At 37.6% G+C, this 123,208-nt stretch overlaps 2 protein-coding genes and 1 long non-coding RNA gene across 4 annotated transcripts; 1 reads left to right on the top strand and 2 right to left on the bottom strand.

Annotated features, from left to right (window-relative positions):
• The first annotated feature begins 3,493 nt into the window (after window positions 1–3,493).
• On the top strand, window positions 3,494–66,688 carry TBC1D8B (TBC1 domain family member 8B). Of its 2 annotated transcripts, XM_079124954.1 has the most exons (21): window positions 3,495–3,743; window positions 23,003–23,113; window positions 25,366–25,484; window positions 26,093–26,318; window positions 27,009–27,249; window positions 30,222–30,429; window positions 31,087–31,248; window positions 37,533–37,682; window positions 38,689–38,839; window positions 39,356–39,570; window positions 47,021–47,138; window positions 48,588–48,873; window positions 49,825–49,954; window positions 50,486–50,584; window positions 58,298–58,366; window positions 58,508–58,748; window positions 59,502–59,567; window positions 61,020–61,103; window positions 62,005–62,061; window positions 62,510–62,607; window positions 64,237–66,688. In XM_079124954.1, exons 1-21 carry the CDS (start codon window positions 3,614–3,616, stop codon window positions 64,630–64,632), a joined length of 3,357 nt encoding a protein of 1,118 aa, XP_078981080.1. In that variant the 5' UTR covers window positions 3,495–3,613; the 3' UTR covers window positions 64,633–66,688. The 2 variants fall into 2 exon arrangements, with proteins under 2 accessions (XP_078981081.1, XP_078981080.1); XM_079124955.1 differs by lacking the exons at window positions 58,298–58,366; window positions 58,508–58,748; window positions 59,502–59,567; ... (2 more) ...; window positions 62,510–62,607; window positions 64,237–66,688 and adding an exon at window positions 54,840–55,820 and having other exon boundaries at window positions 3,494–3,743.
• LOC306651964 lies at window positions 53,838–54,854 on the bottom strand. The gene is made up of 2 exons (XR_013761276.1): window positions 54,180–54,854; window positions 53,838–54,148 (listed from the first exon to the last, which is right to left on the bottom strand). It is a non-coding gene; the product is annotated as an uncharacterized lncRNA (long non-coding RNA).
• A 35,380-nt stretch (window positions 66,689–102,068) lies between the features above and the next one.
• On the bottom strand, window positions 102,069–106,220 carry RIPPLY1 (ripply transcriptional repressor 1). Its single transcript, XM_079123570.1, is given in 6 exon segments — window positions 102,069–102,612; window positions 102,615–102,865; window positions 103,403–103,467; window positions 104,105–104,159; window positions 105,046–105,186; window positions 105,668–106,220. Coding segments are annotated over 5 exon segments (540 nt in total). The 5' UTR covers window position 105,186; window positions 105,668–106,220; the 3' UTR covers window positions 102,069–102,583.
• Window positions 106,221–123,208: the final 16,988 nt, after the last annotated feature.

Here is a 123,208-nt window from a genome sequence, read left to right as displayed (position 1 = left end):
TTTGAAAGCTAGAGAATAGTATAGATAAATAGGTTTTGGTATGGATGGTTAGTGGCAATTTCTCTTTCTAGCTGTTTCTAACTGATATCCCAGGTTACAACCACTGCCCTGGAAAACCTTCATGAACATGTTGTGATACAGTCTTTTTAAAAAAGCAATTCAGTCATCTAAAATTTCTTAACAGAACTTATTTTTAAGATGCCTATGTGGGTCTTATTGGAAACATGATTACCCCCAATTTGTCATAGCTTCATTTTCAAATATCTAATTTGCTTTAATTCAGTGCAACTAAAATTTAGCATGCCTACAAAATACGTAGGGATCTTATTAAAATGTACATTTTGATTCAGCAGGTCTTGTACAGAGTCTGCAATTTTGGATTTATTACAAGCTAGTTGATGATCAGATGTTGTTGCTCTAGGATCCATACTTTCAGTTAGTGAAGATTTAAATGGCTATTCACTCACTAGCAGTACTCAAGCACTGAAGCTTACTGCTCCTAAACCTGCTGCAGACTGTAAAAAAGCATAAACAAACTAGAGAACTTCATTTCAAATAAGAAGCCAGTAAACCACTGAATGACAGACTCAGCCTAATATTGGTTTGGAATTGCTATTTGGGGTTTTCTTTTACCTTTCCTCATAGGTGTTTGAGCTGGATGCAGTGGCACATGCCTGTCATCCCAGAAGTTTGGGAAGCTGAGGGAGGAGGATGGCAAATTCAAAGCCAGCCTCAGCAACTTAAGGAGGCCCTAAGCAACAGAGCAAGATCCTGTCTCAAAATAAAAAACTTTAAAAAAGGACTAAGGATGTAGCTCAGTGGTTAAGCGCCCCTGGTTCAATCCTGGATACCAAAAAAAAAAAGTTGGAAATCATAACCTAGAGCTTATATATTATTATACTGATTAATATTAACATAATTATATATTAATAATTATTATATTGTTATATGATTATTTTGTAATTATATATTTAAATTTTTGTATATGTTTCACATCTGAGACAATGAAACAAAATTGGCTTGGAAAGTAACTTCTCTGATTCTTCATCTGTAAACATGAAAAAGTGTACAAAAGGTTATTAATGAAAAAATAAATATGATATATATTCAGTACCAGTATAATACCACCAATAATATTCAAAGATGTTTGCAATCCCAGTCATTCTTCCTAACAATTACATTAATGTGCACAATTTAGTAATATACTGATATTCTATTTTTTAAATGCTTTCAGAAAAATATTTTTATTTACAAAGGCATAAAATAATCTGGCTAAAGCTTTACATAAAAAGTAAGTTAATTTGAAAAATGTGCTTGCATGGTGAATGAGATGTTTATTTACTAAAGCAGGAGCTCTCTAAATGCTGTGCTCTGAACTGAAAGTGGGCCTGATCCCAAAACACAGAGCATGTGGGTAGATCTGGATGGAGTTGCAGAGTAAAGAGGTAAAAGACCATTCAGTTCTGGACAGCCGTTGCCACACTTTAACTTTTAAGGATATTAGAAAAGAATGTGGTTTGTTGAGGAAGGAAATTAAAAAGGGAAGGAAAAGTAAAAAGGAAGGAAGAACCTTCTCATCTCTACATTTGCTGCATTTGCTAATTTTTCACCAGGAACATGAGAATGATACCACCATTTACCGGTGACGAGTTCTGCTTCCTCAGGTGTTGAAGCTCAACATCAGAGAAGCTTGCCAAAGCAAGTGTATTAAGCAGGTTTTATTTAAAGGTAATAATACAGACTTCTCCTGAGAGAAGCCATGGCTAATGTTCTAAAGTCCCAAGAAGTGAGCACACCCTACATCTTTTATAGGTTAAGGTCTCTTTTGTTCTCCAGTTCTCTCCCCCCTTATCTCTCCTTCCTGCCTACATGACTAGGCCCCCGTCAGATGGGCAGGGGGTGGGCCAAAGTGATTCAGGCAGGTAAGGGCCCAGAGGGCATTAATTAGCAGCTCCCTGCCTGTAGTCCCTAACGGAGGTCAGGTAAATTTGGTCATCAATGGGCTCCAGAGATCCTTGACATTCCATTCTCCCAGGAGCAGTATCCAACTTCTAGAGGCAGATGGCTCTCATGGTCTCCATTTCCTCGATTTGACCCAATCCCCTATTTCTACACTAATTACCTGTCCCCAATTCTGGCTTCAAGAAGAAATGATTTTCCTCAGTAACATCCTAACTGGAATGACTTCTCCCAAAGATACTTTGCAATCTGGACTGTGAGAAGACTGCCTCGTCCCAAACTCTCCAAAGAGCTGCCTTTGGGACTATTAGAAGAGAATCCCAGATTGCACTTTCTCTCACCAGCAAGAAGAGTTACTGCTTGTAGCACACCCCCACATCTAAGCCAGAGATGCTCCTTCGGGGCAGAGTTCCTGGGCTCCAGGACTTGGCATCTCTGTGTGCCGCACCCCATAGTTTTCAATGCCATATGGCCTTGAGGCTTCATTCTCAAAACACCTTGCCAAGAACCCTTGTTTGCACTTTGTCTCCCAACTCCTTCCTTCCTGTAAACTTGATTCCCCTTTTAGTGCACTCTTTAACTCTGGGGAACTAAGTTATCATAATAAAAACAGCCCTCACAAATTCCTCACAGCTATGTCATGCAAATTGCTGGTTTCATTCACCTTAGGGTTGAAGCAGTTGTGTATTATTGCCAAGATGCAAAGAGATGAAGGCTGGCCTGAAAGTTTTCTTTTTCCTTACAAGAGTTTAAGAAAGAAAACAAAATGAAACAAGAAACCGCTTCATAAATTGCTTGGATCCTGAAAAGGACTTTCTGTGACTTATTACAGTCCAATAAACAGGGGCGGCAGTGAGGGAAGGGAGAGATGCGTGGCGTGAAGAAAATGTGTGGCTTTTGGAGATTTTATATTCTCTTGATATGAGCAGATAGAGCTTGAGCTAGGCAAAATCTTGAACTTCGATGAGGAATCGTATCACTGTGTGACCTTGGATAAGTCACCTCACTCCTTAGTGCTTTCATTTATTAATGTGGACAGTGGTGAAGATGAGATCGCCTGACATCATGAGATCGCCTAAGTACAAAGTACCTAGTAGTGGGCACTAATGAACTGTTAGTTGCTACTGCTGCTTCCCAGAATGGGCCGTTACTCCAAAATTTCGAAAAGTTTGTTTTGTACAGATTAAAGCCCTCGCTGTGAAAGGATGAGGAGCACAACTTCTTAATATCGAAGGTTCACTGATTCAAAGCAAACGCTTTAAACTTTACACAGGCAAAACACACTTAACTAGTGGCGGGACCCGCTTTGAAAGCATCCCCCACCCAGTTCTCACCCCCACTGCATTGTGGGAAATGTAGTCCCGTGCTGAGGTAGCGTGAATACAGACAAGGGGCAGGAAACTACAACTCCCAAGAGGCGAAGAAGCGGGACTATTTCCCAGTCGGGCGGTAGCGCTGTGGGAGGGAATTGGCAATCTCGCTGCCTACGTGGGAGAGAAGGGAGGGTTGGGGGAAGTGTGGAAAACCTGAACCTGAGTCGCTGCCGCCTGAGGAAGATTTGGTGGGAGGAGAAGTAAAGGGGGAAAAACGGGTTGGGGGTGAGGTGAAGAGGGCAAATAGGTCGCTGCTCCCGGGCGCCATAAAGTTCTTCGCGATGTGGCTAAAGCCTGAGGAAGTGCTCCTGAAAAATGCGCTGAAGCTGTGGCTGATGGAAAGGTCCAACGACTACTTCGTGCTGCAACGGCGTCGAGGCTACGGGGAGGAAGGCGGAGGGGGTCTCACAGGTAAGCTGTGGTTGGCCCCATCTGCCTCAGGGCTCTCTTCGCTTTTAGTTAAAAGGTGGTAAGGAAAACAGTTACTCGTCGCTTTCCAGACGCCCGATCCTAAACCTGGGCGGAGGAACTGGGTTTCATCTGCCCCCGCCACCGCCGCCACCTTTTCACCACCACCACCGAGCACTGGATGAGCAGTTGCTTTTTGGGTGGGACGGGGAAGGGGGAAAGGTTTTCTCCATCGGCAAAGAGAGGATCAGGCACCTGCCCTGTCGCTTCCTATGGGGGAGGGGGCTGAAGGCTAGTGTTTAAGCTAGAACAGTCACATCCAACGTGGTATTAGGGGCCAGTTCGCAGTTGTGGACTTCACTTTTCCCCAAAAATGTATACCGGTAATCACCTTCTGGGGAGTTTAAGTGTGTGGGAGAGGGATGGGATGGAGGCGCGGGAATGGCGAGGAGAAAGAGGCGCCCCAATCGCATCCTGAGAGCTAGGCTTCAAATCTGAGATGGAGTTGGAGAGGTGGGTGTGGAAGAGGTCGAGGCATCTGGCTCAGAATTGCTAACCTCTCCCAATTTAGCATCTTTTACTTCGTCTTCAAGTTTTTGATCCTCGGGACTTCCTCCCAGACTGTTACAACGTCGCAGTACATTCCTCTTGAGTGTTTGAAGCTGGCCCTTCTTTCAAAGCCATGATTCTAAACCAAACCCATTAAACAAACGGAAATTCAACTCTTCCTGCTTAACCCACCCTGCCCTGCCCTCAATTCTTAGATTTAAAAATTATGAACTGCTCCTTGCTCAAGTATCTAAAGTCTCCAGAGAATGTTATTTTGACGTCACTAGTCTTGGGCAGGGGCATTCAAAGTTTTGGACGTTGGGGAGATGAGGACTCTTTCATGACAATTTCTGGTTGGTGTTGTCACCTTGCAGTTGGTGGTCTTGGCTTAATTTAGGCAGCGTGATGTACAGGAAAGAGGGGCAAATCCGAAAACCTGCATTTTAGTCCCATCCTCCTCTCTGATTTGTTGGATGATATTTGTCAAATTCTTTCATTTACTTAGCCTCAAACGACCAGTATGTACTACATGAATGTCCAGATACAAAGACTGTTGATTATTTTCCCTACCTTTAAAGTGCTCATCATCTGGATAATGGGAGAGGATGAAATAGGAGAGGAGGAAGACCAGGCAAATTTAATTAGAAAATTGACTGAAAGATTGAATGGAGATTCATGGAGGAGGTGACACTGATTTTCTTCTGCTAAACAGTGCCTACCTCAGTTGAGAGGATAAAATGAATGATAATAGGTACCAAATCACTGTATGGTGTTAAAATGGTGATCAATGTGAGCTGTTATTTCCCATTTTTTTAATGCCACCTCCAAAGTGGAGAGAATGCTGAGGTTCTACAGGATGTATATACATATGTACATATGTATATATATATATATATATATATATATATATATATATATATCCTGCAAGTCCTATTTATCTTATCCAGCTTCTAAAAAAGCTCTTTTGAAAATATAGCAACAAAAATTGCCACTATAAGGGCTAGGGATATAGTTCAGTTGGTAGAGTGCTTGCCTTGCAAGCACAAGGCCCTGGGTTCAATCCCCAGCACCACAAAAAAAATTGCCACTATAAATGACATTTTGTCATTTTCTGATCTTTAGAAATTACAGGTGTTATTTTGCAGAAGAGTTGACATTTAAAAGATGCAGATATTTTCTAGATTAAAATTTGAGAATAAGTGTTCAATTTGAAAACCAATTAGTCATGTAAATTATCCATTTGAGTCCATTCGTAATAGGTCAGGATATATTTAAAATAGATCTTATATCTCTGTGTGAACAGCCTCAGAAGTAGTTGTCTACTATATTTTTAAAATATATTTTTAGTTGTAGATGGAAACAGTACCTTTATTTATTTTTATGTGGTGCTGAGGATTGAACCCAGTGCCTCACAGGTGCTAGGCAAGTGCTCTACCACAGAGCCACAACCACAGCCCCATCTACTATATTTTGATTCCCCATAATTTTACTTGACCAGAATTTTTAATGGTCTGCCTACATGTACCAAAGATGTGTATTTCACTTCATATAACTGTGTTCCTGAAAAATAATAGGCAAATTGAATGCTGGAGAATCAAGTCACAATAATACAGTATTAGATGGTACTTTTCTTGTTAAGTTTCCATTATACAATTAGTACTTACTTTTCTGTGTTTGAGTTTTCATTTGACACATCTTCTTAAAGTATGGACTATCCCACCTACCCCTTTAGCCATTCCCTTCTCTCTAGTATAAGAGGAAATTTGAAGAAATAAACCAAGATTTCTATCACATGGTGCATGTGACTAGTGATAAACCCATTCACTTGGTGGTCAGTTTGTATCTCTGCATGGTAAAGGATACCTGAATTACCACATGGCAGCTACCATTATAAGACCATGTAAATTAAACAAAATGGATCAGAAAGGAGCAAAGAGCTATTTCCAAATTTGGTCCTTTTTGGACTGAGCAAAAGAATATGCTTATTTTCATGACTGCTCAAGTATAGTATTCTTTCTTACTTAAAATTGCAAAGCCAAGAGCCTTAGTGTACTTTACTATAAGTTCATACTTGAATTAGCCTCTCACAAGTTTGTGTGCCAGCATAAGCTTGCATTTGGCCATGTTGTTTGCTAAAACCTTGTGTTATGTGCTGTCCCTTTGTAAAGTTAGTTTATACATTTTGTTTAATGAACAAAAGATAATGACCATCTAGAAATGTTAATGATTGTATTTTAAGATTTCATTCCTTTGCCATATGGTAATTGGCAATTGCCACCTGTCATATAATGACTTTAGGTAATGGACTTAGTGAAGTTAGTTGACTCAGTTTTTTCCCCTGATAATTTAGTAGGGGCAACAGAGAACCCTAAGATGGATATAGCAGACTAGTTTAGAAGTTAGAATTTTGAGGTCCCTTTTCTAGATTTTTAAACATTTCTAGTGGGTATCTGATAGATTACTGATCATTTGCCTGACTTTATCTTACTTAATTGTCCTGGCTAACTGAACAATGGAATTTTTGTGGAAATATTTGTTATATATAAGGTTGTTTTGCATATAAAGTGGTTTTCCTTAATTTACAGAAGTAAATTGCCCTTTTTGTAGTTACCTTACCGTTATTCCTTTCTTCTCCTGGTTCATGAGGGTAATGACTTTTCTATGGCACCTTAATTTAGCACCTGCTTTTGTATAATTAAAATAACGTATGCATCTTTTTATTAAGCACAAAGCAACAATTTACTCCTCTTGGCAGATGAACCATTACGTGGACTACATTTTATTAAGTACTCTAGTATATGGGACTTAATGAGTATCTGCTAGTCAGGAAGTCTTAACTTGGGTAAAACTACCCAAGTTGAGAGGCTTTTACTCTTGAAGTTGTCAATATCTGTATAGTGTATGCAGGTTCTTGAATGTTGGATCGATACACTCAGTAAGCCTTGTTTTGTGATATAGAACAAAACTACAAAATAAAACTTATTAAAATGGAATTTTAAGATATTGTTTCCTTATCTACTCTTTCATCTTGGTACCATACTTTGAAATTAAATCATCTGTAGAAACTAGAACATGATGACATTTGAAATAAGCTTTCCGTTTTAAGATATTTAGACTTCACAAATCACTGCATAAATGATTTGTTGTAAACATATATATGTACATAGGAAACGATAAGAAACCTTTAAAAAATATCTTACTGATCATCCCTTGAAAATACAAAGCTTTCTTTCCCCTTTTTCCCACCTCCAACTGGAGTCCAGCTCTGAAAATGTTTGCATTAAGTATGTATTAGCAAAATATCCCTGTATTCTATGTTCACAAAGGAACCTCTTATAAAATATGTTGCCCAAATGGTGGGCATGACATTTTATATTAGGTAAGGAAAGATCTACCCCTCAACACACACACACACATACACACATAAACACACACAGAGAAAATTCACAATTATCATTTTGACTTATTTCAAAGAAAATCCCATAGGACAACCTCTAGGGAAGGCACTGTACTGATTATGCATGTACATATAGATTTTACCATTAAGATAATGTACAAGAGTTAGAGTAATCAAGACAGCATTTCCTTTTGATCAAATTGTTCAAAACCTAGAAGTTCTCAAAAAGTACTTCTAAAAATATAAGCATTACTTGTCTAGCTGAATGGTATTGAAGAATATATATAACTTTGGTTACTCTAGTAGTATCTTTCAGAACAGTACTTGAGGAAGAAATACCTGTTCAAGTGATGAAAGCCTTATATTACGTGTGGACAGTTGTGGAAGAACTATGGTTATAAAGTAAGCTGAAAATAAGAATAAAAGGCATTGTGTTTGCCACATTACTATAAGCTATCACAGATTTTATATTGCCTTTATCTTAGAAAGTCTGCTTAATTTTCTGCTTTTTGCCACTGCTATATAAGTAAAAGAGGTAATATATTCATTTAACAGTTACTTACTACGTGCCTTCTAAAAGCCAAGAGCTGTTGTAGGTGCTGGAGATAAAGCAATGAAGAAAACAAAATCACTACTCTAATTGGTGTTTCATTCTTGTTGAGGCTGGCAAAAAAACAACTATTGTGTTTGCATGTGATATGACTGGTGGTGTTAAGCAAAATGAAGAATAAACTAAGGTATACTGATAGAGCTGGGATGGAGTTGGTATTTTGTATAAATTGATCTGGAAAGATTTCCTAAGGTAACCTATGAGCAGATACCAGAGGAACTGTAGCATATGAACCAAACACACATTTGGGAATAGAGTAAATACAGGTAATTCTAGGAACTTTGCTGTAAAGGGATGCAGAGAGTTGTAGCTGGCCATTGTTCTGTGCATGAGTAGAACAGAAATAGTTTCTATCATTGCAGAGTTTATAATCTGATAGGACAGACAGTTGATAAACAAGTAAACAAATATATTATTACTTGGGTAGACAGTAAAAGCATCATCCTGTGGGTTGTTTTCTTTTGGGAGGGATTATAAATCTCCATGAATAAGGAGGTGTTAGAAACCTCCAAAGCAGTTTCCCAAAGCCAACTCAAGTATAATGTATACTAAGGTCCTGTTGAAAGATACAAAAATTTCCTGAATCTGTGATTAATAACAATAAAGTGGGCCTGGGTATTTAACTCAGTGGTAGAGTACTTGCCTAGCTTGTGGGAGGCCCTGGGTTCAATCTCCAGCACTGAAAAAAAAAAAAAGGTGTACAGGTGGCAGAATTCCAGCGTGACATCTGTGGAGCCTCTTGCCAAAAACTAGTTTGGATTGTTTTTTTGTTTTTTTGTTTTAAATTAAATCATCCATCTATGAGTACTAACAATATCTTGGAGGTGATTTGTTAGGGAGAATGGGGGAGGACATTCTAAGTGGGAGGAATAACATGATAGTACAAAAGCAAAAGATAACAGTTGTTTGGTGCACAGCAAATATTCCAGATTGGTTTATTTGAAGTTGAAAATACAAACTCAAGATATAATGCACAGCAACTAGGAAAGGGTTGTTGAAGAGGCACATCCATATCTATACCACAGAAAAACCTGAGATAGAGATTTAAAGGGACCTAAAATATAAGCCTTTGTTGTTTTTTGTCTTCTCTGCTCTTTCAACCCTAGTCTACATTGTTGTTTTTTCTTCCTTACTCTACACACGTGAGGTAAGCTAACTCTGAGCTAAATGCCACACCCCATAATCATTTTTTCTGGTTTTTATTATTATCTTAATTGTCCTCTTATTTTAAACTAATCAAAATAATAGCCTTAGTTCTTCTAAATCATGTTGTAAAGTAGTACACTATATATGGGTTTATTCATTTGCGGCCATACTTTTTGCTTTGCACTTAGAAATTCAGGTGTTGTGTTTTCTTTAATTTTCTGAGGGTTGCTCTTTTTGTACATTGGTGCATAAGTCTTGAAGTGTAAGGAGTTGCTATAAGTAAAGATAGTAACAATTCTCCCATTTTCCAACGTTTTAAAAACGTAGCTAGTATTGATTGGCCATTCATTTCTTCTTTTTTTTTTTTCTACAAGACATTATATTTTTCAGTTTTCTTCAGTGGCTTCCTAGGAACTAAAGGTCACCAGTTGCTTCCCTAAAAATATTCTAAATCCTTTAATGAACAAATACTTCAGTTAAGGAAGTGTATGTGTATGTATGTACACGTACTCCAGTTTTCAAGTACATGCCTTTAAAAGAATGCCAGGAAAGGAAAACAGGATGAAAAAAAAGAATTATTTTTTTAACTATTTTCCAAAGCTCTTAATATAAAGTTGGCAACTTCCAAAATGTCAGCTGTGGCTATTGGATTATTTTAAAATAAGCATTTACAGTCCTGTTTTAAAGACTTAGATCTGGTGTCGAAAGTAATAGAATCAAGGGGCTGGGGTTGTGGCTCAGTGATAGAGCCCTTGCCTAGCACATGTGAGAAACTGGGTTTGATCCTCAGCACCGCATAAAAATAAATAAAAGTATTATAGCAATCTATAACTAAAAATATTTTTACAAAGTAATTGAATCAGGAAAACTCAGCAACCTCTGTTGAGCACACTACTTTCTCTTATTTGATTATATTTTTACTAAGTATATTGTCAGATTACTAATTAGTTTGTTCATTAACATTTAATGAAGTTGAGATTATAAAAAATTCAGAAGGTATACTGGGTTGACTTTGTAAGCATGACAACTTATGACAAGATAAATTTTATCTGCTGTAAGTTGCTAGCATTTATTACTATGGCTAAAATTTGTAATTGAACATTTTACTTAGAATTAAATAAATCTTGTTTGTATTTAGGAAGTTCATTTACATGACTTTTTTGCATCTAGAGCAGTATTGTCTTACACAGTGCCCTCAATCTAGTTTATGAACAGAGCCACTTGTCAAACTAAATTACACTTTAGTTTGTGTACTAAACTAGCAGATCGATAATGAACACAGCATCTTAAAGCTGTGGCTGTTTTTTTTTTTTTCCCTACCTTTGTTTTTGTTTTATTTTTTACTGATTGTTTTCAAGCTGTCATTTTAAAATGGTGCTTGCTTCAACACTAAGCTCTTGGTCCTTCTTGTTCATCATTATCATTGGACTCATGCACAAAAGAAATGTTTACAAATTTGCAAGTTTCACAGAGTCAAAGGGGACAATTAATACCATAGAAGAATATTCTGTCATAGAAGAGTGACACTGGCTGTATGTTAGATTCAGCTGAAGACCTTTTAAACCAAATCAAAGAGTATTTATCGATGAAATGATATGAAGTCTGAGGTTTAATTTAGAGTACTCCAGAAGGGATAAATGAAAGTGTTGATAATTATTAAAGCAAGGTGATAGGTACATGGAAGTTCTACCATGTAATTAAATTTTTATATGTTTGAAATTTTTTTAATATAAATTAAGGAAAAAATAGTATACTTAGGCCCTACCTTATATCAATTAAATCAGACTTTTGTTGCTTAAGTTTTAAAAACTCCTCCAAATGATATAGATTTCAGTTTGATTGAGAATCAGTGTCATGGAAGATAAAAATCAAGATTCAGAAAAAGCTGGACAAATTAGAATGTTCAGCTGAAATTGGCAAGATAAAACTTCAATGGATACATGTAAACTACATTTTAGTTTTTCTTAAAAAGTCATCTGAGTCTGGGGTTGTGGCTTAGTGATAAAGTGCTTGCCTGGCATGTGTGAGGAACTGGGTTCAATTCTTAGTACCAGATATAAATAAATAAAATAAAAAATGACAACTAAAAAATATTTTTAAAAAAGGTCATCTGAACAGGACAGAGAGTACCTAGGTTGGTGCTTATGTTTATGAAAAGGATCAGAGTATCTCTGATCAGAATTTCAGTATGATAATATGAAGCAGTGACCAATAAAGCTAGTATAGTAATCTTACACTGTATTAAAAGAACTGTGGAGACGACAGAATAAAACACCTGTATTTGTTCAGACCTTATCTGATATTCATGTTTGAATGACACATTTTAAAAGAACCTTTGACAAATAAGTATATGAGAATGTGTAAGAAATAATAAGAGACTTGGACAATCTCATAATCAGTAGAACGAGCTAGGTATATTGTACACTAGCAGAAAAGAATAAGTAAGGGAAAATAGGATATCTATATTCATAATATTTGAAGACCCATGATATTCAATAGAGTATGTTTTGTATTATTTTGAGGTTTTAAGGAAAAGGAATTTTATTTATCCTAACAAAGTTTACCTTCCTTTTCCTTTTTATTTATTTTTTGTGAGTAAAAAAAAAAAAAACTTTGTTTTTCTATCTTAAATGTTAAAAAGTACCTATTGTAAAATTTTCCAAAAATATGTATACATATAAAAAAGAAAATATTGATCACTCATAATCTCAATGTCCAAAGACTACCATCTAACCAGGCCTGGCTAACTAATTTGTAAGGCCCACTGCAAAATGAAAGTTAAGATCTCCTTGTTCAAAACTTAAGATTTGGGCTGGGGAGATAGCTCAGCTGGTAGAGCGCTTGCTTCACAAGCACAAGGCCCTGAGTTCGATCCCCAGTACCGCAAAGAAAATAAATAAATAAAACCTAAGATTTTTTTCAGGCGTAGTGGCACACTCCTGTAATCCCAGCTACTTGAGGTCATTGTGGTAAAACTTATCAAAGCCCTGTCTCAAAATAAAATATGCAGGAGATGTAGCTCAGTGGTAAAACTCCCCTTCCCCTTGTGTCCAATTCCCCAGCCCCCCCCCCAACACACAAATTAAGAATTTCCAGACAGTAACAACAAAGCATTAAACCATGTACAGGATCCTTCTGAGCATTGGGCCCTATGCATAGGTCATGAGCCCTAGAAGCTATCATATTTTGATATATAAATCTTTCCATATTTTAGAGGGGACTTTCTAATTAATAGAAATTCCCACCAATATAATAGGCTGCTTTTGGATATGTAAAGTCTGGAGTTATTCAGGGATAAAGCTAGACTTTCCATCAGGGATGCTATAGAGGAAATGAATGTGGTAGATGTTGGATTATGTTACCTGTTGGGATATTTTTCATCTCCAAAGTCTATAGTTCTCTATCCAGCCTAAAAGAATTGGTTGATGAACAATAAACATAGAATCTGTATTTTTATCTTTCTGTGACGTTTCATAAAAAGTATTTCACATCAATTATGGGGGTGACTTTCTTCAAGAAGGTGCTTGTTTTAGTTAGCTTTTGTGTCTCTGACCAAAATACTTGACAAGGACAACTTAAGGGAGGGAAAGTTTATTTGGGGCCTACAGAGGTCTTAGTCCATAGAAAGATGACTCCATTGCTCTGGGCCCAAAATGAGGCAAAGCATCATGGGGGAAGGGTCCAGTGGAGGGAAGCAACTCAGCTTATGGTGGGGTCTGGAAGCAGACAGGGCTGGGTGGAACCGGCCACAGGGAAAATGCATCCTTTCAGTACACACACTTAGTGACACACCTCTAGTGACACACCTCCTCCAGCCATGCCCTGTCTGTAGTTACCATTCAAACTAGGATGGAATGATTAGGTTACAGCTCTCATAATCTAATCATGTTACTTCTGAATATTCCTGTGTTAACACAGGAACTTTTGAAGGACACCTCATATCCCAGCAAATATCCCAGTCATAACAGTGGATGTCACTTGTATGGCAAGCTACTATGTAAAGCTCATAGACCTTTACTAGGATCTAGAACATTGGTTGCTACCTTACTTAGTTATAGTCAAAGACTAATTTAAATTGATATTTTTAAATTTCTTGTTCTGTTATGCACTGGACAGACAATATCTATTCTTTTCCCAATTCAATATAGCTATAGGTTTTCCCAGGTGCGAGCTGATTCATGACCTTGAATATTCAGGCTGTCAGATGATAAAGCTCTCTGTATATGGAAAAGCAACCCAAAGTTTTCTGCTTATCTTCTTGTACTTTTAGAACAACATTGGCACATATTAATTCCTGAATCACTTGCAGACACTTGATGATGATTACAGCTTAATGAGCTGGAAGAGTTCCCTGAGTGACTAGAAATGTATTCTTGTGCTCACTTCCAAATTATTTGTTGCATAGTTTATATTAACTGCCTAAATTCATGCACTTACAAAATCTGAACATTTTCCTTTGTACATAGTATAGGCCCATATAATCTTGTGAATATTTCTGCTGCAAAAATGTCCTTTCTTGTCAGTAATTTTGACTACCTTGTCCCCAGGCTCAAAACGTATCAGAGTACTAATTGTTATATCACTCAGGAATGATTCCATGCCCTCTTCTTTCTTCTATGTCACCTCACACTTCCATACTGCCACTGTTATCTTTCAGCTGAGCCAAACCTTTCTTTACCCCCTTTTTTCTTTCTCCCATTCTTCTAATACTACTTTTTATAGTATGTGTGAATACAGAAATAGGGTTTGAGCTAGTTTTGTTATAAATCTTGAAAAATAAATAAATAATTGGTTTTCCTTGTAAATTTGAAATTTTATTTTTGAAACTTTTTTAGAATTTAAATTATTGGGACTGTGGTTGTAGCTCAGTGGTACTTTCCTACCTTGTGTGAGGATTCGAACCTCAGCACCACATAAAAATAAATAAATAAGATAAAGGTATTGTGTCCATCTACAACTAAAAAAACAAAATAAAAATTCTTGGAAGAAGAAGTTGTCAAATAACAGCTAAAACTGTCCAGTTTTGAATTAATGCTTTAATTTGAAGTTGTGATTCCTTTATATTGACAGTTTTTCTGTTTATGTACACATTTATTGATATGTACTTTGTTCTGTTTTTCAATCTGGATATATTTACCTCTTTTAGTTTTCTTTCATTATCACTCATCTTTTACTTTTTTAAATTTATTTTTATTGTAAACAAATGGAATACATGTTGTTTCAGTTTGTACATGGAGTAACAGCATACCATTTGCGTAATCATACATTTACCTAGGGTAATGATGTTTGATTCATTCTGTTATTTTTTCCTTCCCCCATCCATCCCAACCCCGTTTTCCCACTGTACAGTCCCTCCTTCCTCCATTCTTGCACCCCTCCCAACCCCCATTATGTATCATCATCCGATTATCAGTAAGATCATTCGTCCTTTGGATTTCTGAGATTGGCTTATCTCACTTAGCATGATATTCTCCAATTTCATCCATTTGCCTGCAAATGCCATACTTTTATCATTCTTTATGGCGGAGTAATATTCCATTATATATATATGCCACAGTTTCTTTCTCCATTCATCAATTGAAGGACATCTATGTTGGTTCCACAGTCTGGCTATTGTGAATTGAGCAGCTATGAACATTGATGTGGCTGTATCTCTGTAGTATGCTGATTTTAAGTCCTTTGGGTATAGACCAAGGAGTGGGATAGCTGGGTCAAATGGTGGTTCCATTCCAAGTTTTCTAAGGAATCTCCACACTGCTTTCCAGAGTGGCTGCACTAATTTGCAGCCCCACCAGCAATGTATGAGTGTACCTTTCTCCCCACATCCTCTCCAACACCTATTGTTGCTTGTATTCTTGATAATCACCATTCTAATTGGGGTGAGATGGAATCTTAGGGTAGTTTTGATTTGCATTTCTCTTATTACTAAAGATGGTGAACATTTTTTCATATGTTTGTTGATTGCTTGTAGATCTTCTGTGAAGTGTCTGTTCATATCCTTAGCCCATTTGTTGATTGGGTTATTTGTATTCTTGGTGTAGAGTGTTTTGAGTTCTTTATAGATCCTGGAAATTAGTGCTCTATCTGAAGTAAGAGTGGCAAAGATATTCTCCCACTCTGTAGGCTCTCTCTTCGCATTGCTGATAGTTTCCTTTGCTGAGAGAAAGCTATTTAGTTTGAATCTGTCCCAGTTATTGATTCTTACTTTTATTTCTTGTGCTATGGGAGTCCTGTTAAGGAAGTCTGATCCTTAGCCAACAAGGTGAAGATTTGGACCTACTTTTTCTTCTATAAGATGCAGGGTCTCTGGTCTGATTTCAAGTTCCTTGATCCATTGTGAGTTGATTTTTGTGCAGGGTGAGAGATAGGGGTTTAGTTTCATTGTGGTGCATATAGATTTCCAGTTTTCCCAGCACCATTTGTCCAAGAGGCTATCTTTTCTCCATTGCATATTTTTGGCACCTTTGTCTAGTATGAGAAAATTGTATTTATTTGGGTTTGTGTCCGTGTCCTCTATTCTGTACCATTGATCTACCTGTCTATTTTGGTGCCAATACCATGCAGTTTTTGTTACTATTGCTTTGTAGTAGAGTTGAAGTTCTGGTATTGCAATACCCCCTGTTTCACTCTTCCTGCTAAGGATTGCTTTAGCTATTCTGGGTTTCTTATTCTTCCAGATGAATTTCATAATTGCTTGCTCTATTTCTGTAAGGTCCATCACTGGATTTTAATTGGAATTGCATTGAATCTGTATAGCACTTTTGGTAGTATGGCCATTTTGACAATATTAATTCTGCCTATCCAAGAACATGGGAGATCTTTCCATCTTCTAAGGTCTTCCTCAATTTCTTTCTTCAGTGTTTTGTAATTTTCATTGTAGAGATCTTTTACCTCTTTGGTTAGATCGATGCCCAAGTATTTTATTTTTTTTTTGGAGGCTATTGCAAATGGAGTTGTTTTCCTCATTTCACTTTCAGCTGTTTTGTTGCTTGCATACAAAAATGCTTTAAATTTATGCATATTGATTTTTATATCCTGCTATTTTGCTGAATTCATTGATGAGGTCTAGAAGTTTGCTGGAGGAGTTTTTTGGATCCTCTAAATATAGAATCATGTCATCAGTAAGTAGTGACAGCTTAAGTTCCTCCTTTCCTATTCATATCCCTTTAATTTCTTTAGTCTGCCTAATTGCTCTGGCTAGAGATTCGAGGACAAAGTTGAATATAAGTGGTGAAAGAGGACATCCCTGTCTTTTTCCCATTTTTAAAGGGAATGGTTTCAGTTTTTCTCCATTAAGAATGATGTTGGCCATGTGTTTACCATAAATAGCCTTTACAATGTTCAGGTATGTTCCTACTCTCCCTATTTTTCCTAGTGTTTTGAGCATGAAGGGGTGTTGTATTTTGTCGAACACTTTTTCTTCATCAATTGAAATAACCATATGATTCTTATCCTTAAGTCTATTGACATGATGGATTACGTTTATTGATTTATGGATGTTAAGCCATCCTTGCATTCCAGGGATGAACCCCACTTGATCGCAGTGCACAATTTTCTTAATATGTTTTTGGATACGGTTTGCCAATATTTTGTTAAGGATCTTTGCATCTATATTCATCAAGGATATTGGTCTAAAATGTTCTTTCCTTCATGTGTCTTTGCCTGGTTTGGGTATAAGGGTGATATTAGCTTCATCGAATGAGTTTGGTAGGGTGCCCTCCTTTTCTATTTCCGGGAATACTTTGAGAAGTATTGGAATGAGTTCTTTGAAGGTCTTGTAGAATTCAGCTGAGAATCCGTCTGTTCCTGGGCTTTTCTTGGATGGTAGATTTTTAATGGCTTCTTCTATTTCATTGCTTGATATTGATCTGTTTCAATTGTGTATGTCCTCCTGGTTCAGTTTGGGAGGAGCATATGTCTCTAGAAATTTGTCAGTGTCTTCGGTAGTTTCTATATGTTTGAATACAGATTTTCAAAGTAGTTTCTCATTACATTCTGTATCTCAGTGGTGTCTGTCATGATATTTCCTTTTTCATCATGAATTTTAGTAATTTGAGTTTTCTCTCTCCTTCTCTTTGTTAGTGTGGCTAGGGGGTTTGTCTATTTTGTTTACTTTCTCAAAGAACCAACTTTTTGTTTTGTCAATTTTTTGAATTGTTTCTTTTGTTTCAATTTCGTTGATTTCAGCTCTGATTTTAATTATTTCCTGTCTTCTACTACTTTTGCTGTTATTCTGTTCTTCTTTTTCTAGGGCTTTGAGCTGTAATGTTAGGTCATTTAGATGTTGACTTTTCATTCTTTTCTGGAATGCACTCCATGCAATGAGTTTTCCTCTTAGTACTACTGTCATAGTGTTCCAGAGATTTTGATATGTTGTATCATCATTCTCATTGACCTCTAAGAATTTTTTTATCTCCTTCCTGATGTTTTTTGTTATCCTTGTTTCATTCAATAGCATATTATTTAGTCTCCAGGTGTTGCAGTAATTTCTGTTTTTTTATTTTGTCATTGATTTCTATTCTCAGTCCATTATGATCTGATAGAACACAAGGCAGTATCTCTGTTTTTCTGCATTTCCTAAGGGCTGCTTTGTGGCATAACATATGGTCTGTTTTCAAGAAGGTTCCATGTGCTGCTGAGAAGAAAGTGAATCTGCTCGTTGATGGATGGAATATTCTATATATGTCTATTAATTCTAGGTTATTGATTGTGTTATTGAGTTCTGTGATTTCTTTGCTTGGTTTTTTTGTTTGGAAGTTCTATCTAGTGGTAACAGCGGTGCGTTAAAGTCACCCAGAATTATTGTGTTGTGGTCTATGTGATTCCTGAAATTGAGAAGGATTTGTTTGATGTACAGGGATACACCATTGTTTGGGGCATACATAATTACTATCGTTATGTCTTCCTGATTTATGGTTCCCTTAAGCAGTATGAAATGTCCTTCTTTATCCCTTCTGACTAACTTTGGCTTGAAGTCCACTTTATCTGATATAAGGATGGAAACCCCTGCTTTTTTACTGAGTCCATGTGCATGGTAAGTTTTTTCTCATCCTTTCACCTTTAGTCTGTGGATGTCTTTTTCTATGAGATGAGTCTCTTGCAGGCAGCATATTGTTGGGTCTTTCTTTTTAATCCATTCTGCCAGTCTGTGTCTTTTGATTGATGAGTTTAGGCCATTAAAGTTCAGGGTTATTATTGAGGTATGATTTGTATTCCCAGCCATTTGGCTTATTTTTGGTTTTTAAGTTGGCTTGGTTTCTCCTTTGAGTGGTTTTTCTTCCCATTGCTGACTTCCATTGTTGTTTTTCATTTCCTCCTCATGGAATATTTTGTTGAGAACATTCTGTAGCGCAGGCTTTCTATTTGTAAATTCTTTTAACTTTTGTTTATCATGGAAGGATTTTATTTCGTCTTCAAATCTGAAGGTTAGTTTTGCTGGGTATGGGATTCTTGGTTGGCAACCATGTTCTTTCAGAGCTTGAAATGTTGTTCCATGCCCTTCTAGCTTTTAGACTCTGGGTTGAGAAGTCTGCTGCTATCTGTATTGGTCTCCCCCTACATGTAATCTGATGCTTTTCTCTCGTGGCCTTCAAAATCCTATCTTTATTTTGAATGTTAGGCATTTTCATTATAATATGCCTTGGTGTGGACCTGTTGTGATTTTGTGCATTTGGTGTTCTGTAAACCTCTTGTATTTGATTTTCCATTTCATTCTTCAGGTTTGGGAAATTTTCTGGTATTATTTCATTGAATAGATTGTTCATTCCTTTGGTTTGTATCTCTGTGCCTTCCTCAATCCCAGTAATTCTTAAAGTTGGTCTTTTCATGATGTCCCATAGTTCTTGGAGATTCTGTTCATGATTTCTTACCATCTTCTCTGTTTGGGCAACTTTATTTTCAAGATTCAATATTTTGTCTTCATTGTCTGGGGTTCTGTCTTCCAAGTGGTCTAGTCTGTTGGTGATGCTTTCCATTGAGTTTTTTATTTGGTTTATTGTTTCCTTCATTTCAAGGATTTCCATTTGGTATTTTTTGAGAATCTCTATCTCTTTGTTGAAATGATCTTTTGCTTCCTGCAGGTGCTCTTTCAGCTTATTGGTATTATCATTCATTGCCTGCATTTGCTCTCTTATCTCATCCTTTCTTCACGAATCATCTTAATCATGTATAATCTGAAGTCCTTTTCTGACATTTCTTCTAACATACTGTCATTGGATTCTATTACTATAGAATCTAGATTTGTTTGGATCATTTTCTTCCCTTGTTTTTTCATGTTGTTCATGTATCTTCCCCTCTAGCAGTGCAGATATGGGATATTGCAGATTTCCCCCTATAGGCTTATAGTGGCCCTATAGTTTCCCAAAACCCTTTCTTTAAGGGGAGATCAATATTAGCAGTGCCCAATTCAGGCACTACGCAATCCTAGACCAAATAGCCCCTATGAGGACAATAACAAAATTGTCATAATAAACAGAATGAGTTCAAATATTATCTTCAGTAAAACAAACAGATTTGCAATAAGGTCTGCAGTTTCAAATGGAGGACAAAGAGGATGCAGAGGGATGTAGAATGTGGCTGTTAATTGGATAAGAAAAGAATATACAGAAGTTCTAGATAATAGGGTGAGAGTGTAATCAAAAGAAATTGAATGTTAGCATGCAAAAAATGGAGAAAGAGACTCTGAGGGAACAGGTAAACAAAAGGAAAAGAGCAAGAAAAGTAAAGAAATAAAAACTTAAACTTTTTCAATAAGGAGAAAAAAGAAAATCTACAGTATAACAGTCATATAGTAATGAAACCTTCGAGAGTTCAGTAGCCTGATGCATGAGAGGTACCTGCCAATGAGCTTCAAGCCTCCAGCAGGCATCTCAGGATGGGTTTTGCCCCACCTAAAGATCAGAGCTATGGCTTCCAGGATTATCCAAAATGGCCTCTCTGGCTTCGACATGTGTTGGCAAATGGGGAGCTGCAGCTTGGGGTGTGGCCGTGGTCAGCAGGAGGTCCTGGATGCGGAATGTGGTTTGACAGGCAGGGATCCTGCAGGTCGGGTGTGTTTGGTGTGGTTGTGGGATCCTGGAGGCCGGTTGCAATCAGTTGGTCTGGGGTCCCGGTGATAGGGCGCATTCAGTTGGTCTGGGGGTCCTGGCGGCAGGGAGCAGTCAGTTGATGTGAGGGCCCCAGAGGCAGGGAGTGATCGGTTAGGCTGAGGGATCCTGGAGACAGGGCTCAGTCAGTCCGGCCAGGGGTCCTACGGGGCCTGGTTGTTGTCTCAAAATGGCAGCAGCCACGTGTAATCAAACCTGCAGGTACTGTTAACAGTGAACTTCCAGGTAACAGCAGGCAGCTGGTTCTCCACTGGCGGTTTGCGATCAGTTTGCTGACTGTTGTTGGACAATTGGGAGGTGAGCCTCGTTCGTTGGGTGATGGATAGGTGTAAGGCAGGCGATGGACAGGCGAGAGGCAGGCAAATGGCGGATGATAGGTGCCTGACAGTGAGCAATCCTATCACTCATCTTTCTTTTGAATGTTTTCATTCTCTTGTCTTCACATTGAGAACATGCTCCTTTTCTCCATTTCTTAAATAATTTCAAACTCTGAGGTCATAGGACACTGTCTGTATATGTTTAGTCCCTCTTATTTTTATCCTTGATCAAATCTCCAGTTTCTCACACTCACTGCTTAATCACTGAAAGTGATAGTTTTTCTTTTATCCCCAAATCCTCCAATAATTTTCTCATTATTTATTGAAATATCATTTCCTCTGTTCCACCTCCTCATTCCTATTCTGTCTTCCTCAAATCCTCCTGGTCTATATTATCTGTTTGGGTATTCTGATTTCTGTTTTATAAACAAAATTTTCAGTTCATATTCTAACTTTCTTTTTGCATTGTTGAGGATTCGATCTAGGACCTTCTGTATGCTGGGCCAGGGCTATAGAATTGAACTACATCTATAGCCCATACCCTGACTTTCTATCATATCACATAACTTCTTTCCTCTATAATCTATATGTTGCCATTGCCAGCATTTTCTTTCTTGATACTTTGTGCCCATTCTCAAAACCGTCTGTCAGACTGCTAACTCATAGTATGCTACATTTGTGACCTGTTTCATTTTACCTGATTCTGCACCTACTCTCTTTGCTTTTTTCAGCTGAGCTAAATTTCCCTTTATCTCTTAGTTTACCTTCTAATTCTCCAATTTACTTCCCTCTTTGCTTATAATAATTTCCAACCTCATATCTGCCAACCTACATATATTCTCATTTAAATTCTTAACTCTTTTTAAGTGGGAAAAGAGCCCAAAGCCTGAATTATATTTTTTTTCTCAAAAAATCTGTATGCTAAATTGAAGAGAAGTACCTCATGGAGCAAAACCAAAATCCAACCAATCAAAGCTTCAGAGAAAGAAAGTAGGCTTATATATCACAATCATCCCATTGATAAAGTTAAATGAACAAACTACATCCTTATTGTGCCCAGCATATGTTCAAAAGGATACAGACACAGAGGTGGAAAACTTTGTTATTGTCCCCAGACCTAATAATCTAGATAAGGAGACACAAATATTATACATGAAACACTTAGAAAGTTGTTGTAATAACCACCTAATTACCAAATGCCAGGTTGTATAATGTGGAACTTAAGTGTTATAAGTATTCAGAGAAAAGGGAAAGCATTATTGCTTGGGGTTACCAATGATGATTTCTTGTGGGACGTATGTCTTAAAGAGAACATAGAATTTGGATTAACTGGACTTTTCTAGAAGAATTCTGTTAGTATTACTCAGTAAAAATGTAATTGCATAGCAAACACCCTAAGGGAAAAATTAGCTGTTAGTTTAAGAAAATATCGACTTTTTTCTAGGAAGTAATAGGAAATATAATTAGATAATTAAAGTGGGACTAATTGAGCAAGAGCCTTGAATTCCAAATTGAGGAATTACAAATTGTTAAAAAGAAGATCCCTTCACTAAAGCATTCTTACTAATCAACGTTTCATCTTATTTAATTATTTAAGATTTTCTTAAAAATAATAATACATTTAACTAATATTGAGTGTTTTGCTGTGTGCTAAACATTGTCCTAAGTGCTTTATATGTAATAACTCACTTAATCTTTACAGCAACCCTTTGTGGTAGGTTGTTTTGCCCTCTGTATTTTATAAATGTGGATAAATTCAGATGCTCAAGTGGACACAAGTAAGTGACAGAGGCAGGATTCATATACAGGTAGTCTGTGGTGCTAGATTTTATATTCTTACCTATTATACAAACAACCTTATGGAAGAGGTATATATAAATGTTGCAGATACATTCTGAGATTTGAACAATTGAACCTAACTAACTCTTTAATTGAAAGATATTTTTCTCAAACACTACTTGCATTAGCACATGATAATTTTTCATCCCAAATATATTTTTGTTTTTAAAAAAATTCTCTAAGGGCTCTTTGGGCTAGAAAAATTGAAAAACAAATTCCTTAGTTTTGTCACATGAAGTGGTATTGATTTTATTTATCTCATGCAAAATTCAGTTTCAACAATCTTTCTATTACAACAGGACTTCTGGTTGGGACTCTTGATTCAGTCTTGGATTCTACTGCAAAAGTAGCTCCATTTCGCATCTTACACCAGACACCAGATTCTCAAGTTTACTTGTCAATTGCATGTGGTGAGTATGATTTTTAAAACATGTTACTGAAATTGAATAAGGATATTTAGAAACTGAATGTTCAAATTTATTTATACTCCTCAATTTTTTTGAGATTTAGAAATTAGTTAAATATGCAAACCTACTTTGGAAGAGTATCAAAATCTCTGTTTATTTATAAGGATAACTGAATATTGGGAATTTAAAAATCTAGTGATATTAATCCCCAGAACTGCAAAAAGAAAAAAAAATTCAGCGATATAAGAGACTAGAAGTATCCAGCAGTGCTGATTCTGAGCAGATTTTGGTCAGTGCTACTGCTATATCATTCCTTTTTTCAACTTATTTCTGCTTTACCCAACTGCTGGGAAGATGCAACCTTCCCCATGAACTATTTATTTCATGTATTTTCATTTCTAATATCTCAGATGAGGAAAATGTGAAGTTAGCTGTGGGCCCAAAAGTTAAAGCTTGTCCCATAAAAAAGTGTATTACTGAAAAATTGAACCTTTTTTTTTTATTCATACACCTACTTTCTCACAAAAGACCTCATATCCTCAAAATGTGAATATTCTTTACTGCTACATATTCTTTCATAGTGGGGTAGTTCAGATGTTTCCATGTATATATTGTGGATAGGGAAGTAATTAGGATAATTCTTTTCAATAAACCAAGTCAAAATAAGTTTTTTTAAAAACAAAGACAGTTTATTCTTGTTTTGTGATGCTATTGTAATATTGATCCAAATTAGAATCTCAGATTTCTAGATTTCTGGCCTTTTTATGTTGAAGTACTGTCTTTTTCTTTCTCTCTTCTACCCCTCTTTTCTAAGGTAGATATACTTAAACCAAAAGCATATGAATTTCTAGACATGTCATATGTATGAACATATAACATATAATTAAGTTTTTGTTGCTGATGAATCTTTTCTCCTGGTTCTTTTAAATTGAATGACACTTGAACTAAATGAAGAGAACATTACAAAAATTCTGTAACCTCAACTCTAAATCTGATTGATTGAAATTATTTAGAAGCAAATGTCCTTTCTATTTAAAAAATAAAAGATGATTATATAACATTATCTACCAAATTGAACTGATGCAAAAATATACCTGTGAGTGAGCTTTTATATACATAAAGCACCAAAATAAAGGCTTTAAAATTTTCTCATAGCTCTTATTTCAAAAAGCTATTGTTCTCGGTTTCATTTCAAAAGCTGTTATTCTTGGTATGCTGACTTCAGTAACATGAATAAAATTCTAACTGAATTTTAGAAAATAAACAATTTTGCAGTGTCAGTAACTGTTTTAATATGTCAGTGTCCATTTATCATAAAATTTTCTAGCTGGGTGTGGGGGCACGTCCATAATCCCAGTGATACAGGAGGTTGAGACAGGAGGATCACAAGTTTGAGGCCAGCCTCAGCAACTTAGCGAGGCCCTGTTTCAAAATAAAAAGGGCCAGGGATGTGGTTCAGTGGTAAAGCACCCTGGGTTCAATCCCTGGAACAAAAAATAATATTCTAAAAGGTCAAGATACTTCTTTTGAATGAGATTTGTATAATCCACAATTCTGGGAAGACCTTAATGGTATATTGGGGTAAGAGGGGACTGATTGATATTGCTAAAGCAACCTATAGCTAATATTTAATCTGATTCTCAAAAAGCCACCTAACACTGATTCAGTAAGTAACATGGATTTAACATTGCTTTAGGTTTTCTAACCTCCTTCATGAAATTGCTGTAAGTTTACTAGGTCATTTAACATATGGGGTCGACATATTCAGTTGAACAGAGGTTTCATAAGTTGAGTGGCCACAGACGAAATCTACATTTACATGGCATGCCTAGGATCATTATATGCATGCTATTTTCAGCCATACAGATTGGAGACATAATGCTAGTTGTAGTATTTGAAGATCAAGTATGAAATTAGGTATGTGTATTTTCTGGTATTTTACATGTCTCTCAAGAGATAATGGTTACTCTCTAAGCAATAGGTACTGCTCCACTGTTTTCAGAATTTTATCTTTTTTCATGAGCTATAATTAATTTCTCCCTTTTCAATATATATTTTATTCTATTTGTAATGAGAAATACTGTTCATGCCCACATATAAAGAGGAAATAGAATTACTATAATACCTTTATTCATTTATCACTATCATTTCTGAAAGTGAGAGGGTACTTTGTTTTTAAAGTAAGCTTGTAAATATCAAGAGCCATTTTGTTGTGGTGTTTTCCTTGAGTCATATTCTCTTATGTTATTAATCAGGAGCCAACAGAGAAGAAATAACCAAGCATTGGGATTGGTTGGAACAAAATATCATGAAGACCTTATCTGTGTTTGATTCAAATGAAGATATTACTAATTTTGTACAAGGAAAGATACGAGTAAGTGGTATAGACACATTTTGTAAAAGGAATACTAAAATATTTGACCATCCTTTATGAGGACAGAGGTTATGTGGAAGGTCATTCTTTTACTGGCACTTTTCAGGATTGGTAGAACCATATATATGAATGCCAGAATAATGCTTAGGAAAACTAAAGTTGAGCTGGAGGTGTACCTCAGTGGTAGAGTGCTTGCCAGCCAAGTAAGTATGAGGCCCTGGATTCCATCCCCAACACCACCAGAAAAGAGAGAGAAAATATAAATGAAGCCAATGGTTTGTCTTTAGTGCCCTTGTAAGTATTCTTTGTGATATTTTCATTTCAATCTCTTGAATTTAGAGTTTGAATAAACTCTTTGTTCATTCAAAAGAAAACATGTGTACCTATATTGATGGTAGCTTCTTGTGAGGTATTAGAAAAAAACCTAGTACAAAACTTTAAAAAATTCTGCTTACTTCTGTCCTAAGAGAATATATATATATATACATATAAACATATAACATATGTAGCTACCTGTATAGATATGTACAGTTTCATTCAATCAAACATATAAAGTTTATTTTTGTACACGATGATGGATTTTTAAGAAAATATTTTGTTTCCTCTAGGGATTAATTGCTGAAGAGGGAAAACATTCTTTTGCAAAAGAAGATGATCCTGAGAAATTTCGAGAAGCCCTTTTGAAATTTGAAAAATCTTTTGGTTTACCAGAGCAGGAGAAATTAGTGACCTATTATTCATGCAGTTATTGGAAAGGACGGGTTCCTTGTCAGGGCTGGCTCTATCTTAGTACAAATTTTCTGAGCTTCTATTCTTTTTTGTTGGGATCAGAAAGTAAGTGGTTTCTGTTGCTTATTGTGGTTTTGAATTCATCTGGCTGACCTATTAACTCTGTGGTGGTATTAGGTTGTATAAAAAGTAATGAGATTAACATTAAAGGTTATTAAACTATACATCAAAAAGTTCTCTTCATCTAGAGAGAGAATCTTTATAGGACTGGTTGCTTAACATAGGAATCTTTTAGAAGTATGTATAGAAAGCCTTGTATGTTGTGAGAAGTGAATGAATATTAAATGATGATGCTAATCTGGCATATAACTATTTTTGTTCCCTTGTTATAAACTACCCGATTGCTTCATTTCATCTTTTAAACATACAATATGAATCTAGTAGCCATTATACTTAATGACCCACCCCTCACCTTATAGCCCCAAATAAAGATCAGCATACTGTGTATAGCATATGTACCACTTTTATGTCAGGGGTTATATAAGTAGGTGATTATATAAAGAAACATTGAAATATCAAATCAGAATCATTTTAATTCTTTAAAATTATCTGTTACTAGAATCACCAATTATTGCATATTCATGAAGATGCTTCAAATTTTTAACTAATCTTGAACTCAAATATTTTAACTGTTCATATCATTTTTCAAGTGGTTATTATTTGAAAAGACCTGATTTATGAGCACAAGTCAATATTGAGAATATAATCATGCCTTCTTACAACTCTTATTTGCAGTAAAACTCATTATCTCCTGGGATGCAGTCTCAAAACTTGAAAAGACTTCAAATGTCATACTGACAGAGAGTATTCATGTGTGTTCTCAAGGGGAGAATCACTACTTTTCAATGTTTTTGCACATTAACCAAACATATCTTCTTATGGAACAACTGGCAAACTATGCCATAAAGAGACTTTTTGATAAGGAAACATTTGATAATGACCCAATCCTTGATAATCCTCTACAAATTACCAAAAGGTACTCAAGGCTTAATATTTTCTTCTTAAAATATTGTTTGACTGTAAGAATAATAGCATTGATTAGCATTAAAAGTTGACTATTCTGTTATAGTTTAGATGTGGAGTTGATCGTGGATATGTTTTTGTGTGAGTTTATACATATGCATTTTCACATATTCCATTCTATGAAGTTTAATCCCAATAAATAATATAATTTAGTTTGAAAATTATTTTTTGAAATTTAGAATTTTTCTGGACTGGTTTAGCAATGTAGAAATTTTTGTGTGTATAATTAGTCCAACTCCAAATTTCCCTATGAGGAGTTTAGATAATTTCAGGTCTGAAGTTGGTTGTTAAATTTACTGTTTATTTTTTTTAAATGATTTATTGACAGCATAATATTTTTCATAGTACTGGAATTGAACCCAGGGCATGGTAGACAAGCCTTCTACCACTGAACTACATCCTCAGCCCTTTTTAAAATTCTTCTTTTGAGAGAGGGTCTCACTAACTTGTCTAGCTTGGCCTCTACCCTGCAACCTTCCTGCCTCAGCTTTCCAAGTAGTCAGGAGTGCAGATGTGTGCCACCCCATTCAGCCAGATAGCATGATTTTTTTGAAATAAAGAGGCAAGTTAATGGAGCTAGTGGTACATAGGATTTAGTATAAATATAGAGCAATCCTTAGATAAGTCATACTCTCAGGATCTGTTTCCTCATCTGTCTTTTCTACCTCAGAGGGCACTTATTAGAAATGAGTGAAACATTTTTGAAAGTACTTTATAATATATAAAACTAAATAATAATCATTATTAGTGCCTGGATCAGAAGTATCTAATTTATAGCTGTTTACCACTAGATTCAGTTTGTTGAAACTAGAGCCCTTTCATCCTGCTCAATACTCAAACAGTTGATTGGAAGGTGCTTGCCAAAGGGGTAGGAGGAAAGAGGAGTTTCCAGAAATAGCTAGCGAAACCAGTTTCTGGAAAGGAAGATGAGGGTAATCTGAATGGGAAAGTATAAGAGGAACTTAAGCCAAAGTCATGTGGATAGATCAGAATATCCCTAATCAGGTACAGTTGTTTCTCTTGAATGTTTGTAAACCATTACTGAAGTCCAGATGCATAAGGATTTCTTTGTAAGCCTGCTTGCCTTTCTGGAAATTAGATTAGAGGTGAATTTTTTATACCTCATTGCCAAAATTCGATCTCAGTGTGCATGATTTATAAATAGTACTCTATAGGATTAAGAGTTCTTTTCATGTTATAATTTACTTGGGCATTTGCTTTTGTTGTTTGTTCTTGATTGACTGCTATAAATAATATATTTAGCCATTTTGTTTCCCTTGAAACATCCTATAAAATAATTATTGTTATTCATTACCAGTTTGTATTTAAATGAGATATAGTAAAATCCATTATGTCTGTGTATTTTTATGAACCCATTGAAAATCATATATATCTAAATCTTCTTTTCTAGAAAGTTGAAAAGAACATTAACTGCTAGCTAGAGTCTCCAAATCACTTTTTCTAAAACAAATTGTCTCTACTGACCCTGCTTATTGGTTTTACAAATATGTATTAATTCTATAATTAATTATTTTATTTTTGTGATTCTGGGAATCGAACCCAGGGCCTCACATATACTAGGCAAGACCTCTACCACTGAGCTACATCACCAGTGCCCACTTCTATAATTTTAACAATGCAGAAGCATAATAATACTAGTTTAGCTTAGTGTGTGTCTATCCAGTCCTTAAATGCATGAATTTTTAAAAAAACTTGTAAAAAAACATGAATGGGACTGAACATGACCCACTTTTTCCCTCTTACTATAATATGTCATGGACACATTTCTGTTCATATAAATGGACCACAGTCATTCTTTTAAATAATAGTGAAATAACCCATCCAACTACAATTTAAGTAGGGTGAAAATTAACATAGTCTCTGGTCATGTTTATTAGGGTTATTTTGAAGACATGTTGAAGTGCCACATTCAAATAGTATATATGGAAGGATGAATGTAGTTTTAACTTTGTTGGATTTGAATTAGAACTTTCATAATTTATTTGTTGCCCCAGATGACCTTACTGCTTAGCACAAGTATTTAGTGCCACTAGGAAAATTACACTATTTAAAGCAATTGCTTTTTTATTTACATATTTATGTATTAGTCGACAAGTCATCTCTATTTATTGACTCCTATACCATGTATATTGACTCATATACAGCACTATGCAAACAATGTTTTAGCCTGCCTCTATTTTGGATATTTTAAAACATTCACATTAGTTTTCATTTCAATTAATTTTAGTACTCTCTTATGGACTGTTCTTCCTCTCTAAATTTTTATGCCATAAATTTATTTTCTTTTCTTTGAAATGGGTAACTCTTGATTTTCTGATTACCAAATATGTAAATTATTGTCTGCCGAGAATGCTTTTAGCCAAGTTACATATTATGAATATATAATAATATGATAGTAGTCATCCAGCAAATCACTCCATAATAGTTGAAGACCTGTTTCATCCCTAACTTTTGCACATTTTAATTTACTAATAAAATAATTGTAAAACAAAAAGAGTGAAATGCATTTCTCAGGAACCATTATATATATTTTTTTCATTTCAGAATTCATTGATGAACACAGCATTTAGTATTAATCTGCTTTATTTTATTTTACTTTTGGTAGTGGGGAATGAACCCAGGGGTGCTTTACCACTGAGCTAAATCCCCAGCCCTTTTAAATTCTTCTTTTTTGAGACAGGGTGTCACTAATTTGCTTAGGGTCTTATTACTAAGTTTCTGAGGCTAACCTTGAACTTGTGATTCTCCTGCCTAGGACTCCCAATTTGCTGGGATTATAGGCATGCACTGCTGCACCTGGCTAATTGTTCTGCGTTACAATGTATTTAAGTTAATCAATATAGGCATGTCATACACTTTAGAATCATCATTTGAGCCATACTTCCTCTTGTTTCTTTTTTACAGAGGTTTGGAAAACCGAGCCCACAGTGAGCAATTTAATGCCTTTTTTAGGCTGCCCAAAGAGGAAACTTTGAAAGAAGTACATGAATGTTTGTTATGGGTACCATTTGGCCACTTCAATACTCATGGAAAAATGTGCATCTCAGAAAACTATATCTGCTTTGCTAGCCAGGATGGCAATCTATGTAGTGTAATCATTCCTTTACGAGAGGTAATGGAAATTTGGTTACAGATCCATTTTTAGTTTGTAAAATGTCATGTAATAACATAAATTAATAGAAACTCAATATGCTATAACCTTTTAGTAATTTAAAATAATCATTTTCTATGTTCAGTATTAGTCTTCAGGATAAAAGTACTAGCTTTTGAGATATTCTCAAAGTAAAGCCTGATCGTTCTTACTGAAAGTAAAAATAGAAAAAAAATTTTAAACCACAAAATGGGCTCGATCATTTAGACATTTAAGACATACATATCAAACTTTAGAATGTCACATTTGAAGTACTTGCTCAGAAAGAATAGAGTTGATGGCTTTTGTGTAAGTCAGAAATAAATTTTCAGTGTCAAATACTGAATAATTTTCATTTGTATTGTCAAATTTAAAGGCCTCACGTTATTTGAACCTTTTCCTTAAGAATGAATTAACTTGCACTGAGGTTAGTTATATCATTTGTGTAACTGGTATCCAGTCTCTTTTTTTCTTTCTTTTTTTGTGGTGCCAGTGATTGAATAAAATCTGTTTCTTAGCAGGTTGTATGATGAACTAAAACTTTTAGCCACAAAAGAGTAAGCCAAATGCATTTTACCTGAAGTTGTCAGCGAAAAGGGAGAATGTGAATCACTTATTTGTCTTTTCATCCGCCCCCAGGTCTTAGCAATAGATAAGACAGACGATTCCAGCAAATCTGTCATCATTAGCATCAAAGGAAAAACAGCATTTCGGTTCAGTGAAGTTAAAGACTTTGAGCAACTGGTGGCAAAACTCAGGCTCAAGTGTGGGGCAGCTTCAACTCAGTATATTAGTACAGAGGTAATTATATAGCAATCAAATCATTTTGGAAAGAAAACTGTGTTTAATATGGTCTTTTCTTTCAAAGGGAATTCGTAGTACCTTCGCTATTCTTACCTGTTTGTTTGTTTTTTTCCAAGACTGAATCTAGAGAAATTATATTTTCTAAGTCACATTATAAAACAGAAGTGAGGGTTAAAGACTTTATTCTTGTTAGGAACTCATACTTTTAAAAATATTGGATCTTTCTACTGTATTTGCTGTTTTTCATATAAACATACCTTCTGTGTTCAAATAACTTGGTTTTTAACAACTCAGACTACACTGGAGAATTCAACAAGGCATTGAAAAATGACCTTCCTCTTATTGCTGCAGAAATCTCAATTTTAAACCAGTTTGAATATCTTTTATATTGTAACTAGCAGGTCTGCCTCATTTACATAATCTAGCCCAAAGCAAAATAGTGGCATATCTGTTTACTTGCACACTATTATAACAGGCAAATATTCTTGGCAAAGAGTGTTTAAGAGCCTGATTTTGATGTTTAGTATGTTCATGGAAATGTGGACAGATTGAATTCAGATGAATTTTTTTCAGTGCCCAGAAACTTCATGTTTTAATAATTTGATAAAGCTTAGCAAATGGTAACTATTTATATTTTAATTAAAGATTCAAAGAAAAGATTTAATATTGGCTTTGCCGGTTATATTATTTTATTTGAATTGAAATATAGAGCCTTTACCCACTTCCTGCAGAGTATAAACTGAAAATAATATCCTAATTTAGTTATAATGCAGTATTGATATGACTAACTTTCCCTTTGAAAAGCCACAATGAAAAAGTATAATTAAAAAAATACATATCATCTCAGTTACAGACACAGAATCTTTATGTTCGCTCTCAGGAGTTTTTCTTGCCCCAACTTTCTCTCTTATTCTTTTAGTAGGTAAACAGAATATTTCTTGGTTTTATGTGAAAACAAAAATAAAATCTGATCAGTCTTAGTAGTTTTACTCTCCATGCTCCCACTGCTCAATTTTCTCTTACTTCATTTCAGATACAGTCTTTATGTTAGATTCAATGTTCTGCTTATGTTTTTGTTTCCTTTAATTTATCTGCCTCTCCAAAACCTAGAGAATAGAATTTTTCCCTGAAAAATTTATGTGCCTCTGGTAACTGAGTATGCTCAGTTGTCAAGAAAGGATTTTGTTTCAAAATATATTTTCCATCTTTCCAGATATGTCAGAATTCTAAGGTTTTCTTGTTTCTCTTGCCCATTTTTAGAGATTTTATAATGATATGTACAAAATACCAGTCAGTATACTGGTTTGCTTGGAAAAATATCTTTTAATTGTCATAATGTTCCTTTTTCACTGAAGATTTTGTCATAGTGATGATGAGGAATATTGACCCATTTTAATATTGTCTCTATACATCTAGCTTTATCAATAGTGCATTTTAAATATTAGTGAAGGAAAGCTTTTTAAAATAAGAGCTACTTCTAAATAAAAGAAATTGTAGCTCCAGTATTTTATAGTTACACCCAGTTTACTGAAACCAAAGAATGCATTTATAATTTTAACAAACCTGGTTAAATTTTATAAAAAATTAGACTTAAATCTTAATTTCCAAGAATTTAAATAAACAAATTGAAAGATGAATACAGGAAGGAGGTTAGAAATTTCCTATGAGTACATCAAAGATATGATACAAAGAACAAATGCTCCCAGAAGTAATTGGGATTATGCAAAATAAGCTCAGCTCTGTCCTGATTTTAAATAGGTGTCAATTAAAATGTTCCACAGTTTTATGAGTTATGCTAAGACCTGGATACATAAACAGGTTTCGTAAAATTCTAATCAAATGTTTAAAAAAAATTTTAATCTTTTATTTTTTATGTGTGTGTGGGGTACTGGAGATTGGACCCATGGCTTTCACATGCCAAACAAGCACTTTACCACTGATTACATCCCAAGCCCTTTTTATTTTATTTTGAGACACTGTTTCACTAAGTTGCTTAGAGCCTTGCTACGTTGCTGAGGCTAACTTCAAACTTTTGATCTTCCTGCCTCAACCTTCCAAGTTGCTGGGATTATAGGCGTGTGCTACCACATCCACTTAGTATAGACTTTTCAACAGGCAGTACTGGGACAGTGGATATCCACATACCACAAATTAACTCAAAATGGACCAGATCTACATGGAAGGGCTAAAACCATAAAACTCTTCAAGTAAACATAGAAGTAAATCTTTATGCCCATGCATTTATTTCTTAGATGACACACCACAAGAATATGACAAAAGAAAATGGGTAAATTTGAATATATAAAAAATAAGGACTTTTGTGCAGCAAATGATAGCATCAACAAAAAATGGCAGGTCACAGGATGGAAGAAAGTACTGGAAAATTATATGTCTGATAAAGGACTTCTATCCAGAACATATAAAGATTTCTTACACCTCAATAGTAAAAGGTAAACAACTCAATTTCTAAAAATATGAAAAAGGGATTTGAATAGATATTTGTCCAAAGAAAATAAAGGAATGACCAACAAACACATGAAAAGTTTTTCAGTATCATTAGTCATTAGAGAAATGCAAGACAAAATCATAATGGGGTATCATTTCATACCCATTAGAGTGACTAATTAAAAAGAGATAATAACTGTTGAGGAGGATGTGAAGATATTGAAAACTTCATACATTGTTGGGAATACAAAATGGTACAGCTGCATTAGACTACAGTAAAACAATTCCTCAAAATGTTGAACGTAGACCCAGTACCATATGACCCAGTAATTTTACTCCTAGATATCTATCCAAGAGAACTGCAAATAAATGTTCACCCTAATACTTGCTCATGGATGTTCTTAGCAGGATTATTCACAGTTGCCAAAAAAGTGCAAAAAGCCTCTGTCCATCAAATGATGAATAAATGAGTAAAATATGACATATGGTAGAACATCATTTGACAATAACAAATGAAGTCCCATCTTGGAGAGTGCTTGCCTAGCATGTGGAAGGACCAGGGTTTGAATCCCCAGCACAGCGGGATGGGGAAAAAAAATAACAAATGAAGTACTGATGCATAATATAATATTACTGAATCTTGAAAATGTGCCAAGTTCAAAGAAGAAATGCACGAAGGACAACATATTATATTATTCCATTTATATGAAAAGTCCAGAATGGGTAAATTTATATTAACAGAAAGATTAGTGGTTATCTAAAACCTGGGGAGGTGGGGAAGGTCATGGGGAGTGACTGCAAAGGGGTAGAGGACTTCTTGTTGGGGCTCTGATATCATGCTAAACCTAAGATTGTGATGATGGTTGCACAATCCTGAACATATTAAAACCATTGACTTTATGCTATAAATGCATGAATTTTATTTATGATGTGATCCCTGCTTGTTTATCCAGCCTTACCTCTTCTTACTTCTCTATTTATATCACATCCATTAATCATTCTGAGTTACTTTTAGGTCCCAAAATATTCTGTCATTGTGTGCATACCTATCTTTGTACATACTCTTCCATCTACTTCAATGCTCTTTGTCCCTTATCTACCTAGAAAACACTTGCTTATCCTTAAAGGTCCATATCAAGCATTGTATTCTTCTGACAATATCAACACATCTGTATCTAGAAAAGTTGATTACCTCCTCCTCTGTGATGCCATTGTAATTTGTACATATCTATTATAGCTATTATGACAGTGCATTTTAGTAATTTATTACCTGCCTGTCCTACTAAACTGTTAGCTCTTATACAATGTGTGAAACATAATACTCATTATATATTTGAATGTTAAATTAAGGGTTGTTTTCTATAGATGTGAAATACATTTGATACCTTTAGTTTTTAAAAAATATTATGGCAGTTTACATATCATGTATGTTTTACCTTTTTAAAATCTACAATTGAATGATTTCTAAATTTACCAAGTTTTATAACCATCATAAATCAGTTTTAGAACATTTTATCTCCCTTATAAAGTGCCTCATAAACATTTGTTGTTGGTCCCTGTATCCTCCTCTCTCCTATTTTTGTGTGGATATAACTTTTCAACTCATTTGGTTACATACCTAGGAGTACAATTGCTGGATCATATGGTAAAACTATGTTTAGCTTTTTTAAAAAACTGCCAAATCATCTTCCAAAGCAGTTGTATCATTTTGAATTCCCACCAGAAATGAATAAGAAATCTTGTTTTTCCACATCCTCAAGGGCACTTGAATTGGTGTTTTTTATTGTAGCCGTTTTATTAAGTGTGCAATGTTTTTTACATTTGCACTTATTGATATGTGATGGTGAACATATTTTGTATGATTATTTGTTCTTTATATTTCCTTTGGTTAGGTGTTGTTTAGATCTTTTGTCTACTTTTTATTGGGTTTTTTATTTTTAATATTGTTTTCCTTAGTTCCTTGAATATGTTTATAATAGCTTCTTTATACTCCTTGTTTATGAAATCCAACAATTGGTCACATTGGGGATGTTTTCTGTTGTTTTTTATACTGTTTTTGTCTCGTTATTTCAAAATTAAAAAATTAAGAAAACTCAAAATACACAAATGCATGTTTGTTATAAAAATTTCAAACAGGAATATACAAAACAGAAAAAGCAAATTACTTGTAACTACCTCATGGCCCCAAATCCTTTATAGACATAGCACAGCAAAAAGGCTTAGGAAAAACACACAATTTTCCAGACCTGTTGTTGTAACATAAAATAGTCTTACAGTATGCTATGTGCTGTTAAATATTTTGATCTTCTATTTATCTGTTTTTGGCAGTGGTGCTGTTGTTTTCTCTTCATGTTCTTTTTGTTTTTAAGCCTACCCTCCTGGAATCACCTTCTGAGTTAGTTTAATTTAGTGATCTTTCAATTATGGGTCAGATTTCCTTAAATGCCTTAAGCCTTTATTTACGTCTTCCATCTTTTTCTCCCAAGGAGATCTTTGTGTGAAGGTATAACTCAAACTTCAGACATTTTACAAATCAAACTTAGCTTTCATTTCCTGCTTTCAAAGATGGCCAAAGTTGAGTAACTAGGGTCTTCTCTTAACTAGCTTCTTTCCTTGGATGGCTTACAGCCCTGCATACTTCTAGATCCCTAAGAATTTGTTGAAACAGATTTCTAAGTTCCATGTGGTCATCTGGTTCTCCATGTCTTCCTTTTAAATCTTCAACCACGTGTTTGTTTGCCCTAAGCAGTTATGACGTTATAAGCAGATTGCTGTTGTTTTCTATAATGCCCTGGAAATAGGGCTTTTTTTTTTCTTTTCACTGAGCAGAGCTGTGAATCAAATGATAACTCCTTGGGAGTGGAGATTTTCCAGGGAGCTGCTAGTTTGGTCTAAACATTGACTGTACTATGGGATAGGGATGACATTTTTAATGATGATCCTAAAGTTTCACTGACTGTCATAATGCCAGTTTTCATGTTTGGGATAGAGGGAGGATGGGAATGGCTTCAAGTTAAAACCCCACAGACTGCTGTTCTTACTGAGGTTGTTTAGTTTTCTGTTTTGTTTGTTTTTGTTTGAGATACTGGGGATCAAATCCAGGGTCTTTGCCCGGGGTTGTGGCTCAGTGGTAGAGCACTTGCCTAGAACTTGTGAGACACTGGGATCAATTCAGCACCACATAAAAAATAAATTTTTAAAAATAAAGTCATTCAAAAAAACTGGGGTCTTATATGTTAGGCAAGCACTGTCCCACTGAGCAGTATCCCTAGCCCTCATAGGTTTTCTTGAATAGATACTTTTCAATTCATTCTGTGCCTTTGGTTAATTTCTGGTGTTTGTTTTGTTGTTGTTATTTTTATTTTATTTTTTCAATACTAGGGATAAACCCAAGGACGCTTAATCATTGAGCCATGTCCCCATCCCTTTTTATGTTTTATTTTGAGGCAGAGTCTTGCTAAGTTGCTCAGGGCCTCACTAAGTTACTGAAAATGGCTTTGAACTTGCAATCTTCCTTGCCTCAGCCTCCCATCCCACTGGGATTTAGGCACAAGCTAATTTCTGGTGTTCTGAAATGATTTATTTTGAATGTTTTGTCAGTGTTTTGTTGCTTTTGTTGAATGGGTTCACTGAGGTTCTGAATTTGTTTTTCCTGAAGTCAGTTTCTTGATATCTCTAATTTTGATAGGAAAACAATGTTTCCCTAAGACATTGCCTTAATATTTAATATGTACATAGATTGTGGTTTATAAATGACAGATGAAACTTTAGCAATTCTTTTTCTTTCAGAAACTTTTAAGCATGCATTTGGTACAATTACATTCTTTCTTTTCCAGGGTACTATTGGATCTGACTGTACAGGACCATCAGATAATTTTGAGATGCAATCTTCAACATGTACAAAAGAATGCAGTAAAACTGTGAACACTGAAGCCTTAATGACAGTATTTCACCCTCAAAATTTGGAGACTCTTAATTCTAAAATGGTAGGAAAACAAAATACTTAAATCTGTAGACTGGAATCTTGGAGGAGGTCAGAGAGTACCAGGACTGATAACTCTTCTTTTGATGTTTGGAAAAGTTTACCAGCAAGTACTACTATGTGTCTTGTTTGGTTCCACAACACACAAAGACTATTGTTAAGAATAACAAGGGCTGGAGCTGGAGCTGGAGCTCAGTGGCAGAACGCTTAGCTAGCGTGTGTGAGGTACTGGGTTCCATACTGAGCACCACATAAAAATAAACAAATAAAGTAAAGGCATTCTGTCCACCTACAGCTACAAAAATAAAAAAAAAATAAGAAGGACTTGGGTTGTAGCACAGTGGTAGAGTGCTTGCCTAGCATGTGTGAGGCACTGGGTTCGATCCTCAGCACCACATAAAAAAATAAAAAAATAATAATAAGATATTATGTCCATCTACAACTAAAAATTTAAAAAAAGACGGATAAACCAGGTATGGTGGTGCATACCTGTAATGCCAGCAATTTTGGAGGCTAAGACTGGAGGATGGCAAGTTTGAGGCCAACCTTGGCAGCAGAGCAAGACCCTGTCTAACAATGAAAATTAAAAAGGGCTGGGGACTTAGCTTAGTGGTAAAATACCTCTAGGTTAAATCACCAGTACCAATAACAAAATTAAAATAAAAACCAAATTTTGGATATTGGGATTATTTGCATGTTTCTAATAATCTATGCCGAAATGAAGTTCATTTGAGAATACTGATGGTTCAGAACTTTACCTCCTATGAATGATCCTTTTACCATTTTTATTTGAGTTTAAGAATTATAAAATAGTGAATTAAAGGTGTTTTGCTCACATGGATTTAAATGATTTTTGTGATGACAAGGTTCAATGTTTGAATTCTATGTGAGTACTGATTTTTATTTTGCCAGTTCTCATATCAATACATGTTCTGTTTCATGCTGAAGAGGGTGGGCAAATTATTTTAAAGAAGACTCACTATTTGACTGCTTTGATTTTTCTGATACAGTTGAAAGAAAAGATGAAGGAACAGTCATGGAACATCCTATTTTCAGAATGTGGGCGTGGTGTTAGCATGTTTCGAACCAAAAAGACTCGAGATCTGGTTGTAAGAGGAATTCCAGAGGCCTTAAGAGGAGAACTCTGGATGCTTTTCTCAGGTATTACAGCTATTAACTTTTTTCATATAGCAGACATTAATTATGCCCCCTTTAGGGAGTTATGCCCTAAGCTAAAGAATTATAAACATGGCTACGACAAAGTCTTACTCATCGTGAATTCAGGCTAGTCAAAAAGAGAAAGGTATATAGTTGTGTGTACTTACCTATATATCCACACATCCAGTGCCTGAACAGAATAGTTTATTAGGCAAGATATGTCCTATTGAGGGAAATCTCTATCTCTTGTGTCAAAAGAATATTAAAGGGGAAAATTCTCATAAAAATGTTATTCTCTTAGTTTGACATTTTAGATGCTAGTATAAAGCTTTTTCTTTTTCTTCATTTTCTTTTGTGTGTGTCTGTGTTCAGATGTCACTTAATCATAAAGCTAAATTTCAAGGTAGTGAAATAATTTAAAAATGTAATTCTTCATATATATGGTAATATGTGACTATATGCAAACTACGGCTATATTATATTCCTCTTTTTTGTATGTGAATGCCATCATCTTCACAGGTGCTGTTAATGACATGGCTACTAATCCTGGCTATTATGCTGAAGTGGTTGAACAGTCTTTAGGGACCTGCAATTTGGCTACTGAAGAAATTGAACGGGACTTGCGTCGTTCCCTGCCTGAGCACCCAGCGTTTCAGAGTGACACAGGCATATCTGCTCTGAGGCGGGTACTTACTGCTTATGCATATCGGAATCCCAAAATAGGATACTGCCAGGTATGACTTCACTATGAGCCCAACTGTGTGTATGTTTCAAGGGATGAAATCACATTAAATCCAACTCTACTGATTTGGGAATTTTATGGAGTGAAATTGATAGTAAATATTATTAATACAAGTATGAAAATAGTAGGAATATTTAGAATTGATACTTTATTAATTTATCTTTCTTTTTCATTTAACAAATTTTTTGAGTCCCTGCTCTATAAAAGATGTAGTGCCATGTGTATAAGGCTATTTAAAGATGTATCAGGTAAGGATTTTGCCATTTATATATATATATATAGAGAGAGAGAGAGAGAGAGAGAGAGAGAGATACATATAAAGCATTTTCATTGGGAAACTGAAAAACAAGTGAGATAAACTACTAAATGAATATAAAGTCTTGTCAGGATTTATAGTAAAGAAATTATTTTCATCTAGCAGAATCAGAAAAGGTAACATTTGCAGGTCATGAAAATTGGGTGAATTTTGAACATAAAGAGTTAGAATGAAAGAATATTCTAAGTGAAAGGAACAGTGCAGCCTAACCAGAGGTAAATGGGGAGTGTGTATAGGACAATGTTCTGTTTAGTAAAGTGCAGAGTTAATGAAACAAAGTAGTTGAAGAAAAAAATAAGGTAGATTGAAGTAGGTCAGTCATTTGGAATTTATTTTATAGATAGTAGAGGAGTCATTAGGAAAAAAATCCTTTAGTAGTATTCTGTGTTAATTAGGCTAGACTGTTAACACAAGGATAATAACAAACACAATAGAAGATTATTTCCTAAAGGAATACGTAGAAGAATCTGAGTATTTAGATTAGTAGACAGTTCTCTGTGAGATTATTCAGGGACTTAGGCAATGGGAAGACTCTGTCATCTTCAAAACAAAGATTCCAAGGTACTTGTCATTGCCATTACCACAGACAGAGAGGGCTAGAGAGGATGGAGAAACAATTGTAAGAGATTTGACAGAGTAGTCCTGGAAGGTTCACACACCACTTTACCCACATTTTATTGGAAGATCTTTATCACGTAGTGACATCTCTTTAAAGGAAGTCTGTGAGCCAAGTGTGGTGGCACATGCCTGTAATCCCAGTGACTTGGGGGACTGAGGCAAGAGGAATGCAAGATCAAAGCCAGATGGGCAACATAGTGAGACCATATGTCAAAGTAAAAATTGAAAGCCTGGAGATATAACTCAGTGATGAAGCAACCCTGGATTCAATTCCCAATACTACAAAAAAAATAAATAAATAAAAGTCAAAAGAAGTCTATGACTTGTAGTGTGAGCCAAATAGAAATATGCCCAGCTACTATGAATTATGGGGGATAGGAGGTACTGTGTGCCATACATTCATTTCTAATAGGTTGAGCACCCATAATGATTATATATCAATAACATCTATCCACTGAAACTTGTTAATAGAAATTTGTGTGTGTGTGTTTGTGTGTGGTGCTGGGACTCAAACGCTTGGCCTTGCACATGGTAGGCAAGTGCTGTACCACTGAACTATATGCCCAGCTCTAGATAATTGTTTTGAAAAACAATATAAGTATATGAACTGCCTAAGTGACAAGTACTTTTTAGCATATTGTTACATCTCTGAAAGGTACAAAAGATGCATAATACATCTTTTCTCAAAAAGCTTAAACTCATCAGGTTCAGTGGTGCACACATGTAATCTTAACAGCTGGGGAAGCTGAGGCAGGAGGTCTGCAAGTTCAAAGCCAGCCTCAGCAATTTAGCGAGGCCCTAAACAACTTAGTGAACCTGTCTCTAAATCAAATATTTAAAATATGAGCAGTACCATTCAGGTGAGAACTGAGCCTACCAAAGAGACCAGCTAAGTTCATGTTGGAATCAAGTAGTAAATAAGTTTGTGTGGGACAAAATGGAGAATCTTGCTGGCCGTATAGCTCCTCTCGTGGAGTGCCTGACTCTCATGCTGGAGACCCAGGTTCGAGTCCCCAGCCCTGTGTGATTGTGCAAAATGGAGAATCTTTACAACCTGGGACTAGAGTTTTCAATTTAATATGGTAAACAGGTCATAATTGCTTTTAGTAAAAAAACCATGTAAGCCATACAGACATGTTAATGCCTAACTGGCTTGCATATCTATCTCTATCTCTATTGAGATATACCACGTATCACAAACTTCACCTTTTCATGTTTTATAGTATATTCACAAAGTCATACAACTATCACCAAAAACAGTTTCATACTCCAAAAAGTAACCCTGTATTCATTACTAGTTACTTTCCATTTCTCACTTTCTCCAGTCCTTGGAATCATTAATCTACTTTCAATCTCCATGAATATGCTCATTATTGATGTCTATCTATATGAAATGATAGTATATGTCATCTTTTATATCTGCCTTCTTTCATTTAGCATATAGTTTTCAAGATTTGTTTATGTTGCACCATGTATCACTACTTCATTCCTTGTTATGACGAATAACTATCCATTGTATGGATATACCACATTTTGTATATCTACTGAACAGGTGATGAGCATTGGAGTCATTTCCATATTTTGACTATAAAAAATAGTGTAGTTATTAATATTCATGCAAAAGATTTTTTTAAATTTGGCAATAGACCGTTATTTTATTTATTTATATGTGGTGCTGAGAATTGAACCCAGTACCTCACATGTGCTAGGCAAGCACTCTGTCACTGAGCCATAACCGCAACCCCTCATGTAAAAGTTTTTATGCGGACATTATTTTTTATTCTTTGGGGTGTATTTCTTGAAGTGAAATTGTTAGGTTACATGGTAACAATATGTTTAACTTGTTGGGGCACTGCCAAAATATTTTCCAAAGAGACTTCACAATTTCACATTCCTACCAGGAATGTACAGGGGTTCCAATTTCTCCACATCCTTCACTATACTTATGGTGTCTTTCTTTTGAATGCTGCCATCCATTTGATTTTGAAGTGGTACCTTGGCACACTTGTTAAAAGTCAGTTGACCATGGATGTTTGAACTTTTTGATGGAATCTCGATTCTATTCTGTTTATTTGTATTTCTGTTCTTAAGCCATTATCATACTGACTTGATTACTGTGTCTGTGTAAGTTCTGAAATCAGGAAGTGTGAATCCTTTAATTTTGTTCTTCTATTCCAGGATTATTTTTACTCTCTTAGATTCCTTGTATGTCTATGAATTTTAAAATCTGCTTGATAAATTCTTTCAAGGAAAATAGCCAGATAGCTGTTGCATTAAACCTATAGATCAACTTGGGAAGTATTAGATATTAACAATATTAAGTCTAGAAACACAAGATGTTTTTCCTTTCCATTTATTTAACTTTTTAATTTCTTTACTTCAAGAATATTTGATAGTTTTCAATATGTAAACCTTATAATTCCTTTAATTTTATTTCTTAAATATTTTAATCTTTATGATATTATATTAAATGGAATTATTTTCTTGGTTTCATTTTTGGGTTATTTGTTACCAGTATATAGAAATAAAGTTGAATTTTGTGCATATTGATCTTATATCCTATAACCTTGCTGAGATTATTTATTAGTTGTAGTAGATGTTTATTGGATGCTTTTTTTGTTGTTCTCTTGTTTTTTGTGGATTCTTTAGGAATTTCTATATATAGAATCATGGAATCTGAACAATAGTACTTTAGTTCTTCCATCCCAATCTGAATGCCTTTTTGCTTTGTTCTTGCCTAACTGACTTGGCTAAAACCTTCAATACAATGTAAAATGTATTTTTGTTGTTTTGAGATGGAGTCTCCTTATGTTGCGCAGGCTGGTCTCAAACTCCTGGTCTTAAGGATCCTCCTACCTCAGCATCCCAAGTAGATGGAGCTACAGGTGCATACTCCTACACCTGGATTGATAGAACTGTTAAGAATGTGAATCCCTGGGTTATTATTTATCTTGGAAATAATCTGTCTCTCATCATAAAGTATAATGTTAGCTATGAAGGTTTTATAGATTTTTTTTTGGTACTGTGTCTTGAACCCAGGGGCACTTTGCCACTGAGGTACAATCTAATCCATTTCATTTCTTTTTTCTTTCTAGTTTTGAGAGGGATTCTCACTAAGTTGCTTAGAGCTTCACTCACTACATTGCCCAGGCTGGCCTTGAACTTGCGATCCTCCTGTCTTAGCCTGGAGTCTCTGGGATTATAGGAGTGCACCACCACACCCAGCTGAATTTTTGTAGATTACCAGGTTGAGGAAATTCTTATATCATCCTATTTTGTTAAGTTTTTATCATGAAAGAGTATTTGATTTTGTCAGATGATTTTTTTCCATGCCCATTGAGATAATCATGTGATTTTTCTCTTTTATTAAAATGGCATATTTCATTGATTTATTTTCATATGTTGAACCACTCTTGCAGTCCCAGGATAAATCTCACTTGGTATTGGTGTGTAATCTTTTTGTTTACATGTTATCTGATTTTGTTTCCTAGTATTTTGTTAAGGATTTTTATATTTGTGTTTTACAAAATACATTGATATATAGTTGTGATGTTTTTGTTTAATTTTGGTATCCATACTTCTTAGAATGAATTGGGTAGTGTTTCCCCCCCCTTATTTTTTTGAAGAGTTTATGAAGGACTGGTGTTAATTCTTCTTTAATGTTGAGTAGAATGTGCCAGTAAAGCCATGTGTTTTAAACATTTCTTTCTGGGAAGTGTTTTCATTACAAATTCAATCTCTTTACTTATTATAGGTCTATTCAGATATTTCTTTCTTCTTGAACTGGTCTCAGTAGTTTGCGTTTTTAGAAACTTATCCACTTGATTTTGGTTATCTAATTTGTTAGCATACATGGATCATCATATTCCCTTATTTATATTCCTTTATATTTCTGTATGTTTAATAATAGTATTCTCTGTTTCCTGGTTGTAATCATTTGAGTCCCCCCCTACTTGTTTTTTAATGTTTTTGATTAGGCTACTTAAAGGTATTTCAGTTGTTTTTTCTTTTTAAAAAATCTTTTCAATAAACCAACTTTTAGTTTAATGATTTTTTCTCTATTTTTCTGATGTATATCACTTTTTGCTTACACTTAGCCTCAAGTTTAACCAGAGGTAAGAGCTTAGGCTTTTCTGCTCTTTCCTAAGCTACATATGGCTACAAATATGCATCTGCAGAAAGCCATGCATGTATATGTCTTTCTACTTTCCCACAAATGTGTCAGATTTTCAAAGTCCCCAGATCTTTTTTTAACCCTCTGTTAGTCTATTGTTTGACCCAGCTGCTATCCATTCCCTCAGACACATGTTAATAGCTCTGATGGTTTTCAATAAAAACCCTTGGGGAAAAAACTTTTTGTACTACAGGAGCCCTGTGTCAGGTCAAATAAAGACAGACTTGTAAATGGAGTCTTCCTGGAAACCACCAGATATATTAAATAATGAAAATTCTCAGGAATTGGGGTAGCTCAAATCACACCCTATTTCCGCTTGTGGCAACTGGGTACTGGTTTTCACCTTGATTGCTGGGTGTTGATTTTTTTTGTTGTTGTTTTGGAGTTTTTTGTTTTTTGCAGTGCTGGACCCCAAGCATGTTAGGAAAGCACTCTATCACTGAGCTATACCCGCATCTGTAGGTGTGATTTCTGAAGTCTGTCCTGAAGCTGAGGGGAGGAAGTGAGAATAGAACTGTTGCAGCATCACACTTGCCCACAGAGCCTCCACCAAGTTGAGGTTCAGAAAAGTGGTTGCATGTAGGGCTCTAAAGATTGCCAGTTCTCTGTGATCTTGCAGGAACTATTTCAAGTAGGTCATACAGAATCACAGGCATGAGTTTATTTGGAAAAGTTAGGTAAAAGAGAAGAGCATGCAGTACAGGCTGCTGAATGGACCTTTGCCACAGAGAACAGTGTAGTTTTTAGAGAACCTAGGGTTTTTAAAGGTTTTGAAACCAAATGAATTTGGAAACCCTCCCCCTGTGAAATTGATAAGAAGTAGATATTGACCCCAGGAAGTCTAGTTCCCTTTCGAAGTTGTAAGAAAGACTCCAAGGACTGGAAAAGAGCCCAAACCTGAGAAATCCTTTCTGAGTCCTAGAATCTTAGGTTGGTATAAAGGTCACAAAAGTTTTCCCTGAATGGTCTCAGGTATATTGTTTTTTAAAAGAAAGCATATGAGAGCGGTCAGCAAAGTAGACCCAGTGTGTAGAATTATCCTCCTAATCTAGTGTACCCACCTTTGGTATCTGTTATCTATTAGAATTATTGCCACAGAACTCACTGGTTTTACTGAGATTCAGGCATTTTCTTCAATAGATGTTACCTGTGGGTGTTCTTATTGCCTTTATAGAGGAAAACATTTTCAGAAGTCCTATGGTACCATTTTCACTCTGTTCCCTCCCTTATGACTTCTTGAACAACAAAGTGAAGGAGTAAAATGGCTTGAGATCAAATATTTTCAAGGAATTGACATACTTAATATACAGATCTATTAAAAAGGTATTAAAATATAAAAGTGAGCAATGGACATGAAATGATTAGTCACAGAGGAGAAAATGCATATTGATAATAAACCTGAAAAAGAAAGTTCAGCCTCATAGAAATTGAAATAAGAACAATGAGATGCCATCTACAGTATCAACTTAATAAAGGTAGTTATAATTATTACAATTCTCAATATTGGCAAACATGCAGTGAAATAAACATTCAAACACTGTTTACTAGAAACGTAAATTGGCAGTCTTTCTAGAATGTAATTTGGCAATAATATCAAGTCTTTAATAAATAACACCCTTTGACCAAACAATTTCATTTCTAGGTAACAATCCTGAGAAAATAGGAAAACACTTGAATGAAGACTGATATACAAAGATATCCATTGCAGCATAAGAAACATAGGATTTGTACCATAATAAAGATTAGGATAACTGAGAAGAGATTCCTCTTTGATACGGGAAATAAGATGTTTAGTTTTGGATGTAATGAAGGATGATTGACATCTAAGGGATATTCTTTGGTAGATAGTTGGAAGTAGAAATGAAGTTTATTTTCCCTAATTTTAGTATGTCCTTGAAAATTATGTGGATATTATTTTCAGATTTCTGATAATTTTTATCCATTGAAATTAATCTAAATTTAGTTTTTAAAATATATTTTTATAACTCTTTTATTTATTGTTTTATATGGTGTTGAGGATCAAACCCAGTGCCTCACACATGCTAGGCAAGCACTCTACCACTGAACCATAACCCCAGCCCCTAAATTTTTACTTATTGCATTTTACATCCATGGTATTATGCTTAATATTCCTTGAATGTTAATGTATAAAATAGCTGATTAACAAATTAGCCTACTTTATTTTGTTTTGTTTTGGACTAGCTCAGAGTTCTCATGTTTTCATTATTACTTTCACTTGTTCTCATATCTATTGAATACAACTAAGTTTGAAGAAGAAATGCAATTGTTACTTGAGTAATATTTACTTTTTTGTATTTTTTCTATTAACCTTAGGCAATGAACATTTTAACCTCAGTGTTGCTTCTGTATGCAAAAGAAGAAGAAGCTTTTTGGCTTCTGGTTGCTGTATGTGAACGAATGTTGCCTGATTATTTTAATCGTCGAATCATTGGTAAATACACACAGATACTATCTTAGTTTGTTTTCTCTTGGCATAACCAAATGTCCCAGACTGGGTAATTTATAAGTGATAGAGGTTTATTTAACTCATGGTTCTAGAGGATGGGAATTCCAAGAATATAAATGGCAGCATCAGCTCAACATCTGGTAAGGGCCTTCTTGCTCCATCATAATGTGGTGGAATGCATCACATGGCCAGACAGAGCAAGCACGCCACAGACAACTTGCTTTTATAACAAAGCCACTCCCTTGATAAACTATTAATTTACTAATTCACAAGTGGATTCGTGCATTCATTAGGGCAGAGCCCTCATGAACCAATCACTCACCAAAGATCCCACCTCCATATAGCACTTATATAAGAAGTTCGTGATTAAGTTTTCAACACATTAAATTTGAAATAAATTTAGTTGTAGATGTACACAATACCTTTATTTTGTTTGTTCATTTTTATGTGGTGCTGAGGATCAAACCTAGTCCCTCACATGTGCTAGGCAAGCACTCTACCATGGAACTACAATCCCAGCCTAAACACATTAAATTTGGGGAAACTATTCAATCCATAAAAGACACATATTTCTTTTCTGATCACTCTCAGTGTCTCTTACCTATTCAATTGCCAATGAAATAAAAGAATTGATTAACTATATTGCAAAATATACAAAATGCAAGCAATGTCAAAATGTCACATTCACTGACATGCTGAAGAGAAGAACTGTTTTGTCTAGTTGGGAGCTCTGGTGGCACAATCAGTTACTGTGTGGTATTTATACATAATCTATAATTGGAAAGATTGTATCTACTCTGTTTTTTAATAAAATGAATACTTGAAACTTATAATCGCTATACTGATAAAATAATGATATTCTGAAATATCCAGAGATGCTGAGGATTTTTAATAGTTTCTTGATGGGAGGGGAATTTTTATCAGCTTAAAATTGCCATATTTATATTAATTATTTAGTCATTTACAAGGTTTGAATGAAAGATCAAGATCTTGCTTTGATAACTGTATAATATTTTCTTAAAACATCAGGTATTTATAGATATCCCCTATCTTAAAACTTTTGGTATTATAGCTAGGTCACTGATTGTATTGCCTTTGTTAGAGTTATTTGTTTATTTATCTTGTGTTCTACTAGTTATTAAACTCCTTAAAGTTGAGGCCATTTTGTTACTTGTAATACCTAGTACAGGTCTATGCTATAATAAGGACTCAAATAACTCCTTAAATGAATTCAGATTGCATTTCTCAAGTGCTTTTTGATGCACGGCTCTCTACTAGAAGATGCAGAAATATATTAAATACAGAAAAAGCACCAAAAGAGTTCATAATTTAAGGAAGAGACGACATATATCAGCAAGCTAATAGAAGTGGGGAGGTATCAGAAACAAATCCTTTTGAAGATGCTCAATTTTAAACTTAATTTGAATTCTCCAGGTGCCTTGGTGGATCAGGCAGTCTTTGAAGAACTTATCAGGGATCACCTTCCTCAACTCACAGAACACATGACTGATATGACATTCTTTTCCTCAGTTTCGCTCTCATGGTTCCTCACACTTTTTATTAGTGTGCTGCCTATTGAAAGTGCAGTGAATGTGGTGGACTGTTTCTTCTATGATGGAATAAAGGCCATTTTACAATTGGGTTTGGCAATACTTGACTATAATTTAGACAAGCTGCTGGCATGTAAAGATGATGCTGAAGCTGTGACGGCTTTAAACAGGTAATATAGAAACTATAACATTTAAATCTGAAGGGAATCTAAGAGACTGCGTTTTTCAATCCCCTTAATTCACCAGTGAAGAAACTGAGCTTTAGAAACTTAAAACAGTTTCACCAAAGTCACAGAGCTTGTTGAATGAAAAAAGCCAGGCGAAAAGTCTAGTCCATTGTCTTCCAATAGAATGTAACAAAAGAAAATCACTTGGGAATGAAATGAACCATTAGGTTGTTTACACTAATATTGTTGATTCAGTGTGCTAGGACTTTCATAGTCTCAGTTTGAGCTAAAAAGTGTTTCTATGTAAAACTAATTTGACTGGGAAAGGGCTGGTTGATAATGCTAAATATCCAGTGGAGGAAATTATCCTGGTTTCTGTGTGGTTTCCATCAGGTAGATTGAACTTTATTTTCCTGGTGGCTTTTGTTTGGATGTTATTTTGTATTGGAGGGGGTGTGTGTGTGTGTGTGTGTGTGTGTGTGTGTGTGTGTTTTATGTGTGTACACATTTGTATACATTAAATTAATATTTGAATCAGCAACTATTGTAATGCTTCATCAAATACCATTCTATAAAGAATAATATATAAATGCCTCTTGCCTTCAGAACTCTGTGATAAGGCCTCAATATACCTTTTGCTTACTACCTCTTACACGTCTTTACATACCATTTCCATTCCTGCTGGACCGTGTAGTATTTGCTGAGTATACACTGAGCCTGTTTGCTTCCTTCATGTTCTCTTCCACAACTCAAAATGATATTGTCTCTATCCTATTTTCCCACCCATGTCTTCCTATTTCCCAATCATTTTCAAATTCTACCTCTTCAGAAGCTGCCTATTGTATTCTTGTTTGAAATTATCCTCTGACTGACTAGGGAAATATTAGTTGTAATTTTCTCAGCTTTAATTATTTTAGTTCCACTAACTCTTATATTACTATCACTTTTGAATAGGTTCTTTGACAATGTCACTAATAAGGATAGCCCTTTGCCTTCAAGTGTTCAGCAGGGTTCAAATGTGAGTGATGAAAAAAGCAGTCATATTAGAGTGGATATTACAGATTTGATAAGAGAGTCCAATGAGGTAAGTTTTTATATCATGAATATGATTCCATAGAATATCTTAAATGATACCGTAGTTATCTCTGTAGTGGTATATTAAGAATAAAATATGCAAGTAAATGCAAGTAAAGATACAATTTAAAAACTTGTTTCACTTTTGGATTCTGTGAACTGGTCCTAGGTTGCATGACCTCTTCTTTCTCAATGTGCTTTTCATTAAATGAAACTCAATTCATTTGCTTTTACAAATGGTGACCACTTTTAAATATGTATCACTGTAAAAAAATGTGAAAATTATTCTGTCTTAGAGACTAAGAATTTTACCAATGTTCTTAAACTTAATCTAGACACAGAGTAGATGGGATTCTCTCCAGTGAGTATATATAAAACTGAAATGTGGGAGGTGAAAATTTGCAAAATCACTGAACAAATCAGGAAAATAGTTAGGAAAAGAACCAAGGCCTCTGAGAATTGAGTCTGATTAAAAATTAATTATAAGATGAAAAGTGGACATTTATTATGAATGAATATACACTGAAATCATTTCTTGCAGAAATATGGTAGTATTCGCTATGAAGATATACATAGCATGCGCTGTCGCAATAGGTTATATGTGATTCAGACCCTTGAGGAAACAACAAAGCAGAATGTGGTGAGTATCTAACCATTGTTAGGAAAACCAGTTAGAGTAACTTTTTCCTCCAACATCCTCTAAATGTTATAATTGCATACAAACTAAACAAAAAGACAAACTTTTGAGCTAGATTCTTGCCAAGATTTAGCTTACTGAAAAAAATATAAGAAAAAATAATTTATTTTCTCATGTCTCAATTATGTTGCTTTCTCCAACACATTTAAGCATAAAATACTTGTGTTGTGCTGCATCAGGAACAACAGCTGATCTGTATAATAGTCAGTTGTCTAATATTATTTTCCTTGAATACCTAAGGTAAATTGAGTAGGATACAAAACATTTTTAAGTATTCACCTTTTTAATATTTAGATGACTCTGTAAGCTGTTAATACTGGTTTCCACACGTCCAGTGAGATGAAGAGATTACTTCAGAAAGGGGAGAATTACATTTTGCTGTTTATATTCTGTACTATTTGATACTTTATCGTGTGTGTTTTGTACACTTACTTGGTTAAGACCAAGTCCTCAGAGGAGCAAGTCTAGGAAGATTAACAATCCTGAAAGTTTCAGATTTAGATTTCAGTTAAATAAATCAGTGATGTTACTCTAACATAGTTAGCAGAGTCCCCTTATTTCTGTTACATATTTTCTAAAATTTACTAAAATTATAATGTTTATTGTAAATAATTCAAACATTACAAAAATGTAAAGAGTAAAAATTCCCACCCCAGGAATAACCATCTTAAAATGCCTCACTATATATCCTTCTAGATCTTTTTTTCTATATATGTGGACATCTAAATGTGTATGTTGGTGGGAAGGGGACGTATGACTTTTTAATTTTGTTTCTTGTTTGTTTTGTTTTATTTTGTTTTATTTGGTACTGGAGATTGAACACAGGGGCGCTTTACCACTGAACTACACCCACAGCCCTTCTTGGTTTTTTTTTTTTTTTTTTTTTTTTTTTTGAGACAGGGTCTAAGTTTCTTAGGGCCCTGCTAAGTTGCTGAGACTAGTCTTGAATTTGCAATACTCTTGTCTGAGCCTCCCAAGCTGCTGGGATTATAGGCATGTGCCACCATGCCCAACTGTGTATAGTTTTTTTAAATGAGATCATACTGCTTTGTCGTATAGCTTTTTTCATTCAAAAATATATCATGGGCTGGGCAGGGTAGTGCATGTCTGTAATCCCAGTGACTCAGGAGGTTGAGGCAAAAAGATAGCAAGTTCAAGGCCAGCCTCAAAAATTTTATTTAGGCTTTAAGCAACTTAGAAAGACCCTGTCTGAAAATAGGGCTGGAGATGTGGCTTAGTGGTTAAACACCCTGGGTTCAATCCCCATTACCCTCCCCAAAATACATGTGTGTGTGTGTAGTCATTACATTTAAGTATATAAAGATCTTACATTTTACTCTCTTCTTAATATACCAAATAATATACCATAGTGTATGTATATATATATATATATATATATATATATATGCCTTAACTTATGTAACTGTTCACTGTCAGTGTGCATTTAATGTCTCAATTTTTTTATTTGCTCTTACAGATAATATATTACATAATCATTTGTGTGTGCGTGTGTGTGTGTGTGTGTGCTTGCACGCGCATGCGTGCACCTTTTTTCTTTATAAGAGAATTTCTGTAATATAGATTCCTGGAAGTGGAAGCTGGGTAAAAGGGTACCACAATCTAAAATTTGATAGGTCTTGCCAAATTATCTGCCAAAAGATTGACACCAAATTCAAATCCCACCAGTAGAATATAAGAACACATCTTCTACACACTAACACCTAAGATCTTTAGTACATGCCAATTAGATAGATAAAAAAATCAAATGTTACTTTAATTTTCATTTTGCCAATTACATGTTTCTTAGCCTTCTTCATTCCTTAATTGACCGTTCATAGCCTTTGTCCATTTTCCTGTGAGATTATTTATCTTTTTCTTACTGATTTGTAAGAGGTTTTGAATATTACTGGTGTTCTTTGTCAGTTATATTTAGGGCCTAATTTCGCACTCCCAGTCTTGTTGGTTTGTTTTCATTTTCTTTATGGTGTCTTTCAGAGTATATATGTTACAATTTTTTATGCAGTCAAGTCCTTCCCTTTTTTCTTACATAGTACTTGGGTTTCATGTCAAACTTAGTAAGACTTTCCCTATTTAAAATTATTATACAAATTATAAAAAAATGGCTGATATTGCTGGTATTGCTTTTTTAATATTTAGATCTTTAATATACCTAGAGTATATTTTTGTGTTTATAGTATGAGATAGGGCTCTAATATTATTCTTTCAACTGAAGTCACCCATTGTCTTATAACCACTTATTAAATAGTCCATTTTTACTGTACTCTACTTTTCCATAGTCTAAATGCTTATTTACATATAAGGACACATTTCTGGACTTTTTATTGTTGTTGTTACTGGAGCGGTACCAGTATTTTAACTATTGTGGCCTATGTTCACTCTGAAATCTAGATAAACTTTTAAAATTCCTTTTTAATGTTCATCTTAATTATCTGTCTTTTAAAATGCCCTTTAATAAGCACATATGGTCTTCATTATGTAGGTATTATACATTTATTTTTAGATTTATTATACTCCTATGTATTTTATGGTTTTATCATTAAAAGGATTGAGTTATTTTTCCATTACATTTTTCTTCTATTCACTTATTTTTTTAATTAAAAGAAAATTTTAGTTGTCAATGACTTTTTATTTATTTATTTATATGCCATGCTGAGAATCAAACCCAGTGCCTCACACATGCTAGGCAAGTCCACTACCGCTGAGTAATGTCCACAGCCCCTTCCATTATATTTTCTAATTATGTATTTCTGGATATGTAACAGCTATCGATTTGGACATGTTGCTTTTCTGAGTGGTCAAGTTACTGATTCATTAATTATAATAGTTTTCATTTGGCTTTCTCAAATTTTCTGAATAGCCAAGCATATTATTTCCAGTGTTAGATTTTGACATTTTCTTATATACCTCTTTTCTTTGTTGTGTTTTATTGCATGCAGTAGGCTCTTCAGTGATGTATTGAATAATAGCTATAGAAGTAGTTTTCCTTTTCTTATTCCTGAATTTAATAGGAATGTCTTCAATATTTTATCACTGTTGACTTCAAAAAGATGACCTTTATCAAATTAAGGAAGTTTTATTCACTTTCTAGGTTAACAGGTTTGTTACTTTTTTAAAAATTAAGATCAAAGTATTAACTTTGATCAAATGTTTTTCTTTTTTCATATCTTGACATTAGTTTTTTTTAAATTTATTAATGTAGTAAATTTTATTAAAAAATTCTTGGTCAATGTTAGACTGCCATTGCATTCTTGAAATGAATGCTCTTTGGTCATAATATATTATTTTTGAATATTTTGTTTGCCAAGTAATTTACCTAGATTCTTTGCATATGTGTTAAAGAGACATTGGTTTAAACTTTTCTTTTTGTATGTGTGCTAACTTTAGTTTTCATATTAGTTGCGCTTGCATCATAGAATGAATTTTGTAATAAGATCATATTTTCCTATGCTCTGAAATATTTTAGATCACATAGGGATTATCCTGTATCTGAATGTTTGAGAAAACAAGCCTATAAAACCATCTGAGGTGGATGTCACTTTGTTGCCTGAGGTGGGGGGGTGGAAGTTAAGGGGGTTGAGGTTTAGTGCTCCTCCGGACCAGCAGTTGCAGCCACTACAGTTGCTTTGCCCGGTAGCCTTTAGCCTAGAAGTTGCACTGATAGCAACCATGAGCTGTGATGTGTATGTGGGAGATGAAATTGGAGCCCTTGTTTTTGACATTGGATCCTATACTGTGAAAGCTGATTATGCTAATGAGGAGTGCCTCAAGATGAATTTCCCCACAGTTATTGGTTTGGTGGTAGAAAGAGATGATGGAAGCACATTGATGGAAGTAGATGGTGATAAAGGCAAACAAGGTGGTCCCACCTACTACATAGATACAAATGCCCTGCATGTTCCAAGAAAAAATACGGAGGCCATTTCACCACTAAAAAATGGGATGGTCAAAGACTGGGATAGTTTCCAGGCTATTTTGGATCATACCTATAAAATGCATCCCAGATCAGAAGCCAGCCTGCATCCTGTTCTTATGTCAGAATCACCATGGAATATTAGAGCAAAGAGAGAGAAACTGACAGTAATGTTGAACATTACAACATCCCTGCATTCTTTTTTTGCAAAACTTGCAGTTTGACAGCATTTGCTAATGGTCATTATGCTGGTCTGATTTTGGACAGTGGAGCCACTCATCCCACTGCAGTTCCAGTCCATGATGGCTATATGCTTCAGCAAGGCATTGTGAAATACCCTCTTGCTGGAGATTTTATTACTGTGCAATACAGAGAACTCTTCTAAGAAACGAACATAGAATTGATTCTTCCACATCTGATAGCATCAAAAGAAGCTGTCCGTGAAGGATCTCCAGCAAACTGGAAAAGAAGAGAAATTGCCACAGGTTACAAGGTCTTGGCATGATTACATGTGTAACTGTGTTATCCAGGATTTTCAAGTGTAAGTACTTCAAGTGCCAGATTCAACTCGAGATGAACAAGTAGATGCACAGATGCCCACTGTTCATTATGAATTCCCCAATGGCTACAACTGTGATTTTGGTGCAGAAGGACTGAAAATTCCTGAAGGTTTATTTGACCCCTCCAATCTAAAGGGGCTCTCAGGAAATACAACGTTAGGAGTCAGTCATGTTGTTACTACAAGTGTTAGAATGTTTGATATTGATATCAGACCAGGTCTCAATGGCAGTGTGATAGTGGCAAGAGGAAACACATTAATACAGAGTTGATGTTTCATCAAATGGGGGTCATGCTGAAGGTGAGGACGACCATGTCATCCAAAGAACACAGACATCAAAGACCAGGCTCAGAAGGCACAGAAGTGATTTTACTTTTGTTCATACAAGACATACATAGGCACATTATCCAATCAGGTTAAGACACATTTTAAAGCATGTAGAATCAACCTATCAGTGAGCTATAGGTCTTACTAATAAAAACAAACCAAGCACCCCTAAGTGACTCTGTCCAGCAACAAGTCTGATACAGAGGACTGGGGGGGAGGGCAAGGCTCCAGCATACAGTATGAGACGATGCAGTACCAGCAAACTCACATCATAGCTTGCCATGATGACTGTTGAGTGAGGCTTTCCCTCAGCTCATAGCTCAGCCTCAGTAACTGCAAAGGCAGGCCTACAGTCCATTTTGAGTCTTTACCACTTTCTCAGTTTCCCCATCCAGACTGTTGGATTTATTTAAATCATTGTATCAGCAACTGCTGTCAAATAAGCTTGAGGAATGTTCCCTACACAGAGTTTTACTGATAGGTTGAATAGAGGACTTTCTCAGAAAACTTCCCCAAGTATGTGGTTGAAATTGATTGCAAATAGCACAACAGTCAAATGGAGGTTTGGTTCATGGATTGGTGGCTCCATTTTAGCTTCTTTGGGCACCTTTCAGCAGATGTTGATTTCCAAACAAGAATATGAAGAAGGAGGGAAGCAATGTGTAGAAAGGAAATGTCCTTGAAAACGAATTTCCAAAGCTCTCACCGTCCTGTGTCACCTGACATTTCATAGCTTATTATACTCAGGAAAGAATTACCATCTTTTGTAGAATGTGTAGACATTTTTGCATATTTCAATTTCCACTTAGATTTTTTAAAGCTTCAACTAGCTCTATAAATTAAAATGAGTTTGTGCTTTCCTTGAAAAGTACTTTTTCTTATTACAGGCATTTTATAATTTTGTACAAATGTCTATTGTCTCTAAATATTTTGCTTTCAGAGCTGGGGAGATAGCTCAGTTGGTAGAGTGCCTGCCTTGCAAGCCCAAGACCCTGGGTTCAATCCCCAGCACTGCAAAAAAAAAAAATTGCTTTCAGTAAAATGCTTTCCAACACTGTTTAGTATATTAATTACCAGTGGATGGTAGTATTGCTTTTTATTGACTAGTAAAAGTTACTGCCTATGCTTCTTATCTCAGGCTTGTACATTTAAATAAAAATCACTAGCCCTTCCAGAAATTAAAAAAAAGCATCTGAGGGAGGGATAATATCTAGAATATATAAACAACTCAGAAAACCCATAAACAACACGTTAAATAAATGGACAAATGAACTTAATGGATGCTTCTCAAAAGAAATAGAAACGGCCAACAATTATATGAAAAAAAGTTCAATATCTTTATCCCTCATGGTCAAACTACACTGAGATTTCATTTTACTCCAGTTAGAATGGTAATCATCAAGAATACAAATAACAATAAATGCTGGTGAGGATGCAGGGTTTTGTAAAGGAACTCTTACACACTGTTGGTGGGAATGTAAATTAGTATAGCCCCTACGGAAATTAGTATGTAGGTTCCTCAAAAAATCAGGAATAGAACCACCATATGATCTAGCTGTATCATTCGTCGGTATTTATACAAGAGAATTAAAATTAGTGTACTATAGAGATACATGCACACCCATGTTTATAGCAACACAATTCGCAATAGCCAAGTTATGGAACCAACCTAAGTATCCATCAACAAATGAATGGATAAAGGAAATGTGGTATACATACACAAATGAGTTTTACCCAGCCATAAAGAAGGAAGTTATGTCATTTGCAGGTAAATGGATGGAACTGGAGAACATCATGCTAAGCAAAATAAGCCAGACTCAGAAGGTCATTTTTCTCTCATATGTGGAAGGTAGAGAGAAAAAGGGAATCTCATGAAAACAGATGAAACAAAATGTTGAAACAAATTTAAAAATTTTTGCATCTGAATCTGCTGCCTTTGGGTGTGAGGCACCCAAATCTTTGATTACCTTTTCAGTTTTATCTGTTTGTATTTTCTTGCACCTCTAAGTTATTTTGATCATTTATAATTTCCTAGGGAATTTCTATTTTGTCTGAATTTTTAAATGTATTGGTGTAAAGCTTATGGAATTTATTCAGCAGATATTTACAGCTACCTTCTATGTACTGGGTACTCTTAATGACCTCCATTTCCATGCTTGATTATATCCTTTTCTTCTCATTGATGTTTGTGATTTCTTTTTCATACTTTCCAGAGATTAAGTTCTATTATATTAATTAAAGCTTTTACTTTTCCCTTGCTTTTACATTACTTAAATACTATAATATTTGTACCATTAGTGCTTATTATTTATGGAGCAGAACAAAATTATTTATTTTCTAAGCTTATTATTTCTTGGATTATACTTTTTGGCATAGTAGGGAATGCACATCTCCTGATGCCTTTGAAGTGTTAAATGACAGTCTTGCTTGATGATTTGAAATATTGCTTATATAAAAAGGAAGGAGTATATGGAATGAGACTTACAATACTGTTGCTTGTATTTATAGATATTAAGGGGCTATCCTTTGGCAGCAATTTCTGGGTATAAAGAGATAACTATCAAAATAGTAGTATCAGAGTAGAATTGAAGTGTAGTGTATGTACTATTCTTTTAAAAGGGTTAAATAAGTGCATTTACATTTATTTCTCTAGAAAAGGAAAAGAGACTTTTAAGTGGATTCAGAGAATTTCTTTTTTTTTTTTTTTTTGCGGTACCGGGGATTGAACCCAGGGCCTTGTGCTTGCACCAACTGAGCTATATCCCCAGCCCTTCAAAGAGAATTTCTATACTGAAGTGTTAAATTCTAAATTCTAAAATGCTTTTAATCTTTTTTACAGTTGCGTGTTGTATCACAAGAAGTAAAATTGAAACTTCATGAATTGGATGAACTTTATGTCATCTTTAAGGTACTGTGCTTTTTCATTAAGTGAAAAATAGTGCCCTTTTAGCAGAATTTTATCAGAACTACTCAAATATTTCTATCTTTTTAAGCAAACATCTTTAAAAGAAAAAAATCTGCAATAAATTTTTTTATTTGTTTTTAATAGAAGGAGCTGTTTTTATCTTGTTACTGGTGTTTGAGTTGTCCAGGATTGAAGCACCATGACCCCAGCCTGTCATATTTGGAACAGTATCAGATTGACTGCCAGCAGTTCAGAGTGTTGTACCACTTGTTGAGTCCCTGGGCTCATTCTGCAAATAGAGATTCACTAGCTTTGTGGACGTTCCGATTGTTGGATGAAAACTCTGATTGCCTTATAAACTTCAAAGAATTCTCCTCTGTAATTGGTAGGTTGATGTCCAATAACTTTGTAAAGCACAAAGTAAATGCACCCAAAAATATTTAATAATGCCTACATGACAGTTTAGTTATATTATATAACCCCAAGTTACATTACCTCCAGCTTTAGTAAATACTGGGCCATTTTTTGAGTTTGTTAAGAAATCTAAGTGTATTGATCTCATTTTGCCCCAGCCATCTCAGAAAGGAAACTGTTAGATGTGGGTATTTTAATGTTTAAGATGAAGGAAGAGAATGTCCCAGTTTTCCCACACTCAAGTGCATAGATGCTACAGAATCACTTTCCGCTTCGGTAAAAATTCAACCACATAGTCTAGAAAAGTGAGAAATACCCAACATATATGTCATATTTATAGATAGTTAATATATTGTTCCTGTAAATAGTGTCTCTTCGCTTTTCCGGACTCCCCAGCAATGCTTTCTTATCACAAAATACCCGTTGAAGAACAGTTCTTTCCTCAAATGCGGCATAAGGACTTTTTCAAAAGAAAAAAAAATAAGGAAATCTTAGGTTGAGGAAAAGGAGATAGTCAGTAGAGGATTTTATTCCCCTGCTAGAGTATTTTGCTTATACACTTGAAGGACAAGATCTGGCTGACTGAGTGGTTGTTTAATTCTTAATTGAAATAACAGAAGGTTTTTGAATCCTAATTCCTGGATAGTGTCTGTCTTAATCTGTTTTGCTGTAATTGATTGAACATTCTTTGTGATTATTTCCAATTGGATTTTTTTTTAAACAGACATAATGTACAATGGAAGTTTTACTGAGAAGCTTAAACTACTTTTTAAGCTGCATATTCCTCCAGGTAAGAATTTCATAGTCTTTAACAATATACGGCAGGAGTTTGTGTCATTTTTAATAGCATAACTACATATATCATTCCATTTTACAAATAACATAATTTTGAGTATGATACAGGGTCATTATTTCATTGTAGCTCTTGAGTCTCATTACCAACTACTTCTGCTAATGTAGGTAGATATAGAAAAATCTCTAGAAGAGATTGTGTGTCTCCTGTGTCCAGAAGTTTCCTTTCTATTAATATTCAATCAGTTTAATGATAGTTTATGTACAGGAATTACGTATCATTTAAATATTGGTATAATGTTGAATTTTTGTTGTCATTAGAATAGAGATTTGCTTTAAACAAACTGACAAACTTGTATAATACTACAAATTATTAAGATCAATTAGATAAGGCAGCAGGGATATTAAATATTTGGAAAAGGAAGTAAAATAGTAGCCACCGTTTATCAAACACTTGCTCTGTCAGGACATTAACTTTGCATGCATTTGTTTGCTTAAACCTCACAATATCCCTAAAAAGTGATATTATTCTTCCAATTTTCATCATAAGGAAACCAAGGGTGGAGATGTTTAGATTACTTGCTAAGGCTCGCATACCTGATTCAGAGTGAGGTCTGTCTGACTCCAAAGTTCAGGAGTTTTTTCCTACCATAGTTCCTCAAAGTTCTTGCACAAGTTCAGTTTATGTAAGTTTTTCCCACTGACCTCAAGAAGCTACCTTTCCCAGATATCCCTACTTTGACAAAACATTCTTAGACTTTAAACTGAAGGTAAATTGCAAAAAGTAATTTAGCAAAACAAAAGAGCACCTCATAATTTGTCTAAAGCCATACCTGGGATAGCTTTAAAAGTTTTTTCAGATGAGTCATGAAAAATTATTTACTAGTGCAACAAACTAAAAGCCATCTTTAACTCTTCACATGCTCAAATCACAAACACAGTATTAAAGACAAGATACAAACCACCTAGTAATTTGATTATAAAAGGAGTTGACATTGTCAAGTTATGTTTCAATTGGAATGTTTAATATTACCATCAAATATTCCACTAGTAGAAGGATCAAAATAGGAAAAATACTATGTACCTGTTGAAGCACAGGTTGGAAGTAAAGCAGAACACTCAACTTTATGTTTTCCTTATCACTGAGGAAATTTTTAACAGCTAAGGTCACATATTCAGAGATTTCTAAATTCTAGATTTTCTTGTTTTAACTTGTAATGACTCACATAAAACTATTAAAAAGGAAGGGGGAGAACTAGTAGAACTCAAAATGGTCAATACTTCTCATTATTTGCTATACAACAGAGCAGAATCATTTCCACATTTCTTTATTCACATTTTTCTTATACAACCTATTGTTTAACTTCCTGTTCCCAAATCTACCTGACCATTATGACCTCATCTCTGTCCTTTATTGTTAGTAAATGTGATTTCGGTTATATATTTTCAGCATATACTGAAGTGAAATCTAAGGACTCTTCAAAAGGTGATGAACTTTCCATGGAAGAATTACTTTATTTCAGTCAGCTTCATGGTAAATATTCTTTTAAAAATTTAGCTATTTACTAAGCATAATCTATAAATATTTGACTTACTAACCAAACTGCCCTTAAAGGCTTTGACATATGAAATTTCTTGTTCTTGGAGAATTGAGATGTTTTTTGTTTCTAATTATGTTAAAGAAATTTCCAGGCTGTATCAGACCATTTTTATGCCTTGTATAGTACAATCAAAATAATAGAATTGTTGATGATTAAAGTTTATAGCCATTATTCAAACAGTGGATACTTATTATAAAATGTCAGTGAAGGTATAGGATACAGGAATAAATTTATGTCCTAGATATAATTTGGAAGTGATGGGAACCTATTTGTCCTTGTTTCATTTTCTTAAGTATCAGTGTCTTACAGAGGGATGAATTCCAATTAATGTATATTTGTGCTTACTATATGTTGAAGTGTTTGGACATTAAAGAGACCTTACAGATCATCTAATCAAGTTCCTTCATTTTATATATTTTATAGCCCAGGGAGAAGTGACTTGTGCAAAACTTTATAATGAGTTATTGCCACACTCAGTACCTATAGATCATTCTTCTGACTTAGAGTTTGTGTGTGTTTTTGAATTTTTCTGATAATAAAAGTAATACAATCTAATTAGAAAAAAGTAGAAAATATGACCCAGAAATACTCAGTATTTGATATACTCCCTTCTAGGCCTTTTTTTTAATATGTAAATTTCTCTAGGGATCTTTTTCCTATGAAAGTTCTTGAATATTTTGTCTCCTAGTGACAGGAAGTCAGGCCAGCTAAAATTGACTTCCCGTATCAAAGAAAATAACATGTGTTTGTAAGTCTTTGTATGAAATACTATTTTACTTGTAAAAGATATTTGTTAAATATTTTACAATATGCATTTGTCCTCTTTTCCTTTAGTGTCCAAGCCTACAAATGAGAAGGAAGCAGAATCAGGAAAAGATAGCCCTGAAAAAGGTACTATGATCTAAGAATATTATTTTGTTTGCTAAATTATTGCTTTTGTAAATAGTAATAACTACAAAGAGGAGAGTGGATTTCTTTTGAGGGAAATAGATTTGTCCTGATAACTTTTTCAGTTCCTTTGCATTAGTTTAGCAATTTATTATTTTTTAAGTCTCAGAAGTTATAGGAAACAGTAAATGATCCATAATCATTTATTTTGATTACTTTAGAAATATTTATTCTTAATTATAAAAGTAAAAGATAATCCTACTCTTGAAAGCAGTATGGAGATTCCTCAGAAAACTTGGAATGAGGTGAGGTCAAAGGTAAATTCAGATCATTTCCTGATTTAAGAAAGGTGGAATTTTATATTAGTGAAATGTCTTTTAATAATAATTTTTAAGATCTGGAAGTTTTAGAGACCTGTGCATTATGATATGATTTTACTCCCCTCATTCAGGCAAAGGAAAAATTGATATTCAAGCATACCTAAGTCAGTGGCAAGATGAGCTTCTTAAAAAAGAAGAAAACATTAAGGATTTACCAAGAATGAATCAGGTATAGTATTTTTAAGAGAAAAGTCTTAGTTCTTACTCTTTTGTATGAATATGAGTGTAACCAACACTAAACTAGCTAATATGCTATTACAAAATAGTTACATAATCTGTGTATATATCATCTCTGTAAGTTGCAGGTAAGCAAGGAAGAGGAGAACATTTTCAATGATTTTTTTTCTTTAAGAACTCACAACCTGGAGTGATGGCACATGTCTGTAATCCCAGCAGCTCAGGAGGCTGAGGCAGGAGGATCACAAGTTCAAAGCCAGCCTCAGTGTGGCTCTAAGCAACTTAGCAAGACCCTGTCTCAAGATAAAATGTTAAAGAAGGCCTGGGAATGTGGCTGAGTGGTTAAATATACCCAGTTTTAATCCCTGGTACAAAAAAAGAAACTTAACAATTTTTTACTTTAATGAACTTACATGTTTCCGATAGGGCCTCTGCTGTGATAACATTTGTACCTACAGAAAAAATATGTAATGTATTTCCAGCTTTATTGGAAATGTTTATTATCTAGTAAACATAATTTTTAATACCTACTATATACCAAGCCCATTGCTAGTTACTGGGAATAAGAAATTACTAAAATAAGTCATATCTTGGTTTCTAATGTTCTTGTATTTGAACATTCCCTAGGCATTACTAATTATTCCTTTTGACACAATTTTAAATTCATCTCTTTCTTATACACTGTCTAGTCAGAATTTTCTTATATTTTTAAAATTAAAATCTAGTTGATACAGATATTGAAAATCCCCAGAACTTTACCAAAAGGAGAACTGTCAATAACAGTGTTTCTCTGTAGACTACATAATTTGACCATTGAATGAGTACTTTTTAAAATGAGTCAGTATGAGATACTTATTCTAAAATTATTATAAATGAAGAATAATGTAGACTAATTAACACAAGCATTTGTTACAATATATTTTTATGGAGTTCAACCTGTGTATTTGCTTTTTGTTTACAGATGAACTTTTCTGGTTAGATGATTGACTTATAGGACTCCTGTGTGGAATCACTTTTAAATTGATTAATGTTTTCTAGGATTGTCTATAGATGTTCTAGGGGCAAGTATCAGACCAACTGGTTTCTCTCCACTTTGGCCCTATCTCAGCCTTTAAAGAGAAGTATATCAAAATACATAGAGCCACGAGATAGTCTCCAAAAGTCATTTTTCCCTAAATTGAAGTTATTTTAGCTGAACTGCCCACTCTTGCCCTTTGAGGAGATCAAATGGAACTTGTTCTTAATTCTTTTGTTAAGATTGGTTAACAAAAAATTAATGATTTACACGTAGGGAAAGATGGGACTTTGCCTAATTCAAAGTACTTCCTAACAAAGTAATACTGGTAGACAAACTGTCTAGGTCTAGATATAATGTACTGCTATTAGACAGTAAGCAAGAGGGCTTAAATGAAATTCTTTTTTGGTTCATACTCAGCTTTCTAGAGCCAGGATTTATTTTGGGATTAATCGTCAGTTCTAAAGTGAAGGATGTATGCTACAAATTCTATATAGGTGATTAGCAAATGATTATTTTTGACACAATTTTAAATTCATCTAAGTTCGCTTTATATTTGCTAAACCATAACATTAAAATGTTATATTTTTAACTTGTGTCTTCTAGTCACAATTTATTCAATTTTCAAAGACCCTCTATAATTTATTTCATGAAGACCCTGAAGAAGAGTTATTATATCAGGCCATTGCTGTTGTAACCAGTCTTTTGCTCAGGATGGAGGAAGTTGGAAGGAAGCTACATAGCCCTACATCATCAGCCAAAGGATTCTCTGGTACAGTCTATGCTTCTGGAGGACCCACTAAGGGAGAAACAGAGAGCCACGTGGAGAAAGAGCCTTCCTCTCTTAGGGAGGAACCTCAGTGGTCATTTGCATTTGAACAGATTCTTGCATCTCTGTTGAATGAACCAGCCTTGGTGAGGTTTTTTGAGAAACCCATAGATTTCAGAGCCAAACTAGAAAATGCAAAAATCTCTCAGTTAAGGTCTAGAACCAAAATGTAAGTTTTCAACAGTAATTGTCTGTCATAGTCAAGTTTACTGAGATTCCTGTAGCTGTAGCCCTAAGCTCAATTCCTGGGAGTAGAGATCTGGGATTTATTCTTGTTACAGATGTGCTTGACAACAAAAAAAGAGAAAGAAAGATACTCAGAAGCACAATGACATATTCCTTTGTGATCTCAAATTTTTTATATTCTGAATTATTCTTTTTATATTTCAAAAGATATGCAGTATAACCACCAGAGGGCACCATAACATGTTTAGTAGAAATTACTAGCTTGTACTGCTTTTTACATGTGATTAACTGATGATTTTTAAAAGGTGGTATTATGTTTGTTGGTGATTCTGAGATATCATTTTCATAAACCCTATTTTCCAAATTGCCTCAGTACCATTGGAATGCTTTAGAAAACTGGGCTTTTAGATTTATAACCTGAATTATCTAGGAGAATACCATTTTGGGGCCCTCATTTTCTAGCTATCTAACTGATATATTATTAATTTGTTAAAGTTGATTTTATTCAGTCATTCAAATCAAAATTTGTTAGTAACTTCTGCATTCTCTGTGCCTGGTGGCAGGGGTTCAGAAGCTGCTGACTTACACTGCTAACTCTGTTACTGATAAAAACACTTTCAAGAACTCTAAACTGTGAGCTGATATATATAAAGAAAAAAGTGGATTTGGATTTGAGCTGGATAAAGCCAGCCTTTACAAAAGGGTTAAGAAACAGGTCTCTCATTAACCAGAAAAATTACTAGAAATTCTTCAAAACACTGCTGTTTGTGGCATTTGTCTCTGAGTAGTTTGTGATTATTTAGTTCTAGTTTTAGATTTCGGATTTTCAACAGTCATGTTTTAATTTATGTTAGATAGTAAAAAATAGTTACACTAAAACTGAACTGTTATATTAATCTGGCAAGCATGTTAGTATACTTAACATGTAATGCTTGCCAGAATAATGTGTAGAATTACCAGTGTCTAGCTAAAAGATTTTGACTATCTAATTTAAATGTGTAATTTCTATATACTTTATGCTGCTTAAATTTTAGTCACTACATGACAGTCCATTTAGAGACATAGTGGACTTTGTTAGCACTTTAAAAAACAAGCAAACCACACTTGTCCATTCTTCTGTCCTGTTTATGGCAAGAGCAATTTATTCATCAGTTGGTTTAGAAAATGGGGGAGAAATCATCTATTGGAGCTTCTTTCTTTGGTTTTAAACCCTTTGACTTTTCTAGATGTGAAACAATAAAAGGGCTGACCTCTGTAAGAATGCCCCAAGAAGTCTCCCTTCTTAGAAGGAATTGGTATACTCAGTCTTTGGCAAGAGTCCAATGTGAACAAAACCTAACAAAGAGGAGTTTGTCACCATAGAATATTTTATCTTCAAAGAAGTTAAAGAATTTTCAGGTTGAGCCTTCGAAATGCATAAATTAGTTTTGCCCAGAAACTTACTAATAGTGTTTTTTATTACTGATTTGATCACCTTGTTTTTCAAGGAAATTACCAGTTAAAGAGATATTTGCCTTTACTCAGAAATTATTTGAAATATGTCCAAATTTTAAAGCTTAGTAGTTTATATGAAAACTCACACATCTATTATGCAATGATAATTTATACTACAATAGCTCTAGAAAGTCTATGCTTATATACAAAGAAAATATTATACACATTTTGTTGACTATTTTGTCAGTTATATTTACTAAAAGTACTTTCTTAAGAGCATATGTTATTAATATTTGATATTATTTTAAATTCAGAATATGAAGATTACTGAGTATTGTATTTTAGCCTAGATTAATCAAAATGAATATTTAAAGAGATTTTTAAGTTGAAGAAAGTATAAATGCAAGTTAAAAACATATTTTCTGAGTATGTAGGAGAAACAAGCTAAACACATAGTTTTATAGCTGCTGCCTTGTTAAGAAAATGGGTTGTTCTTAATATAAAAAATCTTATGTAGCGTGTCAAACTGAACCAGTGCATTATATCTTTTACATTAAATGTGATAAGGTGGCTTTACTTGTCTTTATAAAAATAAATATTATAAATCTATTATATTAAACATGAAAATGGTTTACTTTTAAAGATTAATATTGTTTACTATGATGTGTTTTTATTTACATTTAATTCAAATATCACTTGAGGACTTCTCTTTTGTATCTATTATAGTCAGTCTCAAGAACAGAATTCACTCTTAGTCTAAGCAAGAAAAGATTTGTTACTAGGTATTAAATGACTTAAATAATTATCCCAAGTACTAATTTGAGCTTACAGGAACAAGTTTCAAAGCCACATCACTACCATGCCACAGGGGAGTTGCTAACTCTACTGTTAGGAAACTACTACCTCGTAGTGCCAGAATGAAAAGCCACCAATCACTACTGTTGCTATTTCCAATACCATGCTCCTCCTGCTGTGATTTACACCAGTGAAATAGATGCCTCGTACTCTGCCTCTCAGCATGCACAAGCTGGTGATTGTATTGCAATAGGGCAGCCAAACATCATCACCAAAAGAGATGGCTGAAGCATAGTCCCCACCTCACTTCTGCCACTCAAGTCTCACATGTATGCATCTGATTGGCCTGTAATAAGCCCACAATCAGCCAGGCATGGTGGTACATGCCTGTAATCCCTGCAGTTTGGGAGGCTGAGGCAAGAGGATCGTGAGTTCAAAGCCAGCCTCGGCAAAGGTGAGGTGCTAAGCAACTCAGTGAGACTCTGTCTCTAAGTAAAATACAAAATAGGACTAAGGAAGTGATTCAGTGGTTGAGTGCTCCTGAGTTTAATCCCCAGTACCTCCCCCCAATAGAAGAGTCTTATATAATGTAACAATCACAGTGGTAAGACACCATCCTCTTGCCCTGTTCCATTGATTAAAAATAAATTACAGAGGGGTGGGGGGAAGGGAAAAAATAACAGAATGAATCAAACAACATTACTCTATGTAAATTTATGATTACACAAATGGTATGCCTTGACTCCATGTACAGAGAAACAACATGTATCCCATTTGTTTACAATATAAATAAATTAATTAATTAATTAATTAATTAATTAATTAATTGCAGGTCCTGCCCTCACTCAGAGGGAAAGGATTACAGAAAAGCATGAACATTAGAAGGTAGAGATCATGGGAGGAGTGGTCCATAGAGTCTTATCAACCGCCAGCACCAGTCTAAGTCATTATCTGTTATTCATCTTTTTGACCCTATAATACACGTTTTTCATGCCTCTTATTTGGTTGTTTTGTTTTGTTTGAGGCAGGGTTTCACTAACTTGCCCAGGCTGGCTCCTGTCTTAGTATCCTAAGTAGCTAGAATCATAGGCATAGACAACCACACCCCATTTTTTCCAGACTTCTAAATAATAGCTAATAACAACATCAGCTTATGCCTATCATAACATAGATCTCCCTCCTGCAAACAAAAGTACACTAATCTGTCCTAAGGAAAGGTCCAAGTTTCTATCAGTTACTTGAATCTATCCACAACTGGTTTTCCTAATTTAGTCTCAGACCCATCTTGATATCCTATAATGTGTGGACTAAATTACAAAGTTAATTATCACCAACTCACCTTATATAAAATAGTAGAGGAAAAGCAGGTAAGTAAATTGATTATTATAAATAAATATGTGCTTCAAAGGGACAGGGAGTAATGATGTCTCCTCCAGTTCTCATTTTGGCAGCTGGCCATGAATCTCTCAGTGTGGCTTTTTCTCTAATCATATCATAACTTTTTGGTGTCCATTTCTATGAATTTTAATATGGGTATAACCATCACAGCAATTAAAATACAGAATAGTTCCATTATCCTGAAAAACTCCCTCATGCCATCCTATTACATACTCTCTTCCCACCCCTAATTAACCACTGATTAGTTCTTTGTCTATCTTATGAAAGATCAGATGTTTGCTTTCCCAACACCCTGATCCTTGCAACCATGTGACCAAGAAATGATCAGTCATATGTTTCTACCTGGAATTTCTCAATCTGTATCAAGCAGAGGAACAATAGAAAATATAATACATTCCGGTGACTGTGGTGGCATTTGCACATCAGCATTCTAGTTCTGGAGTAGGAGTTTGAACACCAAGACTTTATCCCCTCTCCCCTTTTTAGGAGGAGTATCTGAGTAGTTCAGTAAGTGATAAGAGTCAGTGAAGTCTTTGCTTTCATAAGGTGGAATCTGTTTCTTTGGCTTGAAGTAGAGTGATACATGTGACACTGTACTCTGTAGCACCAGATCCCTCAAGGCAAGGCAATTTTTTCCAGTAGATACATTTCTAGGCATATAATCACCAGAAAAAAGTGCGTATTAACCTTTAGATCATATTATGCTTCAGTTTTCATTTCTGTTCCCAGAACTACATCTTCCCCCCATCGCATCAAGCAATAGATTTTCTAGCTCTTAATTCTATTTGTCTTCTTTGCAAATAATGATTTTTCTTTATGACTTCTTTTAAAATCTTGATCTTTCAGTTGTTCTGCAATTTCTTATGCATTGTCCAGCTTTTTAAAAATCTCATTTGGGATTAAAGATTACAGTTGATAATTGATTCTCATTCTCCAAGAACTGTCCATTTTATGCACAGTCTAAATAGGCAAGTTACATTGAGGATGTGGTACAAATCACCCCAACCTCCCATATACACATGTATTCTTTGGACTTGGTTTGCACACTCCTTTTTGTTTTGTTTTGTTTTGCTTTGTTTTGGTATGACCTATATCCCCAACCATTTTTGTTTTTATTCTGAGACAGGGTCTCACTGATTTGCTGAGGACCTCACTAAGTTGCTGAGACTGGTCTCAAACTTCCTATACTCTTGCCTCAGTCTCTGATTTCAACAGAAATATAATATTGGCAGATCCAGTGAATTCTACCTGCCCCTTCCTATCATAAATAGCCCTTACTGTACTGATCAGAAAGAAAATATGGTTGATCTGTCGGTTACTGATTGTGACTATTGTATGCATCCATGAACTAAGAAATGGCCATATAATGTATTTGCAGATCCACTGGACCTGCTGACATGGGTTCAAGATAAAACTCTCTTGACTGCATAAGCTTTGACTCTGATCAGTGGATGACCATTGTGTTCTAATTCCACCACCACCCCCTCCCATTGATAACTATGAATTCAGTGTCCAATAATCTCTGAAAATCTGAGTATATTCATTTTCCCAGAGTATATCCATATTCATCACTCTATACCACAGACCTTTCCAGCTAGAAAGACAAAGCTAGAAGAAAAATATACAATGTATGCTCAGGACATTGCAGTGTTCTTCCTCAAGAGCATCTGACTTCCCTTTGAGAGCCTCTGGCTGCATGAACTGACTTAGATCAGGGCTACAATGAGTCGTCATCCTCAGAACCCAAATTAGGTCTATTCACCAGATGTAGAAATATTTTGGCTGTAAAATTTGAGTAGGGGTTAGCATGCTGCTCATTTATGTTGCTCTAATAAGAAAAATTAGCCACTACTAAATTTTTCTGTAGGTCAAAACATTCAGATTACTTCTCTTGCCATGTTCACTCAATCTCTGATGATTATGTGCTGTCCCTTGGTTTCTGCTCTTCTGTGTTCTCATTCTCAATGAAATTAGTAAATTTCTGTAAAAGGCAACATAACCTACAGAAGACAGGCACTGTAGTGTTTCAAGGATATACAATCTCCTCTCACGAATACAGATTTTAATTCCTTGGGGAAGAGCATCCTCTGGGATCTATAGGTGGACATGTAAGTGCACCCTGATATTCCTATCTCCTTAAGTCTTTAGAGTACTTCCTGTATATAATACCAAGGAATAAGTTGGCATATAAACAATATGGGCCAATCTTGAGACTTGGCTTCAGTAAACCAATTAGCACAGAGAACCACTTTCAATTAGGTGAGCTAATTTAATCCAGAATATCTAGTAATATATATTACTATATATTACTGAATATATTAGGCTTAATATATTCAGCCTAATCTAAAATTATATGTCTTTTTTCATGGTATAACATCCTCAATACATTCTCACACACATTCTTCAGACTCCTGCAATTTTAAATTATTAAAATTATTAAAATCTTGGAATTCTTATCTCCTTCCAGTTCAGATATACATACACATACACGTATATATATATATATACACACGTGTGTGTGTGTGATATATATATATATATATACACGTGTGTGTGTGTGTGTGTATCTCCATCTATCCATGCTTGGGGGCCTACTTCGATCTAAATCTAGTTGTGTGTCTGGGAGCAGTGAGAGGTGGTAGGGGTGATACATGAAGAGAGTTGACATTCCCCTGAAAATAAATTCAGCTGTTCAAGCAAGCTTCATCAAACAGGCTGCTTATGCTGACAAGGAAGCTCATTATTGAAGTACTTAGAGTCACCTGAGTCCTCCCAAATGATTCCATTACTATTCTTGGGATCTCACACTATACCAATAAACATACTCACTTTACAAAAGTGACCCAGTGGGGCTGCGAGTTCAATGTATATTGTAATTTAATCATGCATTGGATCAGACTCTAATTTTCAGCTGTGTCAACAAGAAATAAGAATAGCTGGACAGAGGCTCTTTCCACGGGGCAATCCAAGATGGTGGACTAGAGGGTGACTGCTTCTCCTGTCACTGCAGAACCCAGGATTCAAGAAGGGGAGGCATTGAGAGACTTGGACTAAAACAGAGCCACAGGGTGAGTCTCCCCCACCGGGTGAAGCTCGGCCTGGGCGGCAGGCCCAGATAGGGGCAGCTTTTCAGAGCAAGGCAGGGCAGCTAGAGTCTTCCCCAGGTAGCCCTGCCCCCTCCGGTGGCGGGCTCCTTCCACACAGCCAGCTTCTCGGAGCAGGCCCCCCCAGTGAGAACCTTTCTACACAGAACCAGCTCCAAGTCCTGGAGCCAGCAGCGAGCGCCAGCCTGCAGGCAGCTTCAGGGACCAGGACAGGGCAGCCAGGGACTTCCCCAAGCAGCCCTGCTCCCTCTGGCGGCAGGCTCCTTCCAAGGCCAGCTTCTCGGAGCAAGCTGCCCAGTGAGAGCCTTTCTACACAGAGCCAGCCACAAGCCCCGGACCCAGCGGTGGGCCCCAGGCCACAAGCGGCTTCTGGGACCAGGGCAGGGCAGCAAGAGACTTCCCCAAGCAGCCCTGCTATCTCCAGCAGCAGGCGGGGTCCACAGCCAGGTCCTTGGAGCAGGTCCACCCAGTGAGAGCTTTCCCGCACAGAGCCAACCCCAAGCCCTGAACCCAGAGGCGGGCCCCGGCCTGCAGGCAGCTTCTGGGACGAAGGCAGGGGAGGAAGAGGCTTTCCCTGAGCAGCCTGGCTCCCTCAGGTGGGGGCAGGCTCTATCTATAGCCACCTTATAGGAGCAAGACCACCCAGTGAGAGGATTTCCATGCAGAACCAGCCCCCAGCCCTGGACACAGTAGCAGGCTAGGGGCAGCTTTCTTCAGAAGCACTGCATTATCAAGTTACTCCAAGACTTCAGGCTACTGAAGGCTGGGAGGTGATACACTGGAAATCGACAGGGACACTATAAGCCAATAGAGGAAATCTGCAATATCACAGAGTCCCACTGACATCTGACCAATATGAGAAAACAAGGGAAGAAAATGTCCCAAACAAACCTAGACACTATATCAATAAAACCCAATGACAGCACAGCAGAAGAAATGTCAGAAAGGGAGTTCAGAATGTACATAAATAAAACAATCAGGGAAGGAAACGAGGAGATGAAAGAGCAAATGCAGGCATTGAAGGAAGAGATGAAAGAGCAAATGCAGGCATTAAATGATTGCACCAATCAACAGTTAAAAGAGCAAATATGGGAAGCAAGAGATCATTCCAATAAAGAGTTAGAGATACTGAAAAAAACAAATCCTTGAAATGAAGGAAACAATAAACCAAGTTAAAAACTCCATAGAAAGCATAACCAATAGGAAAGAACACCTGGAAGACAGAACCTCAGACATTGAAGACAAAATATTTAATCTTGAAACCAAAGTTGACCAAATAGAAGATGGTAAGAAATCATGAACAGAATCTACAAGAATTATGGGATATCATGAAAAGGCCAAATTTAAGAATTATTGGGACTGAGGAAGACTTAGAGAAACAAACCAAAGGAATGAACAATCTATTCAATGAAATAATATCAGAAAATTTCCCAAATCTGAAGAATGAAATGGAAAACCAAGTACAAGAAGCTTATAGGACTCCAAATATACAAAATTACAACAGACCCATACCAAGGCACATTAGTATGAAAATACTGAACATACAAAATAAAGACAGAATTTTAAAGGTCGCGAGAGAAAAGAATCAAATTACATTCAGGGGGAAACCAATAAGAAGATCAGCAGATTTTTCAGTCCAGACCCTAAAAGCTAGAAGGGCCTGGAACAACATTTACCAAGCCCTGAAAAAAATGGATGCCAACCAAGAATCTTATACCCAGCAAAACTTACTTTCAGATTTGACGATGAAATAAGATCCTTCCATGATAAACAAAAGCCAAAGGAATTTACAAAAAGAAAGTCGGCATTACAGAACATTCTCAGCAAAATATTCCATGAGGAAGAGATGAAAAACAACGATGCAAATCAGCAACGGGAGGAACTAGCCTAAAGGAATAGCCAAATAAAGGAGAAACCAAATCATGTCAAAAAACAAAAATGAGTCAAATGACTGGGAATACAAATCATATCACAATAATAACCCTGAATGTTAATGGCCTGAACTCATCAATCAAAAGACATAGACTGGCAGATTGGATTAAAAAGAAAAATTCAATAATATGCTGCCTGCAAGAGACTCATCTCATAGAAAGAGATACCCATAGACTAAAGGTGAAAGGATGGGAAAAAACATACCATGCACACGGACACAGCAAAAAAGCTGGAGTATCCAACCTCGTTTCAGATAATGTGGACTTCAAGCCAAAACTAGTCAGAAGGGATAAAGAAGGACATTACATACTGCTTAAGGGAAGCATAAATCAGCAAGACATAACAATCATAAATATCTATGCCCCCAACATTGGCTCATCCATGTACATCAAACAAATCCTTCTCAATTCCAGAAATCAAATAGACCACAACGCAATAATACTAGGCGATTTTAACACACCTCTCTCACCTCTGCATAGATCCTCCAAACAAAAATTGAATAAAGAAAACATAGATCTCAACACAATCAATAATTTAGACTTAACAGACATATATAGAATATATCATCCATCAAAGAATGAATACACTTTCTTCTCAGCATCACATGGATCCTTCTCTAAAATAGACCATATTTTTTGCCACAAAGCTACTGTTAGCAAATACAAGAAGATAGAGATACTACCTTGTATTCTATCAGATCATAACGGATTGAAATTAGAAACAAATGACAGAATAAAAAACAGAAGCTTCTCCAATACCTGGAGATTGAATAATATGCTATTATATGATGAATGGATAGCAGAAGACATCAGGAGGGAAATAAAAAAATTCTTAGAAGTAAACGAGAACAAAGACACATCATATCAAAATCTCTGGGACACTATGAAAGCAGTACTTAGAGGAAGATTTATTTCATGGGGCGCATTCAACAAAAGAAGTAGAAATCAACAAATAAACGACTTAACACTACAGCTCAAAGCCCTAGATAAAGAAGAGCAGACCAACACCAAAAGTAGTAGAAGACAGGAAATAGTTAAAATGAGAGCCGAAATCAACGAAATTGAAACAAACAATCAGAAAAATTAACAAAATAAATAGTTGGTTCTTTGAAAAAATAAATAAAATTGATAAACCCTTAGCCACACTAACAAAGAGCAAGAGGGAGAAAACTCAAATTACTAAAATTCAGAATGAACAAGGAAATATCACAACAGATACGAGTGAAATACAAAACATAATAAGCTATTTTGAAAATCTATATTCCAACAAATCAGAAAACCTCGAAGACATCAACAAGTTTCTAGACACATATGAATTACCTAAACTGAACCAGGAGGACATACACAACTTAAGTAAATCAATTTTAAGCAATGAAATAGAAGAGGTCATCAAAAGCCTACCAACAAAGAAAAGTCCGTGACCAGATGGGTTCTCAGCCGAGTTCTACAAAACCTTTAAAGAAGAGCTCATTCCAATACTCCTCACAGTATTCCATGAAATAGAAGAGGAGGGAACCCTCCCAAACTCATTGTATGAAGCCAATATTACCCCAATACCTAAACCAGACAGAGACACATCGAGGAAAGAAAATTTCAGACCAATATCCTTAATGAACATTGATGCAAAAAATCTCAACAAAATTTTATCAAATCGCATCCAAAAATATATTAAAAGGTAGTGCACCACGATCAAGTGGGTTTTATCCCAGGGATGCAAGGTTGGTTCAACATCTGGAAATCAATAAATGTCATTCACCATATCAACAGACTTAAAGTTAAGAATCACATGATTATTTCAATAGATGCAGAAAAAGCATTCGATAAAATACAGCATCCATTCATGCTCAAAACACTAGAAAAAATTGGGGTAGTGGGAACATTCCTTAACATTGTAAAGGCCATCTATGCTAAGCCCATGGCCAATATCATTTTAAATGGTGAAAAACTGAAAGCATTCCCCCTAAAAACTGGAACAAGGCAGGATGCCCTCTTTCACCACTTCTATTCAACATTGTCCTTGAAACTCTAGCCAGAGCAATTAGAAAAACCAAAGAAATTAAAGGGATACAATTGGAAAAGAAGAACTCAAACTATCCCTGTTTGCTAATGACATGATTATATATTTAGAAGAACCTGGAAATTCCACCAGAAAACTTTTAGAACTCATAAGTGAATTCAGTAAAGTAGCAGATTACAAGATCAATGCTCATAAATCCAGTGCATTTTTATACATAAGTGATCAATCTTCAGAAAGAGAAGTTAGGAAAACTACCCCATTCACAATAGCCTTGAAAAAAATACAACACTTGGGAATCAATCTCACAAAAGAGGTGAAAGACCTCTACAATGAGAACTACAGAACACTAAAGAAAGAAATTAAAGAAAACCTTAGAAGATGGAAAGATCTCCCATGTTCTTGGATAGGCAGAATTAATATTGTCAAAATGGCCATACTACCTAAAGTGCTATACAGATTCAATGCAATTCCAATTAAAATCCCAATGATGTACCTTACAGAAATAGAGCAATCAATTATGAAATTCATGTGGAAGAATAAGAAACCCAGAATAGCTAAAGCAATCCTCAGTAGAAAGTGTGAAGCAGGGGTATCGCAATACCAGCTCTTCAACTATACTACAAAGCAATAGTAACAAAAACGGCATGGTATTGGCACCAAAACAGACAGGTAGATCAATGGTACAGAATAGAGGACATGGACACAAACCCAAATAAATACAATTTTCTAATACTAGACAAAGGTGCCAAAAATATGCAATGGAGAAAAGATAGCCTCTTCAACAAATGGTGCTGGGAAAACTGGAAAACCATATGCATCAGAATGAAATTAAACCCCTATCTCTCACCCTGCACACAAATCAACTCAAAATGGATCAAGGACCTTGGAATCAGACCAGAGACCCTGCATCTTATAGAAGAAAAAGTAGGTCCAAATCTTCAACTTGTTGGCTTAGGATCAGACTTCCTTAACAGGACTCCCATAGCACAAGAAATAAAAGCAAGAATCAACAACTGGGATAGATTCAAACTAAAAGCTTTCTCTCAGCAAAGGAAACTATCAGTAATGTGAAGAGAGAGCCTACAGAGTGGGAGAATATCTTTGCCACTCATACTTCAGCTAGAGCACTAATTTCCAGAATCTATAAAGAACTCAAAAAACTCTACACCAAGAATACAAATAATGCAATCAACACATGGGCTAGGATATGAACAGACACTTCACAGAAGAAGATGTACAAGCAATCAAGAGATATATGAAAAAATGTTCAACATCTCTAGTAATAAGAGAAATGCAAATCAAAACTACCCTAATATTCCATCTCACTCCAATTAGAATGGTGATTATCAAGAACACAAGCAACAATAGGTGTTGGCGAGGATGTGGGGAAAAAGGTACACTCATACATTGCTGGTGGGGCTGCAAATTAGTGCAGCCACTCTGGAAAGCAGTGTGGAGATTCCTTAGAAAACTTGGAATGGAACCACCATTTGACCCAGCTATCCCACTCCTTGGCCTATACCCAAAGGACTTAAAATCAGCATACTACAGAGATACAGCCACATCAATGTTCATAGCTGCTCAATTCACAATAGCCAGATTGTGGAACCACCCTAGCTAGATGCCCTTCAATTGATGAATCGATAAAGAAACTGTGGCATATATATATAATGGAATATTACTCCACCATAAAGAATGATAAAATTATGGCTTTTTCAGGCAAATGGATGAAATTGGAGAATATCTTGCTAAGTGAGATAAACCAATCTCAAAAAACCAAAGGACGAATGATCTTGCTGATAAGCAGATGAGGACATATAATGGGGGGTGGGAGGGGTTAGCATTACGGTTAGGGTTAGGTTTAGGGTTAGGGTTAAGGAGGGTGGCAAGAATGGAGGAAGGAAGAACTGTATAGAGGGAAAAGAGCGGTTGGAGGGGTGGGGGGAAGGGAAGAAATAACAGAATGAATCAAACAACATTACTCTATGTAAATTTATGATTACACAAATGGTATGCCTTTACGCCATGTACAAACAGAGAAACAACATGTATCCCATTTGTTTACAATAAAAAGAAAAAAAGAATAGCTGGACAAAATACCTATAGTCCCAAATATTTGGGAGGCTGTGGCATGACAATCATTTGAGCCTGGCAATTTGGGGCCAGCCTGGGCAACATAGTGAGTCCCTTTCCCCTAAGAGGAAGAAACACAAAGAATAGAAACTTAGTACTCTTTCTTCAGCTGGTAATTTAAATCCTGATATTGTCTTTTTCTTTAAACTACAGGGCTTACTTAGGAGTTAGTCCACTTCACTGTTCTTGGGGTCCATCATTAATGTCAAAATAAATCTATAGTAGAAGCTACTTGGTTCATGCCTTCAGTAGACACTTCATTATAAATGTGCATTGGTGATAATTTGATGGGTTTACCAATGTGTGCCATGGATTGCCATCATCTCATCCAATACTAACAGAATTATCACTGCTCTCCAACTCAGCCAGGTTATCTAGTCAATCACATTATCCCATTTTCTTGGAATTCTATTCCCTGCAGTTGCTCTTGGTACAACATGCTTTATGGTTAGGCTTTACCCTCAGAGAACAGAAGCTACTCTAGCTAGTTTAAGGAGGGAGCAATTTACTGTAGTATATTCAGTGGTTTACAGAATCACCTAGGAGAGTTGAAGAAATAGGTGTCAAAATGAACCTTCAAGAATGACTTACAAGGAGCTGGGGGTGTAGCTCAGTGGTAGAGTGCTTGCCTAGCACGTGTGAGGCTCTGGTTTTGATCTTTAGCACCACATAAAAATAAAGAAATAAAACAAAGGTATTGTGTCCATCTACAACTAAAAAATTTTTTTCAAAAGAAAGACTTACAAAACTAGTTTCTCCAAAGGAGCTGTCTTTTCACACAATCAGGAAATTTCTGGATCCAGACCATGTTACTATTGTCAAAATCACAAAGTCATTACTACTGTTGCCAGCTCCAGAATCATGCCACATATTGTATATTACCTATACCAGCAAAATGGGTGATGCTTGCCTTACCTCTTGATTCCATATAGTTAAAAACTGGACCCAGGAATCTCTTCTAAATCTTCTGGAGAATAATCAATCAGCTTAAGCACTGTATTTGTAGGCATATGCAGCAAAAGTGAAGCAAAAGCCATATTTTATCTTCCAAATCTCATGCAAGTATATCTGATTGGCTTGATCTAAATCATAAGGAGTTTGAGAAATTGTGTGTGTGTGTGTGTGTGTGTGTGTGTGTGTGTGTGTGTATGCATTTTCACAGTGCGGAGTGGTACTAGGGTGAGTGTGGCATGGAGTTGAAAACCAAGCCCCAATATTCATCCTTCAGTGAAGACTTAGTATATTTGCCTTTAGCCTCAATTCCAGGATCACAGGAAACTCAGAGTTCTTTCTGTGGTTCTTACCCTGTTTTCTTGTGTTTCTCTGAATCTTTCTCTGCTTCTAAAGGCTTCATGAGACCTCTAATAAGAACATGTTCAAAAACACCACCTCACTATCTTCCAAAATAAAGTACACTGAGCATATGATGATTTGTGTATTTACTCTCAAGATTTGTGAGGTTGTAGAAGAGGAAGATCACATCAAGGAGCACACAGACTAAGGAAAATTGCCATCTCATTGGTCCCCAGCCTTCTTCCTCTCTGTCTTGAAGCTGATTCCCTCAAGTTCTTGTTCTTCCCAAAGTCCACACTCTCCATATATGACTCTCCCTGCCATATGAATCCCTTTAAGAAACAGTACACTTCACTCTAGGTAACTTCTATTGTGTGGAGCCCACTAGCCCTATTTACTTTTTCCCATGGTCCCCTGAAATTCCAATGAACAAAGACTTTTTTTTTCATTCTTCTATATGCATTTCAAATTTTGTCTGTAATTAATTTACATTGTTAATGATATTTTATGAAAAGTAGCTTATTTTCTCCTGTTTTCAAAAGGAGTGAAAAAAAGAGAGAAGGAGGGACTAATCTATATAGGACATAAGAAATACCTTGTTCCTCCTCACCTCAGGGAATTGGCTTTTTCATGTCCTGTTATTTTTGGAACCTAGTAGAGTTACTACTACCTATTCCCTAGTTACTGATTAATGCTATGCTAAGCATAACACTCTAACTACTGACACTTGTTCATTTTCTTGCTTACCACTCCTGGAGGAATGTCCTCACTTAATTACAATTAAAAATTGAAGTTAGCTATGAATCTTTTCTTCCTATTTAGAAATTCTCAGAGGCCCAAGGTAATTGTCCCTCTTAAGCCAAGACCTGAATGAACACATTGAAAGTGATTAAAATCTAAATACTGGCTTGGTCTAATCACTGATTTGTAAAGAAGCAAAGAAAAATGCAGCCAGACTAAAAGTGGCATCCAGAAATTTTCTTTTCCTTCTCCCTCAATCTTCTCCATACTTTCACATCCCTTTAACAATTTTCAATAGAATCTAGCATGATGGTCCATGCCTGTAATACCAGTGACTCTGGAGTCTGAGGTAGGAGGATCGCATATTTGAGGCTAGCCTCAGCAACTTAACCAGATCCTGTCTCAAAAAAAATTAAAACAGGGCTGGAGGGATGTAGCTGTGGATAGAACATGTACTACTGTGGATAGAACCTAAGGGCACTCTATCTGAAAACAATCAATAGAAAACTTTTAAAATGTAATTTTATATTTAATTGACAATATTTTTATGCATTTTGGGAATACAAAGCGATCTTTTCATATGCATACATTGGAGAATGATTAAATTGTGATAATAGGTATAGATCCCCTTAAGTACTTATTTTTGTGACGAGAACATTTAAATGTACTCTTCTAGCAATTTTCAAACATATTATACGTTATTATCACTTATGGCCATCATGCTGCTCAATAGATCATTAAAACACTCTTCCTCTAACTGAGACCTTTTATTCTTTGACTCACATCTCCTTTTTCCTCATTTTCACTCCACCCCTTAGCCCCTGGTAACCCATGCACTCCTCCTGTGACCTTCCTGTTCTATAACCTAACAAATCCTGAAGAAAAATAATAAAATGTTCTACTCTCCACTTGTTTTTTGAGTGATTTTTTAGATTCTACATATAAATGAGATCATGCAGTATTTGTCTCTCTGTGCCTGTCTTATTTTGCTTAGTGTAATGTCCTCTACATTCATCCATGATGTCCTAAATGATAGAATTTCCTTCTTTTTAAAAGGCTGAGTAGCATCCCATTGTGTATATAAACCACATTTTCATTATCCATTCATCCACTGATGGACACTTACATTGCTTACATGTCTTGGCTGTGGAATAATGTGTGCAGCATTGAAAATAGGAGTACACATGTGTCTTTGACATTTGATTCCTTTGTGTATATACCCAGTCATGGGGTTGCTGGATCACATGGCAGTTATAGTTTTGTCCATACTCTTTTCCATAATGGTTATGCTAATTTTACATTCGCAACAATGCTGTATAAGGGTTCCCTTTTCTTCATCTTCACAGTAATACTTGTTATTTTCAGTCTTTATGATCACAGCCATTCTAACAGGTGTGAAGTGATAATCTCATTGTGGTTTAAATTTGCATTTCCCTGATGTTTAATGAGGTTGAACATGTTTTGATGTTCTTATTAGTTGTTATGTGATGAGTTGTACCCCCTCAAATTCATACATTGAAGTTTGAACACACAGCCCTTCAGTTATTTGGACATGGAAACTTTAAAAGGGTGATTAATTTTAAAATAACATCATTAAGTTGGAGTTTTAATCTGATATGATGTCCTTACATGAAGAGAAAGATACCAGAGGTATATGTGCAGAGGGACCACCCTATGGAGAGGTGATGAGAAGGAAGCCATCTCCAAGCCAAGGAGAAAAGCCTCAGAATGACACCAACAATATGGACACCTTGATCTTGGCCTTCAAGCCTCCAGAACCGTGAGAAAATGTCTATTTGTGGCAACTCTAGCAATTGAATACAAATGATGATGTTGAACATCTTTTCATGTGGATATTTGCCATCTATATACCCTCTTGAGTGAAATGTCTTTTTCTGTCTTTTGCCCATTTTCTAATTGAATTGAATGTCTGTTTAACTGTTGAATTTTGCCGCTAAAATCTAGATATATGTCCTTAGCTCTGTGATTTGCAAATATTTTTCTCAGTCTTTAGCTTGTCTTTTTATCTAATCCACAATATCTTTCACAGAGTAAAAGCTTTGAATTTTGATGCCATCCAGTTTATCAGTTTGTTTATAGTGTTATGATTTTGGAGTCATCTTAGAACACTTTGCCAAGTTGCAGATTCCAAAGATTTTCTGATATCTGAAAATTTCCTGAAAGTTTTATAATTTTCTGAAAGTTTTATAATTTTACACTTACCTATGATTGATTTTGAGTTAGGTTTTTTGCTCTCATTCTTCTTTTAATGTTAGATTTTTAACATTTTTCTTCTATTTAACTTTTTCGTAATTCATAGGCCAGGGGTATAGCTCAGTGGTAAAACGTTTGTCTAGCACACAGAAGACACTGGATTGAATCCCCACTGCTGCCCCCAAAATTCCAGAGATAAAATTGTATGTATTTATTATGTAAGCTGAATGTTTTGAGGTGTGTATGCATTGTGGAATGAATAAATCTTGCCAGTTAACATATGCATTAGCTCACATAGTGTTTTTGTGATGAGAACACTTAACATCCACTTCCTTAACAGTTTTAAAGAATACAATGTATTATTAACTATTGACACCATGTTGTACAATAGATCTCTCAAAATTATTCCTACTATTTAACTGAAATTTTGTGTCCATTGACCAACATTCCCCTATCTATCCCCAACCATCCAAACATCCCAGCCTCTGGTAACCACTACTCTACTTCTATGAGGTTAAATTTACTAAAAATATCAGTATGTTGAAGAGACATCTGCATTCCCATGTTCATTGTAGCATTATTCACAACAGCTTAGAAATGGAATCAACTTAAGTGTCCATCAGTAGATGTGTAGATAAAGAAAATGTGGTAAATATACACAATGAAATGCTATTAAGTCTTTCAAAATGAAATTTTGTCATTTGTTACACATAGATATTACTAGAAATCATTATGTTATAGAAAGAAGCCAGGCACAGAGAGTCAGATACTGCATGATGTCATGTTGAGTTAATCTTTATATGGTATGAGTTTTAATTCAAGGATTATTTTTTTGCCTATTCCTGTCCATAATTTTTTGAAAAGTCAGTCTTTTATTTGTAGAGTTACTATTGTACTTTTGACAAAAATCAATTTAATGTTTGCATGGTGTATTAGCCTTCATTTTTACTTTTTATTTTTGGTACTGGAGATTGAATCCAGGGGCACTTTACCAATGGGCTACATCTCCAGCACTTTTCATTGTTTTTGAAACAGGGTCTTGCTGAATTGCCCAGGTTGGCCTTGAACTTGTGATCCTCCTGCCTCAGCCTCCACTGGGATAATAATCATGTGCCACTGCACCAGGCTAGCCTTCATTATTTTTAAAATATATTTTAGTTGTAGATGGACATACCTTTATTTTGGTTATTTAATTGTATGTGGTGCTAGGGATTAAACTCAGTGCCTCACATGTGCTAGGCAAGTGCTCCATCACTGAGCCACAATCCCAGGCCTAGCTTTCCTTTTTTTTTTTTTTTTTTTTTTTTTTGTGGTGCTGGGGATTGAACCCAGGGCCTTGTGCTTGCAAGGCAGGCACTCTACCAACTGAGCTATCTCCCCAGCCCGGCATAGCTTTCATTTTTTTAAAGATTTTTTCTAGATATCAAGTTCTAGATTTTTATTTGTTGTTTTTGGTATTTTGTTTTATTTTCCCCCAGCACTTTGACTTCTACAGGTTCTATTAAACTAAGTTTTATTGTTGCTCTTTTGAGGTTAAAATGTCAATTTTCATTTGCCTTAACCCTTAACTTAAAAGTCTAAAAACAAGCTGGGCATGGTAACACATGCTACATGGGAGGTTGAGACAGGAGGATCACAAAGTTATGTCCAGCCTCAGCAAGCTAGCAAGACCCAGTCTCATAATAAAAAATAAACAGGGGTAGTGTTTTAGTCTGCTTTTTTGCTGCTGTGACCAAAAGACCTGACAAGAACAACTTTAGAGGAGGAAAAGTTTATTCATTGCTCACAATATCAGAGGTTTCAGTCCATAGATAGCCGGTTCCATTGCTCTGAGTCCTAATAAAGCAGTTCAGGACATGACCACCAGGAAGCGGAGGGAGCTCCATTCAACAAAGTCAAAATATATACCCCAATTTCTCCCTTGTGGAATGGAAGTGTTTACTCTGTGCCTTTATATATTGGATGTATGTAACTTACTTTTGATTATTACAGGAGCTCATGCTGTGAGTTTGCCTTAAGTCTCAGAAGAGACTTTGGATTTGGACTTTGGGGCAATGCTAAAACTGTTGACTATGGGGACACTTGGAAATTGACTAAATATATTTTGCATTGTGTGATAGGCATGAGTTTTGGGGGGCCAGGGCTAGAATGTTATGGTTTAGATATGAGGTATCCCCCAAAAGCTCATGTGTGAGACGATACAAGAAAGTTTAGAGGTGAAATGATTGGGTTATAAGAGTCTTAACCTAATCAGTGCATTTAATCCGTTGATAGGAATTAACTGGTTAACTGCAGGCAGATAGAGTATGTCTGGAGGAGGTGGATCCCCAGAAGCATGCCTTTGGGGTATATATTTTGTCCTTGTTCAATAGAGCTCTTTCTGCTTCCTGGTACCATGTCCTCAGACCCTTTCCTCCTCCCCACCCTTCTGCTATGATATTCTGCCTAATCTCAGGTCCAGAACAATGAAGTCCACTATCTATGGACTGAGACCTCTGATACTGTGAGCGCCAAATAAACTTTTCCTCCTCTAAAATGGTTCTTGTCGGGTCTTTTGGTCGCAGTGATGAAAAAACACTGAAACAGAAGGGGATGTAGCTCAGTGGTAGAGTGTCTCTGGGTTCAATCTGCAGTACTGGGAAAAAAATTAAAACTTAAAGTCTAACCAGGCATGGTGGCACATACCTGTAATCCCAGTGTCTCAGGGGGCTGAGGCAGGAGGATTACAAGTTCAAAGCCCGCCTCAGCAACTTAGCAAAACCCTGTCTCTAAATAAGGTATATAAAATGGCTGGGGATGTGACTCAGTGATTAACCACCCCTGGGTTCAATCTCCAGTCCAAAAAAAAAAGGTCTAAAAATAGCATAAGCTCTTTAAGAAACTTTTGTGGAAAAAAGAAAATAATGTGAAATCACATCTAATGCCAACAACTCAACATAACCACAGATTTGCCTTGTACATACAATTTTATGTACATTTTTAAGATGGCTAATTCTTTAGTCTTCTGCCTATTTTTCTCTTTTTAATACTACTCTCTCTGGTTTCAGTTCTAGTATTTCCAAATGCATGCAAGTTTTTCAAATTCACAGAAATGAATGTAAGTAAGCATTGTGAACATCTATTTTTATGATTCTTACCTTCAATTCAGATAAGAAGAGCAACATTATCCTTTTTGCTAACTCCTCATGGACTCATAAATGGTTTTGTGTGTGTGTGTGTGTGTGTGTGTGTATTTATATATATATATATATATATATATATATATATATATGGGGGAAGGGTACACAAAAACATATACATTACATAAAAACTGTATCTTTGCTGTTCACTTTCTTGATATTTAAAAGAAATTTCTATCATTGATCATTTTATTCATATTCCCATGACTGCCTTCGTTTTACTTATTTTTTAGTAAACATTTTGTCAGTTGGATTTCTCCTACCATTTTTAGTGTGATTTTCGTGCCAGTGCTAATTCTCTTATGGATTATTTGTACATTTTCCTACCATTTTACATTTGAGCATTTCCCAGTACCTTTTTGGAATTTAAATAGTATGAATTCTTAATGTGGCTTCTAGAAAAACTCTATTTTCCTAACATGCTGAACACTTTTGGAGTAACATAGTATGTTCATTTTAATCAAATGCTCAGGCAGTATAGCTTTGAGGAAATACCATAAACTGTAGAGTTTGTAAGCCATTGCCCATGGTAACTACTAAATGTCACCACTCCTGGCATTCAAGCAATGATACTGCTACCATATTCGCAGTTTCACATGCAGAGCCTCCTGGACAGTTTACCCAAGGTGATTAGAAAATAGGGTATCCAGGAGAAACTGAAATATTTCCGCTACCTCTAGGAGTGAAGCCATGAGCTTTAACTTCTCTGGCAATTTACCAGAATGACTTTTATGTCAGATCTCCAAGGATTACTTCCAGATATTTCATAGACTCGAGTCTGCATTTTTTTTTTCTTATAGGGGATTAAACCCTGGGGCATTTACCACTAAGAAACACCGAAGCCCTTTTTATTCTTTATTTTCAGTCTCTCTGAAGCTGGCCTCAAACTTGAAATCCTCCTGCTTCAGCCTCCTGAGTTTCTGGGATTACAGGCATGTGCCACCACACCCAGCATGTCTGTATTTTGAAAGGCAGTATATTATGCTGAAGTTCCTTTCATCGTCCTTATTAAAATACAATTTAATGTAACTGTTTACAATTTTCAGAGTGGTTTCATTGTGTAAGTGGCAACACAAACCTCATTCCCAACAAACTTATGAGGTTGGTAGGTTAAAGATTATCCCCATTTTAGAGAAGAGGATACTTAATCACTTATATAAGATATTCCAGATAGTAAGTAACAACTTGAAGAAGTTCCGAAGTCTTGTGTCCTGATACCCTGACCTCTTTCCTTCCCACTACATAGTCCTCATCTCAGAAAATATTAAATATCCATTAGTGAAATCTGCAAAGTTTACAAAGAATAACTTTATTTTAAGCCTTTCTTACATATGGAAATTGTCAACAGTTTTCCAGGAATGTTTTGGTAATTAAGCAGGTTTCCATGGTTATGTTTGAGCTGGGGGGATTTTCACTGTCAGCCCAAAGCAAAGACTCTAATCCCAGCCTAATAATTTCACAACATGGGTGTGTAAATGAAAGTGCTACACACAACTGGAAGTGCGGTCTATCCGTTGAATTTGATAATAAGTCAAGTACAGGAAGGCAAATACCACACGTTCTCACTTAACTGTGGAAGCTAAAAAGTTGATCTCATAGACATATTGAATGGAATTTTAGTTCCTAGAGGCTGATGAGGGTGTGTGGGGTGAGGGGAATGGAGAGGGAATGATTAAGGGGCAAGGGAGTGCAGCTGGATAGGAGGAATAATTTCTAACATTCTATAGCGCAGTAGGGTAACTGTAGTTGACAACAATTAATTGGTTATTTCAAAATAGCAATTAGGATTTTGAATGTTTCCAACACAAAGATAAATGTCTGAGGCTACACAAATGCCAATTATCCTGATCTGATCATTACACATTGTATACATGTATTGCAATATCACACTGTACCCCATACCTGTATAATGACTATGTGTTAATTTTTAAAATATATTGCTTTTTTAAAGTTTGAATTTAAATTGAATGTAGTCCCCAGGTCCTCAGAAGTCAATGGAAGATGAGGACATTGAGCATGTGCCTCCTTTCTGTGCCATAGTGTAGACAGGCTGGGACAAAACTCTGAATCTGGGCAAATCTTCCCAGATCTAGTGGGTTCAAGATGGAACTTTCATACCTGAGGCATACCACTCACCCTCCTCCCCTAGGTGTCCCACCAAAGAATCTGTATGCCAAAGGAACAATAGGAGAACAGTAAGCAAAATATTTATTTATAAAGGTTGATTTGAGAATTCAGTATAGATCTGATAACCTTTTCCCTTCTTTTTCTTTCTGTTAGTGAGTTCTCTAGTTTTAAAAATGGGATTGGAAAATGCAGTCAGAGTACTACCCCCCTCTGAATCTGAGAAACTAAAGATTTCAGAATAAATTTGGCCCGACCTAATCCAGCAGCAAGTCACAGCAAGTCATCTGTGACTGTAGAGTCACAGACGTATGTCATTTTTCACTGTGATGATCCTGCATACTGAGGACACGTGGCTCAAAGATCTCAGTCAGATTAGTAACTCCCATGTAGAAATATTGAAGAAAGGGGCATATTAACTGTTTGGAAGAGTGAAGAGTATTAACTTTCTGCAAGGGACCAAGGTAGAAGCACACAGATAGGGTTAACAATGTTCTGCTCCCCTAATATTAGAAAGGGCCTACACTTCTGTTCCATGTATACTTGTTGGGGAGGGGTTGATTTCAATGCTGGCTTCCACTCCTGGGTTGCTATGGTGATGATGGAGCAAAGAACAAGTGACAGCAGAAAGAGAAATTCTGTGCTACCCAGAGACCCAATACTCCAGGAGGAATAACAAGATTCCCCTTTTGAGCAGAGTCAAGCTTGCCAGTGCTTCAGTGTCACCTAGGGTATAGGTAGGGGGTCTTTGGACTCAATGATTTTTTATCTCTGAAGTGTTTGTGTTGTTGCCAGTGTGTTAGGATGATAGCAGACAGTCCTTGGTACTGGCAGTCAAGCCTGCATTCTCTGCCCCCAGAGTTATGTCAAGTGACACTTAGAGCTTTGAGTTATTATCATACTGCTTCCCTCACTGCCTGCAAACAGCTGCTACCATTAGGATCCATGCTGATGGCACACATCAACGCTCCCCCATCTTTGTACTGACTAGAGACAGGGTTGCCCTTCAGAGACCCTGACAGTTATGTCCAACATGAAATGGGTGGCTAAATCAAGCTGGCTGTGAGGGCAGTTAATTTCTCAGCAGTACACACAGCTTGGTTGAAGAGATAATGTTCACTTCTTCCCAAACCTGTCATCTAATCTTTGGTAGTATTCTTGGCATGTTTTGGGGATGTGGCTATTTTGGATCACCAGTCTTAGCAACATGCTGCCACTTCTTTTAAGAAACATAGTTTGATAATGTACTGGAGATACAACCTTGGCCTCAGTAGAAGCAGGAAATGGGTTGTCATGTCAGAGTGTGGTGACATGACCTTCAAGAATATGTCACATTCTGGGTTACAGATGCTTCTCATTTAGCCAGAACATGGGACTTTCAGTGATTGCACAGGCTGGTAGAAAGCACTGGATTCAACATCAAGATTCTGGGCTCCGATTCAGGAAGCTGAGGCAGGAGGATTGCAAGTTGCAGGTCATCCTGGGCAGTTCATTGAGAGCCTTCTCAAAATAAAAGATGAAAAGAATTGGGGGTATATCTCAGAGTTAAAGCAACCCTGGGTTTAATCCCCAGTACAAAAAAAAAAAATCTGGGTTCTCGTCTTGACTCCTGCACTGACTTGCTGTGAAACCTTGAGGAAATCACTTTTCTTCTCATCATATTCAATTTCCTCACTAAGTATTAAGAAAATTGTGGCTGAATACAGTGGCTCATGCTTGTAATCCCAGCAAGTCAGGAGGCTGAGACAGGAGGATTGCAAATCCAAGGCCCAAAGCAATTTAGCTAGGACCTAAGCAACTTAGCGAGACCCTGTCTCCAAAAAAATAAGGCTGGAGATGTGGGTCAGTAGTTAAGCACTCCTGGGTTAAATTCCTATACAAAAAAATTCATGGCTCATTAATGAGAACATGGATGTAAAGTTGCTGTAAAATGTAGAAAGAGCCCAACACCTGTGTAAAGCAAGTGTATTAATATTCACCGGGTATTGAAGACAAAGAGGTGCAGTCTAAGATTTTTGAAAGTACATATAAAGAAAAGCAAATATCTTGGGGAGATCCAAGATGGTGGTCTAGAGGGAGGCTGCGTTCCTTGTCACTCCGCATCACCAGATTCAAGCAGAGGATATCTGTTTCTCGGTGAGGCAGTTTTTGCTGCTTATCGATCCCCTGCTCTTTACCCCATTTGTCTGCTGAGATCACCTGCAATCTGCCAGCTTATCGATGCCTTTTTTGAGAGCAGATTGCTCACTGTCAGGCATCTATCATCCGCCATTTGCCTGCCTCTTGCCTGTCCATCGCCTGCCTTATCCCTATCCATCACCCAACGCTCGAGGTTCACCTCCCGATCATCCAACAACTGCCAGCAGACTGACTGCAGACCGCCAGTAGAGAATCAGCTGCCTGCTGCTGCCTGGAAGTTCACTGTTACAGTACTTACAGGTTTGATTACACGTGGCTGCCGCCATTTTAAGACAACAGCCAGGCCCCGTAGGACCCCTGGCCAGACTGACTGAGCCCCATCTCCAGGATCCCTCAGCCCGACTGATCACTCCCTGCCTCTGGGGCCCTCACATCAACTGACTGCTCCCTGCCGCCAGGACCCCCAGACCAACTGACTGTGCCCTATCACCGGGAACCCAGACCGACTAATTGCACGTGGCCTCCAGGATCCCACAACCACACCAAACACACCCGACTTCCAGGACCACTGCAGGACCAACTGCATCCTGTTTCCAGGACCTCCAGCTGACCACGTCCACCCTTGAGCTGCAGCTACCCATTTGCCAACATTTTTGGAAGCCAGAGCAGCCATCTTGGATAATCCTGGAAGCCGTAGCTTCGATCTTCGGGTGGGGCAAATCCCATCCTGAGACGCCTGCTGGAGGCTTGAAGCCCATTGTCAGGTACCTCTCATGCATCAGGCTACTGAACACTGGGAGGTTTCATTAGTATATAACTGTTATACAGTAGATTTTCTTTTTTCTCCTTTTTAAAAAAATATTTAAGTTTTTATTTCTTTACTTTTCTTGCTTTCTTTTCCTTCTGTTTACCTGTTCCCTCAGAGTCGCTTTCTCCCTTATTTACATGCTAACATCCGATTTCTTTTGAGTACACTCTCACACTTTCTATTTTCTAGAACTTCTTATATTCCTTTATTATCCCATTAACAGCCATATTCTTCATCCCTCTGCATCCTCTTTGTCCTCCATTAGAAACAGCAGACATTATTGTAAACCTGTTTGTTTTACCGAAGATAACATTTGAACACATTTTGTTTATTATGACAATTTTGTTATTGTCCCCATAGAGGCTATTTGGTCTAGGATTGCATAGTGTCTGATTTGGGCACCGCTAATATTGATCTCCCCTTAAAGAAAGGGTTTTGGAAACCTATAGGGCCACTATTAGCCTATAGGGGGAAATCTGCAATACCCCAGTTCTGCACTGCTAGAGGGGAAGATACATGAACAACATGAAAAAACAAGGGAAGAAAATGATCCAAACAAATCTAGATTCTATAGTAATAGAATCCAATGACAGTATGTTAGAAAAAATGTCAGAAAAGGACTTCAGATTATACATGATTAAGATGATTCGCAAAGCAAAGGATGAGATAAGAGAGCAAATGCAGGCAATGAATGATAATACCAATAAGCTGAAAGAGCACCTGCAGGAAGCAAAAGATCATTTCAACAAAGAGATACAGATTCTCAAAAAAAAACCAAATGGAAATCCTTGAAATGAAGGAGACAATAAACCAAATAAAAAACTCAATGGAAAGCATCACCAACAGACTAGACCACGTGGAAGACAGAACCTCAGACAATGAAGACAAAATATTTAATCTTGAAAATAAAGTCGCCCAAATAGAGAAGATGGTAAGAAATCATGAACAGAATCTCCAAGAACTATGGGACATCATGAAAAGACCAAATTTAAGAATTATTGGGATTGAGGAAGGCACAGAGATACAAACCAAAGGCATGAACAACCTATTCAATGAAATAATATCAGAAAATTTCCCAAGCCTGAAGAATGAAATGGAAAATCAAATGCAAGAGGCTTACAGAACACCAAATGCACAGAATCACAACAGATCAACACCAAGGCACATTATAATGAAAATGCCTAACATTCAAAATAAAGATAGGATTTTGAAGGCCACGAGAGAAAAGCATCAGATTACATATAGGGGGAGACCAATATGGATAGCAGCCGACTTCTCAACCCAGACTCTAAAAGCTAGAAGGGCCTGGACCAACATCTTTCAAGCTCTGAAAGAACATGGTTGCCAACCAAGAATCCTATACCCAGCAAAACTAACCTTCAGATTTGAAGACGAAATAAAATCCTTCCATGATAAACAAAAGTTAAAAGAATTTACAAATAGAAAGCCTGCGCTACAGAATGTTCTCAACAAAATATTCCATGAGGAGGAAATGAAAAACAACAATGTAGGTCAGCAAAGGGAGGAACTACCTTAGAGAAAAACCACTCAAAGGAGAAACCATGCTAACTTAAAAACCAAAAATAAGCCAAATGGCTGGGAATACAAATCATTTCTCAATAATAACCCTGAACGTTAATGGCCTAAACTCCTCAATCAAAAGACATAGACTGGCAGAATGGATTAAAAAGAAAGACCCAACAATATGCTGCCTGCAAGAGACTCATCTCATAGAAAAAGACATCCACAGACTAAAGGTGAAAGGATGGGAAAAAACCTACCATGCACATGGACTCAGTAAAAAAGCAAGGGTTTCCATCCTTATATCAGATAAAGTGGACTTCAAGCCAAAGTTAGTCAGAAGGGATAAAGAAGGACATTTCATACTGCTTAAGGGAACCATAAATCAGGAAGACATAACGATAATAAATATTTATGCCCCAAACAGTGGTGCATCCCTGTACATCAAACAAATCCTTCTCAATTTCAAGAATCACATAGACCACAACACAATAATTCTGGGGGACTTTAATGCACTGCTGTCACCACTAGATAGATCTTCCAAACAAAATCCAACCAAAGAAACCATAGAACTCAATAACACAATCAGTAACCTAGACTTAATAGACATATATAGAATATTCCATCCATCGATGAGTGGATACACTTTCTTCTCAGCAGCACATGGAACCTTCTTGAAAATAGACCATACGTTATGCCACAAAGCAGCCCTTAGGAAATGCAAAAAAATAGAGATACTGCCTTGTGTTCTATCAGATCATAATGGACTGAGAGTAGAAATCAATGACAAAGTAAAAAAAGGAAATTACTCCAACACTTGGAGACTAAATAATATGCTATTGAATGAAATATGGATAACAAAAAACATCAGGAAGGAGATTAAAAAATTCTTAGAGGTCAATGAGAATGATGATACAACATATCAAAATCTCTGGGACACTATGAAAGTGGTACTAAGAGGAAAACTCATTGAATGGAGCGCATTCCAGAAAAGAATGAAAAGTCAACATCTAAATGACCTAACATTACAGCTCAAAGCCCTAGAAAAAGAAGAACAGAATAACAGCAAAAGTAGTAGAAGACAGGAAATAATTAAAATCAGAGCAGAAATCAATGAAATTGAAAGAAAAGAAACTATTCAAAAAATTGACATAACAAAAGTTGGTTCTTTGAGAAAGTAAACAAAATGCATAAACCCTTAGCCACACTAACAAGGAGAAGGAGAGAGAAGACTCAAATTACTAAAATACATGATGCAAAAGGAAATATCACGACAGACACCACTGAGATACAGAACATAATGAGAAGCTACTTTGAAAATCTGTATTCCAACAAAATAGAATGTACAAAGACATTGACAAATTTCTAGAGACATATGCTCCTCCCAAACTGAACCAGGAGGACATACACGATTGAAACAGATCAATATCAAGCAATGAAATAGAAGAAGCCATTAAAAATCTACCATCCAAGAAAAGCCCAGGACCAGACGGATTCTCAGCCGAGTTCTTCAAGACCTTCAAAGAAGAACTCATTCCAGTACTTCTCAAAGTATTCCAGGAAATAGAAAAGGAGGGTACCCTACCGAACTCATTCTATGAAGCTAATATCACCCTCATACCCAAACCAGGAAAAGACACATGAAGGAAAGAACATTTTAGACCAATATCCTTGATGAATATAGATGCAAAGATCCTTAACAAAATATTGGCAAACCGTATCCAAAAACATATTAAGAAAATTGTGCACCACAATCAAGTGGGGTTCATTCCTGGAATGCAAGGATGGTTCAACATTCGTAAATCAATAAACGTAATCCATCATATCAATAGACTTAAGGATAAGAATCACATGGTTATTTCAATTGACGCAGAAAAAGCATTTGACAATATACAACACCCCTTCATGCTGAAAACACTAGAAAAAATAGAGATAGTAGGAACATACCTGAACATTATAAAGCTATTTATGCTAAGCCCATGGCCAACATCATTCTTAATGGAGAAAAACTGAAACCATTCCCTTTAAAAACGGGAACAAGACAGGGATGTCCTCTTTCACCACTTCTATTCAACATTGTTCTCAAAACTCTAGCCAGAGCAATTAGGCAGACTAAAGAAATTAAAGGGATACGAATAGGAAAAGAGGAACTTAAGCTGTCACTATTTGAGGATGACATGATTCTATATTTAGAGGATCCAAAAACCTCCTCCAGAAAACTTCTAGACCTCATCAATGACTTCAGCAAAATAGCAGACTATAAAATCAACACGCATAAATCTACAGCACTTTTATACGCGAGTGATGAAACAGCTGAAAGGGAAATGAGGAAAACAACTCCATTTGCAATAGCCTCAAAAAAAAAAAATACTTGGGTATCAATCTAACCAAAGAGGTAAAAGGTCTCTACAATGAAAACTACAAAACACTGAAGAAAGAAATTAAGGAAGATTTAAGAAGATGGAAAGATCTCCCATGTTCTTGGATAGGCAGAATTAATATTGTCAAAATGGCCATACTACCAAAAGTGCTATACAGATTCAATGCAATTCCAATTAAAATCCCAATGACGTACCTCACAGAAATAGAGCAAGCAATCATGAACTTCATCTGGAAGAATAAGAAACCCAGAATAGCTAAAGCAATCCTTAGCAGGAAGAATGAAACAGGGGGTATCGCAATACCAGAACTTCAACTCTACTACAAAGCAATAGTAACAAAAACAGCATGGTATTGGCACCAAAATAGACAGGTAGATCAATGGTACAGAATAGAGGACATGGACACAAACCCAAATAAATACAATTTTCTCATACTAGACAAAGGTGCCAAAAATATGCAATGGAGAAAAGATAGCCTCTTCAACAAATGGTGCTGGGAAAACTGGAAATCCATATGCAACAGAATGAAACTAAACCCCTATCTCTCACCCTGCACAAAACTCAACTCACAATGGATCAAGGACCTTGAAATCAGACCAGAGACCCTGCATCTTATAGAAGAAAAAGTAGGTCCACATCTTCACCTTGTTGGCTTAGGATCAGACTTCCTTAAGAGGACTCCCATAGCACAAGAAATAAAAGCAAGAATCAACAACTGGGATAGATTCAAACTAAATAGCTTTCTCTCAGCAAAGGAAACTATCAGTAATGTGAAGAGAGAGCCTACAGAGTGGGAGAATATCTTTGCCACTCATACTTCAGATAGAGCACTAATTTCCAGAATCTATAAAGAACTCAAAAAACTCTACTCCAAGAGTACAAATAATCCAATCAACAAATGGGCTAAGGAAATGAACAGACACTTCACAGAAGAAGATGTACAAGCAATCAACAGATATATGAAAAAATGTTCAACATCTTTAGTAATAAGAGAAATGCAAATCAAAACTACACTAAGATTCCATCTCACCCCAATTAGAATGGCGATTATCAAGAACACAAGCAACAACAGGTGTTGGCGAGGATGTGGGAAAAGAGGTACACTCATACATTGCTGGTGGGACTGCAAATTAGTGCAGCCACTCTGGAAAGCAGTGTGGAGATTCCTTAGAAAACTTGGAATGGACCTACCATTTGACCCAGCTATCCCACTCTTCGGCCTATACCCAAAGGACTTAAAATCAGCATACTACAGAGATACAGCTACATCAATGTTCATAGCTGCTCAATTCACCATAGCCAGACTATGGAACCAACCTAGATGCCCTTCAATTGATGAATGGATAAAGAAACTGTGGTATATATATACAATGGAATATTACTCAGCTATAAAGAATAATAAAATTATGGCATTTGTAGGCAAATGGATGAAATTGGAGAATATCATGTTAAGTGAGATAAGCCAATCTCAAAAATCCAAAAGAGGAATGAACTCACTGATAAGCAGATGATGACACTTAATGGGGGTGGGAGGGGGATAAGAATGGAGGAATGAGGGACTGTTTAGAGGGAAAAGAGAGGTGGGAGGGGTGGGGGGAAGGAAAAAAATAACGGAATGAATCAAACATCATTACTCTATGTAAATATATGAATATGAAAATGGTATGCTGTTACTCCATGTACAAACTGAAACAACATGTATCCCATTTGTTTACAATAAAAATAAATTAAAAAAAAAGAAAAGCAAATATCTTAACCCCTTGTCTGACCCACAAGTCTTAAGAATGAGTGTTGGCATTGCCTTCCCTGGGGTGGGACAGTGGGTTTGGGGTTCACTAGAAATTGAGTTGCACTTCTGAGACCCTGATGGTTTTGCAGAACATGAGATGAGTGGCTAAATCAAAATCACCTAATAGAGCTAAATGGTGAGGGCAAGGAGAGTCAAAGATGTGACTACTAATATGATAGCATGTGTAAAAACCAGAACAATCTGTGCCTATATTTATATATGCAAATATGTATATAATGTGTGTATGTGTGCATATATAATGTTTGCCATATATATAATACATATATATATATCTTACATTCATAATGTGTAATCTGCTAAGCCTTTTACACGTATTATCTAACTTCTTACAATTTCCCCAGTTGAACTGGTATTATTATCATTCATAAGGCTAGGAGTCTAATGTCCTCATGATCACTTAGATATAAAGAAGTAAAAACAGTATTTTAACCCATATTTAGTTTGATTCCAGAGCCTTTCTCCATAACCACCAAGCGCTAAAAATTGTAGGTGGTAGAATCCTCTGGGTAATGGGCCTCCTGCTCCAGTGCGTAGTGCTGTAAGTTGACATCTTGGCCACTAGGGGACGCAGCCTCTCCAGTTGTTAATATACACCAGTTCAGTTGCTAGGAACGTGGAGCTAGTCGTTCTCTCCTCCAAGTGGAAGACTTCTGGAAGAACCCAGATCCTGATTCCAGCTGATTTCCGGGCACTCACTCAACCTCATAATTTACATTTGGCCTCAGACCTCAGGTGTCAGCCATGGTGGGTATAGAAGTACCTTTGACATTTTACACACTTCTATTTCCTGTAGGCCATAGGAAGCCTGGGACAGCTGCTAGCCTTCTGGGCTCTCAGGGCTTGCCTGGGGAATGAGGAGAAGAGGAAGAGGAAACTAGTAGTTAAAAGCCAGGACTTTGTAGTTACACTGTCCCAGATCTGCCCAGGCTGTTCCACTGTGTAACTACTGACAAGTGTAACTCTCTGGGTCCCAGTTTCCTGTCTATAAGCATAAGGATAATCTTACCCACCTGCTGGGATTTGGTGAGGCTCATTTTGGATGAAATGTGTTGGGTGTTGAGCACAATGTCTGGCACACCACAGGAGAGCTCAGCCATTGGTTGTTCCTCCCTCTAGGCCTGGGCTTTTCAACCAGAATGAAACATGGGCAGCCAAGGCCCATTCCACTCTGAGGCAGAATAGCAGTGAGGGGCAGGAACAGAATTCCCTTATCAGCCCCTTGCCTCTGGTATCCCCATGCTCAAAACCCGGGTTCCATGAGAGCCTGCCACTGCCTAGCAGGAGGCCGCCAACATCCCTCCCTCAGTGACATCTTTCAATGGCCTTCAGCTTTTCCTGGCCCTTGGCCCAGAGTTCTTCACATCCTCTGACTCACTTCCCTCCAGGCAGAACTGAAACCTTTTTTTCTTTGCCCTCCCACGGATTTAATCCTTCACCTAGCCCTATTGATTCCATCTCCTGAAGCTCAGGCTCTAGAGTCAGAGGAATGTAAATCCTCCTTCTGCATCATCAGTGTGCTTATGGGCAAGTGCTGCCATCTCTCACATTTTGGTTCAATCATTAACTGTGTGAACTTGAGCAGATTTCCTAACCTCTTTGAACCTGAATTTCCTCATCTGTTAAATCAGGACAATAATAGTACTTACTTTTTAGGGTTGTTGTAGGGTAATAGATGTCACGAATCTGGCACAGATTACCAACTGTGTGATTTGGGGCAATTCTTTCTTAAAAAGCACTCTAAGTCTCAGTTTCCCTAACTTTACCTATCCATCAGGGTTATTGTATTAAAGGAATTAATACTTGTGAAGTTCCCAGCCATACTCCCTAGTAAGAGTTCAAGAATAATCAGCCATTCTCTTATCCTCCTGATCACCCTGTTGCCTGTTTTCTGAACACGAAAGCCCCTCTTCCACCTGAGTGAATGTTACTTCCTTCTACTCACCCACCCCAATTCTGCCTTTGTGGCTAGCTAGTGGACAGTTTGCCTGCTTTCCTCCCTAGTCCCCTGTTGTAAAATAGTGGCCTTCATTCTTTTGACCTGTCAGGGGCCTGGTGTTGGTTACCATGTTTTGATTTACTTCCAGCTGGTAAGCCACATACAAGCCACAACCCCCTGCAACCTCCATGCAAACCACAAACCCAGGAGAAAAAAAAAGACAAAAATGATCATTCATAAATGGGGGTTAATGGTTATGCCTATCACCAGATTGTTGTGATTATAGTACCATATAAGATAAAGAGTGTACCATGTGTAGTAAGTGCCTGGCAGAGTGAGTGCTATAACTACCCTTCCTGAGCATTTATTTACTCTTTGCTTAAGTTTTTTGTTGACATGTGTGTGTTGCAGTTCTTGGGATTGAACCCAGGGTCTCATGCGTGCCAGGCAAGAGCTCCACCACTGAGCTCTACTCCTATCCTTCTTTGCTGGATTTTTTTGTACCTGGGTTTGTACCTTTGCGTGGAGGCTTCTACAAACCATGCCAACTAAGGGTAAAACAAAAACACAGTAACCAACACCAGGCTTCTAACAGGTCAAAACAGTCAACTCGAGCCACATGACAACCTGTTTGGGAGAAGGATTGGCCACCATTTTACAACATAGGACTGGCAAGGAAAGGAACTAACATATCTACCCTCTAGCTAACCCACAGGTACAGTTGTGGGGAGGGGGTGAGAAGTGGGGTTGGTAACAGAAGTAGGAGTAGGGGGCATTCTGTGTGCAGAGGCAAATAGGCAACTATTTTAATGAACTCTTGAGGGGTGGGGTGGCAGTACATATAATAGAGAACTACAGAGATTGTAGTGAGAGCATTAAGAGCAGAAAGCTGAACTTAACACTGGGGGTGTAGGCTAATGAACAGAATCAGCATGTGAGATATATGGAATTTGAAACCAGGTATGTCTGCTTCCAAAGTTCATGCTCTTAATCACTACAGTATTAATGCTAGGCATATAGTAGGTGCTTAATAAATGAAGAGGATACTCTTCTTGGAAAGTTTTCTCCCTCCATGTGTACCCATGTCCATCCTTCAAGATCCGGCTCAAATGCAACCTCCCTTTCAACAGATATGCTCTCTCTCTGTTGCTATGTGTTTGGGGAAAGGAGACAATCAGTGGTGGGGTGGAGAGGTATTGGATGGGGTGGGACAGGTGAGCGGATTTGGAGGAAGGACCCTGGGTTTTGCACAAGGTTTTTTTCCTTACGTTTGTGCATAGGAGTTGAAGTTGCTGCGAGGACTGGATACACCCATAACAAAGTAACTCACACTGGTCTCCAACTAGTCAGAACGGTGAGTTCCAATCACTTAGCAACCAAGTAGAGGGGAGGAGGATTGGAAGCCATTTCAGGACATGGGACTGGAAGGAAAGTGAGACAAAATGTCTACTCAGTAAACAACAGCACGTGTGCAGTAAGCGGGAGGTGTGGGGGGGTGAGAAGAGCTCACTGTGAGTCAAGAATTACTGTTCCAAGGGGTTTAGGGTCTTTAAACCCCTGGGGATTTAGGGATTTGTAATTCTATGCTATATAATACTTTAAAACCAAGGATATTGGGATTCCAAGGATTTTAAATCCCTATAACCTATGGTATAAGGACTCCAGCAATTTTTGAGCTGTGAAAGGCTAGGAGCTTAGAACCCAAAACAAGGACTTTAAATGGAACACTAGGTCATGTTAAAATACTAATTAATCCCCCTTCAGCTTCAAATCATTCTTGATTTTAACCCTTGGGATAGTGGTTTCCAGATTGTCTTCCCCACAATCTGGGGATTCCTAATAGTGCTCCACAAAACAGGGTGGAGATTCCAGTGAATCTGGAGGCTAAGGCAGGAGGATGGCAAGTTCAAGGTCAGCCTCAGGAATTTCTCTCAGCAACTTAGCAAGACCCTATCTTAAAATTAAAAAATAAAAAAAGATTAAAAGGACTGGAAATGCAGCTCAGTAGTAAAGTATCTATCTCTGGGTTCTATCCCCAGTACTACAAAAATAAATAAATAAATGGGAGTAGAGAGAGTTAGTTTATAGGAGAGAGGAGGACACTAGGGGAGGGATTCTTGCTTCACAAGGGCAGCCCCATTTTTATCTGACTTATATATTGGGCTTCTGCACTTGATTCAAAACACAATTCCAAAGAAGAGTTTTCCTGCTAAAGCATCAAAAATAAGTTTTAAAATCTCTGTCCTAGAACAGGATTCCAAAACCTATAGGCTGCCATTGGAATGTCAAGAGTGATCCAGGAAACAGTACTTGACCTCTGTCATTTAACTTCTTTTTTCTTTGTTTTTAATGGAGATGAACTCTGCAAAGATGCTTTGACTGGTTAAATAATCAAATACCTGGGAGCTCAGGTAGAGATGCCTGACATATCAGTCCTTAATCAAATAAATCAGTCATTAGTTGACTCAAGCCTAGAAGCTCATTTCTTTTCTAAAGTCAATAATAGTAGCTACCACAACTATTATCACTGTGACTAGTATCACCTACTGAGTTGTTTTAGGGCACAGGCTAAATACTTTTTACATATCTCATTGAATCCTCACAACAACTCTGAGAAGTAGTATCATTATTATCTTCATTATTTGGATGAGGAGATGGGCTCAGAGTGGATAAGTAACTTGCCCCAAGGTCATACAACAAGCACATGGTAGTTTCCATTTTACTTAAAAGCAGAAACAAGAATGGAATAAAAGGATTAAAGTGGTCAAAGATCAACTACCTAGCAGCTTTAATTAAAGAACAAGGTTAAATTTTGACCAATAGATGGCACCAGTGTGTGAGTTTGTTGGGCTCCCTCTAGGCTCTATGTGAATTTGGGAAGTCCCAACTATGGCTCAGAACTGAAGCTATTTATTTCAATTTGAAAGGAGGGAAAGAAAAATAGCTATTGTTCTGCCCCTCAATATGATGTCACCCTGTCCTCTTTGTAGCTAAGCAAAGATACAGGGAAGAAGGCAAGTAAGGGGATGTTGGTTCTACCAAGAACTACTTTGAGAAGACTTGAGAATTTTGACCCTCAACATTTCACAAGCAACTCCTTGGTGCCTGTCAGTGTGCTGTGCTGTGCTATGAAGTCATATGAGGATATCAAACCCTGCTACATCTCACACAAGAAAGGAGACAGATGCCATTAGGAGAGGCACTGAATGGGAGGGGGGTGCCCAGCCTGCTTCAAGTGGCTACTCACAGGAGTGGTGTGTGGGCTAGTCCTATAGGAGAAACGGGAGTCTACAAGGTATTCGAGAGTGGAAAGGCATTGCAATCAGAAGTTTAAAGCCACAGAAGTGTTAGAAATTCTGCCACTTTCAAGGACAGTGTAAGTTGCAAGTGTTGAGGGATGAATCTAAAGAGACAGGCAGAAATCTGGGCTTGGGATATAGTTCTGTGTTAGAGCATTTGCCTAGCACATGGGAGGCCCTAAGTTCTATCCCCAGTACTGCAAAAAAAGTAAATAAATGAGAGAGGCAAAACCCAGATAATTAAAACCTTAGAATATCACATTAAGGACTTGATTTGGGAATATATAGTACTGTATGCGTGTATACACATGTATTTTTCTGGGTAGGGAAGCCAGAGATTTTCAAGGGTTTCTGTGACCAAAAACAAACAAAAAATCCAAACCGAACAGACAAACCATAAGCCCAGCTGTTGCTGAAGCAAAGACATGATCTGGTCTGATTCAATGGCAAATTCAGAAAACAAAATTGCAAAGGACATGCTGGAGGCAACAAAATTAGCTGAAGAGTAATTTGGGCAGGGTCAACAAGAAGGCCTGAACTGTGGTGGACACAAAGGGAACGAAGGACAGAAAATTGACAGGATAGGACAGGCACGGTGGTACGCCTGCAATCCCAGCAGTTTGGGAGGCTGAGGCAGAAGAATTACAAGTTCAAAGCCAGTCTCGGCAACTTAGGGAGTCCCTAAGCAGCTTAGTAAAACCCTGTCTCTAAAGAAAATAGAAAAGGGCCTGGGGATGTGGTTCAGTGGTTAAGCACCCCTGGGTTCAATCCCCAGTACCAAAAAAAAAAAAAAAAAATTGACAGGACTTAGTTGTCCCCCAAATATCCCTCCTCACACATACACAGCCATTTTCAACACTCCCACCTTCCCCTCAAGCCCCATCCCCTACTCCCAACTTTCAAGCTACCCTTTGAGGGCTGTATTGTTCCCTTTCTTAACTGTCCTAGAAGGTTAATCAAACCTGATTTCACAAGATGAGAAGCCTTGGCCCCATGCTGGGTCCCCAGTCCTACATCTCAATGGAGAAAAATCTGTCAACTGACCTCAGGTAGAGCAATGAATTGGCCTTGAGCTGGTCTCTGACCCTCCACTCATGGCTTCACAACATGGGCAGAGTTCAGTTAAGAAATCAGCACAGTTCCAAGAAAAAGGCAAACATCATCTAGTTTATTTTTCTCCTGATTCATCTCATGCCAACACTCAGATCTCAATGGAGAACAATCAAAATGGGGGAAAGAATTCCCCCGAGCAAGCTGATTCTCTAGTTGTCCCTTTTTTTTCCTACAACTCTTCAAAAAGGTACCCCAAATTTGCTTGGATGTGGTGTTGGTGTCCCTGGAGGTAAAGTCAGAAGTCAGGCTTCCCATGGGGGTCTGGACTTATGTGGCCACCTAGGAAGGCTCGGTTGTCAAAGGGCCCTGAGAAGTGGCTGTTCCCCTCTACAAGGGCATGCCCTTCCCCACTGTGCTTCCTGGGGACTTCAGAAACAGATCTTCCTTCCCCTAGAGCTCCTAGGAATCCTGTCAGCAGCCCAGACAATGAGATGCCAGGGGCCTGGGCTCACCAGCTAGTAAGCCAGGCTGAGCTGGGCAGCTTGAGGACCCAGTTTTTAGTCCAGAAAGCTGTACCTACAGATTCTGGACTAATTGAAGCCCTTGGAAACTTGCCAATCAGTGACTTTCAGTTTGGACAGGTCAGAGGTGGGGAGGGGGATGAGCTGTCGCCCTGTGTGGCACAGAGCCCACTCTGACACACCCTTCCGGCCCCTTTTTATTAGCCTCCTCTTTCTCCACTTCATTCTCCTCCTCCTCCTTCTCCTCCTCCTCTTCCTCTTCCTCCTCCTCCTCTTCACTGTTAGAGTCCTCATACAGGTTGATGGTGGCCTGGACAGGGAAGTTCTGCAATAAAATCTCACCAGCACTGTACAGGTAGTCAAAGGAGCGGGATTTGGGCCAGAAAAGCCTGTAGACAGAGAAGAAAGATGGCCTCAAATGTAGACATTTGTGCATGCAGAGGCACCAGTAGGGCCAAGAAGGAAGCCACCCCCTAAACCCCTTCTCTTAACTGCAGTAATGGGGTGAGAGGGAAAAGTTGAAAGAGAACTTTGTAATAGAACTTTGTGAACTGTTACAAAATGGCCCTGGCAAGAAGGTCACCTCTGGTGGACCTCCAGCCGTGGGAGGACCTAGCACCACATCTATTCAGTTCTAGCCGTCACCTTACTCCCCATCCCAGGGGACTTCTAGCCAAGAATTTTCCATCCCTGTGCTTTCCATCTTTTTTACTATGGATTCCTTCAGTGATGTGTGCAGAGAGTCTCATCCTTAGGGAACAGTGACAATGCTCCTGGAAGAGCAACCTTGGCCTGGCCTTAGTTTCCTTGCCTGTGAAACAGTGATCATAGCAATGCCTCCTTCCTCCTGCCTCACAGGACTGTTGTGAGGATTTAGACAGCTAATGTATCTATATCAAGTTCTGAGCTTGGTGCCAGAAGCTTACCTGACAGGGTGATGGAATTCAGAATCAGCCTTGGCGGCCTCAGCGGCTGTTACCCCACCAGCAGCCTGTCCAAAGCAAAAGCTAGCATGTGGCTCAAAGTGCATGGACAGATAACTGCCTCTTCCATATCAGAGGTCAGAAACCTGCAGGCAGGACGATCTGGAAGAGATCTTAGATGTCTCCAGGGTCTACTTCCCCAACCCCCTTCCCTACAACAAGCGGGTCTGTCTTAGTTCTGGTTGAAAAACAAGTGGACAGAGTCCTGGGGTTTTTGCTTTCCCATCCCTGTTCCAACAGCTGTTTGGAGGCTGTCCAGGGGACAGAGTTCTACTGGAGCAGCAAAGAATCAGGGAGGTGGGGTGGGAGAATACTAGGGCATGGTGCCAGGAGACTAGGATTTGGGCACCAGCTCTGCCGCACACTGACTGTGGGGCCTTCCCAAACACTTTCCCCACTCTGAGTCTCAGTCTCTTCTTTTTATTCCGTTGGTCATAGAAATCTTGGGCCTGTCTTCTTCCCAGAGCTACTGTGGGATTCAAATTTTAGCAAAGCCATAAGGATGTGCTCTCAGATCTGCAGCATTGGACTGAGGTCAGGGGCTCTCTGGGAAGGGGTCTGTCCAGTGTGAATGTGTGTGGCTGCATGTGCCTATAAAGATATGTCACAAGGACACAAACTCACCCAATCCACCAGCTTACTCACCTGCCTTGGGGGGTCATTTGTGGAGGATAACCAGGGCCTCCAAAGACAAGCTCCCCTAGGAGAAAAGAGAGATGAATTGGTGGAGGAAGAGACTGAAACATGGAGTCCCTGAGATAACAAAAGATGCCCTCAAAAAGCTTGGTTCATGCATCATCTGCTCTAAGATGCCTTTCCTAAGTGCTCATGAGTCAGGGCACATAGATGCCCCTCCTCTCTGCTTCAACAATGTTAGCATTGCTCTTATCCCATTGCTTTGTGATTGTGTGTTTGAGTTTCTTAGGCTCAAAGATATGTTTGGTCACATCTAAATCCTCAACACCTAGCACAATGCCTGGGACATAGTAGGTACTTCAGTAAATGTTGAATGTGAAATGTTTGGAGGAACAAATGAGGGTTGGGAGGAAACTATTTTGCCTCCTATCTCCTGCTCCAAGAAGTAGAGCTCAGAACCCTACCATCTTCTTTGGCTGGGGGAAGGGGCCAGAAATATTCCTAGGCTGACTGTTTCCCCACTGGACTTACAGAGATAGGAAAATAGCAGATGAGAGTCATATGGTATGTTCAGGGAAAACACAATTGCCCCCGTCAAAGGCTTCTTGAGACATTGGCTCTATCTCCACGTCCCCCAGTCACAGTCTAGGCATGTTGAGCCCAGAGCCACGCAGTGCACTCCACACCTGGCCCACAAAGACCTGCCTGTTTGACCTTCAGCTTTGGCAATGCCCACTGTCCCCCAGTCCCCCAATGCACTCCTGCCACCTGGAGGGATTAATGAAGTGAAAAGCCAAATGAAATATTCCAGGCCAGAGATGTGAAGAGGGGTTGTGAGGCCATTGCCTCTCCTCTTTACAGAGCAGAGGGACCTTCAGTAGCTTGTTTCTCCCTCTCCTAGAAATCCCCTAAGCCTGAGTTCAGGTTGCCAAATGCCAAGCTCCACTTACCTTCCACTCCCAGGTACTTCTTGTCCAGAAGACAGAAGGGGTGATGGGTGTAATAGGCCAGGGAGTGCCTGGGGGACTCGTGCTAGGGCCAGGGCCAGTGCTGGGACAGGCACCTCAGCAGCAGAAGCAGCAGGGTCCATCCTTAGGACACCAAGGTCAGCCAGGCTGTTGGCTCTCCTACTTCTCAGAACTTTCTGCACACTATTGGTCTTTCCCTAGAGACCCTTTTATAAGCCCTGCCTAGACTCATAAATTATTCAGGGAGTGTAGGGGTGGGGGTACATTTTGAAGGGGATGAATATTTAGGGAAGGGGCTCAGGGAAGGGGAGCTGGGTTCCTGGGTGTGAAATCTCTCCCAGTTGAATAAACAAGGTGTCAGTGGGGGTTGAGAGGTTTGCTTTAGTTCCAAGTCAGAAAGGAAAACCCAGAAGGGACAAATTGCACACCATTTGTGTGAATTCCCCAGGCAGAAGCAAGGCCTAAGCAGGGAAGGAGGAGAGCTCATTAGCACCCGAAACTACAGAGAGCTGTTGGGGACAGAGAGTTGGATAGGCGGGCCTTTTTAGCAAAGCTGGTTCCCAGTACAAATAGCTGACCCCTCTAAGGAAAGGGAGGGACTCACCTGCTATTTCAGCTTAAACCCCAAATAGACTTGCCAGATCAACCTGATATAGAATGACTGCCATTAAGCCTATCACCTGGGTTAGGAAAAAAAAGGGGGGATTCTGGGTGAAACAGACCCAGTTGCCAATCTTCTTTTAACACCCTCCCACCCCCTTGCTGCTCAGTTCATTTGCAAAAGTGCCTGAGTCCCCTCTCTCCAGCCTTAGAAGTAAATGGTCCAGTGAAGGACAGCAGGCAGGAGTTTCTGGGGCCTCTGGGGCAGATTCCAAATCTGAAAGCAGAGCACAGCTTTCCATTCAGGAGCCAAGGGCTGGGGTGAGGCAGAGTTCTGCCCAGTGCTAAGCTGTCAAAGGACCAGCCCAGGCCTCGGTTCTCTCACGTGTGAGATGAGGCTGCCAGCCCAGTGGTCCCCAAGGTCTCTGCCAACCTGAACACTATGTGATGCAGCTGGGTAATGGGTACTGTCCTCAGGCAAGCCCAGAGGCTTGACCATAGTCCTTGGCCTTAGCCAGCCTTCTGGGCCTTGGCCAGAAAGCTTCCAGTTACAACAACTGGCAAGCACCTTACTCTTTAGCGGTCTTGAAAATATTCCTAGTGACTTCAGTGTCCAGCACCAGCACAGATTTAGCTTCTTGGATATTCATCACAGCCTGGTTTGTAATCATCAAGAATTAGAAACTATCTCAGTGTCTAATAATAGGAAACCAGTTCTATTAATTCAGGTAAATCTTTGCAACCAAATACTAGGCAGGTACTCATGGTTGTGTTCCAGGAAGTATAATTATCAACATTGAAAATGGAAAAACTCAGATGTAAAATCATGTAACTAATTGATTTGAGAGCTCCTCTTTTCTGAATTCACCTACCCCTTACCCCATCCCACTTCAAATTCCAGCCCCACTGTGTTCTGCGTAGCAAGGAAAAATTGAAAACAACCCAAATGTCTTGCCTGACAAAGCAAGTTAAATCAATTATTGAAGTTAAAGAATTTCATATTAAAATTAGCCTAGTAGAAGAATGAGGGAAAAGTTAATACTTTCAAGAGTGAAAAACATAATCTTCTAAAATATTATTTAGAGAAGGATCCCATTTTGGTTGGAAAACAGTGTAGAATGCAGAGGAAAAAGGACTGGTTAGAAGAAAGAATGCTACAGTTTTTGGTTCTGAGAGGAAGAGTATGGTAGGTTTTTACTTCCTCTTTTATGCATTTCTGGATTTTCAAAAAAGATACACAACCAAACTGCTATTAAAAGTAAAGACAGGCGGGCATGGTAGCACACACCTATAATCCCAGCAGCTCAGAAGGCCTGGACAGGGGGATCACGAGTTCACAGCCAGCCTCAGCAATTTAGTGAGGCCCTAAGCAACTTAGGGAGAACCTGTCTCTAAATAAAACAGTAATAGGAGCTGGGGATGTGTGGCTCAGTGGTTGAGTACTCCTGGGTTCAATCCCCAGTACCAAAAAACAAGTAAAGACAAAAAGTAATTAAAAGAAACGAAGAAAAAAATGCTTATCTGTGGCAGAAACAATATTCTTGGAGGAAATGACAGCCATTTTCAAATATCCAAATGAGATTACATTTGTTCTGTGTGAATTAAAAGGGCAGGGCTGTGACCCAAGGGTAGAAGCTACAGGGAGACACATTTCAGCTCAATCAAAGGGAAACTTTCTAACAGTTCAGTCACTATAACCCAAAGTCCTGGAACTGTACCACACCACAACCATTTTATTCTCTGAGATGAAATGAGTGCACTGTCTAGGATTTGGGGGGAGCTCTCTGTTCCTGAAAGTGTATGCTAGACCCTGGATCCTGAAGAGGGGAATCCTGGAGGGGAAGGAAGGGCTGCTGGGGAATCCAAGCTTCTATCAATCTCTGAGAATTCTGGCTGAATTAACCTCCAGGAGACAGAAATTTGCTTGTACTGCATCATTGGCTAAAATGAGGAGTGAGGCCCAGAGAAGTGAAGCTGAAGAGACTGGGCCCAGAGGAGATAGCATGTGAAGGAGAAAGAAGCTCAAGAAATATCATCACACCCTGGAATTTTTTTGACCTCTAGATGGCCTCTGACAATAGGCAGGAGGGAAACACAGACATTTCTTCTTAGCCCTGGAATACTGCTCTACTAGACTTAGTTGTGCAATGCATGCCACCTTCCACCTTGAACTTGTGTTCATTCAGCCACTCCTTTCATTTCCCTGAGCAATAGGTCTCAGGGTTCCCCTTACACCTTACTCCCAGCATGCTCTCCCAGAGCCCAGGGATTTCAGTCCTGTTTTCATGGCTCTTTGTCCTCCCTACAGAACTGCTGTGTCTCGCTGCCTCCTAGGAACTGCTGTAGTCTCATTCAGGTGTGGGACATGAAGCCACTGACCCCTCTTGTTGGCTTCCCCTCAGCCTGTAGGATTAAAGGTCTGTTGCTGGGCGAAAATGGGAGCCAGGTCATTCTCTTTCACATTTAGCATAGAACAAAATTAAGGTGGTCAGCAGCAAGAACCGTCTAGATCAACTAAAATGGAGAACTTTCTATCAGGGCAATTAAGATCTTGGTTCTTGTTTTTCTGTAAGAGTCTTACAGTTCTTCCCGGCTTTGTCAGGCCTTCCTGAGAGGACTGGGTACCTCCTCTGGGCCACTTTGCTGGATATTGCTTAGCAAGGGGATGGACCAGAAAGAGGAAGGGACTGTGGACCCTGCCTCAAGGTGTTCACAGCCTAGAGAGGTAGACAAACCCTGCTTGGGGAAGACAGACTCAGCCAACCTAAGCATGACCAATATCTCTCGACCAATCCTCAAGCATGTTCCCTTGTCAACTCCCCTGCTCCACCCTCCACGTTTCCCTGGGCCACATTCCAAACTTTCTTCAGTTCCCTACCATGTTATTACCCCACCCCTCTCCCTGCTAGGAACAACTTCTGCTCATACTTCCCTGAGAAAACAGAGGCCTTCAAGCATGAACTACCTCAGTGCCCTGCCCCCCAACCTCCAATTGGCCTGCCTCTCCTACTTCCTTCTCCTCCAGCCCTCTCTTCTTAGGGAACAAGATGCCCCTTTCGTTAAAGGCTAATCCCTTCACCAGGGACTTGTCCTTATCCACCCTCCTCCTCTGGGCCCTTCCTCAGACATTATGCTCCTTCTCTTCAGGAAAGTTCAGCAGCCCCATACCACCACTTTCTCTTCTGAGTTTAAAATACCTGCCTCTCTTCCCTCCAAAATCAAGCACTGGCCCCTCCTCACATGTATTCTCTTGCTTCCCTAAATTGCTTTCTTTCTCAAACTTTTTCTCTCTTTCTCTTCCTCCCCCTCTTTCCTGCACCCTCAAGTTTGTTTAAAATAGTCTCTACACTCTAGACTTAAACTTTCTCCAGCTTCCCATTCACACCTCAACCAACTGCAGTTTGGCCCCAGTCCCATCATCCCAGGAAAAGGGCACTGCCAAAGGTCACCAATAACCTCCTAATTGCCAAATCCAACGACCTCTTTGAACTCTGGATGGCAAAAGGCACTGTTGGTTGAACACTCATTTCTGAAACTCTCCTTCCTCTTTTGACCTCTATGGTCATGCTCTGCTTGTTTTCCTCCTATCTCTGGAATCCTTGAACTAATATTCTTTCATTCCTCATTCATATTCTCTCTTTCTCCATCTCTCTCTCTCTCTCTCTCTTCCTCTCTCTCTCTCTCTCTCTCTCTCTCTCTCTCTCTTCCTCTCTTTCTCTCTCTCTCTCTCTCTTTCTCTATCTCTCTCTTCTCTGCCCCCTCTCCTTCCTTCCCCTGCTTTTGGTACTGGAGATTGAACCTTACAGTCTCTTTTGTTGACCTCTCTCCCTCTGCCCATTTCTCAAATCAGTGGTTCTCAATTCCTGTTTCCAGGTCAGGTTGAAACAGTGACACTTTCAATGGGTCATAGTGAAATGAGAAAAGCTTGCCTAAGAGAATTTTTCAACAATCTAAATCTATTCAATTATAAACAAGTGTCCTTCATTCTGAGATTATTCCCTTCTTATCTCTCTCTCTCTCTCTCTCTCTCTCTCTCTCTCTCTCTCTCTCTCTCTCTCTCTCTCTCTCTCGGTTTTGGTACTAGGGGTTGAACCCAGGAGTGTTCTATCACTGAGCTATATTCCTAACTGCCCACCTTTTTGGTACAAAGATTGAACCAAGGGGCACCTAACTACTGAGCCACATTCCCCAGCCATTTTTAGATTTTATTTAGAGACCGGGTCTTGATAGGCTGCTTAGGACCTTGCTAAGTTACTGAGGCTGACTGAACTTTTGATCCTCCTACCTCAGCCTCCTACCTTAACCTCCCTAGTTGCTGGGATTACAGGTATGCATCACTATACCTAGCTTCCCTTCCAATTTTTGTTGATAGAAATTTATCTTTCTTTTTAAAAATTATGATGATAGTGAATATTAATTTATTTCTTTAATGTTCCCACTTGGGAAAATGTTAGTTTCTCTGAGAGTCTTACAAATATTTATTGAATGAATGAAAGAATGAGAGTTATATTTCCAGCCTGAAATTTTCCTCATAGGTATCTCAAATTCATTCCAAAGATGAACAATTTTCCTCCAACAAACCTCCTCTGTACCTACCTCAGTAAGCAACATGATATTGACCCAGTCACTTGAGCTAAAAAACCTCAGTTTGTGAGTCCCATTGATTTTATTCTTCAGTGTTCCTCATGTTTGTCTTCTCCATGCCCCCCACTCTCCCAGTTGTTTCCTTAATGATGACTTCCTCTATTGTCTCTCACCTAGATGCCCCAAATAGCTTCCTGATTCCCCCTGACTTAACCTTGCCTATGTATCCTCACTGGTGCCCCTGCAATCTTTATAAAACATGACTAAACATGCTCTTCCTCTGCTTAAAATCATCCACTGAGGTGGGCAAGGTGGTACGTACCTATAATCCCAGATTTGGTAGGCTGAGGCAGGAGGATCTCAAGTTGAAGGCCAGCCTCAGCAACTTAGCAAGACCCTGTCTCAAAATAAAAAATGAAAAGGGCCAGGGATGTGGCTCAGTGGTAGAGTGCCCCTGGGTTCAATTCCTATTGCCCCCCCCCCAAAAAAAAACCACAATCCAGTAATTCGCAATTGCCTATAAGAATAATCCAAACTCCTCTCTGTGGCGGCCCTCCACCAGTCGAGCCCATCCTGTCTCTCCAGGCTTCTGCTTCCCTGGCCCTTCACATACTGTTCACTGCAGCCTCCCATTGACTCTATCTCCATTTTATAAACAGGCCATTCATCAGTAATCTTTTCAGGGTTTAAGACCTCGGAACATCTTAATACCACCCTGAATAGAGTTTGTCACAGAGGAGGGGAGACTCAGGGTCATTCTTCTGGCACTGTTTCACAAACTGTGTCACAACCAATGCAGGACTTGAAACCAATCTAGTGGTTAAAACCAGAATTTAACAAAATGAATAGAAAATATAAGAGTGAATCACATGTGGTAAGGGTATATATTATTCCGTGAAACTTATGTTTCACTCATATGAATATATATATATATATATATATATATATATCTTTAGATATGCAAATACACTGGATCTTACCGTAAAATATATTTCTTAACTCTGGGTCATAGTCAAAAAATTGACAGCACTAAAGGGATTCATGCAAATGTTATTCTGTGATTCATTAGTTGGTGGGGTTCATGCAATAGTCCTTCACTTCCACAAAGGTCCTGGTCTCCCTGGGGAATATAACAAACTTCTGGAGAATGGATGATGCCGGGAAGACTTCATGGATGAGGGAGAGATTGAGCTAAGCCAGGTTAAAGAAGGGGAAATGTAATCTTGGCAGGGAGATCTGGCACAGAAGCAGATAGTAAGAGTAGAGAACATTTGTTAAACATTTATGTGCAGGCATTGTTCTCAGCACTTTGCATGGGTTAATTTTAGCCTCACAAACAACCTTATGACAAAGATACTACTAAAAGATTTATTCTATAGATTAGAATAAGGAACTTGCCCAAGGTCACAGAGTTAAAGTGACAAAGCCGGGATTTGAGTTCAGGTAGTGTCCGTGCTCTTAACCACTGCACCACACTGCTGTCACTGGGCATTATTAAGGAGAATGGACTACCCAGGGAACAGGGAGAACCTGGGCCTGCAGACGCTGGTGAAGGAGGATCTCCAAGGCTGGGCTGAAAGTGCCAGCAACAGGCTCTTTTCTCCCTTCAGGAATGATCTTCCTCTTTCCCTCCAACCTCTGCCTCTTGAGCCAGAGGGCCCTGGGTTGGTGGCAGAAGGCCTAAACACCCAATGCGGGTGCCAAGTGAAGACAAGGCATGAGGCAGCAGCTGCTCAGAGTGAGAAGGAAGGGAGAAAGTCCTCTCTTCCAAGCCGAAAATAGCAAATGGTGCCTGGGGCCTCTGTCCTCAAGTCCAAATGTCCCAAATGTGCCAAGTCTTGAAACCAGCCTCTCGGGTTCCTGGGATAGGGAGTCTCCTCTGGAGAACAGTTTGTTGCTAGCTCAGCTCTCCTGCACCCTCTGCCTCTTGTCCCGCCATTTGAGCCAGGCCTGGGCCATGTGGTGTGGCTCTCTTGGCAGAGTCTCTCGCACTCCCCATTTGCTCCTCATTTGGAGTGCAGAGGCTTAGGAAAACAAAACTCCCAGGATGGAGGAGGGAGGGAAGGAGGGTGCTCAGAAAGGTCACTCCCAACTCAGCTCCTTCCCTCCGCCATTAAGGCAGTCCAGATCTAGCACCAGCCTCTGCAGCCCCTCTTCTCTGAGACTGCCTCCTTTCCCAGTCTCACCTTGGGCTTTGGGAAGATAGAGAGAGGCTCACTTCTCAATAGTGTGGTCTTTTGTCTTTAGTCTTGGTGATCCTGGCTAAATAAGCAAAAGATAACCAGCAGCAGCTACTTTCCCAAGAGGTAGATCCTGACAAACTAACAATAATGACAACAGTAACATTAAAATAGCTAACAGTTATTGGTGCTTACTATGTGCCAGGCACTGTGTTGAGCACTTTATGGTTTTATTTGATTTAGTCCTTACAAAAATCTTATGAGGTATAATTTCTTCCACTTAAAGGTGAGCAGAAAAGTGAGGTATAAAGAGATTAAGTGACTTAGGAAGGACCAAATTGGTATAAAGTGGCATGGCCTACCTCAGGCCCTTATCATCTACTGCCTATGTTTCTGCAGTAGACTTTAAAGTGGAAAATCCTGGACTCTAGACTGGGGTATGTGGAATAATAATGATCTTTACCTAAGAGGGATGCAGTGAAGCTTGGAATGAAATTGTGTATAGATTTTGATTAAAGTCTGATATATATTTAGCACTTAGTATATATTGGCTTTTATCATTATTATAACTATCCCCATCCAACTGTTGAGTATATTGTGTTATTCAGGGCATAGGCTTTGGAAGCAGGCCTAGGTTGGAATCCCTTCTTGGTAGTCTACCATCTAGGTGACCTTGGGTAAATGAATCCAGGTCTCAAATATCTTGAAAGGCTGGGGTAAAGATGAAATGAAACATTGAGGGTAAATTGGTATTAGTCATTTCTGTCACCTACACTAACAGGTGTTTTTTTTTTTTTTAATTTAGTTGTAGATGGACACAATACCTTTATTTTATTTATTTTTGTTTGGTGCTGAGGATGGAACCCAGTGTCTCACACGTGCTAGGCAAGCACTCTACCACTGAGCCACAGCCCCAACCTCCTAACTGGTTTTTTCTGCATATTGGACCAGATTTGGCTTCCTAAACAATCTGCTCAATCTCCACCATGACTGACAGGAATACATCAGGCATTCACATATTTTCCTTATATTTTCAGCCTCATCTCCAACTCCACCCAGTTCTCCTGTTACTTCCAGCAGGCTTGTTAGTTCAGTGTGCCTGTATGTGAATACCTTCATCCCCCTGCTCAGATTGCCTTCTCTCTCTCTCCAATAACATGAATTCTACCCATCCTTTCATGTCCTCTTTGAACCCAAACTATTTTCAGGGGGCCTCTAAACTGTGCTAGCATTTGCCTCCAACAGTATGTCTCTCATCTGAGCTCCTCTTCAATGAAGGGATGCTAGACTTTCTTCCAGTTACCTTTTCAGAGGTCAAATAAGCCTCTCATTGAGGTGATCCAGGAAGAGGCTGTGTGTGGCTTTGTCATGTCTCCTTCCTCCCATTAGCACCTGGCACAGGACTGGGTACACAGCAGGTGTTCATTTCATGTGAATGGAATGGTGTTTGATAATTTGACATAGGGCACTAGGTAGAAGACAAACAAATTTAGTCTAGCAGGGTGTGGGTCTCCAGTGTAGAGGGACAAACAGGCATGACAGGTACCGGGGCCAGGAGGTGATTGTTGATATTTTTGGACTTCTAAGGCAAAACATCCTCCAAGATCTCAGGATGAGGGCAGTTTCAGAGGGTAGCTCAGTGACAAGGCGGATCAGGAGCCAGAAGGGGCACAGCAAAGATCCTTAAGGGAAGGATCCTACACATTCTCTCCTTTTCTTCATTCCCAGCTGCCTCCACTACAGACAGGACTTATCTAAGAATGATTAAAATTTCATCTCCAGCTGGGTACGGTGGCACATGCCTGTAGGTCCATCAGCTTGGGAGGCTGAGGTAGGAGGACTGCAAGTTCAAAGTTAGCCTCAGCAACTTAGCAAGGCACTAAGAAATGTAATGAGATCATGTCTTAAAATTAAATACAAAACTGGCTTGGGATATGGCTCAGTGGTTGAGTGCTCCTGGGTTCAGTCCCTGGTAAATAAATAAATAAATAAATAAATAAGTAAAACTAACTCCACCCTCTTCAAGTCTCTTTCCACCCCTTCCAGCCTTGATGTAGGATAGCATCCTTAAAAGTGTGGCACAGAGAATTCAGAGGGCCCAACGATTCTGTTTATTTTCATAATACTTTTTTTCAAAAACCTTATCTGCCACAGTGAGCTTAATTACCTTTTGATAAGAGTAGAAATGATATTAATGAACATGATTTTTAAATATTGTATAATCAGGAAATGAGTCAATAATCGGAAGATCTGCATAACTGGATATTTTCCAGATGACTAATTCATGATGTTTCAAAATCATTCATGGATAATGGATCTATTCAAAGTGCAAGATAAACCGATGGATTTTAATATAACAGAGTACAAAAGGTTCATTGATATGGTGTACTTTCAACATTGCAAATAAATATTAAGAAACTACCACTTGTGGAGTTTAGGTGTAGTTATCAAGAAGAATCACACAATTTATTAGTCTTCTATTGCTGCCATAATAAATTACCACAAACTTAACAACTTAATCCAATACTCACTATCTCACAGTTCTGTAGGTCAGAAGTCCAGATGGGTTCACCTGTGTTCTTTGTGTAGGGTCCCACAAGGATGAAGTAAAGCTGTCAGCTGGACTGGGCTCTTATCTGGAGGCTCTAAGGAAAGACCCCTTTCCAAGCCTCCTCAGGTTATTAGCAGAATCTAGTTCCTTCTGGGTGTGGGTCTGAGGTCCCCATTTCCTTTCTTCCTCTCTGCTCCTAGGGACTGTCCATATTCCTTCTCACATGGCATCCTCCACTTTCAAACCATCAGTAGCGTATCAATATTTCTCTCATCTGTTCTTACTTCCTTTTATGCCACTAGATATCCTTCTTTTGAAGGGCTGGTGTGATTGGATTAGGCCCACTTGGATAATTTCTCTTCTAAATAACATAAGCATATCTCATTATAAACACGCGTTCTCAAAGGCGGGATTTATATACAAGTGAGACTCACTTGGGGGTCGATCTTAGATTTCTGCCCACAAAGGCTATTAAATGCCCCCTTTCTCCAACTATCTTTGTGAGACTGCAGTTTCTTTATATACTTCAAAAAAACCATATAGCAACAGCTTGCATGCAAAAGTTGATATGAGAATCCAGTTGCCTTTTTTTCAACCAGATTTTAAAGAGATTTTTTAAAACGTAGCAATGCTACTTTTCTCATCATTTTTTTTGTTTTGGAAAATATAGACTTTTTATAAATACATATTATTTATTTTATCAAGTAATGGATTTAGAATTTTGATTTTAAATTAATAAGTTATTAGTTTTAAATGCATTTATTTTAATTTCTAGTATGTTAAGTATGATATATGCCATACAAATGAAATCCCTTTGGAGTTATCAATAATTTTTAACTAATGTCCTCAATTTTTTATCTTTTTAAATTTATACGTTTTTATATTTGTGTGACAAAATGTGGAAGGGTGGAAGATGGGGCTGTGGCTCAGTGGTAGAGCACTTGCCTAGCATGTGTGGGGCACTGTGTTCCAACCTCAGTGCCACATAAAAATAAATAAATTAAATAAAGGTAAACAAAAACATAAGAGGTTGTCTCTCCCTCTGAGATAGCCTGCATTATATAAAACAAAAAAAAGTGGAGGGGTGCATGAAGTTTACTTTTTTGGTGTGCAGCTCTATGAATTTGGACAAATGCATAATTATTGACCAATGCTAAAAATAACTATTATGGGCAACCCCTTCTCCCACCCCAGCCCCAGGCAGCCACTAATCTAGTCTCCATCCCTTCAGTTTTGTCATTTTGACAATGTCATATAAACACAATCATACTACAAGCAGCCTTTAAAATTTGGCTTCTTTTGGCTTCTTTCACCCAGCATAATATATTCATTTCACCCATATAGTTGTGAATATGGATAGTACTTTCCTTTCTATTGCCAAACAGTATTCCACTGTACAGATAGATGTAGCATAGCTTGTTTACCTATATAGGAGCTGAAAAGTTATTTGGGTCATTTCCTAATTTTTTTTCCCTTTTTTGGTACTAGGGATTGAACTCAGAGGCACTTTACCACTGATCTACATCCCCAGACATTTTTATTTTTAATTTTGAGACAGGGTCTCACTTAGTTGCCCAGGCTGGCCTTGTACTTGCTATTTCAGCCTCCCGAGTTGCAGGGATACAGGCATTTGTCATGATATCTGACCATTTCCTAAATGATTTTTTTTAGTACCAGGAATTGAACTCAGGTGCACTTAACCACTGAGCCACATCCCCAGCCCCTTTATATTTTATTTAGAGACAGTGTCTTGCTGAGTTGCTTAGGCCCTTTTGCTAAGTTGCTGAGGCTGGCTTTGAACTTGTGATCCTCCTGCTCAGCCTCTCGAGCCACTGGAATTACAGGTGTGCACTACTGCACCTGGCCTAAATGATTTTTAAGATTGCACAGTGGTCCTGAGATGGAAAATTTTGAGACCCATTGATAGAATGTTTTCCTCCCCAAATTTCCCCCTTTGGAATTTCATGGGCAGGTGCAATTTCAAAATTTTAGAAATGAGGGGGAATTGACAAGTGGTTGTCAAAATTTTGTTTTTCTAGTTAGTGGCATTATAAAATACTACTACTAAATACTTATTATGCTCAAAAAATACTTTAAAAATGCCAATTATTCAAAGAATAAACATGGAACTGTAAATAGTCCTTTAAATTGAATAAGCTTTATATGAATAAAATCTTTCTGCATTGGCCTTAGTTTTCACCTATTGGTGATTCCTTCACTGCCCTCCTCTTTACTTTTTTTGTACTATTTAACCCAGGGGGCTTTTTTAACCACTGAGCTACATCCCCAGCCTTTTTAAATATTTTATTTAGAGACAGGGTCTCACTGAGTTGCTGAAGGCCTTGCTAAGTTACCGAGTCTGGTTTTGAACTGGTGATCTTCCTGCCTCAGCCTCCTGAATCGCTGGGACTATAGTAGGCGTGCATCACCGCACCCATCTCTTCTATGGTTCTTAAAGGTCTGTGCATCAGTGCTTGGGAACCACTTTCTCCTTTCCTCTCCTCCTAGACCTTTGTATCCATTTCTTCTGAATCTGTCCTCACAGTCTTCATCGTCAAGGTTCTTCTCTGACCTCCTCTCCCAGAACTCCTCTTCTTCACTACCATTCCCCTTACAGAACTGTTTTGACTCTCCCTTCTCTTCTCCCAGGGTCTTCCCTTATCTCGCTGGTCTGCTATTTCTCTTCACATCACACACTCTCCTCAGTCCAATTCCATCAATCCTCTGGTGCACCTGCCATATGCTAATCACTGTAGTTGACTAGAACAGAGTGATGGAAATAACAAATGAAAATCAAGCCCTCCAGGCATTTACAGTTCAGTGGGGGAGAAGAAACATCAACTTCAACTCAGGGGAATTGGCGAGGGGGGCATAAAAAAGATAACAAGGTGTTTGGGGGATCACAGAGGAGAGATATCCAATTAAGGTTTATCAGGATCAAGGAAGCAATACCTAAGCTGAGACCTGAGCGATAAGCAGGTTTCTAGCAGAAGTTGGGGCCATGGTCCAGAACAAGTTCAAGGCAAAATGAATTGGACACGTAAAGGCCCAAGGGCGAAGGGATGTGTGAAAGGTTTAAGAAACAGAAAGGAAGCCAGTGATGAGTGTGGATGAGGAGGAGAGTAGCACAAAATCAGTTTGGAGAGCTAGATGGGGGTCAGGACATGCACAGCTACTGTGTGGATAATGGACTGTAGAAACCAAGAAGAAATGCAAGCAGAGAAATCAGAAGTCTTTTGCAGTGTCTGATTAAGAGATGGTGGTAATGGAGGTAGAAGCTGAAACCAGTGAAGTGATGAGAAATCTTTATTTGGGAGGTAGCATGGGAAGGACTTATAGGTCAGGTAAGGAGGGATGTGGAGGGTCAGAGGATGAGGAAAGGGTGGAATTAATATTTCTGGTTCATACATTTGGCTTTCTGAAATAGAGAAAACTGAAGGAGAGTTGGTTTGGGTTCAAAGTGGAGATCATGGATACAATTTTGGACATGTTGCATTTGAGATGCCTCTGAGCTATGTAAATGGAGATGTCAGTACATAGAGTTCTGAAGCTCAGAGAGGTCTGGGCTGAAAATGACATCTTGAAAATAACCAGATTATACATAGTAATTGAAACCATGTTGCATAGAGGTGAGGGAGTCAAGGACTGGAAAGTTGCCATTGGTTTGGTGATATGGGGTCACTAGTGACTGTGATGAGAACTTCTTAAAATAAAAAAAAAGTGTAGCTGTAGATGAACAGAATGCCTTCATTTTATTTGTTTATTTTTATGTGGTGCTAAGAACTGAACCCAGTGCCTCACATGTGCAAAGCAAGTGCTCTAACACTGAGCTACAGCACCAAGCCCTGGTCATAATGACTTTTTCATTTTATAGAATGGTCAGGCCAAAATCTCTTTCTGCCCTAGACCCTAACCCCTTCTTCCAGAGTCCTCTCATCTCTACTCCTTTTTCCTTTGAATTGTTCTTACTTCTTCATCTAGACTCTTTTCATAGCACCATTTTATCTCTCTCTTCAAAACCCTGCTTCAAATTTTAAAATACCACCTGTGACGAATACTATTGTTTAAATTAGTTTTTTATTTAGCTTTTAAATTTTTACAGACTGCATTTTGATTCATTTTACACAAATGGGGTACATCATTTCATTTCTATGGTTGTACACAATATCTAGGCTATAAGAAATTGGGACTATATTATGCATTTTGAAGTTCAAAGTAAAGATTAATTATGAATATTAATTTTAATTCATTCTAATTTTAATTTGCTTTTTCATTAGTAAACTCAATGATGGTAAAAAAGACCTTGCTTCATACAGACACCTTAGATTTTCCTCTTCAGAGAACTCTCTTCTGCTCTTCTCCCTAACCTATTGCTTTCCAGATGCTTATTTTCCTCCCTTTGTTCTCTCACTACTCACTTCTCTTTTTAACCGGATACCACTTTTCTCAGACTGCTATTCTTTCCCCTCTTCTTTCAGATCCCTCTCCATCCTCCACCTTTCTACCCTCAATCTCAGCAGGGGGTCTTAGTAGAATGATTACCCAAGCTCAACACTAAGGACTCATATACTTTGGCATGAGTCCACCAGGATCTGACAGTGCCGACCTGTATGAAAGAGTGTTAGAACCTAGTCCTTGAGTGCTTGCCAATATGATAACCACATCCTGCCAGCACTGTGCCCTCATCCGCCCTGGCACCTGCCCCTAATATTCTGCATTTTCCTATCCTCAATTTCATAGAATCACTGCGGCCTGATAAGCAGTCACTCATTTACAAATTCTAATATATTGCAATTAACCAGTAATTTCTACTTGTGAAAATATTTTCAGATTCATTATCCCAAACCTCAGGAAGTTCCTGGATAAAAACTGGATAAAGAAGATGGAAAGACTTGCCTAAGGTCACAGAGCTGGTTAGAGGATTAGCCTGGTATTCCTCCAGCCCCTTCAGCCTTGCTTGTTTTCATGCCCAGACACTCCCTGGGCCTAAGTTCAGTCCTGGCTGCCCTGTAGGCTGTCCCAGCGTGCCAAGGGGGGAACATGTCAGAGAGACCCCTGCTCTGGAGCACTGCCAGGGAATCAGTGTCCTATTCATACCTGCAAGAGAGGGATGGGCCACTTTAGGAAGGAGAATGATTTCTGATTTGCTTCACTGAATTCACCCTAGGCAACAAATCTGTTTGTTTTAATATTACTTGAGGAAGGGAAATCCAGCATAATGATTTCGTCAAACTCCAGAGTTGGCCAGGTTTAGTGCTCAGGTCTGCCTCTGTTCTGCACTACCTCAGTGAGACAATGTGTTTGTGAAAACCCTCCACACAGCACCTGGCACCACAAAGTGTTCAATGACTAGCCTTATGATCTTTACATGGGGTCCTGTGGAAAGACTCATTGTGGTTCAGTGGAAAGTTGACTGACTTACACTTCTAGATTCTAGGTCTAACTATTAACGCTCAACTTGAGATGTTGGCTAATTTATTCTTTTATCTGCTTGAGCTTAAGTTTTCTCACCTGAGAATAGTAAAAATTGTCTAACTTTTGTAATATGTTTTACTAACCTTTAAAGCATGCATACTCTTAGACCTAACAATTTTGGCCTAGGAATCTGTCAGATGCAACGTTTTAATAGTGAAAAAAAAAATGGAAATAACAAAGATGTCTGTGAATGGTTAAAGAAATCATGTTTTATATGACAGAATGTAATGAAGCCATAAAAGAATGATGTAGCTCTGGTTTTTATTGGCATGGGAACAGGTTCATGATACAAGTTTTAGAAATTATAGAAGTTTACAGAATTATAGTTACAGCATGACAAAATTTTGTAAAAAACATTTCTATTAGTATTTTATACAGTACATCAAACTGTTAGCAATGATGATCTCTGGCTCATGGCATAATGAGGGCTATATTCCTTCCTTAACTTCTGAAATATTTTCAATACCATCTTGTAATTTCCTAGTCAGAAAAAAACAGGAAATTTTTTTTTTCCACTTGGAGAGGAAATCCAATTGCTGCACTATGCAGAACTTTTGAAAAGCTTAAATGGCATATTGTATGGAACTGATATGTGTGGTAAAAAAGGGTAAACCTGCCATTATGATAGCCATCTCAGTCCTCAGGCCCACCTCGTAGGGCCTGCTCTTTGAACATGCAGACTAAATCTACAGCACATGTTTTACCTTGAGCCTTGGGGTCAACCTTAGGGGTGGAGTAGAGCTGAGGGCTTGCTGAAGAACTAAAATAGGTAGAAGAATCCATGGAGCTATAGGCAGTGCAGGGCTGCAATGCAGGGCTGCTTGGGCACTAGCTCACCAGGGCTGTGTTTATGAGGCTTACTTCCTGCTGGGCCTCAGGGCCGCTAGCCAGAGACACCTAATGGGCAACAGAGCCCCCTTTTCTCCCTCCAAAGCTGGAATGTTCTAAATTCCTCCTTGGGCCAAACCCCCCTCCCCACAAGGTTTCTTTTGGGCTCACAGAGGTCACCACACAAAGGCCCAGCTGGAGTTTTTGACAGGAAAAACACAAAACCCACCAAACTGTTTTTTTTTTTTTTAAGTACCTCAATCCTTCCCAGCCTCCAGGGGTTTAATTCTCATCTGTAATAAGGCTCAGATTTGCAGATGGATTTTGCAAAGCTGTGGTTAACAATTAGAAATCCTTTATCACCTCAGCCTGTGGCCCCTTGGACCTTGTTCCCCTTTCTCAGGACCCCTTCCTTCCTCTCCTGGGGCATTTCCTCCTCTGTGGCTCTGCAAAAGAACTACTCTGTAAGTATCTCAATCCTGATTTAGTTGCTACCTTTGATGTTCACATATGTGCGTGCTTTTCCTTCCTGATTGTTGTCAGTTTAGCCATAGCAAAGTCAGGCTGGGCTACCTTGGCTTTCTGAGTGAAGATTATGGGAGGGAACATTCCTATGGCACATGGGTTGGTGGTATTTGGGACTTCAAAAATGTCACAAAGGTTCCAGTCTTTGAAGGTACAGAACCAGAAGAAGCGCTCTTTAAATCAGATCATTTCTAACTGGAGCTTTGGGGATAAAAGGAGCAGGGTAAATCTGGGAGGAGAAGAGCTTCCATTTACCCCTCTGCCTATTTGTGGGGAGCTGCGGAGGACGACTGGAATCTTTGGAGTCCCTGCAGCATAAAGGTTCAGGGAGGCAGCAGAAGGTAGATTCCTGAGGGAAGTCATAAAGCCTTCTTGTCAAGTCCTTAAATAACTCTCCTACTGGTCTGCAAGTCTATCATTAGAAATTCCTTATTTGAACTGAAGCATTATTCTCTTCAAGTATCCTCCATGAAAGTGAAGTTGGAGCCAAAACATTCACAGCACTTCTAGTTGGGGGATTTTAGGTAATTTTTGTTTTTTAAATTCTGCCTTTCTGTGTTTTCCAGCATGCTTTACTTCAATAATCAGGACAAAGCTAAACTTCTTTTTGAAACAATTAGAAAATTTCTCATTCTATTTGTAGTTCCCTGAGCTGTCATCAATCAAATGATACAGAAGGAAAGGTTAACTGATCCAAGGACAAACTTTCCAGAAAGTATGGCCTCAAGGAATGGCTTTAACACCTGCTAGAGCCGTTGGAAGCTAGGAGTGAGGTGCAGAGGAGGGTGCAAGTGTCTCCAGTTCCTCTGAGGGGCTGTATAATTAATGGATAGAAAAGTGGGACTGACTGACTCATGAGAGTTATGGTAACTTCTATCAGCTACAGAAGGCCTCTTCAGATCATTTCTTAGCCTGAGAACCCCAATTGCTCTGTCACACTCCTTAAAAGGAGGAGTGCTGTGCACCAGATGCTTGGAGCAAAAGATGGGAAAATATCAGGGCAAGCGCCCAGGTGAGAAAGGGTTAAGTCAGAAGCTGCTGTCAGTCTTGACCCTCCTAATCCTCTCCTGCAGTTCCAATCCCTCCCCTAAGGAAGATTAGGTAAGATCCTAAGTGAAACTTTCTTATACAGCCCTTGGGCCATGGAGTATTTTGGCCTCCTGCCCAGAAGACAAATTCTGCTGGCAGGGCCTAGAATCCTCTGTACCTCCAGAGTAGATGGTGCTCAGCTTCTAGGAGGATCGCTCAAAAGGAGGTATTTTTAAAGCTACTTGCTTCTAACGGCAGCTCTTCAGTCTTTTGTATTTGTTAAAATGACTTCCTATCCTCATTACTTTTTTTGGTACTCAAAATCTTAGAGATGAGAAAATATGGCCTAGAGAAGTTAGGGAGCTTCCTGGAC

Source organism: Sciurus vulgaris (genome assembly GCF_902686455.1).
Source record: "Sciurus vulgaris genome assembly, chromosome: X".
NCBI lineage: Eukaryota > Metazoa > Chordata > Mammalia > Rodentia > Sciuridae > Sciurus > Sciurus vulgaris.
Note: the sequence above shows the minus strand (reverse complement) of the source record. Positions and strands in the feature narration are given on the sequence as shown.

Bases quoted from the DNA above. Each gene is read 5' to 3' on its own strand.
- TBC1D8B (XM_079124954.1), top strand. From the start codon at position 3,614: ATGTGGCTAAAGCCTGAGGAAGTGCTCCTGAAAAATGCGCTGAAGCTG. The intron at 58,749-59,501 runs GTAGGTTGATGT...TTTTTTAAACAG, and splicing joins AGAATTCTCCTCTGTAATTG to ACATAATGTACAATGGAAGT. The intron at 61,104-62,004 runs GTAAATATTCTT...CTTTTCCTTTAG, and splicing joins TTATTTCAGTCAGCTTCATG to TGTCCAAGCCTACAAATGAG.